At 36.3% G+C, this 144,179-nt stretch overlaps 1 protein-coding gene and 1 long non-coding RNA gene across 7 annotated transcripts; one reads left to right on the plus strand and one right to left on the minus strand.

Annotated features, from left to right (window-relative positions):
- The first annotated feature begins 6,110 nt into the window (after positions 1 to 6,110).
- Positions 6,111 to 58,322, plus strand: MTNR1A (melatonin receptor 1A). Of its 5 annotated transcripts, none has more exons than XM_066185862.1 (5): positions 6,111 to 6,500; positions 6,772 to 6,808; positions 10,073 to 10,117; positions 10,708 to 10,780; positions 11,246 to 11,531. In XM_066185862.1, exons 1-4 carry the CDS (start codon positions 6,308 to 6,310, stop codon positions 10,760 to 10,762), a joined length of 330 nt encoding a protein of 109 aa, XP_066041959.1. In that variant the 5' UTR covers positions 6,111 to 6,307; the 3' UTR covers positions 10,763 to 10,780; positions 11,246 to 11,531. The 5 variants fall into 5 exon arrangements, 4 of the variants coding, with proteins under 4 accessions (XP_066041959.1, XP_066041958.1, XP_066041960.1 ...); XM_066185861.1 differs by having other exon boundaries at positions 10,708 to 10,735; XM_066185863.1 differs by lacking the exon at positions 10,708 to 10,780.
- Positions 58,323 to 122,648: 64,326 nt separating this feature from the next.
- LOC136290614 (uncharacterized) lies at positions 122,649 to 137,878 on the minus strand. 2 transcript variants are annotated; one of them, XR_010721251.1, is made up of 4 exons: positions 137,726 to 137,878; positions 124,852 to 124,946; positions 124,341 to 124,404; positions 122,649 to 123,226 (listed from the first exon to the last, which is right to left on the minus strand). It is a non-coding gene; the product is annotated as an uncharacterized lncRNA (long non-coding RNA). The 2 variants fall into 2 exon arrangements; XR_010721250.1 differs by lacking the exon at positions 124,852 to 124,946.
- Between the last annotated feature and the right edge of the window lie 6,301 nt (positions 137,879 to 144,179).

The raw sequence follows: 144,179 nt of genomic DNA on the forward strand, positions 1-144,179 counted from the left end.
AGGAGTATGCTATTTCCCTGACTGTAATAGATTCCTGTTTAGAAAAAAAAAAAATATCAACCAAATTTAAATGTTAAGTAGACAGGCTGAACTTGGTCAGCACAGTGAGAACACCAGAGAAACGGGTGGCCTGGAATATGTGGGGATTTCTGAATTTAATAAAAAAATAATAAAAAAGCACTGTAACAGCATATAAAAACAGGCTACAGCCTTGCAAGAAAAGAATACCAGCTAACAATCGGAATGTGCAGGTACATTCAGGGTTTTGGTAGAGCTTTTATTTTATTGCAGGAGTATTTAAACCTCCGTAGTTAATGCAAGTAAATGGTATCTACCAGGAACTGTGGTACTGCGCTCAGAGGGCAGGGCAGAGGAGTGATGTGTTGTCATGACACTATAAAATGCTAGTGCCATTGAAATCCTTATTCTTAACATTTTAAATGCAGAGGTGAAGGAAGCAGAAGGCAACCACAAATAATAGGTCAGTTCTGTTTCCTTGGTGCACACATGTAATCCAGAGTGCCCTCTCTCTAGCAGCCTTGTTTGTTACTGGACTGCTCACATTGTGGAACAATCTACGTCAATCAGCTCTCAAAAGCAGCTGCTGGGGACCAATATCCTGAAGAATCACAGGAAAAAGAAATGGACATGGCAAAGAAATAGACCAGAAGAACAGTCTGAGGTAAGCAACCTCACTCTATATGTAGCAAGGTAAGTCTCTTAGTGTGATCTTCCACTAGATGCACTGATTTAGAAGTCTCGGAGACACTGAAGACAAAGCTGAGTATTAACTCACCTATCAGCAATTGTGTGTGACTGTGGCCTTCAAAAAGCATCAGTTTCTGACAAGGATTTATAGCCCTGAACCTTACACACTTTCCATCCCCCAGCTTCAAAATTATCTCCAAATTAATCCTTAAAATCAAAATTATGAGGTAGCATGCTTAAAACAGTCCATTAAAATATACAGCATTTCACTTTCCTACCCTAAAATACAGAAGAGCTGAGATTAATTATCTTTTCTGCTTGTAAAGTTTCAAAGATAATTTTCTAATCATGCTGGAGACTCTCTAACAATTATATAATATGCCATTCTACAGTGAAAAGCTGCTATTTCTTCCTTTTGAGGCCATTTCATATTGGAGGAGAAGAGAGTATTAATGCAGAGAAGAGTCCTAGGATGTAGTTTCATTTCTAAATGAAATTCCTTGTCCCAATCATGTGGTGAATGGCATCTCACCTTAGAAACCCCAAAGCCAGAAGCAAAAGCAGACTGTGTTGCCCAATAATTGTCATAACAGTGCTCTCTGAATGCAAAAACTGTGCTCTAAGGCAGTGCTGAATGAAGAATTAAAGAGCTGGCACATTTCCCATCAATCTCTTACATCATCTGCCCAAACCCAATACTCATGGAGAGGATGTGATTTACGGAGTTGTTTTATGACTTATAACATGTAGGTAGGAGATGCCACAGATTGTCACTAAGAAAAAAACCCATTTAAATAGAAGACTTGTTAGAGAAAGAAAACTGCACATCACAAACTAAAACATGGCAAAAATTCAGCACTCTGAATCACTCTTTAAAAAGACAGAAGGAACAACAGCCACTTTTTTTTTATTTGTAGTGCAGCATCACAACCAGTGGTCTGATGAAATGAAGAGCAGATACCTCCTGCCACAGGATGAGCAGCAACAAACTTGCTGCCACAGCAGTTTAACTGTTGAGGAAGTGGCATTGCCCTATAGGTGTATCAGCAAGATTTGTGTACTGAGAAACAGCTGTCAAGGCAGGTTTATGGGGAGAACTATGACTGTGTCAGTGTGCTGGGAGAGCAGCCCAAGAGGCTGGCAAATGTAATGGTGGAAGTGTGTCCAAGCACCACAGTGGAGAGTAGCTATGGGTTTCCTTTCTTTCCTGGAGTGCTCAAGAACCATCAGCATCATAACAGTTCTTCAGCATAACAGGGGAGTTATGAAGGTCTCAAAATAGCAAGGAACGGCACCAGACAGAATCTGCACCCACTTAATTTAATGCTAAGCATTCAAATGAACAGCTGCTCCTACTCTCCGCACTACTGCTCACCACAGAAACACACTGCCAGTTGGCTTACCTCATTTTTTTTCCACCTCAGTTCTAAGATAGTTTCAGCTTTTCACTACAGAAATACCTATTGCGATTGAGCTGAATAGAGTCTGCATTTATATATTTCATGCCGCTCTGGGGTTTCTCTGAAGGAGAGAAGGCCACCAAACGGTGATAAAGGATATCAGAGGCTGCTGCTTCAGGCAGGGGCTGCAACTAACTTACCTTCCTGTTCCAGTACAGCCCTCCAAGGCCTTCCTCCCAAATTTGTATTCAAGTCAGCCCCTTCCAAGATACCTTATCTGCCATCAACCTCCACAGCTAATTCCTCTGATGGAAGAAAACCACACCATACCATGGTGGAAACTTCTCCAGAAAGAGACAAATGTTATGCTTTTTGCCTTCCCTCCATTCTCTCTCTGCCAGGCACACACACCAGCATGCTATCAGCACTTGCCCCTGTTACTGACCATCTCAGTCCCATCTGCCAGGCAGTCTCCATTCTTTTACTCAGAGGACCAGCTGAATTGTTGATTTTTTTCTCATGTTTTCTATATTTCCATCTATCTTTTCAGATGGACGGTGCTCCCCCAACTCACCTAATGTCCTAGCTGTGTAGTTTTAAGAGCTTCTCCACAGGAAAGGCAAATCAGGAGCCAAGGAAAACCTGAGCCCAGGCAGTGCCCACACCAACCAGACCACAGTCTCATAAGACCTAAGAGCAGCAAGCAGAGCCAGATGCTGACAATAGACTCAACTGATAGCCCTAGATAGGACAAAAAGAAGACTCAGGCCTAACACTCACCCAGAGCAGCCAGGTTGCATCAACAGGAGACAGGATCAAAACCAAGACTACATCAGTTCAAGATCAGCCACGAAACTTGGCTGGAGACAGAATGGGCAACAGACACATCCCAAACATAACTCAAGCAAAACCAAATCAGGACTCTTTTATGAATGATCAGACAAGTTCTGTGTTTCTTCATGTAATAAGATCTCTGCGAACCTTGCTCATTACAGCGAAGTCAACTGTGATTTGAATTTTTATAATATGGGGTGGCTGGCCCAAGTGATTTGCTTGTTCTTGTGCCCTGATCTTATCTTATGCTGCTTTCATGTAAAGCATCATTTAACATCACTCAGTTGTACTTTAAAAATGGATATGTAGAAAAAGTGTAGATAATGTGCAGGCAGAGAGACCAGCCTCAGGGGATGTAACAAACAATACCAAACTGCCTCTAAGATTCTGACTGACTCTGAATGTTGATCAGTGTGGAGGACCCTGATGTTGTTATATCTGCTCCTCTGCAGTTTTCCCAGCTTGCTTGTTTTGGGTGGCATCTTAGAGTTTCTGACTCTCCAGAATGTGAGTAAACACATGCAAAACCTTAAAGAGCAGCATTTTCTAGTGTGAGGCATCTCTGTCAAGGCGAGAGGGAGGAAAGAGAAGGTTGTCTCATTCCCTGGTGGGGAATTCTTGCTGGAGCCTGACCCACATCCTGATGTCTATCTTCCACTCTGCAGGAAACAAATCCAACTCACAGAGCAGCAGCACAGACTTCTCAATGTATCATGGCCCTTGCTGGTGCTTGGGTCACCCTTAGCTCTCATATAGGGTTTTCTGGTAGGATATCTTCAGACCCCTTTTCAAGAAGCGTTCCCTTCCCTAAGCATCGCTCTCACCACACAAGCAGCCTTGGTCCAGAGTACACCCTTGTCACAAGACTAAAATGGGACGGATGGAGTGATATCGCCATTCCCCTGTGGGTCTAAATTGCAAATATGTCACTGGACATCCCAGGAATGAGACAAATAACAGCAGTTCCTTCATGGACCAGATTCTCTTTCTTTGAAGCAAAATTCTGGGCTGATCCTCATCATTGCTCGACCTTCTGGTTAAAAATATCTGACCTTGTGAAACTTCACAGCTCTCTCTGGGCAGCCAGCCCCTCCCTCTCCAGTGAATCACCCGTGGAGATCTACTGAGGACCAGGCAGTTCTGCCTATCTCCACGTGTGGCTGCCCTTGATCTGATATCCCCCTGATACTGGCTCCTCTTATTTTTAATCTTCTACCACAGCTTGATAACCTACTTGTTATGCACCTACACGGACACATGCACTAACCTGCCGGGGGGGATGGAGGGCGGGGGGTGGTGGTGGGTGGATGTGGATGTCAGGGCGTGCTCACCAGCACCCTCTGCCCAGGAGGTGCGGCGCCGCGCTGAGGGGTTCCTCCTGCAACCTCCTCTTGTAGTGCGGGCTGCTGGTCTCCATCTCTAGTGATGGATGGGCTCTGCTCTCCTCGGGAAGCAGTTGGAAGGAATGCTCTGTAGTGCCGACACATCTCCCCGGGTCTGCTGTTAATCGGGGCGGCGGGAAAACACGCTGCCGGAATATTGAGCATTTAATAAGTCAGTAAGTGGTCAAATAAATCAGCACTTCCCGCACAAAACACAGCGGTCTCATTCACCAGCGGGAGGCTGAGCGGCAGTGCTCCCCGCTCCGTTGCCCGCGGTGGTGTAAGAAAACCGTGGGTGACTGGGAAGCTCGGGGTTTCCCTGGCACTCAGCCGTGCAGGCTGGAACTGCGGCGCCTGCCAGGGCGGGGGTGCCGCTGCCGCCGCCGCCGCCCTGCCTGTCCGCGCCCCTCCGCGGCTGCGGACCGGCCGCTGCCGCGGTGTCCTGTCACACCCGCCGCGTTACGTAACTGCGGGTCGCAACGGTGGCTTTGGTTATCCCTCACCTCGGGCTGGGCACAGCACCGCAAGCCCGGGCGGCTGGGCGCAGGCTGCGCCGCATGAGCCCCTCCCGCCCCTCGCAGAGCCGCGCAAGACACGGCCTGCGCTCCGCAGCGCCCGGCGGAGGCTGCGCCGCGCCAGGAGCAGCCCCGCGCTCCCGCTGCGGACTCCTCGCTTGCCCCCCCAGTTGCAGCACCCCCATGAGCTCCCCGCGGGATGGCAGTGGGTGCCGTCCCCGGCCGCCAGCACCGCGCCCAGCCCTGCGCTCGGCGGAGAACAGCGCGCACTGCCATTCGCACTCGCAGCCCGTTCTCCTGAATGGGAGAGTGATTCCCACGCCCAGTTTGCTCAGAGATTTTCAACAGCTCTGTACCATACAAGCGAGAAGAAAGTGCCTTCCTATTTATTTATTTATTTACAAGAGCGCCCACCGCACGAGAGGGTGAAGGGGGGATACCCTATTCAGTCAACTGGGTTCCCCTAACGGTTGGGCAATGGCTCCCTGTTCCCCCCTTTCTTTGAATCATATGCTGCTTTTGGGGAAGAGGAGAGCCAGACCTCATCGGGCTCGTAGGGGTGGCACAGGGCATCCCCACTACCTTTCCCTCTGTCTTCCCTGTGCAGCTCGCCCCCGCTTGCCCAGGGTGCGGAGGAGGAAGAAGGGCTGCGGAGGAGGAAGGAGGGGCTGCCGAGGCGGTGCGTGTCCCCCCCACCGCCCCCTCGCTGCGGCGGCACGTGGTGCTCCCGGGACGCGGGTCCTCAGACGCCCCCCCTGCCCAGCCAGCCAGCCTCCTTCGCGAGGAGCTTTTTATAGCAGCCCCGACCCGCTCCCCGATGGGAGGTTTCTCGCCGCGCTCACGTTACCGTGCGGGTGCGATGTTAAATAAAGGAGGGGGAGGAGGGGAGGGGAGTTCGGCGGGCGCCTAATTAAGAGCCGGCGTTAACCAGGAGGGCTAAAAATAGCGCCGAGCACCGCAAACCACCCAACCGCAGACAGCAACCCCCGTCGATCCCTGCCGCGCCTCCGCCGGTGAATGGAGCGGCCGGCACTGAATGGAGCGGCCGGGAGCATGAATGGGGAAGCGGAGCGCGGCGCGAATGGGGCGGCGCGGTTGCCGCGGGGGGGCGCTGTGGCGCCGCGCGGCAGCAGCTGGAGCCCGGGCCGCGCACGTGCCGGCGCGGGGGCGGCTCGGTGTCACCTGGCGGCAGCGGTGGCGGCGGGCGGGGCGGCGGCGCGGGCGGGCTATAAAAGTGTCCCGCCGCGGCACATGCACACTTCGGGGAAACTTCCCGCCTGGAGTAGCGACGCCGGCCGCCATGGGAGGTGCGCCCGCTCCCGCTCCGCCCTAGGGCGGGCAGCCCCGCGGCGCAGGGTGGCTGCCGCTCCCGCCCCGACCTGACCTGCCCCCGCCGGAGGCGGCGCTGGCGAGCGCGCCCGCTCCGCCGGTATCCGGTTGTGCCCTGGGAGGCGGCGGCGGCGGCAGGATGAGAGTGAACGAGAGCGAGCTGAACAGCTCCGTCCTCCCGCGGGACTCGCCGGCCGAGGGCGCCCCGCGCCGCCAGCCCTGGGTGACCTCCACTTTGGCTGCCATCCTCATCTTCACCATCGCGGTGGACCTGCTGGGCAACCTCTTGGTCATCCTCTCCGTGTACCGCAACAAGAAGCTGCGAAACGCGGGTAAGGGGCGGCGGGGAGGCCCGGGGGCGCCGCCCGGGCTGGGGTGGGTGGGGGTCCCGTGGCCCCGGGGTGCAGCGCTGTGGCCTCTTCGTCTGCCGGTGAAACTTTTCCCGAGCGTGTAACTCCGGGGTTGGGCTCTTTGCCTCCATCCCCAGCTGGCGGTTATAGGCTGTGACAGATGCTAAGAGCTCCGTCTTTCCTGCCGAGTCGGTAATCGAGCGGGAAAAGGGTATTTTTAGCTCCCGCCACTGAATCCTGGTGTTATTTTTAGCTCTCGGCAGTTCCCACCTAGCAAAAGAGAATGACAAGTAAGTCGTATTTAAGAATGAAATTTAGACACGGTACCGGGGATGCTGCCTTGGCATACAGTGTGTGCCTGTGCATGCTGGATGCTATTCTTCTGATTGATTTTCTTTGAGTTACAGAAATGTCTCCAGTAACCAATTCTATGGTCGGAGCTTCAAATCAAGCGAATACGAAGTTATAAACATTGCAGGATTCAGACAATTCCCTCCCCCCACCTTTGTTCGCCTCCTGCTTGCTGTCTAGGTCTTTGGGGAATGGAAAACAGCTTTAGGCACTTTAAAAAAATCTCTAATTTTGACAGGGTAGAATCTGTGCTGGTCTATTGAGTAAATCCCTCTTAGTTCATGGATTATTGGTCAGACAGGCAGGAACTTCTTCAGATTCATTCTGCTTTATCATGTCAGACCAGCTGCTGTGCACGTGTACCAAATCTGTGCACTCCAAACCCTATGCATCTTTCATTGAAAAAAATACAGGAGCATGGGAAGAGAGCTGTACTGGTAATGAAAGCAGAATTTCACTCCATGACAACTGAGAACCTGCTTTTATTTTTTTCACAATTGGGCTGTCGGGATCTTCATTACTACTGCACTAAGTTCATTAGTCAGTGGTTTAAAATCCGTCTGAGGGGGAACTTGAGCCTGGGCTTTGCCCTGAGCTAGCCTAAGAAAGGCTTCTAGTATTGGACTCTGGCAAACAGTGGCATGCTTATCTTTCTAAGGTTAAGTCAGGTAATTGAAGTGGATTGTCTGCTTCAATTTCATTCAGCCATAGTGGAATGCCACACACAAGATCAAAATGAAGAGTAACAGATTTTAATTTTATCCTCCCTACAATTGCCACTGATGTAAATTCTAAAAGCTATGTTATCTTCCTGCTTTCATTGACAGAAATTTCATTCACTGGAGCTGGCAGGGTAACACGTGCAATAGCATGTAATTGAGAGGAGACTCCCACTCCAGAGGTCCAAGTGAGCACTTGACTACCCTTGTTCCTGGAAGATTTTTAGATGGAGGGAGAAAGGGTTGAGACAGACATGTTGCTTGGGTTACTCTAGGGGTATGGGTGGTATTCTCTACCTCCTTAATTAATAAACCTATGCTTTAGCACTTCTGTGGGTAGTCTGTGATATGGACAAGTCTAGTAAAGTCTGAAATAAACGTGGTGTCTGTATTCTGGAGACATAACTGATTCCTTGGGCTCCATGTGTGTGCTTACTCTCTGCTGTGGATATCATGTAATCCCTCCTGAATCTAAACACGTGCTCACTTGCTCACTCTTACTGCATTTCTTGTTCTTGCCTTTTCTGTCATAGTGACTGTTAAGAGCTGCAATAATCTGGCAACAGCTAGGAGACTAGAGCATTCTTCTGAACATAAATTTTTTGAGACTGGAACATGAACTAGATACTGCTTGACCCTCTGAAATTAAGGAATAATTAAAACAAGTAGATACTTGGTGCAGTGTGGTGAATAGTTTATAGCCTAAATTTAAGAGAAAAATAGGAGCAAGCTTTTAAAGTTCTTAAGTTTGGGTTGGGTTTTTTTCTTTAAAATATAGGGAAGGGAGGTTAGTAAATGGATTAAAGGAATCTTCGGAAGTAACACAAGTTTTAAAAGGTGTTCTAAGTGTTCTTGACTAATCCTGCAAAAGCTTGTGCCTGGGCATTACTTTATTTTTGTGAGCACCACTATTAAATTGGACCTTCGATTAGAAAGGGGTTACTCAGGCAAATAAATTTGTAAAAGGGAATAATTACTTAGAAGACCCCGGGATATTTGTAAGCGCCCCTCCCCCTCCCCCCCCCCCCCCCCCGATATTTGTAAGTTTGAAGATTAAAGTCTCCCAAATCCTGTTTATCCTAATTCAGATTATTCAGGAAGAGATTACATTGAAAATAATATGATTTATACATATAACTAATTTGTAACTTGGTAATGCCAAAGGCAGTTATGACTTTTTACAGAAATGTAATAAGAAAGAAACTTCTACTTTTGCAACAACTTACATTAATTAAGTCTTGCTGGCACACTTATTGAGGAAAAAGGACACAGGATGAAAATTCCACTGGAAAAAGGTCAGGGAGGAACAGAAGATGCCTCCTGAAGAAAATGTATCTCACTGAAGATTTTCTTCCCTCTTTGCAAGAGAGGACTTACAGAAATAAGGAGTATTTAACCCTTTCACAAAAAGGTGGATTTGGTGGGGGAAAACATCTTGCATCTCTGTCCTACTCTCTATTATGTACATATCTATTGGAAGATACTACAAATTGAACCTGTGGACTTACAATTTATAAAGTGCATTTGGGGAATAGTAGGAAGGCCTAGAAAACCTTCTCAACAAGTGGTGTAACCTTCCTGGCAGTCAGAAGGTTAGTAAAAGACACAGATCAAAGCAGAGAAGTCAGTAACTCAAAGAAGTTTGTCTCAAGCGAGGAGTGTCTGATACTACAGACTCCTTCATAGGCACAAGCATGGCTTCAATAGATGCTCTTCTAGACACAGAAGCTGATGATGCAACTGGTAGGATCCTCTTTTATTTAATGTACTTGACTTATAATAAGTTTCATAGTTCTGGTCTGTTATTTCTTTTATGATGGCTTGTAATCCAAGAGGTGCCTGACACCAATTCAGTCTTGATGGGAACAGCTGCAATTTAAAGCTGACCTACACAGAGACTGAATTTGGTTTATGATATCTGTAATCTTTTAACTTTGAAACAAAGTTCAAGGGAAACATTCAAGGCATAAGGATTTTAATGACCATATCTTGGTAGCATATTCATGCAGCTTGAACTTTGAACTGATGTGCCTTCTTTAATAACTAATTTTTAGGAAGAATGAGAATAGATCATTAAAAAAAAAAGTTTTGTGTAAATCCTTGTCTCATTTACCATTATAAATATTAATAGATCAGAAATAAGACCATTCAACAGATCCACCCTGGGAAGATGCAATAACTAGCCTTAGGGAAGGTGCATTAAAAGACTGTTGATACTTTTAACAAGTGGAATTTTTACTTGAAACTGTCAACATCGAATCAGAGCATCTCAGAAAACCGAGGACATCATTTAAGTGATTTATGTAATACTACAGGCAAATTTGGTGATTGCTGGTATCCTTATGCCTTTGTTGTTACCCACACCAAGAAAAAAAAATGCATCAAGAACAAGGTGGGGGAGCAGTTCTAAGTCTTTGACTATGGAGATTAGTTTTCTGGCAGTGACATTAAAATGTCAGCACATGCCTGTTCTTTTGGTGACAGGTGGATTTGGGTGCTCAGTGATTGCAGAACTGGACCATCCTTAAGGTCAATGAAGAAAGTTTTCTTGAGTTCTATTACACCTCTTGCTCTTCTTTCTCTTCCTTTTGAAACTGTTCTCTTGGCCTGGCGGGTTGCTTTTTTTTCTGGGTGCTTCCTGTGCTGGAGTCCAGTGTGGGAAGGGAGCCTCCACCAGGCAAGAAGGGAGGCCCAGCAGTCTCACCCTCACTCCTGTGTGCCTGTCCTGTCTGCTAACACTTGGCATGGGTTGGGATAATCCAGGGACTGGTGCCAAGCTGGTAACCAGTACCTACCAAAGCAGGGCAGAAAGCTGAATTCACCCTCTTCTCACTGATCTGTTCTGTGCTAGGTGTTTTTGGGTTTTTGTACTTTTTTCTAGTTTTCCACATCCTTGGCCCACATGTTTTGTTGCAAAAACTTTGTTACTAGTGAAGAAGGCATAGAGGAAGTTTGACATTGCTGAGGCCCCCGGGCTCTGGGCAACAAGATACAGTTAATTTCACTAGGACTGCACACATGCTTAAACTTACCTATGTGTGGTAACTTCTGAATGAGATGACAGTAACAAAGGAAAAAACCCCAATGCTTATGTGCTCAATCTGCCTCATCTGCTTTAGATCCCAAGAGTTCTGTGAAGACAGCTCTGTGAGTGCTCAAAAGAATGAACAATGAACTCAAGGGTAATCTTAAGTAAGGGTAATCTCTCTAAAATCTCTTAAGATCAGTGAAGTCACTCTTGAAACAACTAAGTAACACGACAACTTATGACTTTTTATTTTTTTTTTTTTTTCATTCTTTGCTGAAAAGTACAGCCGTTGCAGAATTAGGGTTGGGAATCTATCAGTAAGAATGTAACTTTGGAGGCTTTTCAAACTGGCCCTGGGTTTTGAATTAAGCAGTCTAAGAATCTAGTTGAAGAGTGCTCCTCTCTTAATGCATTTTGTAGAATAAAAATTTAAAAAATAAGGATGGAGCTATTTTTTGATAACCAGATTGGAGATATCATCAGCCTTTTCCAAAAAATGCTGTTCTTGATGATGTTTTGTTTTTAGTTTTAAAATTATAATGTTAAATGCGCTAATAAAGATTTTTTGATCTAATACATGAAATTCATGTTGTGAATTGAGACTAATGAAATCATTCTTTTTGTCACAGGTGAACCTTGGACTTCGTTTTGTGCCCTGAGAGACCATTGGTAGCTCGACAAACACTTGACTCAAGGAAGAGAACTTAGAAGATCAAGTTATAGCACAAATTCAGGGTTCTGATAAAACTGAGATGTTGATGACAATGAACATTATTTCAGAAATTAATAACTTCCAGTATTAAAAATGGTAAGCTGTTTGGGAGAAGGGAAGGTGTCTAGAGGAGATGCTGAATGTTGCCAATTGTTAACCAGAACTGAGCATAAAAATACAGTTTCAATAAAGTTGTTCCTCAGACTGGTTTTGATTGAATAATTTACTGAATCAAAGGTTTGCTTCAAAGGCTTGTTCAAATGGTGCTGTGCTGTTAGTGACCCAAAGGTGAAGGTGAGTATTTCAAATAATTAATAATTTATTCTTACTAATGTGTCTGTCAAGCTCAGCTATTTATTCTTTTTGCAAGATTCTGTGTTTTGAAGTTTTTAGAGACATTTCTTTTCCTAGTTAGCTTCTGCCAGTGGGCAGTGATACTCATATTCTCTACTATTAACTGTCTCTTTTAGGTTATTTTTTGAGGAGTTTTCCCTTTTCTCATAAAGTGGTTTTTTTTTTTTTTTTTGGTCATCTTTAGTTTTTTCATTAGCAATATCCAATTTGCTTCTGCTCTTATCTCTTTCCTATTTCTTTTCATGCTATCCACTTTTCTTTCATAACATAGATATTTCACGTCTTTCCACCCGTCAGACATCATCAACAAGTCTAGGTTAGTGACAGAAAATGCTACCAAGAGTAGGCACCCAGTGCTGGTGTGGTAATGTCCATTCTGTTTCTCTGGTGAGACTTGCTTTCCTAGGATAGTAAAAACTTTGCAGTGTCAATTCAATGCTGTGCATCACAGTTTAGTTTTGCAGCGTCAATAAGAACTTGTCCCCCTTGCTGTTGGCAGTTTTTCTTATAGTCACATCTCTGAGCTGCCTTAAATACCATCTTTCCACTCTTGAGGGACAATTACAGACCTCTGTTTCAGGACAGGTGTTACTAAGAATTCCCCTGCATAACAGAACACAAATTGTTAACAGAGCAAACAAGGTTGGCTTATTGAATGAACAAATAAACATGTATTTAATGTGCGTAGTTAAGTAATGCTTGGGACTATAATGCGAATGCTGCTACTAAACAAATCCGAAGTTCTTTCCAAATCTAGCCCTCCTGAAGTCACAGGTGGACAGGTGGGATAATCAAGGTTTCTGCCTTAAATGACAGAAAAAAGGTCTGATTAAATTCTTACTTACTTTTTAAGAATGGATAAAATATGCAAATTAACTTCACCAGTGCCCTTAAATTCAGATGACAAGCATGCTGCAAGCTTCTTAATACTTTTTTTTTTTCAACCAGAGCAGCAACTGAAAGTAATCAGCGAAGATATTTACAGCATTTAGATAATGACTTCTATAGCTTTGAAGTAGCTTTGTGGCAATAACTGACCAGTATGTGGAAAAAGTTTCATGTCCTATACTTTTTTTTAATGAGGAGGAAAACTTCTCTTCCTTGGAGAAACACCTAACATCAGAAGTAAAAATTTTCTATTTGTTCTTTTCATTTTATACATTTCCTAATACAGTAACAGGTTGTATAGTTAGATATGCTTTTTGAAGAATAGATATTAGACTACTGGTCTTCATAAAAATTCACATCTTGATTATATCAGAGAATCCTGTACTTGAGTTGGGGACTTAAACTTGGTTGTTTGGGTTTTGGGCAGAATGGTGGGTTGGGTTTTCTTGATGGAGGAGGACTCATCTTTTCCTTTGCCAGACTTCCAAAAAAATTCTTCAATGCTTCATTTGGGCTTTCCACCCTATCCTAAGAAACCCTGTTCTCTAAAATGAGAGAAAGTAGAAGCAGCTGAGTTTAAACACTTACATCTGTGACCAAGCACTGAAATTTTCTAGTCAAACACAGACTAAGCATCTGGAAGGGTTTCAGATTAATTATATTTTTCAGTTAACGTCTTTAAACTGACTGTTCAGTTACCTTTGTTGTGTAAGTTGGACTGAACATGTAGCTTTTTCATTTAGGCCTACAGAAACCCTGTTCAACATGATGTGTGCATGATATTCTACATGTGGAGCTGAAATATAAGGTCGATTTATATCATATTACCACAGGGTTGTTTGTTTGGTTTTTGGGGGTTTGTTTTTGACTGCAGATGCAAGATTAGCAAAACTGATTTTTCTTCAAGGATAGGTTACCAAGCAGAGGTGTTTTGTCCCTGTCCTGACAGAGGTCAGCTCCATGCTTGGTATTGAGGTCAATGTGACTCCTTTTTTAGTCAGCTGTTTCAGCTGCACCAAGTATAAGCCTTATTGAGCTTATGGTGCAGCTACCAGGATTTTGTGACTTAGCCAGACAAAGTGGCCAACTGTGGAGATGAACCAAAGTGGTGAATGGGCATGAGTACAGGGATCAGCTTTGAAAATTTATTTCCAATCACACCATGCAGAAGTTTCACCAGATCTTTGCATTCTGAGGAAAAAATTATGAATATTCTTTTTCCCCAGTAGTGACTACAGGTTTCATTTTATGTTTGTTTTCCAGAATGACTGATGAACAGTTTTCTACTCCTTAGTCTTACTTGATTTTTAAGGACACATTCATCTCCTGTGTTTGGGAGGCAAAAGTATTTCCATTTTCACAGGGGAAAGAGTCCAGTACAGCTAGGGTGTGACATTTTTGTTAGGAATAATTTGAAAATATGGGAGTTGCATATTATGAAGAATCAAAGTTTGCATAAATGCAATTTAATAATTTCTTTCAGTTGCATTTTTGTTTCATTTTGGATGAAGAATTAATGGTCTTTAACATTTGTGTATTTTACATTCCTAATTACAGTAATTATTTACATTAAAGATGTCTCCAGATTATCTCTGACAGCGTAATGCTGAGGTCTGCCTTCTGTAATTTGAGTATTGAAATGTGCTGCAACTACCATGCAGGCTCACATAATTTTGATTGTTCTGAAACCTAGGTTCTTCACCACATTCCCATTATAACATATTACATCTCTGTACCTTCCCTGAATCTCTGTCACAGAATTAGCTCTCTTAGAACACAAGATTCAGTGGGACCTTTTCAATCATCAAATACAATTTTCAGGTGTTGTAGGTGTTCATAGAAATCCTTTTGGAATGACCTTGCTCCAAGCGAAGAAGAGTGTTGATACATTGGAAGGTGGCTCAGTGAGGTTTTGGATGCTGCATTCCTTCAAGTGTTCAAGGCCGGGTTGGATGCTACTTTGAGCACAACCTGGTATAGTGGAAAGTGTCCCTGCCCATAGCAGGGGGTTGGAACTAGATGATCTTTAAGGTCCCTTCCAACCCAACCCACTCTATGATTTTTATTGCCTAAATGTATTTTCTTGTAGTTTATATGCTTTTGCTGTTGTACCAATACTACATAGCAATGCTATTCCTGGAATGAGAATAAAAGTATCACCTCTTGGCTGTTGCTTTGCTAGTCAAAGAAAGGTTGATATCAAGTTCTGTTAGTCCTACAAAATAACCTTTCCCCTTTGCAAGAGAGCTGCACCTCCAGGAGTCTGCCTAATCTCTGGAAATAACTTCCCTAAAAGTGAAATACTGGTTTTACTGAAATCGATAGCAGATCTCTTACCAAGGTCAGTGCCTGTCTCACTTCACTTTTTATGTCTGCAATACTTGCCAGTGAGTAAGAAGGCTGCTATACTGCTCATAGTCTTAAATCCAAAGTGTGGTAAGCAGAGAAATCTTCCATAACTCTGGAGCTGGAATAGGATTTTTGTTGGGTCACTGATAGTGTTGTAATAAAGTTGAATTCAGGTTAGGGTCATAAGTGCCTGACCTTATATATCCTGAGGTGCGTGCATTGTAGGAAGCCACTTACAATTTGATGTATAGTAGGTATGCAAACCATTAAGTCTGAAAATTGATGCTTCAAGAACACACTTTGGGAATAAAGAAAATACGAGAGACCACCAATGATTACTACTGCAATGGTGTCCTTTGTAGGGTTACAAATGAGAATTGTCATTTAGGTTATGGACCAGTTGTACTACAGTTCTCTGGTCAGAGCACACAAGTATATTCTTGATATATTTGTCCTCTTCTACTTTCTAGGAACTCATTCTTCTTTATTATGCTCATTAATCAGAGTAAACTGGGGTTTTGCTGCTGTAGATGGGTGGTTCTGTTGTGAGTTATGTCACCATGTACGTGTATGATATTCCTTTGGAAATTTCTCAATACAGCTGTCTGTGACCACTAATTTTTTAGTCCTCTTCTGTTGTTTTGGGTTTTTTTCCCCCTTGTCTGTAGAGCTGTCCTGAGAATCTCTACAGTCCTTATAAACCTATCTTAGTCTCAGTTCCTGATGAGGTAACACATTCCAACACCCGTCGCTAAGGATTTTCATAGCATTGGCTGTGTCTTGTCTTGGGTATGTAGAGAACAACATTTTTATTAAAGAATATGTAAATCCTATTGGTTTTTATGGTGTTGCAGAAGTTATTCAAACCAAAGTTTGCTTAATTTTGTGTAGTTTGGGTTCATGAATTTACAGATATAGATACATCCAGAAACATTTCCTATAATTTGGTGTTTTTTTGCAGAAAGGACCTTTCCATTTAACCTTTTTTTTTTTTCCTACTCCAACATCTGCTGGCACATTGGAACTCATACTTTTGTGCATTGCTTGTGGATATACACACTCCAGAAATTACAGTCTCTCATATGCAGGAGAACAATATTCAGCATTCCTGAGGGGAGGGAGAACAGTAATCTTCACTTTTCCTCCAGCTAGACACAGGTGCTGGCTTTAGTTCTTAGGATAAATTACAAGAATTTTGGTGTTTCTCTAATTCATGGTTACTGAGGAAGCTTTCCTGGGAATTTCTGTATTGGGGAGCGTCATGTACACGTAATCTTCATTGGCCAAGCTCATTCTAACTTTTTCTAACCTTCTAACTCTGGATGCAAGCTTTCAAGACTACAGAGTTAACAAAGTAATCCTGATAAAGCTCAGTAAAAGAGTTTTTCATCTCCTCTGTATACTGGTAAGTATGGAGAAGACAGCAATTTGTGTCTTAGCATGTATTAAATATCTAATGTAGAACTCAAAATGCAGTCAGATTTTCTTGCTCTTGCAGCAAAGATTTTTGAACAATTTTTTGGGAAATAATTCGGCATTTTGTGTTTTCACTTACAAATTTGTGTACATACTATTGTTTTTTGCAGCTCTTCTGATTCCTTTTTTTCTTGCCCATCCAGTGCATCCAACTACTGCAGTGCCTGATAATATTGTCAACCATGAACATTTTGTTGGTTGGTGGGAAACAGCCTTCATTTTCTTGATTTTTTGGCATAACACTTGTCTCCTTTGTAGGCAATCTCCAAAAATATTTTGTTTTTATCTAACATACCCACTTTTTGTTCAATTACTTCTGCATGTTCCTATGAATTTGCTGTGCTTCTGCTCATCTTACATTTGCACTTTTTCTTTGGTTGATCCATACACATTGGGAATTATGCTGAGGATGGCGTGAAGATGACCACTCCTGTGTTGAAGAACAAACTTGCACTAATCTTGCTAAATTGTTTGCTGCTGAATTTTTTGGTTTGTTTTCCTTTTTTTAAATTTCCCCTACATTTTTCCATTGAGTGTAGATGTCATGTTTTTTCTGAAAGGCTCTTATTTCAAAGCCTTTAAGAAGTTATTGAAGCCTATATTCAGTTATTGACTCAAGTCTCTCCCTCATGGTCTCCTTTACACGTTCTGTCAAAACTGGTATTTATACACTTTGTAAAAATAGAATTCTGAGATGCTGCACTATTCTTAGGGGCATTAGGAATGCTATCATTTTAAACAGAGTGCTTTTTTCTGTAATTATTCCTGGTAAGAATTTTTAATGCATAATTTGTGACAATTTAGGGGAGATTATACAGTTGTGCAAAACTTGTGCTTGTACCATTTTAATACCACTTGCAGCTATTATCTACAACGTGACCTAAAGATGTGGCTGAATCTTACAAACATGGACATGCAGAAGTATGAATGGAAAAAAAATGAGAGGTACAAGATAAGTTTAAGTAACCTAGTGGGCGCAGAATTTGCAATCTGCTTGTTAGTGGAGCTTGTTTTGTACTGGGATATCCCATCTGTCACAAGAGTGATGCATCTTTTCATGGCAAGGTTTTTTCATTGCTGGTGGGTGTTTTTGTTTTCCTTTTCTCAAGCTATTGCAGTGGCAGGACTTTGCTGCCAGAATGCTTCCTGGGGTAAAGCTGCCTGAGCACATCTTTCTAGTGCAGACATAGGTATCACCAAAGCAGTGAATTGATCTCGAAGATCTTTTGCTTCTATTTAGATATTCATATTATCTCCTGTCCCCATATTTACTCAGAAAACTTTCTTGATCAAATTTCACGGAGATTTCACCTGTTTCTGTCTTTTGAATTGCTGATCATTCATTGTGATGACTGGACAACATGTTTGCTTACTTTACTGAAAAACAAGAAACTTGCTTGTCTTGCAAATAAATCTCCAAATCATGAATTTGCTTGTGTTGCTTTTTGGGCTAATCTCTTATACAGGTATTCCAATGAAATAAATGAAATTTTCAGTAGTAATATTACAAGGCAGCTCCAGTATGTTTCATTTAAGCTAATACCTATTCTGAAGACATATTTACCAGTGTTATTTTAAGGATTTATTTTGTTGGAACATCTCTACATACTCATTTGATAAGTGCAAATTCAGTATGTGATCAAATACTTTTTTACAGAAACACAAAATGTTGGCCTTTTAGTACACTGGAAATAAGTGACTGTCTAATGATCATCTATAAAGTAAAATTTTATGTCTTCTATGTTCAGAAACGCTGAGCGTATACTGAGGTAAGGAAAGAGTCATATGAGCTGACAAATTAGGGATGCAGTGTAACTGGAAAAATTAGATTACTATCTCAGCTATAGTAAGGCACTCATTAGTCTGTAATCCTAAACCCAACCTTCCTCTTGCAGGTGTAATTATTGAGCTGGTTATCAGAAGTAAGGTACTACTCTGTGCATGTGTACCTGTGTGACTGCTTGGGGCTGGAGTGTCTCTGTTTTAACAGAGCTTGCTCTTAGGATTAAAAGCCCCAGCCCACACCCAGTGATTACAGCTGCAGGAATTACAGTGCTTGTGGTGAACAGAAATGACCTCACTGCAAACTTCTGTTCATTCAAGGTGATTTCAGTCCACAGGGTGTCATTCAGCTAGCAGCTTAAAAATGGTGCTGTTCTTTCTCGCTTTCTTTAGTTGCTCTTGCTTCTGGAAAAGAAATTGGATCCTTCAGAGTCTGGAATATTTCAGGACAAGTTTTTTGCTGTTAGTGTCATTTGATAAGTATGGTTGATAAGTATTGATATAGTTGATAAGTTCCTTAACTTATTTGCCCTGAACTTAATTATTCAACTTAGTTTTTAGCTCCAGCTTGGGATACTTCTTGTCCATCATGCAGTACAGTACATCTGCTCAAGGATACCTCTGCACCATCTGTGAAATGGATATGCATGGAAATAGATGCCATCATAAACCTAGTTACAAAGAGGCTTTCCAGAGGGTCTCTTTCGTTCATGACATCTGGCTTCCACCAGGTTTCTGATCATCTTAGATTGCACTGCTAAGGGAATGCATTTGATTCAGTTCTTGTACCTGATCATTATCTGATAGGGATAATGAAGCATTTTGTTTCTCATAAGTAAAACAAAACAGCATGTTATCCAGCATGCCCTAAAGGTCTATATAATACATACAAGTAGGCAGAGTTAATTTTGTCTTTTTTTCTTGCCCTTTTTTTCTCTGGAGTATTAAGCAGCTTTAGGTTGTTTTCCAGCTTTCAACAATAACTGGCAGCAGTCTCTCCAATGCTGTTATTTTTGCTCCTTCAGAGGAGCAGACATAAAAAAATCTTCTATTGAAGTTCTAATGAAAGGACATCAGTTGCCCTTTTCCTTAATGTCTTCCAGAACCATCTTCCCAGTCCTCTGTAGACTTCATTGACTCTATCTCCATACTCAAAGTTCAGGTGTGACCTTTATCTTTCAATATCTTTCCATATGTTGAATACTAAATTGCTGAGCACTTGCATATGTGTGACCTCTGTCTTGTTCTCCCTGAGATTTTTGCTTTTAGGACTGTCCTTTTTGTCCTTTTATCTGTCATGAACATTCTTCCATATTTGTTCCCAGCCAAAGCTTAAAATTCACTACATTTCATTTGATCCTCTCATAGATCTTGCTTTATGGCATGATTTTCAGACTGTCAGTGTAGAAAATATAAATCCATTGGCTTCTATTGCTTCTTGAAGTCCCTAGACAATTTCTTTCTACATGTCTTTTCTATATCAAACCCTGTTTCATTTTAAACTGTGCCTACATTTAGGAAAAAATTACTTTAAAACTACACTTTATCACTTCATATATTCTGCATCTACATCAAATGCCTTCAGTTTACAAATTATTGTGTAACACCAGGAATGTTCAGGTAAGAAGTCTTCTCTACATGTACAGATAGGCTTGATAGCATTCCAGTTAATGACGACTATTAGTAGTATCTGGAAGAGAGTACAGCAACAGTGCAACTTTGGTCAAAACAATTTCAGAAGATAGGATTTTTTTTTTTTTTTTTTAGTAAGTTGGAGAAAAAGAATTGACCAATCTGAAATGTAGCATTTAGGATTTACTGACAAGTGTTTGTTGATTCTTGCTGTTCAAATTTTTGTTTGGATTGTCACTACTGGACAATACAGGCTGCTTGGAGTTAATCTGTTTAAACTAGTACCCAATGCTTTGTTAATTGTCCAGACAGATGGCTCATTTTAGTGAATCAGCATTGCCTTCAAAATTTCATGGTGTACTGGCACTGTTCAGAGAGGAGGGGCTACAGAGAAAGGAATTAATAGGAATTTCAAAATTAATTTTGGTGAAGTGAAGCAAATGGTAGAATAATTTTGAACCCAAAATTCCCATTTTCTAGTTTTGGGAATCCAGAAAAAAAAATCACTGCATGTTTTTTATGTCACTAGTGACTTTTACTGATACAGTTAACTATTGCTTGGGGTCTAAACTGATTTCCCTGATAACACTATAAAGCCCTTCAGGCAGTAATAGTGTATGCATTGTGCAAACCATTGACACCAAAAAAAGGTGACAGAAGGATGTAAGAGTAGTAAGGCCTTTCCAAGTATGGAACAAAATATCCCAACCACATGATGTTTTTCAGAATTCTAGTATTGGAAGATCTGGACTCGGCAATAGTTAAAAGTAGTGACTCTCATTTAAGGTCCTGTGTATTCCCTAGAGGCTACTCTGTCCAAGCCTAATTGGACTTTATGCCTTTGGCACTGGAACAGAAGATGCCACCAATGTCAAAGATTCTTACAGATCCTTAGTTTTCAGAGGCTCTAAAGTTCTGTCAGAGTCTGTCATAGTTTTTCAATGAGACTTGAACAGTGTAAAAAATTAGTCCAGAAAAGAAAGATATTAGATCACATGCTGACTTCAGATAAACAAGCAATTATGTATAGGAAAGTCATAGGCAGAATTAATTCATGTATTTGAAGAAGAAAAAGGACTAGGATGACCTCCTAATTCCTTTCAATACAAACTGAAATAGGAGTATGACTTTGACTGTATGATTTCTTTTTTTTTAACTGAAGTAATGCTCAGCATAGCTTAGGAAGCATTTTCCAGGAAAATTAAATACTATCTGTATTAAATATATAAAAATAAATACTATCTAGAGTCTGTTTTATTTGGACCCATACTGTTTATATGTTTGTTGATATTTTTTTGAGGCATGTGCAATGCTAAGGAATTTCTTATCAGCTGAATGAATTTCCTTCTTAATTTACAACTGTCTGTCTCCTTTTGTATCTACTGTTGTAATATTGTAAAAACAGTGTTTCTAAGCCATTTTTGGTCTTCACTGTTTGGGTGATGGTGACTTGAATGTAGCGTTATTGTTCTGCTAATGAGTCTACTTGTTCCAATACTTTGTTCTCATGAACATTTCTCAGCTTCATTCTGGAGCAGTCTTTTGTCCCAGTATGACAGCCAAAGTTTCTTTATCCTAAATAACTGCAGAGACTATAATCTTCCACAGCACCTCTGTGCCGTAAGAAGCCTTGTACCAGACTATACCTGCAGCTTTTCTTCCGACTTTGTTTTTCATAGAATGAACATATAGTTAAATGCACTTAATTTCTTTTACTACAGCCCCAATTTTATCTGGTCCATCTTTCTACTTTCTGTCACTTGCTTTCTTCAGTGTCTCTTCATATTTTCTATGAATTTGTATCCTGTCTTTAGCTATTGCATGGATGCCTGTAGTGTCCCTGAATTAGTCTATTGGTTCTTTTTCCACTGTTGCACTAATCCACTGTTGATTTTATCCCCAAAAAGAATAAAAAAAAAATTTATACTGTGTATCTAGCATGCACTCTTTAGCTGAGTATTTTTTTTATAAATATCCATTTTCTTTTTTAGAACAGTTAATTTCTTTGCATCACCTCTTTGATCATCTGATCTTAAACATTGATTAAGTTATGTGTATAAACTCTTCTTTCTTAATAGCTGTGTTAGGATCTTCCAGATCAATACAAATTGTAGTTGAGAGAGTGCCTTAGGGCTGTGCTATTAACCTTTTTGAGACAAATTCACACTGATTATGTGGTTCTTCCACTTCTAGGTGTATTTGTGAATCTATTGGCCAGAGTCCATTTTCCTAAAACTTATATATATATTAAAAGAGCATATGAATCATGACAAATATGCAATACTCAGGAATGCCCACAGCCTCTCAAAGAATTTCAGGTGCTGCATAATGAGATTTATTTGAGTGATGGATGCATGTTCCATGCCTAGTTTAGCATGTTTAGGTATAGCAAAAAGGAAGCTTTTCAACTTCAGTGGCACTGTAAAAATTCTTGAGGGAAAGTATTATGAACTATCCTTATTCTGGACAGTTGCTTCCACTAAGATCATCTCACCTTGGGCTTTTTGGATCCTTTTACATCTTAAAGCACAGTGTCAGACTGTCTCACCTGAGTGAGACCTATTCCCTCTGTAAAGCGAGTAGCCATAATAATGCAGTATGTTGACTTCAGTAACTTTAAAAAGCTTGAGAGAACCTCTGAATACTGTGAAGGATACTAAGTTTCTCTGAATCCCAAGCTTTATATGCTATTTATTCTGCAGTACTTTAGAGATGAAGCAGAGATTTGTGAATTTGTGTTTGGGGTAAGTCACCTGTTCTGAATATGGCAAATTGCGATGAATATGTCCAATACACCTTCAAAAATGAAATTACCTATGTAATGTTTTTTCATGATTATGTACTGACAAAATTTCTTACTTAAGTTGCACAGCTGTTTTTGGGTGAAATGATAGAATGAAGATAATCATTAGGGGATGTTTGCTTTTTTTTTTCTTTGATTATTCTAAAATGTATCATTTTGAGAGGCATCAGTTAGATGGCAAAGCTAGGGGATTTCATGAGACTGATTCATCTGATCCTTGGTTCATCTACAGTATAGTTCAGTACTTCAATATAGCTGGAACTAAACATTTGTTACTGGATTACAGGTATTGTATACTGTGACCTCCCTCTAAAAAACATCTTAATTGCCAGCATTTTTGTATAATACCATTTGAAACTCCTGTGTCCATTTGTTTCTTTGATCTTGGTACATCATGAAGATCGTTCACTAGCGCTACAAGTTCCATAGGTCATGCAAATTCTTTTCACTTTATGTCAGCCCTTTTAGCCACGCTGTTTAATTGACTCTTCTGCCTCATATTGCCTCTCTTCAATGAAAATAGATCTTTTAGACATTTTCACTCAAATGACAATTCAAATAATGTCTAATATGTCCCAGAATATATTTTCTGTCACTTTTTGCATCAGTACCTAAAGCTTGTGGTATTCTTCACAGAGCTGGCCCTAAAATCTTCATTTTGTTAGGTGGAGTGTCATCTCTTCCACCACACTTCCATAGCTTTCCATACTGTTGAAATCAGAAACTTCACAGAAGATACTGTACTCTGCCATAAGCAGTAGATGGGCTTGAGTTGCATGTCTCCTTGCTAGATTTCTCCCATCAAAGAAGTTGCCATTGTTCTAAAGTATTTATCCGAAAAAAGCACTCTTCTGTACTTGCTGGGAAACCTACAGTGGTGCTTATTTACAGGCAGTTCTGTCTGTTTTCTGTTAAGACCAGCATTTCTGATGATACCTTCAGAAGACTGCAGGATATCTGTGAATAGATTTACAGTAAACTTTACAGGTCTCCTTTAGGTTGTGAATTTTTAAACTTCTAATAAAATTGTTTATGTCCTTGTAAACAAGGTGAAATACCAGTCAATGGTGACTATGCATGTGTGAAAATTCTACTGACAGCCATAAAGTAGTCATAAAATATAGGCTTGGCATAGCTTTAAAATCAGTACAAGAAAAGCTAATACTGTTTGCTACTATAGCTGTGGTCTTTGCCACTTAAATTGTAGACTTCAGAACTTTCTAGAAAGTTTCTGTTCAGCTGACACTGATGTTTATACGTTGATGTTAATTTTAAGGGTTAATGAGTGCCTTTGTCTTTGAAGTATTATCATCAGAGAATTAACAAGCTTTTTACAATAAAACATTAGTCTAGCCAAATGTTCTCTCTCATAAAAGCTAAGTTAATCAGAGAAGACTCCTGGAAAATCTTGTCCCTGAAGAAAATAACTAGCAGAGCTGAGGTCACAGAGTAAACCTCAGATCAAGACACTAGCATGGCTCTAAGATTTGTTAGCACAGCTGTAAACAAAAATTTTCTAAAAAGCATTGCAGTGGTCCCTCTGTTTATAGTGCAGTGATTAAAAATTGAAACTCTCATGACCACTTTAAGGGAAAAGCACAAATATGGAGAGAGTCTTGTTTTCATTTCCACAGGTGTTATCTACCAGTTTGAAAAAGTATTTTTAAACCAGAGGAAAAAAATGAAAGAGACTTATGTTTATGGCAACAGAAATTAAATTACATAGCAATAGGAATAATATTACCAATTTCATGGTTTTATATGTACTGCTCATCATGGATTGACCTTCTATGTAGTAAACATTGCAAAGCACTAAAAAAAGTTTCCTCTTAAAAGGGTTACAATTAAGCCATTATGAACTCGGTTTGTGCAATTGTTTATTATTTGAAGTCTGATCAAAGCAGTATTCCAGAATTCTCAGCTAACCATTCATTCCAGATGTGTGTCAGAGCTATAACTTGTACTACAGTTGGGTAAGACGTGGCAGACTGAAAGACTGTTTGGTGTTTATATACTCTGTATGTCATATGCTAAGGGAAATCTCTCCCTATTATATGCCTTTTGTGTTGCTCAAAGCAGCACCCCTTACAATAATAATTTAATTTCTAATTAACATATACATAGCCTTGGCCGCATATTTTATGCTCTCTCTGTATGTGAGAATACACCTACTGATATATTTATCTTCAAACCTGATTTCAGGAGCACTGAGTATCTCAAAGTGTTCTTTTCAATTTAGTGTCATATTTTATCTATTGTATAAAAATCCAGAGCCATCTGCTCCCTTGAATTCAGCTGTGTGGACTTTTTACCTTGAACTGAGATTCTCACAGTGGATTTTAATAGCTGTGGTATTGCCCACATTTTGTTGTGTGAAAGAAGAGTGTCTGTGCCACTACAGAGTTTGGTAGTTTTCTCCTTAATCTGCTTTAAATCAAAAAATCACATCCTTAACTCCTGTTAGTTCCCTCAGCTTTAGGTACTGGCAGACTGCTCTAAGGTCTTGTCAGACCCTTCAATTCTCCAGGCTGAACAGTTCCAACTCTTTCACACTGACTGCCTAGGAGAGGTGCTCCAGTCCTCTGATCAGCTTTGTGGCCCTCCTTTGGACCTGCTGCAACAGGTCCATATTGTTCTTATGCTGGGCACCCTAGAGCTGGATGCAGTATTTGGGGTAGGGTCTCACCAGAGCAGAGGAACAGAATCCCCTCCCTGTCCCTGCTGGCCATGCTGCTTTGGATGCACAAGCCCAGGACATGATTGTCTTTTTGGGCTGCTAGTGCTCGTTGCTGGGTCATGTTGAGCTTTGTGTCAACAAACGGCCCCAAGTAATTCTCCCCAAGTCAAAGGTATTAACGCACCAAGACTGCAGTTCAGAAATACTGAGAGGTGGAAAGCAGGCACCAGCTTCTCTATCCCAACTTTGGCTTAGAGAAAACAGCAGGAACATTGGACTCACAGGAGCATTCTTGAGATAAAATTTTCCAGCTGAAGTGTACAGTGTACATCCCTCCTGTACTGTTATGGGCAAGCATGCAGTTGTGAAGATCTGTAAGTTTTAGCGATTTTCTCTTTCTCTCCTTGAGATAAAGGATTTTTTGTGTTTTGGGAGCTACTGACTGGGAAATAGTTCATTCTGTCCTCTTCAGAAAAACCTGGGTAGGTAGGCAAGGCTTTACAGTTTGCTGTAAGGACTCTTTTAGAAATTCACTTCCTGCTGTCTGTCAAATATAGTCACCTCACAGAGAACTCACATGAAGTTTCTTTTATTTTCATATGACCGTTTTTGTACAAGTGAAGAGGACTAAAGGTGGTCACTGAGGGGCTGCTGTGGTTTGGGGTTTTTTTCAGACAGCATTCTTTTCCAGGGCAGTTCCATTTAAACACATGCACATCTTAAGGATATTGAATGCCCGGTCAAACAATGCTTATCCCTGAAGCTAACATATGTTGAAATGCTTTTGCAGTGCTTAACTATGCATGTCACTACTGAAGTGTCTGGAGCTGAAAGCCATTATGTAGATTTTTTGTTTTTCTTTTTTTTTTTTTCTTGTCTAAACTGAACTTAAGATTAAAATGTAAACAAACAGTGTGCTGACACTAAATTTGCAACAAGTCCCAGGAATACTTCAGTTACTTCAGCTAGCTCTGTCTTCATCGTATTGCAACACCTCCACAAAAGCAGATTATGATTGATGTATTAAACATCTAGGGAGAAAAATGGCTTCAGTGCCAGTTATACTTGAGAAAAAGAGGCAAAATTATTTTGTTTTCTATCCAGATCCTCAAGGCACTTTCTGCTCAAATGACTCGACTCTTCTGGTAAACAAAGTATTCAACATGAAGTTCCTAGGACATGTTTTCTAGCAATAGTAGCTGGAAGATTTCTTATGTCACTGTATCTAAATGCCTCTTATGCCCATGCTCCAGTCAGTCATACATGGATTTATCTAAAATCAAAATTTATTCCAATACACTGCATTCCCCTTTGGCTTATCCTTAGCTGCTTGAATTGTCACAAAAGTCATATTAATAAAGGCAGCTGCTTTTCATCAAAATAAAGTTTGTGATGCTGCTTTTTGAGTACTGACAGGCCAAAGTTGTGCACATCAATTGCAGTTCAAAGTTCAGAAAGAAATTTCAGCTAAATTTTCTGGGATATATCTGTTTTTGTTGTTTTCAAGTTAATTCCCAGGTGGTTCCACATTTTACCCCATCTTTCAATATTTTTCATTTGAAAGCTCTTATGAATGTTATGAAGTAGCCAGGGTTTTTCTGGTTTCCAAAGGCAAATGAAAATGGCAAATTTGACCATTTCCAGCAAGAAAATAAGTTGGCTGTTTTGTGTCAGTACTGCCTTCCTCAAATCACATCTTTTAAGCTGAATACCACTTTTTGCAGGGTTTTTTTTTCCTCCCAAAATTTCGAAGAGCGTGACTGTCATAAGGGAACATCATTTCTCTTTAGAAACAAGATGAGGTTGCTACCTCATGGACTGTCAAGCCAAATCTGCCTGATGTATATGCTTTGTGAATAATATCATTAACAACTGCATGAAGCAGAAAGACTCTTTAGACTCCATCTGCATTGTAGTTATCCAGAATAGAAAAATGTCTCACAGCAGTATTTTCAACAGTTTAGAAATGATATAGCTGCAGTGAATGCCTGGCAGACAAATGGCTGAAAAATGATCTATGACATTACAATGGCTTTTAAATACTGAATGCAATGTATAAACATGACCTTAAAATGAAAATTTAATTTTTTAGCGTACTTACAATATATATATATATATATATATATATATATATATATATATATATATATATATATGCACTTTTGTTTGCAGTTGGAAATTTTTATTTGTTCCATTCTGTGTCTCTTCAATTGTTTAGGCTTTGGGGAATTTAGAAAGCAGCATTAATAGCTCCCAAAATACTGGATATGTCAAGTTGTATAGGGATGAGAGAAAACAGCTGCTGTAAAAATGTCAAGGAGTCAATCTGCCTCTTATCCTACCTAACACAGGATCAGCTCTACTAACATGACCCTGAAAAAGGATCTTCTCAGTCAATTCATTACTGGATTTCAAAATCTTCCTGCTTAATTCTGTGCTGTATAAGGTTATGGAGTAAAAAATGAGTTTACATCTATGCATACAGGAAGTACTTTCTCATTCTCTTCAGAGTTGTTTCTCTTCCTTCTGCTAATGACTTGAAATTGACGAAGAGAACTCAAAAGTATCACCATCAGTTTGTGAGGAGCCTATCTTTGTCACATATCTGTGAGGCATACAAAGACTAAAAATGCATAATCACTTTTCCAATAACATAATATGAGAAATATACAGTTGCCCTTTATCCTTCACCCAAGACTTCATGAAGAAAATTCTCAAGAGATTTTGACCAGTTAGAAATTTGCTTTGGATCCTGTGAATCATCTTGTTGAGCTTTATGGCAAAAAAGGTTGGCATATGTTGAAATGTTTAAGGTTTTTGAAGGCAAAATCTTTAATTTTAAATTATATTAGGGGTTTTTTTTGCTTCCAGATAGATTATAATTTCGTGAATAAGAAAAAAATCACTTTCAATATCTTTTTGATTAAAAAAATAAGATTTTTTTCCTATAACTTGAAAGCAGCAAGATATATGAAGTTTCCCTACTTGTGTGTTGAAACCGATCTTCATCGTGCTGAAGATTAGCTTGTCTTTTTTTTTCCCCTGAAAGTTGTTTCCAGCACCCTACTGATGTTAATGATGCATTACTCTTTCAGAATTCTCACAGCCTAATTATGAAAGCTGGGTAAGTTTGATATATTGCCAAATTCACTTTCAGGTTCTGTTTCTTTTTTCCTTGTTTGGTCTTGTAGAATTTCTTTCTTTGTAAACATGTCCAGGAAAAGCACCTTGGTCTGTCGATATTTGAGTAATGATAAGAAGACCCAGCCTTGGATAATACACAAGTCATAGTCTAGAACAGCTCAGTGTGCTTTTTTGCAGGCACCATCTAAAAAAATTACATTAAAAAAGGGGAAAAATATTTTTGATTGTTTTTCATTCTGCTGAGGATAGAAAGGGTAAATGCTGTTTCTTCTGTTGCAATTTCTGAGAGATTTAATCTGTTTTGTGCATAAGGTAAACAAATTAATATCTCTAGAAGAAAAGTTTAATTTTCTACCTAACAAGTTCTACATATTTTTTTACTGATTATAAGCTCAAAAAAAAAAGTCTTTCAACCTTTTCACATGTCTTGATACCTTTCTTACATAAAGTCCTCATTTTATTAGCCATGATTTTAATGACAGTTCTTCTGGAAGAAAAACTGTGTAACAATTCCTCGGTAGATATTTCTAATATTATTTAATCTTTTTTCATCTTCTGAAATCTAATTTCAGGCATTCTCTTTTGAAAAAGTTTTCCATCAAATTATGAAATTATAACTCTCTATATTTAATTGAATCTGAATTTATTTCAAAGGCAGCATTAAGATGATGAAGTAAATTTTGCTTGACCCTTCATATTTGGAAAAGAAGAGTGAATGGCAATATTAGAACTATCGTGAATTTTGCAACAAATCATGACACCAGTGTGAAAATTCAGATGCTTGAATTTGACTAACACGTCAATCATTGATGTGTAGATGCAGATTGTAGTGAAACTGGACCCCTGCAGTTCAACCCCTAAGTCAAATTGTTCCTTTTGATCCATTTTTGGGGGGTATTTTCCTGATGTCTTAACCTTAATCATCTTCTGATTTACAGTCAGTGGACAGCTCAGCCCATTATCTTTGCACCATTCAGCCTGTCAGAATTCATTAGCATGCCATCTACAGAGAACTCCCTCTGCAACCAACTGTTTGTTAATTCATCTACAGCAAACTAAGGAATTTTGTTAAAGAGCCATTTTAGGCAAAATATTTGACTTATATTTCCTTTGGCACTATTTAGCCAAAGGTTCAACAAACGTCAGGTTTTTACAGCTCACCCACGCTTGGTAAGTTTTTTTTCTTCTTTAGATTTTGAAAGTAAAGTACATTTTTAGCAATGATTCTGGCAGTGGGTAGATGCTACAATAAAAATCATGAAATATTATTGCATCAAGCTGTTTAGAACTCTTTCTCCCTGTAGGGAATTTATCTTCAATTAAGTACACTAAAAATAATAAGTTGCAGTATCTTTCAATTTGGAAGTTCTATAAGACACATTACTTGATGTACCTAAGGCATATCTTTCTGAGATTGCTACAGGGCGTTGAAACTTTCTTCTTTTGTAATGCAATTTATTCATTTTTGTTAAGTCTGACATACTTTTATAAGAATGTTTCCACAAGGATGACCAGCATCTTCTTTAACTGAAATGAGCTACTTGATTTAATTCTTATATTGGAATGCCAAATACTTTAAACAATAATGGACTTCAGTGTTTTATTTAAGTTTCTAAATAAAATTCCTTTAAAATTTTTTCATCTTTTCTTTTTGCCTTCATAGGAGTGTCAAAATAAAACAGTCTGTCATGTGCAGGATTTCTTTCTTCTCCACGAATATTTTCTAGGCCAAAAATGCCTAGGAAATTTCCTGAACAGGAGATACACTGTATTTTGTCAAAGAACTAGACACCAAAATATCTACAGATTAAAGTAACAATCAAATTTGCTGTAAAGTAGCAATTCAAGAACCTCAGTTAGGAGTACAGTATCAGAGGCATCTGTGAAATCAGTGGAAATGCCTCAAGAAGGCTGGTCAGCTAAGACAGAATTCTCCATCAAGTTTTTTCACAAAGTCTCAAATCTTCATAAGAGTGCCATCCAGAAGGTTGATAATAATGAGCACTATTATGAATTTTCTGGCAGACGTCATTTTCTCATTAATCAAACATCTGGTTGCTGTTTGCTCCATTCCCTTAGTAACAATTTCTGGGTTTCAATTTGGTTACTGGGATAACTACTCATTCTTAAAAACAGACAGTATATCTGAATCACTGGGAGGAAGAGAGAGGCTTATTAATTATAACAGAGATGGAACAACGTGAGAGGTTTCATTGAAAGGTATGAAGTTTCATTTTCCTCAGTAAATACACAGCAGTATGGAACGTCATTATGAAGAAACCAGAAGCCAAAACAATGAATGTATGCCTATGCAAGTTGGAGCAGAGGTACAGAGGGACTAAGAAAAGAAAAGCACAACTTCTTGCTTCTCTCTACCTCTTTTTTTTAAAAAAAACTTGATTAGAAAATAAAATAATTGAAGTTGTCATTCTTATTTTTTGCCTCTGGAATCTGGGTGTGGAGGCGTTAGCTTGCTCTCTTTTACACTTGGTAAATCTTTAGGAAAAAAAAATAAACCAACACAGAAATAAACAAAGGAACAAAAATCCCCAAACTCAACTCCAAAAACCCAAAATCCAAGGGAAACAATGTTCAAAATCTGCCATTTCTAACCAATTTGGAAAAGTTACAGAAATTTATCTGAGTTAAATTTCATCCAAAGATATAACTTTCACTAAAATAATGCCTGAAGAAAACAGACAGACTTCCAAATGTGGACTCCTCTAATGAGAGCTGAGAAAAACTAGGAAAATCCAGGTGAGTCCCATGTACACACAAAGGCTTTTATTTTAATATAATTGTACAGTAGATTGTAGACTCTGTAGGAATGTCCGTTCAGTGCAGAAAATTAGAAACATTCCATTGCGTAGTCTGATTTAATAATATTTACCACTTGCTGAGTGCATTCAGAGAATGGACTCTCAGGCCTGTGAGAAAATCTGGTCACTGTAGTGACACTGACAACAGCAATTTATGTTTCTGTCTGTTCCCCGAAGCACCCCACACACGCCAGAAAAGGCCACATGCAAAACATCTTTTCTCAGTCCCTAGTCCCATGTGCCTCCTTTTCTCTGTTGGCTCTACAAGACTTGCCTGTGATGGGTACAGAGAGCAGTCACCTTGAATTGCTCCTCTCAATCTCTTGAATTTGGCCGCTCTAGAAAGAGCCGGGATCAATTTATGGCTTCACTGTATTAAATATATAAATCTTAGAGGCAAACTTGGATGGGGCAGATCAGGCTCTCACTGCAAGTAAACAGATGCTGGCTATTCCCAGAAAATATTAACTTTGTAGTGGGGATTATATTGATACATCTGGAGTTTTAGAGCTTTTCCAAAAGTTAAAGATCCACATTATCAATACAAGTTTCAATCTACATGTGCTATAGTTGTTTTTAACTCTGATGTGATTTTAACTAATCTGAGATTTCTGAAGATACATCTTTTCCCTACTTTCTTATTTTATAAAGGAATTTAAAGCCCATTGACCTCAACAATAAAGCATTAGTAAAAATTTCAGTATGGGTTGGGTCTGATATTAATACTTCATTAGAAAATAATTTTAAAATAATACATTAGACTTTAGCCTGTTAGACTTTAACATTTTCAAATAAAATAAAAGGTAGTGGTAAAAAAATATAGTTTTTAAATGATAAAAAAATGCATTCAACTCGTTGTCATTTCCACTACCAGACACTAGAGGGGAAAAATGTTCCATGTTTTTAGACCATTAAGATGCAAACTAAGCTGTAATGTATTCCATTTTATGCATCACTTCTCAGAATAAAAATGCAGAGTATAATACATTTGTTATAGATTTTCTAGTTGTAGCAGGAAATGATTAATTATACTGTATTCATATTGTTATTGATTCACTGAATTAGCACTCAGACATGGGGCTCATAACAGTATTCGTTACAAGTCAGCTGCCATCAAGATGTGATACAGCCTGATTATTTAATCCTTACAGAGTATGAAAATCCATTAAAATACAATGTATTTTAATTAGAATGTAACAACTTTGTCCAGGTTGTGGTATCTAGTTCAATTTCTATGTCCAGATAAGTTCTTGTGACCGTGTTCATTCACAGAAACTGCATTTTTTCTTTTCTATGAAATATTTTCATGAGCACACAGAATTCTTCTATGTTTGTGATTGTGTTTCTTAAAACAAGTCTGACAGTTTTTTTTCTTGAACTCCACACTCTCTATGTTCTGCTTTACCACACACAAAAAAAAAAAGAATACTTAGAGCTTTGCAAAATCAAAATACTTTGAATATTCATATTCAAATATATGTCGCAATACATTTTACCAGAAATAATCAGGAGATTTTTAGAAAACTCAGTGGTGTTTTCTCCCAGACAGGCGCAGAAAGTGGAAATGTTGAACAGTGATGAGTAAGAAGGAGAACAGCAAATGTGTACAAGTTTGCTCCAAAAACCAAGCCAAAAAACGTTCTAGCCCAGGTGTTGGAATATCTTCAGTACTCTAGGGCATATAGCATTATAGGACAGTATCAGAACCAGTGGGTTGTTACCTGCTTACTTTCTTTACATTTGTGTTACACCTCCTTAATACAACCTGCTGTTTGTACTGCTGACAGATGTAATTGAGATTCTCAAAGAAGCCCAAAGAAACTAGATTTCTGGTTGCCCCTGGAGCTGAGGTCTGGGCATCCAAGTCCCTGAGGTCCATTTTAGAAGCTCAGACCAGGTTATCCTGTGAAGACATCTTTTACTTTACTTCCTCTGCTGACTCTCAGCATGTTAGATTTGGCAGAAGGCGTAGGAACACTCTGTGTAGGGCAGAGATGTGTGTTCTGCTTTCATATTGATAGATGCAAGAAACACAGTAAAAGGGAGGAAAGATAAATAGAAGTGTTGGCCATGAGAATTACTCAGTATAATTGGTTACTCCTTGTCTGAGTGCTACAGTACAGTGAGAAATGATGCTGTGCTAGTTCTACTAGGTGATGAAAGATGAATTGACAAGTAAAGAATAATATGAACTTCTACTTGGTACTCATTTGGTAGGTGAGAAGACAAGGCTGCAAGTACACTTGGGGACCATGAAGGTAGAAAAAGATGATCATAACAAACAAAAAACTGACGCCTTTCTCCAAAATTTTTTGATTGGTTTGTTGTTTATCAGGAGTCCCCAAATTTTTGATGATATTCTTAAGTGTAAATATATCTGAATATGGAGGAAAAGAGCTCTAAAACCACATTGGTTGGTTTAATCATCTGAAAGAAAATAATTTTATAGAGAGACAGCCAAATACAGTGTTTAGACAGGATTCCATACAGCTAAATTGAATAACTGTGAAGATTAAATACTTTAATTTATTCTTCTACAAATGTAAATGTATAGAGATTTTTCTGAAAATTCTCTTAGCAATTCTTCAAAATTCCTGTGCATCTCTCAAATTAAGGGCTTTATTTTTAATCAAAATGGGCAATTAATTAGATAAACCAAAGCAACACATACATAAAAGTAATACATCTATAATGGAATGATATATAAAAGGGAGCCCTTCATATGTTTTGGACAGCTTCATTCACAATGTATGGAAAATGTGACTACTTAGCAAGGCTGAAACAATTTCCAGACAATGATTTCCAAAAACGACTAGTTGGATTACCTGAACACATATCCATTGCTGATGCAGTTACTAAATATCATCTTCTTCCTCTGATATCAATGAGGCCGATGTATGTTCAACAAGGGGAAAATATATCTCTAATGAATGAGTTGTCACTGAGATTTCTGGTTATGTTAAATAATTTAATTTTCTACTATTCTATCACATTGATTTCTAACGTTATTAGTCAACAACTTTGTCTATACTGTGAGTTATCAAGAAAATGCACCTAAAAAAATCAACTTTGTAACAGAGTCAGACTTCTGCCATAAACTAACTTGATACAAAAAATCTTCTCTGATACTCCTAGAGGCCTTTATCACAACTACCTCCATTTTATTTCTTCTTCTATATTTATTCCAGAGACAATTTGGCATCATGTACCTGTAAAAAATATAATATATGTGTATGTAAACTTTATTTTTTGTATGTACATAAAGACAAGATTTTTCTCCTCCTATGTAGTTGCATAACTATACATAGAAGTTTTTAGATCATTATCCTAGAAGGGAATAAAGAGAGATCCCTATGGAAGAGACTGCATATACTCAGAAAAACACTTCATTTTGTTCTGTGACTTCTAATTTTTTGTCTCCACCTATTTCAGAGAGGTTCTGTCAGTTGCAAATGCAGTCTTTTTCCAGTATTGAAATCATAACCAGTAAAACTTTTGGTATTGGACTGTAAGGTATGCCAGTTCTTAATCTCTAGAAACATTCATGTGTAATCTAGAAGGAACAGGAAAATATATTTTGTTAATCTCCTAACAAAGATTAAGTGCAATTCAAGCTGGATTAGCCTGCTGTACTCAGTGTCAGTGCTATTTCGTAGTACTACAGATACTCCTTAATGGCACAAAATATTATGGAGACAATTAGCAGTACAGTAGCTAAGAACTAGTACAAAAAGCCAAAATGAAAAATCTGGTATAGTCTCTAGTTTCCTATGTTGCATCTACAGTGTTCTTTTCTTTCCTGTTGCAGCAGTGTAGCATATATACATGGTCCTCTAATACCAGCCAATTCTCCTGGACCATTCTGCTGTCCAGGGCCATATCTCCTGAAAAGGTTGAAATGTAGGGCTATGATCCTGTTTTGTGCCTGACTTCTTCTCTTAGGATTCTGAACTCCACCATTTTATGTTCACTGCAGCCAAGGCTGCCTCTGACGTTCAAGTTCCTCAAAAGTTCTTCCTTCTCATAAGTACCAGATCCAGTGGAGCAGATATCAGGTTGACTGAAGACTTCCTTGAGAACCAGGGCCTTGTAGAGACTTTGCATCAGTGTCTTAGAGACACTGATTCTTTCAAATTTGATTCAAACATTTCAACATCCAGATGGGAGTGACATTTAATGTGATGGGTTGTTTTTTTTTTTTTTTGGGGGGGGGGTGGTGTTTGGGTTTTTGTTTGGTTTTTTTTTGTTTGTTTGTTTGTGGGTTTTTGGGGTTTTTTTTGTTTTGTTTTTGTTTTTTTTTTGTAATACTTAAAGAAATTACCTAGAAAAGGATTTCTTAATATTTAGAATACAAGACTGATCCTTTTGCTAGGATATTTATTTGTCAATGAATTTTACCTCATCCTGTTTTTTCATCATAGTATGTACAGCAAAAAAATACCAATAGGTATAAAATATGAAGAAAATCCAGAAATGTTCAATTTTGCTTTCTTAATGTAGATGGAAAAGAATTTTTTCCTCTATTCTCTCTTGTACTGTCATTTTAGTTCTCACCCAACAACCCCAGGGTAGTTAGTGCCTAGTATAACAATTGGGGCATTTTAGCACCAGCTGCTGATAGAGTAAAATATTAATTGGTGGGTAATATTTGTAAAGCCACCTCAAGTGGCTAGATGGCCAGTTCCAGTCAAAAACTGGTACAGATTCTGAGTCTAAACATTAAATGCAAATTTGAAAACCTCAACTAAAGTTATTTAAAAAGGCTATGATTGAATCTGCTGCAGCTTCTTATCCCTGTTGTCTCTGCTGTCAAATCATTACTAAACCCACTCTTCAAATGGTATGTGTTGGCTGTGTAACCAGCCTACATAACCAGTTCTGTATGAACAAAATTAAAGTCTACATTATGTATATTCCTAGCACAGCTGGATGGTCCTTTCTGAGGTCTGTGTTGTACGTTAGGGCCATTTCAGATGCAGTTAAATAGACTGCAGACTCTGTTCTAGCCAGTTCCCCACAGAGTAGTAAGAATCAGTCATCTCTGTGTCTTGACTCGCAAGTGTATTGGAAAGTACTTCTTTTATATATGTGCAGCCATCTTTCCACTGCAATTCACAGTGCAGGAAGCACATTTGCTTACTCCTTAGAATAGACCACTGTCAAATATTACAGGCAGCTTTCCTAATATCCTAGTTTAAAAAATGACAGTAAAGATTCAGTATTGCCATGCACTGGGTGGCTAGCTTGTGCACATATTTGGACAGTTTTAGATTACAGAAGAGTCCTCTTTAGTAATTTTTTTAAAGTACTTTATACATAAGTTAAACTTTTGTTTTGAAAGGGAAGACTGGCCACTACTTAATCTTATCCAGTAATAATTTCTCTTATAAAAAATCAAAAATGTTCATTTACTTACTTCTGCATATCCCCAAGTCGTCTGTCCTGAGATGTTTTAATTGAATCATACAACAACAGGTTGGAAGGGACCTCAAAGGGGGATTAATCTTTATTGGCAAGAACATAGTAAAACCACAGTCTAGGCAAGATGTCTCAGCACCATGTGCAGCTGAATCTTTAAAATGTCCAATGCTGGGGAGTCCCACACTTACCTGGGGAGATTATTCCAGGCCGGATTTTTCTCATTGTGAAAATTGTTGTGTCTAATTGGAATCTTCCCTGGAGTAACTTGTACCCATCACCCCTCATATTTTCCATGTGACTCCTTGTAAAAAGGGAGTTATCTTAGCCTTTAAATACAGGAACATGGTGATAAGGTCTTTCCAAGCCTTCTTCTCTGAAGGCTGAGCTAACCGTGTCCTCTCGGGCTTTCCTCACAGCCTTCCAGTCTCCAGTCATTTGGTCATCTTTATGGCCCTTCTGTGGACTCTCTCCAGCCCATACACTTTTTTGTATAGTGGGAGCCAAAACTGAGCAGAGTATTCCAGTTGTGGCCTGGCAAGCACTGAGCAGAGTGGCACAATGATTTCTCTCTCCTTTCTGGTGATGCCCTCACTGGTGCTACCCAACATCCTTTCTCTGCTGCAGCAGCAAACTGTTTACTCATGTTGAGCTTCTTGTACACCAGACTTCAAATCAACAAAAGCAAAGCAACCATTGTAATCATCAATCCAATGCTGATTAACTTTTGAAGATGGACTGCATTTAGACTACAGATGCAAGCATTATGAGAGAGCTGCGCTGTGTTCAAGTCATTAACTTACTACTTTACTAAAATATTTTTTGTGGGCTAAGTCATGGATGCACATATGAAATGCTAAATTATTGGCTCAGAAAAGATTCTTGACTTCAATTTGGACACCCATCTGTTTTTCAAAAAAATAATTTAAAGATGTCATTGCAACTTTATACTTGACTTTTCTTTGAGTATTGAATTTTGAGAGCAGACTGGTTTTTAATATCATTCGAAATGAGTGGAGCTTGACAGGCATGTAAATACTATGTGTTATTGCATGAAAAAAGTACCTAGGATATGGTTCTCATTACATTTTAATCCAAATTTGAAAGCTATCTAAAATATTTTTGAAACATATTTCAAACGTAAATTTCAACTTTGTGAAGCAACAGAAATCTTCTCTATGGCAACATTATTCACTGGATTAATGGCATCCTTTAATTAAACAAGCATATTCCTAGCGATGGCTTTGGCTGGCTCTTTGCAGAGTTTTTCACAAGCAGTATGATCATAGCTCTCAAAAAGTCAGTGGGCAGAATTATGGTGTCCAATGTGGAAATTCAGATTCATTTGACAATTTTGTCTCAGAAAAACTTAGAAGCAAATGAGGATCTTGAGAAGTTACTTTGCTTAGATGTGACTGAGTCAATTTTTATGTGACAAGAGCCAACTTTGCGTACAGATATGATCTGGACCTGAGCCAAAGCTTTTATCTGTACATTTTCTAGCTTAATGGAGAAGGAAAGTGTTTAGAAGCTTAAGTAAATTTCCTCCAAATCTGATCCCTGTCTATATCTATGTCTAAATACTAGGGCAGATTGGCTCATAGACATGCCTTCAGGACTCTGAAGAACTTACCTTTTCCTTCTGTGCAGATCTTCTTACACTCAGTGGTTCTGATTTAGCTGTCTACAAGAGCTGTCTGTTATTTACAGTGTTTAATTCTATTCCAGTTCACAGTCATCTACTAAGAAAAATATTGACAATTAACAATAATAGCTAAGAAAATAAAGATTTTTCCTAAATTATAATTATTTTAATTCAAATGTACAGAGTAGAATCTGAACCAAAATAAATGTTGCTAACAAACAGAATTCCAGCTGGGGACAACTGCAATATCCCTTGAAATACTATAGTATTTTTATATGCATGTGAAATAACTAAAAATTATTATTTCACAGACCTGTATCTCAAACAACTAGCCAGAAATTTCATAAATGCTGAACTTCTAGATGTCCCAATAGCATGGGATTTGTGAATACGAGAAATAAATAGACCTCTAAAAGCTCAATGTCTCATAAAATCTCTATCTGTTCAGGTTATAGAACAGAAATTTGTACTTGTGGCAAACTTTGTAACTCCTGAAGCTATACTTACTACAGTAGACAGCATATGTCATTATGAGTTAAGAATTACACATGCTTCATTTTTTAGTCCTTTTTTTTGTTTGTGCATATTGTTCCCAAATGATCTAAAAACAAGAAATGTGGGTATCTTTCGTCTTGATGGATGAGATGATTTAAAGAACATTCTCACCCAGTCTTCACATACAAAGAGCAGTACAGATGAGAGACAGGCCATAGAACTAGTGGATTATTTATATTCTGTCAGCTTTCTGAAAATGGGACATGCACAGATCTTAAAACGCTCCTGCCATTTGATGTTAAAACTGGTTTTCTTTTTTATTAAATTAAAGTTAACTTAGAAGTTAAAAACTAAAAGATATGTTAAGGATATGTTCATTATATTTAGTAAGAGTTTCTATTTTTACCACGGCGTTATGCTGAAATTATTGGATAGATTTCGATATAATAGCATTTGGGTTATTTGAAATCCTATAGAATAGTAATGATTGATTTTAGTCCTTGATAAGGACACATTGTCAAATGTACATGACTTTAAATTTGAGAAACCACTAAATAGATTGGTTCTCAGTGCCTGCAACTATGTACAGTTTCCTAAAAGTTGCTGTAATTATGTTGATTAACTTAAGCAAGCATATTAGGACCTAAAAGTTTTCCTCCAGTACAATCACAAAAAAATACAGAGACATGGCACAAAACAGTCATGGCACTTTGTCTTCCATTTACCAGAAGGTGAACACATACCCAGTAGCAGTAGTTTTCCTGCAATGATCATTGCAGTTACAATTTCTCTCAAACACAGAACCCTTTTTAGAGATGGTAACATGAATGCATATTAGCAAAAACACTGGCCCTTTCAATTTTTTTGTTCTTTTATAGCTGGCCTTTGCCAAAGGAATACAGGGCTATAACTGGAAGATTCATTCAGGCTACTAAATCTTATGTGTAACTTGCCTTCATTCTTAAACACAACATAACTGAGAGAAAATAAAGTAATTCTATTCCCAGAGCAGTTAACTTTGCAGGAGAAAATGTCAGGCTTGATAGATTTGTTAACTGCAATGACTGCAACATTTAATGACACAAAAAGTATTCGCCAGTTAGAATGCAAAATTACCTGAAAGATTGAAAGTAGGTTTAATGGTAGTTTTGATAAAGGACGTAAGCTTTTTTTTTTTTTCATTCTTTCAAATATTTAACGGTTCTGATTGATTTTATTGAAATTCTAGTACAACCTCCATGAGACATTGCCATGTGTTTATAATGTCAAGATCACCAGGATAGAGTATTTATATTATAATTTCTTAAGATTTCCAGCAGCTAGATAAAAACCACTTGCAAATTCACTTTAGTTTACACTTGTCATTGCCAAAGGCACCAATTTTTTATTAAATTCATGACATAAAAACTTCGGGACAAAAAGCTGTCCATCACTTAGTGATGGACGCTGATATCCTTTCATGTATCTACTAGACTAAGGAATATGAAACATTATTCTTCAGAGGCTGTCTTTCCCCATCTGCCATCCAACATCAATATATCTTTATGAGAAAAAAAGCAAAAGGATAGGTCCTAATGTGATTAAATTATCTCCAAATGCCTCATTCTTTTTGTTTTTGGAGCATTCATGCACTGAAAGCAGAGCTTGTCATTTAGAGGTAGCATGTCCTCCACTCTTTGTGCCTCAAACTGGGGGTAGAAGAAGGGGAGAAAAAAAATCAAATAACAGAGAAGGAATATCATTATTATTATTTATTATTATTATTAATAATAATAATAATAGTAATAATAATAATAATAATAATAATAATAATAATAATAAAAATAAAACCCAAACAATAGCCATCATAATATTGGAAGTGATCCATCAATTTACTGTCTAGAGAAGTGACATATCTTCAATATCTTCTGCTGGCTCAGGTCAGGCTGGACATGACCACACTGCAGCTCTCTTAAGATTACTGGAGCTCAGATTTAGTAACAGCCCTGTCCTAATGAATGCAGCCATTCTTTTCAAAGTAGAAATTTTGCTTTTCTGACCTTTTAGCAAAATCTATAACACACAAAGTTGTCTGTACTCAGTGCTGGAGTTTTTTAAATTAAACTCTTGATCCAGCCTCATAACCGTGAGATTTTTAAAAAGTAATCCCTTTGCTCAGAAAATGAAGGTAAGGCTCTACAGCAAATACTGATCATATAGTATAGCAAGGCAAAGCATCACCCATCAGCCCATAAGTCACTTTAAATAAGAACTTTATTAATGATTTTTTTTCTCTGAAAAAGGGAAATATTTCTACTTTCTGTAAAGGGTATTCTTTTCTTTTCTCTAATTTTTGTCATGAAAGCCAAAACATTGAGATAACTGGGTTTCTACCCTTGAATTTACTTCAAAGGATTACTCAGAACCTTATATGAATAAATCTATTGGGGTATTGTTATTCATTCTTAAACACACTTGAGTGCAAAGAAATGAATTTGGTCTTCAGGATACTTAACTCTACAAAGAAATAGGTTATGCCTGATTTTTTAATTTTGGAAACTGAATCATAATGATTTAGCAAATAGAAATATAAAAAGATACTATGTTAAAATAAAAATACAATCTACTAAGCCTCCATTATGCTTTTTTATAATAATGCTAATTTTTCTGGATTTTTTAAAAATATTTTTATTCCTTCTTGGAATTTTCTTCTAGAAAAGCATTGCTTTGGTATCACTACACTCTAGGGGTTTTTTGGGGGGGAATGAAATTACTAAAATAATGAAAATGCAGTAATGGCTGCTACTGGAAATTTCCACATGTGTTCCTTGAAGAGCTTGATTGTGTGGAATAATAATAAGTGTGAATAATATACAATACAAGATGTATTCATGGTGGTTTGATAATTCTGCTAGATTTCCATCACTGGCTCTTTTGAGGATTCAGATTTCTTCTCATTTCTATGAAGTTCAATAATCTCAGTGAGCAGGGTTCTGTAGAGAGCAATAAAAGGTCACTATATAATAATGTGTTCTCAGTGAATCATTTTATGTATGAACAATGTGCTTATAAATTATAAAATACTAATGCAGTCATGTAATACTATAAACCCTAGTCCCAATTCTCTATATTTGTGCAATTAACTGAAATAGATGTGAGGTTGATTTGTAATTTGAAGCCATGTATAGCATGATTTTTAACCCTTAAATCTTGAACGGACTGTAATCAAATTTACATCAACATCTACATTTTTATTAAGAACTAGGGGCAACAGTGGTTTCAAATAATCTTCCCTGTTTATAGAGACACAAATCCATGGCAGTCCCTACTTTTTTTCCACTGTATAGCTAAGATTGTTTGTAGCCCTGTACAGCCTATATTTGTTCTACCTATATCTTTTGAGGGAATTCAACTCGCTAGATGTCTGCCAGAAATATAGCACAGCAGAGAAGAGGCAATCTAGAAGGTTCCTGGAGAGTATAGGACTGCCTGACACAGCTGGTAAGTGGAGGTGCCCCATTAGTGTGTGCTGGATATGAACCAGCTGAACAGGAGCTGGCCATATGTCCAGGAGGCCAAGGGCAATGGTATCCTGGCCTGTATCAGCAATAGTGTGGCCAGCAGGATAAAGAAAGGGATTGTCACACTGTACTCAGCACTGGCAAGCCCGCACCTTGAATTCTGTGTTTAGTTTTGGGCCACACACGTGGAGGTGCTGGAGACAGTCCAGAGAAGGGCAACAGGGCTGGAGAAGGGCTGAGGTACAAGTCTTACAGGAGAGGCTGAAGGAACTGGGTTTGTTTAGTCTGGAGAAAAGGAGGTTCAGAGACAACAACTTCACTGCTCCCTTCAACCATCCAAAAGGACGTTGTAGTAAAGTGGGGGTTGATTTCTTCTGCTGTGTCTCAAGGATGAGAGCAACTGGCCTTAAGCTGTGCAGAGGAGGTTCATATTACATATTAGAAAAAAACCCCAACAAAACAAACCACTGATAGAGAGAATGGGCATTGGAATAGGTTGCCCAGGGCGGTAGTGGGTTCACCACCTCTGGAAATATTCAAGAGACATCTGGAAGAGGCACATGGGGATACATTTCAGGGGTTATTATGGTGGTGCTGGGTTGATGATCAGTTGAATTTGACAAGTTGAATTTGAAAGTCTCTTCCAACCTTGATGATTCTGTGATCTGGGTGAGCAAAAATATGCTAAAATACGCAGGATATTAATTATCCCAATTTTTTTTTTTTTGCTATTATTAAAAGACATAGAAGTTATTCTTCTGCAGTTTATAATAAAAAACACATTTGCAATATTAACTAATTGCATGAACATTTGTTCAACAAACCTTTTACTGTAGAGATGTGGTAGAATCCAAGCATGAGAGCAGCCAGGTTCACTGTGAAATGCAGCCTTCACCTGTGAAGAGACTTTCCAAAATGCAGTTCCCTGGGGCAGAAAGGAAAAAGAGCAAGCTTCTCCCCATCATCCTATCAAAAGGACATCAATTTCTCTGCCCATCTCTCAAGGCTGTTAAGGTGCCTCTGAAGGGCTGCACAGCACTCTGGGTTGTCAGCCACTCCCCCCAGCTTTGTGTTCACTAAGCTTGCTGAGGAGGCATCTGCCCCTTCTGCCAAATCATTGATAGATAAGCTAAACAATACTTGGTTTGTTCCTTTGATACTGGTCCTGCTTTTACATTTTCTCACTTTTGTACCTCTGCTGAAAATCTCATATAACTAAGTACTTTCTTATGCTGGAAGAATAAGGTTGGATGTGTTTGTTCATTTTTTTGACTTAGTGGTCATAGATTTTTAAATCTTTGCAGACTTGTAATAGTCATTTTCAGGGACTGTCTTTAGAATGAAAAGTTTAACTTCTGTTCTTCTCTCCCTTAAGTCTGAACAGGAGTGTTTGTTATCTTTTTCCTCACTCTGCTTGCCCCAAGTTGTTAGTAAAGGTATATGCATGTGAGATTTATCTCCCAGAAGAAAGGGGAAATTACTCTCCCTCAGAAGCAGCTGAGCAGGGTCAATAAAAGCAAGCACCAGCCAACAGGAAGATCAGGCACAAGAAGGCATCAAGAAGAGAGCGGGATGTGGGATGGCTGAGAAAAACAGAAAACACCAAACTAAGAAATGAGAAGAGGACCACAGGAGACCATCAAAGTATGGAACTGACAGAAATCAATTCTGGAACAAAGGAGGTGCCTTAGAAATACAAAAAATGCAGGAAGAAACTAGTTTGTTTTTATTGTTCTCTGTCTTTAGTGGTTTTCTTCACTGAGCTCACTGTAAGAAGGTTGATTGATCTGTTTTAAAGTTCTGACCAGATCAACATCCTTCTACACAAAACTCACAGGAAGCAAACTTGTTAATATATCTAAAAATACTGTAAAAAACTGACACAGTCCTATTCCACATCCTGGAATTTATAAACAAAAAATCCACTTGGACTTTCCTAAAATATGAATTCAAGTCTATTAGGAGGTGACTAATGCCAAGAAATTTTACTATTGCCCATCAGTGGTTTCAACTGACACACACAACTTGAATAAAAGATTATAGGAGATTTTTACCTGTTACCAAAATAATTAACTTTGATTCATGAACTGACTACTTTTGCACCACGCAAATGAAAGCTGTTAGTGAGATCTTTAGGGGAAGCCCTTCTGCTGTTAGTTTAATAAAAACATTAATGTGTTGAAGCAGACATTTTTGTGCTCATACATGGAAACACCTAAAGTGGTTCTCTGAGGAGCTCAAGCTGTCTTGAAATTTTTGAAGAAATCTTTTCACCTACAAAGTTGAATACCAACCTTTCTGAAACGAAAGTAAGAAAATCTAAGCAGTTTTAGATGAGGTGTGAAAGATGCTTTTTCCCCCCCACCATTTTTTTTAGCATTTAGTCACCTGTAGAACATTTTACAGAGGTATTATTTTTAAAATGAGATGATTATTCCCTAACAGAACAAAGTAAAGAAATGTGAAGCTACTGTTTAGTGCTGTTTGAAGCTAAGACTTCCTTAGCTTCTTCTTCACAATAAACTTAAAGTCAGGTTTTGTAACACAATATAAGCACATGGCATCTTTGGCATACACTAATTGTACAAAACTTCTACTTTTTGGCATTCTTTCAACATAAAAATACTTTTTATTAATATTCATTGAGATAGTTATCCCACATTTCCTTGGGCTTCTTATTTTTAGTTTCATAAGTAGTAGTGTTGACTTCTGGTTTGCTAAATTTTGTTAAATAATGAAGTATGTTGGCACACAGAAAGCTTCTGCCTAAAAAAAGATGAAGAACTGAGCAGTAAGGTTCAGAGGGAGAACTGGAAATGTTTTTACTGAATATTTAAAAGGATACTATCTTTAGCTGTCTATATATAGCTTTTCAGCTTGCTTAAAAGCTTTTTTTTTTCCTGTAAGATTCTTGCTAACATTTAAACAAAGATAGAAAGGAGTATAAGAGAAAAAAATAGGCATTAAAAAAGGAAAGGAGCTCCACAGCTAAGATATTATATACATAACATTATGAGATTAAGGTAATAATGGTGGTATCATTTTCCAGATTTGTTTTATTTTCACACAGTGAAAGGGTTCACATTTTTACACTGGAGGTATTGAACTTAATTTTACAAATTGTGTTTGGCTTCTCAAAGTGCTCAGTTAGGGTATTTCTGAGTCATAACAAAAATCAATGGGTACAAATAATTCAGATGAACTATCATAACACAGCTTTTAAATGCACCCACACTGAAATTACTATAATACAAAATCCAATAGTTTTGACAGCAAGTGTAGGTTTCAGCAGTTTTGTATTATTTTGCTGGACAGTCTTGTGCAGCATGTTAAGTGAGAACTCTGGGTGATAAGTTCTGAAGACATATGTAGGTACTGAAAGTCAACACCATTTATATATTTCTTTCATATTAGCTAGTGCCACAGACTCACAGTTTTTTGACTACATTCACTGATAAACAACCAGTTTAGTCTTAAGCAATAAAAAAATGAATGCTTTCTGAGAAATTCTACAACACTCTTCATGAAAGTAAAACCCAGAGAAAAGGCAAATGACTAAAACAAGATGGAGAGGAAAAACAGTTCAATAATGCAATGACCCACTTATTTGCTCACTTACACTACTTCAGCTTGTCAGTGAAGTTAGCTGTATCATTATTTTAGCCATTTTTTTTTCTTTTCAAAAGCCTACTTCTAAGGATTTCAATGGTTTGGAAAATTCATCTGTATGCTGAATTGTATGTCTCTATGTAAGGGAGCTCTCAATAAAGAACTTAATTTAATACTGTTAAGATAAAAGGCACAAAACCAAACCCCGTTTTATTTCTAATAAGCATTAAATGTAAAAATCATGTATTTTCTAATTAAATAATCAAGAGGATGTTGAAAAATTTTAGACTTTTGTGTCAGTAATTGCTACAGAGAAGAAAAATCTTTCAAGTTGACCTCACTTTTGTACCGTACAGTGTGGAAATGCCTGAAATCTCCTATGATGTCAAAGGGTAATCATACCTCACTATTTGTCTAACTAGTTTTCTCTAAAATGATTACTACTTGAAAATTTTATTCTGTTCTGTATGAAAAATCCCATCATGCAGGGAAAAAATAATTAAAAAAAAACCCTAAGAAACAAACAATAAATGGAGTCTCCTTATTATGACTTCCAGAGATCTGGTCAACCCAGAGCCAACATCTGTGAAAGTTTCATCATTCAGACTGATAGCAAAAAATAGATCATTCAGTTAAAATTTAAGTGGAGATATGTTAATTACTCGCATTCAGTATAATAGTGCATACAGTTGCAGAATAACTAGGTGATGTATATGAGCATCAGTACTTCCCATATCGCTGTATACTGTAAAGGTATTGCCGTGAATTTAGGATAGCTTAGTCTTTTTGCTTGCAATGAAGTCACAGTGTCTAATTTAGGCTGTCTAGAAGAAATACTGAAAAAATTAATATCTTAATTTGTCTGAAGAATTACAGGAAAAATGACCTAAGACTATTTTTAAAGTTCTGTAAAATCTATAGTCAGCTTGTTCCTGTTGTTTTGTCTATTCTGACAGTTGCTTTCATAATGAAGAAACTAAATTGTCCAAAGACAAGAATCCTTGGGAGCCTTAGAATAAATGAAAATAATTTATGGTCATTCGAATGTCACAAGTGTTAAACTTTGTCTTAAATTCTTTATAGATTATTGCTACTAGCAATGAGGATAACATTAGAAAATGGAGAATTTTATTCATTCACATCTATTTTATTTCTATGAGAGGACTAGAAGTTAGACCTTTTGGTAAAAAAAAACCCCAAAATAACAACAACAAAAGAAAAATAAACAAGTGGGTTTAGGTGAAGATAAAAGTGTATGTTTCCTACGACTTTTTTGATACAAATTAAAATACAGATTTTTACTTAAGGTAGTGCAGCATCCTAATTCTTTCTCCTCTATTACAAAATTTCAACTGCAAGTTTAATCAGCAATGTATTTTAAAGTACACATCTAATATTAGCAAACAAACATTGCTTTGAGTCAATTGTATCGTATATAAGCTAAAAAGTTATGATTAATGAATCAGGGCAATAATTAATAAAATACCTTCTTCCTTAATTGTCTATATATATTTCTTATATAATTTGTAAATATTTATTTTCCTAATTTCTTATCACATAATTTCTTATAAATCTATCCTATATCTAAATCCATTTTTTAAATAATACAAGGGACAAAAATATTCTCCTCTAAGTTTTGACAGATTTAAATTGCCAGGGCTATCATTCTAATTGCTTGCTGCAACAATCCAGAATATCTGCTCTAAGAAAGTTGTCTGCTTTGTTGTTTGTCATATTTTGAATTTGCCTGACACTCAGTGTAACCAGTTAGAGATTTAATTTTTATTCCTTACCGTATTTTTACCCCATTGTGGATGGTCCTGAACGATGCTGTTGATGTGGATTCCCATCAAATTACAAAAGAATGTGTTCAGTAAAGGTTTCTCCTGGCAGTCTATGGACATATACAAGCAACAGAAAAAGGAGTAGAGTATAGTATAGGTGTCTAGTGCTGGTCTGGAACAGTGTGTTTTGGTCCAATAGCTGGAGCAAATTTCACAAGGTTTTACAATCTTTCTACAGAAAAAAGGAACTACATGTCTTAGGGTCTTCACTCTCTTTTAATCCAGAGTTGTTTTCCCATATCCTGTTTCCTTGATTCAACTGTCCATCATAAAGAGGAAAAGACAATAGAGAAGATGGATTTTAAGGTCCTTCACCATGCTACCATGCATATGGAAGTTCCACTTATTTGCCCATCTTTTAGTTTCCAGTGGTACTGCATTTCTGATGGTATAGAACAGCAAGAATTCTTGATACCATCAGTTACTTTCATAAACAAACCCCACCAATGTTGCAATAGAAACAGCACTTATTCAGGTGAATTCCCCATGATACCTGATACCATTTCACTTGCTCCACTCTGGTGTGGGACCATTCAACTTGACTTTGCTGTAGCACAATAGAGAAAATGAAGAAGTGAAAGGACAGGAGAAAGAAATAAAGTCACCTGGGTCTGTGATAGTGGCACAGTGGAATACACTCTTAAAATAATCAAAATGATAAGGTGAGAATTAGTATAATAATAATCTGTGTCCTTTCTTCTAAGAACATTGGGGCAAAAAATAAAAGCGGAAAAGAGGGGAAAAGATGGAGGAAAAAGACTTCTGTCAGAAACAAAAGATTTTGGGTCATAAGTCAGTGAGGTGAGAAAAAAGCGGTGGTGGAATAAATATGGAAAGGAGGAAAAGGAAGAATAAATAAATAGAGAATGGATAGAAGACAGGACAGTAAGCACATGTGTGTAACTATATATAAGCGATTTTTTTCTATAATACTATTTTCCACTTTCTTGGCAGGTGTCTTACCACTGCTGATTTTCAGAGAAAGAACTGGGAAGACTATTTTATGAACTCATTTTACTAGCTTTGCTGTCTACTGTCCGCATAGTCTGAATGACCAGCTATAGTTATTAGTCATAACAGAAAGAAAATGGATTGTTTTGTTCTCTTGAGAATTTTTAAACTTTTTTTTTTTCATCCCATGAATAATTCTGGTCAAATTCAGCCACAAAATTCTGTTACATAAAGGTATGACTTTCAAAGAGATTCAGGAAAGTGATTTTGTGTTTGCAATATTTTATACAGTATAGAAGCCTTTCCTGTCAGGCTTTCCTGTCAGTTGTGGTTGCAACTTCACTGTCCTGTTCTCTTCTACTTGTCTTCTCAAAATACATATTAGAATTTGGAAGGGAATAGACTGCATCTTCACATTATCTTACATCAGTCCTGACAGATCTGTGAGATTTTGTACAGACACAAAACGTAATTATATTTCATAAGCATCAATCTCTGCCTGTTCCTACAGTCGAACTCTATTATTAATTTTATTTATCTGAGCTCTGATATTACTGTGAACAGTATAATTTTTGTCTTTCCATATATTTTCAGTCTCTAGTGCAATATAGTTGAAGGGGAGAAAAGTACTCTCACATTGATTCTACTGGGATGCAGTTCAGTAGCATGATCCTCTGACATCAGCAGTATTGTTATTCTAATCGGTTTCATACAGCTCGCTGAACCTCAGTGTTCTGTAACATCTAGGCAATACCTTGTTGGAGAACAGGCTGTCCACAGGATTTTTTTTTTCCTCCCAAATGGATCACAGAAATTAGAGATAGAAAAGATCAAGTCAGAAGTGGTAATATAATTCCCTTCTGTAAAAGTGGATAAGTTATTCAGGCAAATCTATTTGATCTCTGAAATATTGCCATCATGATAGAAGAAGCTGATGTTCAAAGGGGATAGATGTTCTGACCTTGAAAACACACCCATCCAGTGAACTGTAGAAAGAACAGGCCAGGCAGATATCAGAGCCAAAACCAGGGTCACAGAACCTGAGACATTCACCAGTACGTCTGCCTGCCCTGGTTTCTAACTTTCACCTGTAAGACAGCGGGACTTGTTGATTCACGTCAGTGTCATTACAAGCCTTCTTGATACTTTATGTTATGTCTTAATTCACCCTTGAATGGATGAAAAGAGTCACTTTTATCTTTTATTTCTGTTTTAAAACTATAAAACCCTATGACAGTGCCAGTTTAATGCAATCTTGTAACCAAGGTAAATGGGTATTAGCTATGATAAAATTTTAGAAATTTCTGTAAAAGAACAGAAGCCTTGTCCAATTTTCTGCTGCTTCTAAGGCAAAATATCTTGGACATGAACCCACTATGTAGAATCTCAAAGCAAAATATTTCATGCCACTGCATAATGTAACAGAAAGATGAGTGTATCCTGAGGTGCACTGTTGCTCTGAGAGCTATTTAAAGTGCTTTTTAAAATGGCATTCCTTAAAAGATGTTAAAAAAGACCCAGACCTTGGCCACTTTTAGATTTTTTTTAAGTTCAGTTTCATATGAGATCTTCAGTTAATATCAGCTCCTGTTAATCCTGTGTTAGGTGGGCAATGGTTGTCTAGGCCTTTTCTTAAGTGCTGCTTTTCTCAGGTGCTTTATATTTCATGTCAAGTAAATTCATCCAGTAGATAGTGCTTCCCTTCTTGGCATACCCAGAAATACCTCAGTCTTATCAGTACTGAGGGATTCAATATCCCAGGGACCTACTAAATCTGCCACATAGTACAAACTAAGTATGCCTCTTATGTTACAGGTCCAATATAAGAGATATTTTCAAAGCAGCCCTGGCATGCCATACAAAACTTCCAGAGGCAAGGAACATCTCTAAATCTGTGGCACTCATCCAGCATATGGATTCAATTCCCTTCTGTGCCTGACAGTAAACTCACATCACCTTCCTCTCTTGACTGAACCACCAAAAATAGCAGCAACAAATATTTTTAGACTGTGAGAAGGAGAGCAGGAGCTTTCTTACTCACATGTGTACCATGGGACTTCAGAAAAAAATCGTAGGTGATAAAACCACAGAAAACTGTATGTTGTTTGGCGTATCTGTAAAACCACTTCATCTCATTTGCATACTCTTTGGCTACAGTCAACTTGGACCTGTTACAGAACCATTTCTTTGGTCTGAATACTACATAATTTCTCACTGCCATTTTCTGCCAATTACTCTTTCATGCATCTGATTTTCTTGGCCAGAAGATGGCATAGGCATTTCAAATTTAATTGTTGCTGCAGCTTTGCTGGAAGATTCCGTGTGATAATTAATCTAAATACAGTAGAGCATTTTCTTTTCTGAATGCATCAATAATCTTTCATTTATACTGTGCTGATTACATAAATTTTTCTTCAACTTTCAGCACAGTGAAACAAAACATTACAATATGGATTATTCTGATAGCTCTGTAACAAATCTATTTTTCAATATCTCTCTAATATACTGTTATGTAGTACTCCAGCTGTCCAGACCCATAAGAATCAGGACCCTAGATTTCTATTAACTGGAGTTAAATGTTGAGGTTACTTGGGTGATTTCAATATCTGAACTTACCTGACACTAAGTATTTCTACTTTAGTAAGATAGTTAATGAGTTTAAACCTCAAATATTTAATACTCTCCTCAGTGCTAACAAGTTACCTGCCGATCATCATTATTTCTGGAAGGCAGTGGCAATGTCTTTAATTGCCCTATTGCTTTCATTAGCATCCCTAGTAGATGATGGAAGGTCTGAAAGTCCCTTATATGAAGTGACAGAAGTGTACATTTCAATGAGGTTTTATGAAAATAATGAAGTAATACAAGGTCTTTTCTCAGCTTTAAAGGAAAGAGAGAGGTTTTCTAACATATGCTTGAAGCTACAAGGTTGACCATGGGCTTTAAACCTTTCACATTTCCCTGCATCACCACTTGCAGCATCATGGTTAACTTGCTAATGAGAAGCAGAGCCCACAGGCCCATCATGCTATTCAAATTTAATGTGCACGTGGACTTCTTGATTCAGGACAGGTTTATAAATAGTGCCTTTCGTTTAAAAATAGGCTTTACAGATCTAGGGGAGTTGATATTATGATCTGTAAAGTGAATGAAGCTCCCAGGAGTAACTAGAGCTTATGCAATATTTATTTCTACATTTTTGCTCAGCTGTTTTGTGCCATTTTGATGCTGAGCTGCAAGGACTGTTAGTTTCTTAGATATTTCAAATCTTTCTTCAGTGAAGCTGGGACTGCACACTTCCTTGTCTAGGTAACCTTACTTGACTTTGGGATTTTTCCTAAGAAACCATGGTCATTGTCCCCACTTAGAAGTATATTAATTTAGTAATTTTTGTTGTGCATGATCTCTGTGGAAACCCAAACTGTGCTGCCAGGTACAACAACTTTTCAATATTAATTTAATGCTAGAAAAAGTATGAACTGATCTATTTCTTGAAACATTCTGACTGGGTGGTCTCCCAGGTAGAAGAAATACTGAGTAGAGCTAAGATCTGTTTCTGGATGCAAGAAGATTTTATTAAATTTGTATTAGGTACTCACAAAACCAGCTTTCACTCCTTGATTTTGTTGTTGTTTATGATGTTTTACAAGTGAAATATTGGTGCTAATGGAACAGCATTCGGGGCAAAAATGTTCATGGAATATGAAACAAATCTAGTTTTAATATTTGTCATTGGCATACCATTTTGTGCATGGAAACATCATTAAATAAGCAGAGGCCTCACAAAATGCCTCTTTAAGGAAGAAGTTCATTCCTGATGCTGTAGCCAGTTATGAGGTATCACATTTAAAGTTTCTGATGCTGCAGGCATTCACTGGTGAGCACCTATCATAGTCTTGCTTTCAGCTAGGAGCATAAACTTGCAAATTAACATCCTGAGCAAAGGCTAGATTAATCATAAAGATTTAATAATGTCAAAAAAATCTGTAAGCTATCCTTGAGGGAAATTGGTAGAATTATTAGAATTATCCAAAACCAGTGCTTAAAAATGTAAATAATTTTTTTTGTGCCATTAGATGTGTAAAATCTGTGTACATAGGAAACTTGGCAGTGTGATATTTAAATACAGTTTAATGTCTACAAAACATCAAAATTTATAGGAAAGCATCCTGTTACATAAGGCTAGTTATGAAACAATTGTAAATGACTGTTAACATACCTAGCAGTATTTTACAAGTGGTGAAAAGGCAGTAGATAAGAATGACATGAATCTGATCATTAGAAACTAAGTTTGATCTAAAAATTAGCAGTGTTGGACCAATTACACTATCCTCTTTCCTTAAAGATATTCTTAGCAAGTAAACATTAGAGGTCTGAGACAGTGGCCACTGAAACAAAATCCTTGTGTATGATTTCAATGACTGATGCACATACTGTTTAGTTTTACCTAAAAGAGAAAGCAGCTCCAGTTGTCATAAAGACTAACACCCTCGCCTAAAATTGGTCCAGCCTGAAGCACTAATGGAAACATCATGATATGTGTTCCAAAATGCAATTACATGATGAAAACATGATGGCTCAGGGAAAAAATTTGTTGTAAGTAGCCAAAGTACTACTTATCCAGGAAAAAACTTTGAAAAAGGTGAATAGAATAGTGACTTGGCAGCCAATATTAAAAGGTATAGAAATAACTTGTGAAAAAAAGAAGAAAACATGGCCTTTCTGATGTTGCCAGCAATATGAGATCCTTTCTAAAATTCACTTAGATTTTCTGAGTACCAATTATTCTAGCCGGAATCCCCCAAATGCTCTAAAACACTGTTGGATTTTTTTCTACACATAGGCTGTTTCCCTTTTTTACGGTAGGTTATTTTCCCCAGACTAAATATTTTAGAAGAGTAAAAGTACTTCACAATCCTAACACTTGAGGAAAGAGCTCTGTAGACCACGTCACCGTCAGTTCTCCTAAAATTGCCAGAAGAATTAGTCATTTTTGACCTGCTGTGTTCAGCCTTCCATTCTAACTCTATGGCAGGCATTCAGCACCACCTAGTCTATGTAATTTTAATTATTTTCCATTAATATTCTGCACATATTTAAGTTACTAGAAAATTCTGGAAACTTTCTGTTTATCATTCAGGACATACTTAGCACTAAATCTAGGGAATAACAACCCACACAGTAATTTGTATATGCTTTGCAAACACAAGATTCTACTGATACATCTACATCATATAGTTCTTATTAAAGCTATTATATTCATTTTGACATCGTGGCAATCCCATAAGCATTTTTCTTAAAATCTGTCAGGGTCACGATTTTTACACTCAGTTAATGTTGTATTGTGCTCTCAGAAGTCAAATTGTCTAGGAAAACACTTGTTTGTTTTCTGTTGCATTAATACAGCTTTATATTCAGCAGATAGGTCTGATGTTGCTATGTGTTTGCTGAGCAGAAAGGCTTCTTTTTCAGTAAGGGTGGTGAAAATATTTAGTGGAACATTGCTTTAGACAGCATCTAAAAACATGACCTGCTCAAGCTGGTTACCAGTAGATTATCTTTTTTCCCTATATACATCCACTACACAACATTTGCTTAAATTTATTAAAGCTTATTTGGCTTATGTCAAAGTCAAGAAATTCAACCTCTGCCTTCTCAGTTCAGCCAACTAGTGTTAATGCATAATATATTCTTTAGGTACACAAATCACACTGTTTCACAGTAACATGATCTTACTCTCTAAAGAGAATGAATATTTTTATTTCAAGGAAGAGTTATTCAAGATTTTGGTTTTGTGGCCTTTTTTAAGTGTTCAGTATAGAACTTCAGGCTTCATTTATAGCATTCTGTTCAAACTTAAATCTGAAGATAAAAATTAACCCTTTCCTATATACATTTTTGTGATACTCACCTCTAAAATACCATATATTCTACAAACGTAAGAGTTTAATTTCACAATATGCCATTATAATATGGAAATTTCATAAATTAGAAATATTTTTCAGTGATTATGGTAGCTAAAGCTAGGATCAAGTTTTTAAATTGTTCATTGTATAGCATATGAAAGTTCAACTTTTTCAGCTCCAACTTCAGGGTCTGAAACAACGAAGCTCAAAATATACAAAAATCATACTAATCCCAAATATTTCCATGGTCATAAGGAAAATTTATCTGAAGTCAAGTTTTGAAATGACCCTTCCTGAAAGTCAAATTAAAAGTCCTGTCTGCAAACAGGTATCTGGTTTCCAAGCAGTTTCCACACCCAGCGCTTCTTTCAATCAGCTGACATGCTAACCATGAGCTGGCAGCTTGAAACTTGGTTTCCAAACTCAACAATCTTTTTTTTTTTTATTTTTTTTTTTTTAATCAGGCTACTAGGATATCCTGCTAGCCGCCTGCTACCCTCCAATTTTCACATGAAACAGCTTGTGTTTCCGAGATTTTCAGTTTGTCATTCTGCAGCAACTAGTTGAAAAAACTGGAACAACCATGGTGCATGAGTTTATGGAAGCCTGAAATTTGGTTGATTCAGAGACAGTGCCTGCTCTTCCTATACTCATTTTTTTCCAAAGCTAAAACTATTCAGAGAAATGTATACCATCTGTCACTTTTCAGTACAACACCTTTTAAACGGGAAAAGACCCTTTTGACTTGGTCCTTTTCATTTGGCTAAAGTGGGTAAATGATGACAATATTAGCAATAATAATGGTGAGCAGCAGCAAGTTTTAGTGGATGGCAGAGAAAGAAGTTTAGAATGGGCAGTCTCCAGCTAAGCAGGAAGTTAATAAACAGATATAAATAGAATTCTTTCAAGTATTGCATTTTATTAAGTGTCTGGAGTTTATATGCTACCATTTCATCATATTCTGGGCAGGGGGAAAAAAACCTGCCAGCAGCGCTTTTTCATTTACTTTCCACTTCTTGATTCATCAGATAAACAAAGAGCTGTAAGTTCCATACAGTCTCTTGTTATATCAGTTGCCACTACGTCAAGGATAAATTCTGAAAGCAGTGCTTTTTTCCTGTGTCATCTTCTGCCTAAAGAAGCTCTGATGTTTGTGCTGAAATGGTCTGGAATTCTGCCAAAGGCTTCAGGATAAGCGTATTTCAGTCTGGCAGTGAATCCCCAGTCAGAGATGAAACAGCTACAGACACTATCACAAGAAAGTTATTTATAAATCCAGATACTAAATCAAGGAAAAACTAGTGCAGCAGTCTTTTAATTGAGGCCATTTGTTCCAGGTGCCATTAGGATAAATATCAAATGTAGTATTTGTGCATGTATCAAAATTTAAACACAACAGTGTAGGTAGCATCCAGAGAATGATCATTTCGATATTTTTCTCTGACAGTATTTGAAGATTAAGCATTTCTAACTGGACTTTTAAAGCCAGAGATTGGTAAGGGACTATGCATTTGAAGATATTTGAAATAATATATTCAAAATTAGTTTTGAGAATTTTATCAGCTAAAATGCCTTATTGGGCATTGCCTTTCCTACTAATCTGCTATTATCTGTTTGTATATTGTATGCCCAAAATAAATGCATAAAACAATTCACCAAGCCCATCTTTGATTAGCACTAAAATTGTACATCATCTAAAACTAAAACTATATTTTATTAAAAGTTGCAATGGAAGCTCGTATTTCATCTTCCATGAATAATCTCAGAACTACAAAATAGAATATCAAATGCCTATATATATATGCATTTATATACCTAAAAACATGCATGTATAGAAAACACTGATAGCTTTCTGTACTTATGGACATGAATAACCAGAGCTTTACATGTAACAGTTATTTTAAAGAAATGAATAAAAGCAACATCAATGTTGTCTGCTTTTTCTTAGAAGTTAGAATGGTTGGGAGGCATTCATATGGGTTATCATTTAAGCAACTAAAAAAAGAAAATATAATTTATTCTCAAAAAATGAATTCAAAACATGATGGATTAAATTGTCTTTGAAGAATAACATCTCCCTTTGTTTAAAAATGAATAAGCAGAATGTTTCATTGTTTAATTTTCCAGTTTGTAGGCAGAGAAAAATGGGGCATCAGTACTGTCTGGGAGCTGTCAAGGCCACTGCCCAGCATCTCTTTTTTTGCTGGAAAACATGTCTTTAGGAAAGACAACTGTGTTCAACTAGACTCTTAGAAGTTAAGATTATTTATGTACTTGCCAGCATACTCAAAGAGAATAATGTAAAAGTCATACTAAAGTAATGGAAGCTTGAAATATAAATGGGAGGAAAGAGATTTTAATTCTAGGATTGGAAAAGTTAAGAGCTAGTTAATGTAATAAAAGGAAGTTAAATAAAGAAGGTAAAGGTGAATTTGGAAATTATCAGTAATATTATTTTTGCTGGTTTTTATAGAGAGACTATTTAAAACCAAAGCAAGCCTTAAAGTTATGAATATTTTGATTTTATATGAATTCTAAGTCTGTGTATGATTGAAAGAATCCAAATAAATGGCATAAGAAAAATCTTGGGTCATGGTAGATAAACTTGAAGACAGTTTTTTTTCAAAAGGTGCATTTTAAAGTTAATCTACCTTTTTAAACTAAAATTGGGTTTCTTATTTCTGGTATATGACAATGAATTTTGAGCTAAAAAGTAGAAACTAGTTACATTTAAAGTGTTCCACTGAGGCTGCTCATTAATATAATGAGAGCAAATATGACAGAAAAGAGCAAAAGAAAAACTAATACTTGCCTTTTTATATTTATTTTGCAGGAAATGTGTTTGTTGTAAGCCTGGCAGTTGCAGACTTGATAGTAGCTATCTACCCTTATCCACTGGTCCTCACATCTGTGTTTCACAACGGATGGAAACTGGGATACCTACACTGCCAGATTAGTGGCTTCTTGATGGGCCTAAGTGTCATTGGATCAATCTTCAATATTACAGGCATCGCTATCAATCGGTACTGCTATATCTGCCACAGTCTCAAATATGACAAGCTGTACAGCGACAAGAATTCTTTGTGCTATATTGTTCTTATATGGGTCCTAACATTTGTTGCTATCGTGCCCAACCTGTTTGTGGGATCTCTGCAGTATGACCCCAGGATTTACTCATGTACTTTTGCACAGTCTGTGAGCTCAGCATATACTATAGCAGTTGTGTTTTTCCACTTCCTGCTCCCCATAGCTGTAGTTACTTTCTGTTACTTGAGAATATGGATCCTCGTCATTCAGGTAAGGCGAAGGGTTAAACCAGATAACAACCCTAGGCTGAAACCACATGACTTCAGAAACTTTGTAACCATGTTTGTGGTATTTGTACTGTTTGCAGTCTGCTGGGCTCCTTTGAACTTCATAGGCCTTGCAGTGGCTGTCAACCCAAAAACTGTAATCCCTAGGATTCCAGAGTGGTTGTTTGTGTCTAGTTATTACATGGCGTATTTCAACAGCTGCCTTAATGCTATAGTATATGGACTCCTGAACCAGAACTTCAGAAGAGAATACAAGAGAATTATTGTCACTTTTTGTACAGCGAAAGTTTTTTTCCAGGATAGTTCTAATGATGCAGGAGACAGAATGAGAAGCAAACCTTCTCCACTGATTACAAACAACAATCAAGTGAAGGTGGACTCTGTCTGAAAATGAGAACCTTACTATTATCACTCAACAGCATCCAAAAAAAGTGTCCATTTTATTAGACCTCCTGTTAAATATTATAGTGAAATATATCTTCTACACTGAAAGCACTTTGATCAAATTCCTTGCATGGTATTTCGAAGCTTGTTACAGAGCCTTGACATACAGATCCTATTATACAATGGTATATTCCTTGTATAATGGCATAATGATATCCTCGATGGAATAAAAAAGTTATGAATGGCTACTTTTTTTCCTAGATGGAGATAAGCACCTAGAAAAAGATTGAATCAGAAGTATCCATATTGCCTGGTTCAGTAAAACAAATCATAAAACCATTCCTGCCACTTTCCACATACTTTTTCTATCAATGTTACGGTCCTGATTCTAAAATCTCTGAAAATTTCTTTTAAAAAATTAAATCTGACCTTTATGTAATGTATTACAAGAGGTGAATTGAAAAATCAAGGTAATTGAAAATTCATTAGGATTTTCAGTCAGTACCTCTATCTATATTTCTTTGCTACTAACATGGACACAAATATAATTTTTTTGGATATTAAATCTCATCAGCCTTCCTAGGAATGACATTCTCAATTGACTTCTCAATTTTAAAATAGCTTTTAGGAGGAGAAACATGCCTGAATGATTATCTTCAAAGCTCCAAGGGCAAGAGGATAAACAGCAAGGAAGGAAAAGAGTCATGATTCATCAGTTCAAGCTGTTTCAGCATGAAAACAAGGTGTAGGAGGGTTGGGATGAGAAATTTAAATGACCATTACTTCTGAAGAGATGGTAACTCCTGAAATCAGGAGGTGCCCCAGAGGAGTTTTTGGGGAAACACCTTCTAGAAACATAAGTGAGGAAGAACTGTTACATCTCACTTGTGTACAAGACAGAAGTTCTAAATCTCTGTGAGAAGATTAATTTAATAGGAGTGATAGTTGAGTATGACACTTTTGTCTGGTAAGTGGAATCTTAAGCCCATGAAACGCTGGGAAAGGAGACATGTATACAGCATGAGCATTGAAGGATTTCTGAAACTGATCTCCTGAGAATAACTTGAGGCTAGCTGTTATTTTTTAATCTGCCAAGGATAAAGATTTCAAATTAATAATTAGATGTCTACCAAAATTATGAACATAGTGTAGTAACCTAAGTGTAGTTAGACACCTTGAAATAACAGAAAAGAGAAGATACTACTTATAACAGCAGTACAAAGAGGAACATGTGATTCTCAGGACTTTCCTCAGACAGCAGGGACCTCTTCAGTAAGAGGAAGTACAGTGTGAAGTGAGGAAGACTAGCAAGACGCGCTGTCTCCTGCAACGATGAATCTCTTCTTATAATGAAGTTCTCTGGCAGAGAAAAGTAATTCACAATAGGATTCACCTTCAAACTGATGTTAAAAAGAGAGAGCATTTAGTTCTGGAAAGAAGCTCCAACTGTCATACCTTTTAATGCCCAATTGTTTATACCTACAGTGATGTTCAAGTACACTTGAGCTTTTCCTAGCTAATTCCGAAAATGTCAGTGGGACTAAGAGCTTCTGAATAGCCATCAGATTTTGTTAATCAATGTTAAAATGTGAATTTTACTTAAATAGTTATTTTAAAATATTATTTACTGTACTGGAGATTTTCCTGAGCTTATATGTCTAAGAAAACAATAGTCATTCTGTCATTGAACTCCTTAAACTGCATATAAACCTAATAGCATTCCATCTTTCTTGGATCATAGATTAGTAAACCCTTGGTTTACTAATGAACTGAAGGGAACGGATTCGTATTTACTTGAAAGCCCCACTGACACTTCATCACCTGACCAGTTTCTTACCTTAAAAACAGGTGCCTCATGTCAAGTTATCAAGGGAACTAAATGAAAAATATTGTAAAACCTTGGATATGAACTAGCAAGTCAATGCATTGCTGAGGTGCTTGACTCATCTTTGTTTACATTTTCCAGTCAGAACCACTGTGTAAATAACCAGCTCTCTTCTATTGTGGTATCATCATATGATATGATATGATATGATTTACAGCATAAAGTATATCACAGCTTTCTTCACTGTGATTTCATCCTTGGAGGATGCTACGCTCTGTAATTTTATTGCTTTGTGTGTAGTGATTTTAGAATACCAAGGGAGGCATGACCACCTTACAAATAAATGAGTTTTTCATGCAAGAAAAAATACTATTTAAATTCTTACAAAAATTGCCTTATTTAAAGCATATTTTCAATGAAAATAATGTCTTATTATATATCTATTAAAGTAGCATAAAGACAGTTAAAGTAGCTTAATCATTAGTAAGTTTAGAATTCTCAAAGACCTTTCACTTTCCGTTTCCTATAGAAAATGTACATCGGTATCATGTCTACATATTTCTGAGCTGGTTGAAGATACTGTTTCCAATATGTGGGTTATCTGAGGAGTTAAAGTCCCCTGTAATTCGCAAGTGCTAAAATATATTTTTGATGACAATGAAAATTGTTTGCTATATACAACAGAACATATTATACCAAAGGTATATATTTTATTGAATAGGCCTGTAATAAAAATTGAGAGCATTTTTCAGATCTGTATTTTGAAATATTTGTATTAAGTCTAAATCACAGAAATGTGCATGTTGGTGATGTTATGAGCTGCTAAATATAGCAATAATTTTAAGAAATTTATTTCTTGTTCTTCTTTGGGGGGAGAGTTGATAATTTTGTTTAAATTATTGTGGATAAAAACTTTGGATATTATCTGCTGCCCTCTTGAGATTACTCTTGCATTTGCTGCCATTCTAAAGAATGTTTTAGGTAAGGATTGCAAAACTACTCATTGCAAAAGTAGAAGAATAATGAATAATGCTTAAATCTGCAGTAATGGTTACTTTTAATTCAAGTCTGTTGCTTCAAAAGAGTCAAAGTGATTCATGCAAGACAATCAGCAGCCTTACCAGCTGCTCACTGATGAGCGTGGCAATGTAACGCAACACCTCACAAGATCTGACTCTTTATGATCAACATAAAGATGACTGGTGAAAATAATGATGATTTCTGTCCATTCTAAGGAGATGCAGTTTGAAACATCTGAGATTACTTGCTTCTGTGAAAGTGGATGAGCCATAGTATGCTCTTTTATATTCCAAGTCATTAAATTTTCCCCGGGATGAAAGGTTAGCATGGCACAACTGCATTATTAAGAGTTCTACCTGATCCGGGTGGTTTAGATAGTGTACTTGTCCTACAGCAGTCGTCAGCCCTGGGTAGATTTATTCCTAAAATGCGAGTCTCAGGAGTCTGCAGCATCTGCAGAGTCCCATCCCTTTCCTACTTCCTATCTATTTCTGATCTGAGCCCCAGTGAAGCCAAAGGACGTCTGTGAAGGAGCAGTGTAACATCCCTGTCCCCCTCCCTGTATGCAACACACTGAAGAATTACAGCCTTACTGAGTGCTACCTTATCCTGCAAGAATTCCTTTCCTATATAACAATCTTGATTTATGTTGACAATCTGAATATGGTCTTATCAACACACCTTGAACCCTTACAGATAGATAGTTTTATTGGTGGTCATCTAATTGCAAACTTCATGTTTACAAAGAAGCTTGGCATTATTAAATATTTACCAGCAAAGAGAACCTTAAAGAATATATTAATATCAAACAGGGTAGTTCTTGTATTTAAACTGTAACTGTATGCAACAATGTAGTTTCATTTGGAGTAGCTTTGCACATTTTCTCTTTGCACCTTTTCTTCTATCACTGGGCTAGTGCAAGTGCATAGATATGAAACAAGCATATGTTATTTCAATAGACAAATTATGTAGCGATGATTTTACTTCTTTTTCTTCTAATTTGTTTTAGAAGGCAGGTATATGAATCATCCATAATAAAGAGACTATCATGAACAATCTGTATCAGTGTATAGTGCATCCTTCTCTAATCGTCACATCTTTTTCCTCTTCTTGACCACTTTTGAAATGCTGTCATGTTAGGTTTCATTAATTATGATGTACTGAAGGGAACTGTTATTTCCCTTACATGGCACTGGAAAAAAAAAAGTCATTTAAAAAGATCTTTAAAATGTAATTCACAAGTATATAAATATATGTGGTCATCCAATTTGAAACATAATTTCAAGACCTCCTTTTATTTGAACAACTTGTTCACAAACTGTAGTAATATAGATGGACTGTTATTATTTAATTATTTTCTAATGACTGCACTTTCTAAGTATCATTAATGTGGTTTATGAATAATTAAGAACTAGAAATGTCTGTCATTTTGTCACTGAGGCTTGGGAAATCACACATGCAAAAGCCAACTTTCTCAGCAGAAAAAATATTCAAGTAGTGGCCTGGCTTATAGCCCATGTACTGTATCTCAAATTTTTGCCTGTAATAAGAATTCCATTATGTGGTTTTATGAATTTACTTATTAAAAATATTATTTCTACCTCAAATATGTGTCTGAGAGATTGCAATGTGTATAGGATGGAAAAGACTCACAGTATAAGTCAATAGCCTTTACAGTTTTGTGGTAGAAACAAAAGTAAATCCAGCAAAGAAATACATGTACTAATAACGGTCATGGACAATATTTTCCCAATTGAATAAAATACTCATAACTCAAACTATCCCAGCTACCAAACAGTGACCAAAGTATGCACATTTTGAAAACCATGTTATTCATAAAAATATATACATTATTTCAAAAGATTATTCCAAAATTACAAATAGCCTTTGAGGCTCAGTGTCTGAGTTTCATCTCACATAAAATAGTACATCTTCACTGATTTATGTCAGCTGAGGATTTTGGTATATTAAAGTTCATAAATCTAAAAATTAGCTAATTTACACTATTACACAAACAATATATATATTATTTCTATGAAATTCCCCAACTGTCAGATGTCCAGGCTGTAGGAGAATGTGAATATGCCTGCTAATCTCCTGCAAAATTAACCTCATCCAGTGATTGTGATTTCTGTGATTTGTTGTTTTTATAAATAAATATAAAAAGTCAGCAGTCTTTTATGTGGCTTCAGTCTTAATTGTATAAGTAGCAACTATTTAGCAGAAAATTATACCAAACTTAAGAGATTTAGAGACAGGAAGTCTACTTGCCATTATTCTTTCTGCTTATATTGCATGTGTGCACATGGATTTCATTTTAACACACCAAGAATTTTCATGTCTGTTTCCAGATTCTAAAGGTTTCTATACTTAGGTACATACTCTTCTTCAATATGTACAAATATTCAGCTAGTTTATAAAAGTCAGAGAAAAACAATGATCTTATCAGGTGTATGTCTCAGACCAAAGTATTTTTCCAGACAACTTAGTCTGTGAATTTTTCTGCCACAGAGCACTGCCTACACGAACCCTAAACAGGTACAAAGGAACAATTGCACCGATTTGCAGAAAGAAAATTCTGTTTACTTTTTAATGGTACAATATCAGATGCTTAAAAATTAACATGGAAAAACATTATCAAGCCCTTTGTGATAAAGTTACATAAAAATATTGTGTAGATCTATGCACTATATATACATGCTTTACAAATCTCAAGTCATGAAAAAATACATGTCCCCCAAATACTATATTCTAGTAGATGTTTACATCCAGCATAAAGAAACACAGCTACTACAGGCACATAAACCCAAATATAGATCCCCAAAATTCTGTTTCAGACTGGCTGAATAGCGAATATGCCAATAATTTGCTCACTCTGTTCTAGCCTTTCCTGATATTTTATTAACATGCAATATCTCTCTTACCATAAATTTCACCTAGCTTGAAAGCAGAAATGTTAACTGTTTCATTAATATTTATGTTCATACCAGTCATCTCTCCCAACCAATTTTGATGTTGATGCATATTTTTTTTTCCAGAACAACTGTTAGAAATATATCTCCTTCCAAAAATAATCCCTTCTCATCTCAATCCCACGTAATGTTTTCCTTCCTCAAATCTTCCTCAGTTCCTCATATTATCAACTTGGCTGTCCCTTTTCCACATGTTCATACCAGTGCCATAGTGCTCTTGATGCTGAAATGTCCCTGTCCTATTGAGATCTATTATGACCACTTGTGTTTTTTAACAGTAGTTTGATATAAATAAAATACTGTTTTACAGACAAATTAAATGCAATAGTATCAGTTCTAGTCACTCTGAAAAATCTGTTTTAATACAAGCATAAAAATGAATAACCCCAAGGAGTTCTATTCTTTAAATATAACCTTTTATTTACAACCTTTATAGTAATTGTTTTTCTTTTAAGTGCTCATTAATCCCATTTGTCCCTTATTTTTTTCTCCACAAGTCAAGAACCCAGCTTCTGTACCAAGGGAGGAATTAAATAGCTGCTAGAATAAGTGTTGCACTTGAAGTCTCCTATGGGCTGTGTCAGGAAGGGAAATCAAATTCAAAATAGGCAACACTAATTATTGAAGCATTTGATGATAACTGTCTGTTCCCAAAGATTTTAAAGAAAGAAAATAGACCTTGTTTCAAGAGGAGCTCAGCAATGAGGAAGAGTTAGTAAGAAATCACCCCTGATGTTACCATCAAAAGACTGTTAGGGGAAAAAGGAAGCCTGTCTTATAAATGAACCAAGATTTTCCTGGTAGTCTAACTTATGTTTTATTGGTCTTTTTTAAAAATGCAAGTTATTCCTAGTTCAGTAATAATTAAATTAGCATTTGAAGTACACACTATTTAGGTGTTGTAGAAAATATTTATTTATTACAGGATTCAAGTCTTGTATATGACTACCTGTGAAGTATAGTTTTATACATAGAATCTAACATCTAACCATTCTTCCTCTTTTAACACTCACCCTTTCTAAGTACGTCTGAATTATTCTTATGCTCCTATTTGTTGAGATGACAAAGCCATATAGAAACTGTGAAGCTATAAAGCCACCAAACCTCCAAGCCTGAAGGAAAGAACCAGCATGGATACAGTTTCTGTTTGGGTAAATTTGTTTATAACATTCTTCTCTTTTGATTCTTAACAGCGTATCTGACAGGAGTAGTGGAACTGTCACTCCCTCATCCTATGGAAAACAGCATCTGAAACACAACAGCCCGTAGCGGAAAGTCTTATGTTCATTGGGATATTTTTTTTGTCATGGAAGGTTCCTGAAACATGGACACAGAGGACAGGTTTTTTTGTCATCCCAAACAGACTTAAAGGTCTGTTACACAGATGTCTGCAGTTAGCCGGGCCAGGCAGTCAGACTGGTCCAGAACAGGACTCTCCTACTTCTTTCTTAAATTATTTCTGGTTTACTCCTTCTAGGCAGAATTTGCATTTGATTCACATACTCCTAGAATGCTGATGTCCAGGAAAGCAGTAATCAAAAGACACAATCAATCTTGTGTAACATTTCTATTGAAATTTGAAATAAAATATGATCAAATGTCCAGTATGGCTTTCAAAAATAATTTTTCATACTCTTCTTATTCAGGATGTTGCTGGCAGGTAAAAACCAATACCCTAATTTAAAAAAAAAAAAAAAAAAAAAAGGCAACAAAAACCAAACTCACTGTTTTTCATAGATAAGTATGTCTATTCAGGAAGACAAGCCAAGAGACTGTTTAATACTGTCCTAAATAACTGCAGTGCAGAGTCACATCTAAAGATGAATATTAGGTAGTACCAACTCACCATATCATCGTCAAGGGCAGGATGATGCCAGCGTGGGCAGATGGAATGAAAAACATTCCATTCATTGCAAAAATACACAAATAAGGACATTAGTAGTAGTGTCTGCAACCACATGAAAGCAATCTTAAAAATGGGGTTCAGTTTCATCTTCAGTTACTTTTTTTAGTTTCATTCTTCAGCATCAGAACTTTTGGGCAGTGTTCCATGATACTGAGAAAAACTGTTTATCATCTATGTCTCTGACATTCTTGGTTTCAGTTCTTTCTTCTATTTTGGGAAAAATAAAAGCATTCAAGGAGAACCCTGATAATACATTCCAAATATGTTTGGATACAGCTGCACATACATAATTGTAGGCAGCTATAAAAATTAAGTTTGCATTCAGTAAGGAATGTAACAGTCACAGGGGATGACTAAAGCCTTTGAAAATCATATGTATTACATTTGTTTTGCCAACACCAAATGTCAACAAACTGAGCTATACTGTACCATTGCATTTGCATTTCCCTTGTTATCCTACTTTTCATTTAATTTCATTCAACCATCATGTCTTGTAGGTGGCGGAGACTCCAACAGAAAATTTCAAAACTCACTCTACACGTATCTCTGTGTGAATGAATGGCTAGTCTCTTCTAAATCACCCTGCAGTGGGTTTTCCTTCTCTCTTAGCCTGATTTTCTAAATGTTTGTCTCTGCCAGCGTTTGATGAGACACCACAGTGGCTACTCTGCAGACAGAGCATACTCCCCACTCCAGGACATATCTCCTGATGTGATGCTTTGCTGTGCTGGGCTTGGTGCTGGCAGCAGCACCACACACAGGTACTGTGAGAGGGAAACACCTCCAAAAGGTTTTGCTGGTGTTTATGAAGCTCTGGGGAGCATGGACCACAGTTGTAAAAGCTGTTACTGCTTCATTTTACTGCCCACTAGTCCTTAATTTTTCCTCCCTAGGCAACAGAGAGCACAATTGCTAATACCAGGGATCAAGGTTTTAATGGTTTTCAACTGAGTCATGACGGTAGATTCTGTGAAGATTTTTCTTATTTTCAAAGCTGGCAGCAACAAAAAGTTAACCTAATTGGCAGTATTTTTTTTTTTTTTTTTTAGTTTTCAAACATAGAAATCTAGAATTTTTTGAGTTTGATGTTTTCAAAAAAGTAGTTTGTACTAAAACAACACCACTCCTCTTAATTTTTTTTCTCCTCTCACATTTATGTCAGCATATCTTGCAGGTAAAGACAGTGTGAATTGGTTGGTGTTTGAACAGGACGTCTGAACTTTACAAGTGTTGCCAGTGAATTTTATACAGTCATGACAGTCAATACTAGTTCAATTTTATTATGGAAAATTGGAGGACATTGTGATCTCATTTAAATGAAATGTATCAGGAGGACACCACTGTTTGTCTTTTTTTTAAAGGACACACTCTGAAAGAAAGGTAAGTTCTGTGCAAATTCAAGACTGAGTTATTATGTTCTTTGTGCTTAAATACCCCTTTTCTATTTTAGAGCTAGCCCAGTATATTTTTCATTTCATAGCCTAAAATTTTTCTAACATTGATATGCATTGCTACTCCATGGCAACAGGAATTATACTCCCAGCGTGGCTATACTTCTGTAATAAATGACAGAGGCAGCACAAATCGTTCCTTTAACCAGCCATCAAACACATGTATGCTTTACTTGCAAATAATATAGGATAAATTCTCCCCACTCGAGTCCACACCATGAATTTGACTTTCTTTCTAGAATAAGAGTGAGACTTATTCAGAATTAAAAGAAATAGAGTGGAGGTGTTTCCCTGGATCACTTTGAAAGTTGGGACTGCCAGCCTTAATCCTTCACAAACCATGAATCAAGCACACAAAAACCTGAGAATGGAATTAAACAAAAATGTGATTTCAAATAATAATAATAAAGTATTTTAATTTGCCTTCCATTTTCATGTCTTAAAAATGCAACCATATTTATATTTTTGATCTTTCTTTAATAGACAGACATTTCCAGAAATGAGAGATATTCTCCTGTAACTCTAAATGAAAAACACCAAAAGTCATAATCATGAGGAAGTTTGAAGGTGAATAGTAAGATACATATTTAAAAACCAGAAAAAGCAGTCTCCATGTACTTCTTCCATTTTCAAGAGCATGAGAAGCTTCAATAAGCTTCAGTATTCCTTTATCACTTGAATGCAAAAATAGCTTGTGAATAGTTGGGAGGATAAATCACCCAACTATTATTTAACACCTCCACTCTGTCAGTCTTTTCCTCTATTATTTGCAAATAATCCTAGGTAGGATCAGGCACTGTGAAGAAAGCACAGTAAATGAACTGCATGTGTAATATCTTTACTGACATTTTTATTGCTATTCAGTACTGAGAATATTTTATATATTAAAATACACTAAAAAACCAAAATCAATACTACTACTGAAATGGTGACCTAAGAATCAGGTACATTACACATATTCCAAAAACATATTTTCATAACAAATAAATACAGAAGCTAATTCTTCCAAGTATTGAGGGCTTTGTTCCCATTAGATAATTTTCTGATGCTATTTTTTCCCCACCCTAAATGTTTTTAATGCTTAAAATAAAGACAGCTGTACAACAAAACTTACTCATTTTGATTGTTGATCCTATAGATCCTATAAGGCTTTCAGGGCATCATAAGTGCATGCCAATTGGAAGACCTGAAGGAAAGGCTTCAGTTCAGCTAGTTGATATGCTATCACTTCCAGCTCATGTGCATATCTGGATGAGCAAAAACTGATGAATACACGCACTCCTTTTGTGCATATCTTTACAACCTTTTGTAAAAATCTGGAGCAGCAGCTAGGGACAGCTGGCTAAATTCCCTTTTAGGAAGGATTTCTTGCAAGTCAGACCCAGAGGTCTGATGGCAGAAGCATGAGGATACTTCAGGACTCCACATGGCAGCAGTCCTTCATGGCAACCAGCAGAAGAGATGTATGTGCCAGTAGAATAAGCAAAATTTGTGGATTTGGTTTAATAACATCATTCAGGATTTTAGAGCAGCATACAATTCTTGACAAATTCTATCTATATTTACATAACTGTTTCAGGATTAGGAATTATTTCTAAAAGTTTTGGGATTTTGATTGCCTTTAAATTGTCTCAAAATTATTGTTTCAAGAATTAAAACCCAATTAATCTAGTAATGCACAGAAATTTCAAATATGCATAAAAATCATTGGCTAAACTTTTACAATCCTAAAAAAACCCCACATTTAAAAGAAATACCTTTAAAAATGGAGGACTGAAGCAAGAATTCAAAACAAAATAAACCAAAGTCAGGATGCCTTCATGAATAAAAAATGATCATTTTGCTCATTCTGGTTTTGACAAAGCTTAATTCTGCTATGGTGGCAGTGTAACCTGCTGAAGATATACAATTTGGGGTTAATTCTTGAGAACTAAGATACAACTACCTGTATTCATGAGGCAGCACATTTTTTTCCGAGCCTTAAGCAAACTCAGATAATTTTCTTAGCCCTTTTTTTTTTTCCTTTATGGGAAGCACTCCACACTGCTTTTATCCACTCACATTTCCATGGGTAATTGTGTCCTCTGCCTCTTGCAGATGAGAAGCCTCCAAGCTCTTGCGTGTGACCTCTCCAGAAATAACAGGGGAGCAAGCCACGTGCTCAGTCAGTTGTTCTGGCATATGGCCTGCCAGTGCAGCCTCTCCAGTGTGGAACTGCACATGGAGTTATTGAAGATATTATGTGACTCACGTGCAGTCATTCTTTCCCCTGACAAATGCATATCTACTCATATAATGCAGTAAGCATTAAACTCAGATTCTTGCAATGTAAATTAACTTAATTAAGGCCAAGGTACAAGGAATAACTAATCTGGTGCCTATTTGGAAGTTGAAACTTTTCTAAGCCAACCCCACAAATACAATGGATCTTAGACCCATTGGTATTAAACTAAAATTTTTGTTTGTTTGTTTTATCTTTTTGTTAATGTACCAATGAATTCTGCAGCCTGCTTAAACAAAGGCACATGTCATTCTGCCCCTTTTTTTTAACTAAAGCATCAATCTGAAAATGTCTATTCAACTGTAGTTATCCAAAAGATATTAATAGGTCATAAAAATGTTAATATGTGATAAAAGATGCCATATAAACCATCCAACATTCACTCAAAACTTTAAAGAAGAAATGAAAATTTTAAACTTTAACATTATTGGCCTAAAAATGTATTTTTTGAAATCTTAGTTTTTCCTTGCTCATAATTAACAATCTATCTTCCTATCACAATGTAACAGTTCACGAGATCAGCTATGATTTGGTCACAAGATCAGCTATGATTTTTTATTTATTTTCTGAGTTCTTAGAATAATATACAGGACTCTAAGCTGGTTTATGTGAAAACTGAGGAATAGGTTTATCAAGTGCTTGAGTAGTGAAAAATTTTGGCTTACTGGAACACCACCGTGATTACATGAGAGCACATGATTTTTTAAAAGCTTCTTGGATTTTATAGACCCTATATAGGTCGAGTATTCCTAATGTAGAAAAGAGTAGAGACATGTCTCTGAGAGAAATTTTACATATTGGACTTGAGAAAATTCCTTTAAATTTACATTTAATTCCAAGTCTAATAAACTTGTAATCTAAGTTGCATTCTGTTCCCTATTATAATTCAAGTGATTTTTGTTAATTTATTTCAATGTATTAGGCCACTAAGCAATTATAAAACTTGTAGCCCATATTTCCAGCACAGTATGACATATAGACTAGAACACTGAGGACAATGTGTATATAATTTGGAATACTGTTTAATTCTATTTTTTAATGTTACAGAAGAAATGTTGTCATATAAGATTATCTGAGATATAGTAAAAAAGTTTTGTACTAAATTACTTAGTTAATTCTAAACACAAGTTCCAAAATTTTCTGGTTTAAATTCCCCAAGAAAACTAGCTAAATTCAAATATGCAACATATGAATGACATCTATTTTTTTTTTCAAGTTATATTGAACAAAAATGAAATTCTTTAAAAATTTTAAATCAGTTTGTGCTTTCTACAAGGTACTTTAAAAATGAAATGTGTTCCTCAGAATTTTTAATAAAACACTCTCAGTTTCAGCCTGGGCATGAATTATTTTGATTTCAGAATACATTTTTATCTAATGGATAGCAATTATATCATATAATATTTTCTAATTCCAGGGACCTAATTTTAAAAGAGCACTGGAAAGATCCCAGCTATCTAAATTGCTAGAGGTCTTTTCAGAGGCCACAGAAAATGTTGCCAGCATCAGTCTGCCTGTAACTGCATATATTTGCTTCCAGATTTGAGATACTTATGACAATAGAAAGGTTTGTTGAACTTGCCCCTCTCAAGGAACCAAACTTGGATAAGATCTCATGGAAACTCATTTATAGCTGTGCTTTCAGTCATAAGGTGAAACATACATAGAAACTGCAGGAAGCACTGTAATAGAACAATAGGAAAGAATGCTCTGCAATTGTTTTATCTTGAAACATCCCTTGCTTTTATATCAAAGCAATGTTGAGGTAGCAGAAGAGGCCAAATTCAGTCACTGTGTAGGTGACTGACGACACTTTCTACCCCAGCAGAAGAAAAATTTTTGCCGTTATCTAAGTAAGTTTTCCCACCACTGAGTAACACCACCTCTCCAGAGAGCATTTGGTGCCTTGGCTGTGTGGCTCCAGCTCCCTCCAGAACCAAAGCCAAAAGCACATGATCACCACCAGATGAAATGTCCCACCTGCCAGGATCTCCTGTCATGGTGCTAGCTAGAAGAACAGCAAAATGTCTGCCCTCAGAGGACTTGAGGCCAGGGCTTCCTTGGCACTCAGCTGCCAGGCAGTTGTCCTCAAACAGCACCTCCCCGCCCCTCGCCCAGGTAACTGGTTCCCCAGTCCAGCCAAACACCTGGGCTTCAGCTAGCAATGCCATGATTCTGCACCAGGCCTTTGCCTTTTTCCTTCATCAAGGTGGCTAAAAAATGCTAGTGTGTGGTGCCTGGTACATCCACTGCTTGCATGCAGTGGGAGATTATCAGGATATTAAAATCATTGGTCAAGGTTCTTTTGCAGAGTGCTGAAGCAGGTAAATATTGCCCAAAAGGCTAAGTACAGTGTCATCCACAAACACTGGCTGAAGAGCGGCAACATGGCAAGGAGAAGTGGGTTTCAGACTGATCTAAGCCACAGGCCAGGCATGGACTAATTATAGATATTTTCTTTGGTGTACAGGGTGGTGTGTGTGTGTGCTAAAGAGAATGTGGATCACAGAAAAATGGGTAAGTTCTGTCTGTTACAGGAAGGTAATTTCAATTAAAGTTCAGCATATTCTTTCAGGCAAAAGACGGCTGGCCAAGGGGAGCACCTGCTGCTGCAGCCCAGAGGCACTCTGATGAGCCAGCTGTGACGGATGTCACCTTGGCTAAAGCAGGATCTGAGGCTGGATTAGAAACAGAAATGTCACCACTGGGAGCCAGGCACAGATCTCTCAGCACTAGGAAGTGACACCACAGAGAGTGTCCCCGGTCTGTGCCTGTTAAGGTCAGCACCAGGGTGAGGGTGTCAGTGTGTTCTGTGGTTAGGGGAGCTTCCTCGCTGGGTCAGAAGCTTGGCTGCCAGACTAAAAGCTGAAATTTAGCCAGACAGTGATGGCATGCAAAGGTAACTGGATATGGACTGGAGAAATGTATTGGCAAGGTTCTAGATCTGTTTGAGACTGTTTGGATGGCAAGGGACCTTTAAGCCTTTAAATTTGTTCACTTCAATTTACTTATTTGCTAGTGTGGAGTTAAAATGGGTGAACTGCAGTGTGGGAAATAGTTACTCAAGCATTATGCAGATGGTTAGTTTACCTGTGGCTAATTTGCTTTATCTCTGAAATTAAAAAAAAAAAAAAAAAAAAAAAAAAAAACCCAAAACCCAAAAAACCAAACAAAAAAACAAACAAACAAACAAACAAACAAACAAACACAACCAAAAAAACCCCAAAACTTGTACGCAGCATACTATTATTGTTAGCCTACTTGTATTGTTAATCTTATTACCAACATTTTAAAATCTGCAGTAAAAAAATGTGGATGAAAACAAACCCAAAATTTATAACCACAAATTTGTAAATAACATAAACATAATTTAAAAAGTGAGAAGAGAGATTTAGATCCTATTGAACACCTTGAAGAGCCTACCATGTCAGAGAATTTGTACAAATATTTTGCAGTGGGAATGGCTGTGGTAGAATGTAATTGGTTTCTTCCATGAGTTTTAGTCCTTGCTTCTTTGTGTAGATTAACTCCACTACTACTTGCAGGAAGCTGTTGTATTTTTTGCAACCTCAAAACCATCATTATAATAAAATGGACTATCTATAGGAGACACATAAGGATGCATCTCTGGACTTTAGATGATAATTTGGAGGTTTGTGTTCACAGGCATTTGAGAAAACTCATGTGTTCCATTTTCCTTTTAAAAAAGTAATTCCTGTTATATCAGGAAAGGCTATTGCTACTCAAAATGTATAGCTGTGCATTGCGCTAACAAGGGTGCTTATAATATGCTGTGTAATGCAATAAAACTGAGGGAAAAACCATTCAAAACAAGTATCACAAGTAATTCAAAGCAAACAGGCTTACTCTTCAACCGATACCTGCAGATTGATGCTGCATCTCAACTAAAATGTATTTTTAGATTTTTTGGTTTTTCTATCCGGTGCTTCTATCAAGGGGACATATGGAAATAAGTATCACATAGAAATAAGTGTCATACTGCAATTACTCTTATTGTAACCTACAAAAATACTTTCTGGAGGCCATAGAGCCCCTACTGCATTTGATAAAATAGCATGGTCATGCATTCTGATTTTGAATGAGTTGAATAAGAGGATGACTTCAATGCCTCGTAGACACATCTGTAATTTCTGTAATGCTTTCCATATCAGGTTGTTCTTGATATTTATTTTATTTGGGTTTCTGAAACAGCATGAGGATTACTACAATGAAATGACAGCTACATTTAATTAAGGCATGACTGATGTATCTGCAAATAATCTTAACTGAGAATTAAATTTTTCATTTGGAACTCTTGCAGACAGATCATGATTTGCTTCAGATTTTTTTTTTGTTTGTTTAATATTCTACTGATTTTTCCACTGCTTAAGGAAAAATAGTGCTGCATCTCAAATCAAATAGTTAAGATATCAAGTGTTATCCAATAGCTACTCTGGTTGACACATGAAATTGATCTTAGTCACATCTTGGTGTTGCTCATCCTGGAATTTGAATGCAGACAATCCTAACAAAAATATTCCCTGTGTACATTAAAAAAAAAAAATTCAGGAGCTTCAGCTGTGCATTTCTGTATGAGCTTCTTGTAAACATTCCCACTAACAGACATTGGTCAGAGGGCACTTGAAGAAAATACACAGAAATAGAATATGGCAACAGCTGAACAGAATTCACTTAAATATTCAGGAAAATATTGATAGAAAATGCCGGTAAAATCTGTTCAGCTCTAACATCTGGGTGGCTTGAGTGAAAAAATAAAATTAAATCCCATTTTGAAATAAATTTATTAAAGTTACCACGGTATTCTGGGAGTTTGTGCCAGTTATTCTAGAAATCCAATTTGTTGCAGATATATTGGAGGTTCACGGAAGAGGTAAACAGTTGCTGTGGTGAAAAATTCTATGGGAGTAAGTAGGTAGAGGATGGGAAAGTTATTTGTTCATAGTATTTGCTCTAGGATATTAATTTCATGTCCAAATTAAAACTGGGCAATGGTATTTGCATTAGCTATGCTTTAGTGCATAAACAAATCACTTTGTTATTATGAGTTAGCAGTTTTTCCTCTTACAGGGAAAAATGAAAAGCCCTATTTCTTGGACATATAAGCAGATGAGCCATCACCATAGCAACGAAAGGACGTATCCATCGCGTCATTCTGTCAAACAGCCCCTGCATGTGACTCCAAGCTCACATTCCTTACTTCCATGTGAAAGCAGGTTTTAGTCCTGCCATCCAATAAAATCAATACCCAGTAGGATGTTTTCTGTCTGTCATAGTTTAGAAATAAAAAGCTACTTATAGTAGCCTTTCATGTCTTAAAGGAAAAGTGAAGGTTATTTATCCATTATGTACTAGGAGTTAATGAGAAACAGAATTAATAGAAAACACATTAGTTTCCAGGAATGCTAAGCTTGCTCTTGCTCTGTATTATGTTTAGTGATTCAGTCATGTCTTTGCTACAGAGTATTACAACAGGTTCTTTGGACAGCTTCCAGCAGTGAGTCTGGTTTAAGAGAAACACCATGTTTCTCTCCCAGAGTTATGAAAGAGGCTTTGATTTCTCCACCAAAAGGAGGAGAATCACACTGCAAACATGATTTACAAATTAGGCAGCAGAAACCAAATACAAATAAAAAATGTTAATTGATCGTCCGTTTCCTTTGCTACTCTAGGGCAGGATTTTATTTTCACGTTCTTGCCATTTTCAATAGTGTTTTCTAGCTTCACCGTCAGACTCTGGAATGTAGTTTTCACTTTGCCTCATCTTTCCTCTTCATCACCATTAGATTTTAACTTCCTCTACACCTGCAATGTGATAAGAACCGATACATTTGGCCTCTGCTTTCCTGTTCTAATTCCCAGAAGCCTTCCTAAGTATTACAAAAGCAGTGGTGACTTGCACTTTGTGGGTTCTGCATTTTCCCTCAACAAAGGCAACTCAAGTTCAGATTCCATATGTCAAATGACCACTGCACCAACAGTCTCTGGGAGAAAAGAAGTAACAGTTGCCTCATTTGGTAGAACTTGAGGCAACCATGTTGCTTATGTTTTGAACTCTTTGTCTGCAGAATGGTTTGTGATGAATACCAGTTGTGCCTAAGTGTAACAGAAACTTTCACTGGAGTTAAAGTTTCAGTTTAACTATAGAGTGATCCTACCTTAGGGTCCATACACCAGCATGACAGTTATGGAAGAAATGAAATGTAAGAGACGGAAAAAAATATGATGACAAGAAAGCACCGTCTCTCTGTATCACTACACTAAAGTAATGAATGGTATAACCTACACAAGAATGTATGACTCCAGAACCTGAACTTTTTCCCCCAATAATGCTTTCCTCAGTCTCATCTAAGTAAGACTGAAGGAGATATATAAAAACTGCTCTCTCTATCTCTCTCTCTCTCCCTTTGAAACACACATTTTAGATGTATGAAAATGTAAAATGCATGAAAATATATACAAGATGAGGCAAGAGTCTATACTCCAGTGAATTAACAGATATATGGAAAAATGATTTGCAAAATGTCAGTTTTCCAGATCAAATTAATTGTCTTGAAATACTATCTAAGCAACTTCTGTCAGTTTCAGTTAAGCCAGACCGTCTGATGGTTTCCAAAACAGATTGCCAGAATCACGCCAGTGAAACGTTTCCTGTAGAAGTGGGAAGTGAGTTTGGCGGTCTCCTCCTGGTGGTTTTGTCTGGTATTAAGTTAATTTTCTTTATAGTAGGTAGTTTGGGCTATGTTTCGGATTTATGCTGGAAATGGTGTAGATAACACAGGGATGTTGGGATGTTTTTGTTCTCTCTGAGCAGTGCTTACACACAGTCAAGGCCTTTTCTGTTCCTCCCCTCACCCCTCCAGTGAGGAGGCTGGGAGTACACTGTGGATCTTAACACGGCCATGACAGATGACCCCAAATGACCATGTGGCAGCAGGCTCAGCATACAAAGCTGGGGGAAGAAGCAGGAAAGGGAGGACATTCTGAGTGATGGTATTTGACTTTGCAAGTCACCATTACATGTGATGGGGCCCTGCTCTCCTGGGGAAGGATGTACACCTGCCTACCCGTGGGAAGCAGTGAATTGTTTTGTTTTGCTTTCTTGTGTGGCTTTTGCTTCACCACTCCCTGTGTGTATCTTAACCCATGAGTATTCTTTCACTTTAAGCCTTTGGGATGTCTCTTCAATACCACTGTGGTGGAGTGAGTGATGCTCAGTTGCAGATTTGGGTTCAACCACAACACTCATGTCAAAAGGAATCAAGCAAACCCTGTTGTATACTCTTTTTTAATTAGGTGCCATTAGCAAAACCAAGAATCAATTGGTCCAAGTATTATGTCTAGCAGTTCCTTTTTTTTTTTTTTTTTTTTTTTTTTTAATGAAACAAAATATTTGAGTTTTAATCCTAAAACAGAAACTCTCAGATGCTTGGAACTTCAACTCTAAATCCAAAGTTCAAATGTTTTCTTTTTACTTTCAAACTAGTTAGTAGTTCCCGGGAAGATGAACACCACATTGATGAGTGGGGCATAAATAAATCTTCTCAGAAATTAGCAAGGCTTTAAAAAATGGGTGATGAGTCTGGACAGCTTCTGCTGACTCAAGTACTTCACATATAGTGTTCACTCACACAGGACTCCTTTATGAATTTAATTAGACTGCTTCTGCCACCAAATTTGATTCTCCTTAGCTGCCATCAGGACAGGTCTGCCTAGATTAAGGTTTGTGTCAACAGATACCCTGTATTTCTTTCCAGTCTTGAAAAGTTTTCATCTGACACTAGGTGGGCACTTGTCCTTCATCAGAGATACCAGCCTTAGCAGTTCTCCAATTTTACAAATGCTGTCATTACCTGCTGACCTAAAGTTTGTTCCACCTGATTTCTCTGCTGACAAGTCTGGCTCAACAGATCCATTTTGCCTCATTTGATCAGCTCCTGTTTTTTTTGCAGTAGATCTCTCAAGGTGCAGAAGTGGGAACCCAGGCTATCACTAGGTCCTAAATTTGCCAGATCAAATGACTTGGCCCTTCTCAGTTTAAGTTTACAAGAACAGATGAACACAGGAACAAATTGCCAGTTTTCCAAGGTTCCTATTAATCAGTATCCCTACCATTTCAAAACTGCTACTTTAGCTAAAAAAAGAAAACAAAAATTATCTATAACCACCATGACTTGAAGAAAGGACTGCTAAGTCATCTTTTTAATCCAAATACTTTATGCTTAGGGAAAAACCCAACAAAGATAATTAGAAAAAATTACTATCATTTTGAAGGCCACCCAGTATTTTTTTAATGTTTTCTGTAAGATGTATTCTATTAACTTTGAATGCAAGTGTAGAGTCTTTAGCTGATGTAACTAAGAAAAAAGGTCTCTGTTTGTTTTTAAAAAAATCAATAATACAATTTGATTCAGATATGCCATTGTTTCCCTTTATTTCATAGATCTGTGGATATTAAATCATGTCAGTTTCCATTTGTGAGAAGCTTGCTGATACGTATACTTGGATTTAGTCTATAATTTATTATAGTTTTATATTTAGAATTTGGTAGCTTCCAATGCCCCCGGTTAAAGCTGTGGCTTTTCAGGAGCATGTGCAAAATCTCCCAAGGTAAATGCAGCCCAGGTGCCAGTGATTCACAAAAGCTGTGGTGTATAATGTGCCATAAGCACAGTAGAAACTTGTCAGCACCCTCTTTGCTCTGCCATTTTTTTTTTAGCACCAAATCTAAAGAGCCTACTTTACAGGTTTGTCCTGTGACCCAGGAATAAAGAACCAGATTGATTGAGTTAATGTTTTTATTCATTACAATCAGTTCAAAGGCCCGTCTTTGGTGGCTGAGGATCTCAGAGCTATGAATACAATTCCCTTGTTGTGTAAGCTTTCACTCTGCTGACACTGACAGTGGGACTGGGTGCGTCTATCCATCTTCTGAGGAAGAATTACCAGGTACACTGTCTGTATGATTTAAATAAGCTGCACTCTCATCAAAGGTGATATAAAATGTTCTAAAACCTTACAGATGTTGTCTAGAATCATGATATTTAGAGTGACACCAAATATTTCCCCACCACATCATCCCAAGACAGTCCCAGCCCTAAGAGCCTAGTGTCCTTCCACTACTGAGAGCAGCATCCTGACGATTGTAATGATTTTGTTTGCTTTGTCAGCTTTCATCATTGCCTGTCATTATTCATACTGGGGGATGGAAACACCTGCAATGTAGTGCAGAGGGAAACAGCTTAAGAGCAGCGACCACACCTTATAGAAATACTTTATATTAATGCAGTCTTTTCCATTTTACTTTAAAAATGTATAATAGCTTAAATGAATGAGCACTGGTTAGTAATACTGGTTCTCCCCAAAGCAGTCACTAATAGCAAAAAAATTGTATATCCTGGATATTAAAAAAATTCCATAAAAAACTTTTCATCATAACAAATATTAAGACTCATAACCAGACATGGAATGTAGGTAAACTAGTTCCTCACATTTAATTCCTCCAACTGAATTATTGTTTCTAAATACAGTTTCTTTGTAAATTTAGAGGAAGAGGAAAGTGAATAGCTCCACAGGAAACCAGAAAAGCCAAGTAGATATGGAATATTTAGCATTGCATCTTTGATCACAATTTAAAAATATTTTTTCAGCATTTGTAGAAAAAAAAAAAAAGAACTTATACACAAGAATTAAGGAGCAAAAACTAGGCATATTGCTAGTACTACAAAAAGAGCACCTGGTCTCATTAGGATGGTATTTCATTTTCTTCACAGTATACCACTTTAATGGGTCCAGCAGGGAAATAGCAACAAAAACTAAGCAACTAGAATGACAGTGTCATCTCTGTGGAAACATCAGCCCTTATTCATCATCATCTTCAGTGCTATAAGATGTCACCTAGAGAATTCTTTCTGAGACTTATCTTTTTCTAACAAGGGTTTAGCCTAATTTATATTCCCTACATGTAAAATGCAGCTTTATTGTTTTAAATTACATGACTTCTGTATCTCACTGCATGAAAGCCCTTTTTAAGAGAAACAAAGTATTCTGTTGCCTTGATCACAGGTCTTTGGCCTAAAAGGAAAAAAAAAAGATTTTTTTATAGTTTCTCCAACTTGTCTTGCATGTCAGAAAATAATGACATTATTAGTGCTTTTTTCTCCATCCCCTGGGTTCTTGTAGTTGTTCTTCCTATACAAAAAACTTCAATATTTCTTTTAAGCAGATTTAGCATTAAATCCTCTATAAACTCCTGGAGCACATTAGCATTTCCAGTGCCTTAATGTGATATATATCATGTAGTTTTCACCTATCTTTGAGTTTTGTTTCTTAACTGAACTGATAACCTTTTTCAGTTTATTATACAGTCTGGTTTAGGCAAGAAATCATTGCCTAATAAAAGTGGATCAGGGACTCGTAGTAGTGCCTAGTGGACAATGGCTCAAAGACAACCAGCTAGAGTACACAGAATTTCAGGATTTTTGACAGTGACTACTAAAACTAAATTGCACTTATAATGGATCATAAAAAAAGCAAGAATTTGCCGTGGTTCAAGGAGAGTTTTAACCACACGTTTCTTTATAACTAGCCATAACATGACATTAATGAAGAAAAAAAAATGTCATCCTTGTGCCTAGACAGGGCCTAGATAGGGTATCAGTTATTCTTTTAGTTTCTCCCTTACCTATAAGATCATAGTTGTGAAATGCTGTCGACTACACTATAAGCAGACTCAAAAAGATAGTGATAAATATTCTGGGTTGGGACAGTGAATAGAAAAGTCTTCTGTTTTGAACTGTGTATTTACCACTGCTATAAAGCACTAAACATTAGCTATACATACAACAAAAAATTACCCAACAGAGTATCATAAATAGTTTTAGAGAAGCTTATCTTCTCCTTTAAGTTATATTCTGTGGTGTGGTGTTTCTCTTGGGCTTCTGCAGCTATAGAAGCAGGCTCCAGTAAAATGAACTTAGCAGCAGTGTCTGGGATTCAAATTTCATATGCTCATTAGAAATGTGGGGGATTAGGTGGCAATGGAGAAATGAGTGAAATTGTTTTTTTTTTTTTATTATTTCACATCTTATGTTGAATAGGGAGCATTTTTTTTAAGTTAAGTTTTAATCGTTCTTTCATTTAAATGCATTATGTGAATGATTGGTTGATTGATTGGTTGATTGATTGATTGTTTGAAAGAAATGGGCATTTTACCAGACAGAGAACAGCATTTCAGACATGGTTTCCCCATGCTTACAGCATAATATAATGAAGTGCATTTTCTTCCTTACTCTCTTTTTTTGTCACAGCTTGAAAATATAATTTGAGTTTCCTTTCCAGTTTTGAAAGGGATCTGGAGATGTAAAATAGGTGAAAGTGTCAAATCACATCTGACAATTTGAAAAAATTTAAAACTTCATTCTTCTCAAGAACTTTGGAAGCAGGACTTCTAGTTCAAATACATCTGCCTTGAAGTTCAAAGCAGTAAGCACTTAAGTGCATGTATACCTCCATACATGCCCTCTAAAATGAGTTTGTCCTGCAGCAAATGATGATATCTGGATAGAATTGTACAATGCCTGGAGTTTGTCAAAGGGCTTCATCCATTTGTCATGAAACCATATTTTTCATAGTTCCACATTTTCTGGGAAAAAAATTAATTTTATTTACAACACAAAACATCCTTTTTCTGCTAACAGTAGTACCAGCTTCCAGAGCTTTTCTGTTTCCAGGCATCATGCTCCATTGATATTTCAGAACACATCTACATTACAAGGCCAATTCTAGCACAGCCACACTGGCAGAGCTCCTGCTAGAGATGCAGCATAGGCTGACAGGAGAACCTTTTCAGCTGTCATAGCAACACTGCCTACCCTGCATAACATAACCTAAAATGGCAAAAGCACTTTTGTATCAGCAAGGCTGTGACAGACACCAGGGGGATGTTAATACACTGTGTTTGCTGAATACCCTGTTATCATGCACAACATCCTATTTTTCTGTGTGGTGGTACTTTAACATCCTAATTCAGAATATTTTTAATCAGTGCTTCAAAATATAGTCCTTATCAGAGAATCACAGAATAGCTGAGATTGAAAGGGGCTTCTGGAGGTTATTTGGTCATTTATGGCAGGCATCAGCCTCAGTCAGAAAGGAACAGGTTCCTGTCTGGATCACAGGCCTGCAATTATACCTTTGAAGCTAAGAGAATGAATAGTACTAAGATGGAAATGTCAGCTAAGGAATGAACTAATCAGATTTTGTCCATATATTCCCTGTACAGAAAGCAGATACAAGAAGATGCTCTTTACACACAGAGCTGGCTTTCAGGAGGGCAGGTTTGGTGCCATGAGAAAAGCGTAGGCTGTAGTCTGCCCTGCTTATTCCTGCTACCAGAAGAAAATGGGACAGGCTGGGATTTTGCACCGACTTGAGAGGTGGAAAAAAAAATTCCACACTACTGCAATCACAAGGATATGGTTTGCTCTCTGTGGCTTTCAGAAGGTTGCAAACAACTGGCAAACAAGCTAAAAGTAGTGTGTCAAGTCCCAGAACATGATGTCTAGAGAAATATGTGCAAACATCTTGTAAAAGAAACAAAGGTTTCAGCTGTCCTATCCATGATGTGTTGACATGATAGATATGGAATTGTTCTCCATTTCTAATATCCAGTCTGGAAACGACTGAGGGGAGACCTCATTGCAGGCATTCCTTCAACCTCCTTACAAGGAGAAGCAGAGGGGCAGTTAGCAATCTCATAACCCTTGTGACCAGTGCCTCAAGGAAATGATACAAAGCTGAGTTAGGGGAGGTTTAGGAAAAGGAAGGTTCAGGAAAACAGTTTTCATCCATTGGGTGTTTGGGCACCGGAACAGGCTCCCCAGGGAAGTGATCGCAGCACCAGCCTGACAGAGTTCAAGAAGTGTTTGGACAATGTGCTCAGGTACAGAGTGTGACATTTGGGGCTGTTCTGTGCAGGAGCAGGAGTTGGACTTGATGAGCCTTGTATGTCCCTTCCTACTCTGCATAATCTATGATTCTATGATGTCCATATAATTCTGTAAACTGGGGTCAAATTTGCCTGAGCCTTATGTATAAAAAAAATAGGTGAGAGTATTGAGAGAAAAGTAATTCAAATAATGCCAGGCTCAGTTGGATAACTTTTTTGAACCTGTCACTAAGCCCCTTGTTAAATAATATTGTTTTCACAGTTCTGAAATTAACACTGAAGCAGAAAATGTTACTGTAAAGTATTTCATATCTAAAATGTAAAAATATTTTACAACCACACTATCGGGCGCCTTCCTTGCATTTACAGAGACATATTTAATCACAGTCTTCAAGAATATGTCTTGCAGTTAGACTTGGGATTGTGTAATCCTGAAAAATTTGGAAGGTAAAAGAACTTGCTTATGGAGACTATTTTGAAATTTCTGTCACAAAAAGAAGCTAGTAACATCATCTTCCTAGCAATGTGGGACGCTATTAACCATGCACAGAGAGCCTTCAACTGGGCAGAAGACTGTGAAGAAAAGGAGTTCAAAGACTATTACCCTGAAGAGTTAAAGAAGGTGAGAGCCAGTCAGGATGGAGTTAATTAAATGGTGCAGCTATTAAAAAAAAAAAAAAAGAAAGAGGGTAACAGTATTAAAAAAACATTGTTATGGCTCTTAAATTACACAAGTTATGTAGACATTTCTTATATTTGTGATACATAGACAAAGTGTTGTTGGAGTGGTTAAAATGAATCATGTTCTTTTGAATTGTCTTGGTTTAGATAGACAGGTATCTGCCAGGGAAGATTGGAGTCTCCCTTGGAATGGAGAATGTAAGCCCCCCCGATTTCCAAATTATTTGAAATTTGCAATTAAAAGTCTGTCAGGCAAAGATTTTGGGAATAGGTATAGCAGTTCTTTACTAGGGATATCAGAAATACAAATGTTGTAGTACAAAAGAATAAGGAAGCAAACAAACAAACAAAAAATCCTAGAAAACCCTGACAGAGTCAGAAACACAACCTGACACCCTGTTGGTCAGGGTGTTGGAAACAGTCCAAAAGTAAGCCCCCCTGGAGTGGTAGATGTGGTCCTGTTGGAAGCAGAGATGCTCCTGTGGAGAAAAGGGTCCAGAGATGGGTCTGGTCTTCCTTCAGGAGTCCCATGGGAACACTGCTTGTCTGGTGACACTTGTGGCTCCTTTTTATCCAGGTGGAAATGGCTTGGCTCCTCCTCCTTGGGTAGAGCATCTCACAAAGGGATGATGTAATGTGTCATGTCATTGGTGAACTTTAATGGCCCATTAACAGATGATATCCCCCGGGAGGGTGGAAAGAGATAAGAGACAATGCCCTACCCAGTTTTAACAACTGGCTTGTTATCACAAAGGCAGTCGCCCCCTCCCTCCTGGAATTACAACTGATAAAGAAAAAAACACCTACCCAATTGGGTTTCAACAGATGATATAGAATAAACATTTTTTTTTGGTTACATAACCCAAGACATGAATATTTTAAGTACTTGTTTGGTTTGATTGCTTTGTATATTAATCTGCTCAGTAATGCTTATGCTAGCAGCTGGTATTTGAAGAGAACTAGAAGGTTCTCTTTCAAAGAAATAAAAGAGGCATTTAAAATGGGGCTTTTGATCACAATAGTTCTGAAGAGTGTTTGAGGCCTAAACTAGGCAAACCAGAAGTAAAGAGAAGCCTGTCCATAAAGGTAATTATTTTTCAGTCATTGCACAAATCAGTTCACTTAATTTTTTTTATTGATGGGAATTGCACACACAATACAGATTTATACTCTGTGTGGATGTGCTTTGTTTTGGATTGTAAAAGAAGATTAAACGATCTTGTTAACAAGGGCACCAATGGTTCTAGGAAATTATCCAACCTCCTGAGGAATATTTTGGCAGTAGTCTTAATTGGGCCTGTGGTCTCAGCACTGCGATTGCATAGCTCTGTTGTAGCAGTCATTTCTTTTTTTTTCTTTTTTTTTTCTTTTTTTTTTTTTCTCTGCCCCTTTTGATGCTCTGTCAGTCAGAGTCCACACTGAGATCAGCCAGAAACTTGCTGTACCAGGAACCATTTGATGTAGCCCTTATTGCCTGTTAGATGCTGAACAGGGGAGGGCTTTGCCAGAGTGAGATGTGAGATGTTGCTTTCTGAAACTTCAGAAAATAGAGATTGTCTGCTTTGTCTTCCAGTTGGATACAATATCCAAGGCAATTTAGTTCTACATTGTAATTTAAATATGGGTCTGGTTTTTGGAGAAGTGTTAGAGGCATATGGTACTTTTGCATTGCAGAAGCATTCTTGTTGATTTATGTCACACTAAATTTTAAGGATTATTATTTTACAGAAAAAATACATGGCATTTTTCTCTGTTGTCTCTCTTTCTGTTGTATATGATTCAGGGATTAATCTGCACAATGTGTATTTTTGGTGTCTCCTCTGCTACATAAGAAAGAGAACAACACAGCACAGTAGTAAAATATAGTATCTTTTGCCTACACCAAATCTCATACTTTTATTTTGTACTACATAATTTATAAATTGATTTTTTAGACTTAGGAGAACATGTAAAGTTCCTTCAGCTTTCAAGACCAGAATGCTTCACCAAGCTGTCTTGTTCTCATAGCTGGCAGGATGCTGAACACCTCCATAAATAATAATTTTAAAAGAGAAAGGAAGGGAAGGACAAACTGGAAGAGAAAGGCTACTTTTAAAATGTTATTACCTGTAAATAAGTACAGTAGCATTCATCCACTCTCTTGCATCATGGAATCATTTTGATTCTTTTGGGATTTTATTTCAGGAAAATGTATTTTCTATTTAAATACCAGTGAAGTAATCCTATGTCAAATTCAAATACAAAGGTAGAATCTTTAGTAAGCACAGTGTAAGATTACTGTGAAAGGTAAAAATGCAAATGGCCTGTTCTTTACTTGCATGATTTCTAGGACTTTTAATTGAAATAACCCAGTCTTCCAGGTAATGTGTTGGATGCATATATGTTTATATAGATCTCACAGTGCTTACAGTCATATTCTTGACAACTTAATCAAGTTAATTTATATGTAATTGCAGGGCCTCAGACTGAGGATGCAGGAGTCATTTCTATTGAAACATAATTAATATTCATTCTTTTCTCTTGATCACTGTGTGACAAGGGTACATACCGGCTTAGCATGGAGTTTGAGTTTGCAGCTGAGAAAAGCCTGGGTAATCAGCCTCAAAATGCTGATATAGACACTGAGTCTGACTCAGACTATTGAGCAAACCTGCTCAATATGCCCACAAGAGGCTGGTCTTGCCATCTCACATAAATACCTAAGTAAGGCAGTGTGATTTGGTATGAGTTTTCAAATCACAGTCAGATTGTTTGACAGTGCCAATATGTCTGGTGAGAGTAGGACTCCTCATGCCAAGCCACCTTCTGTGCTTCAAGCCTGGCCAGGTCCATCCCTGTCACATCTCCTCCCCTGTGGCTCCCAGAGAATGGGACTGACAAACAGGCACTGAGGTCGTCATGGGGGCTGCCTCTGAACCCTGGTCTATTCACTGCAGGCAAAGAATGTACAAAAGAGTAGTCGTGGTCACTTTGTCACTTTTCCTTTGAGATGAAATTGTGCTCAAAGCAACTTCCTCTGACTTTGCTCATTTTTCATCATTGGTGTCTGGGTGTTAAAGCACCCATTTCTATGCACTTACTGTACTATTTATAGTAGCATGTCAAATAGAGATACTGTTAAGGCTGGTGCCAAATAGGAACCCTAACAAATAGATTGGTACAAATATTCTAAAATTACTCTCCAGAAGGGAAAGCGAATGCTCTTGCCACAAAAAACCAAGCCAAGTTAATTTGAATTCATGAGAAACAGTGGATATTTATGATGAATTTTTAATGAACAACTACTCACCCAAAGATTAATTGAGAAAAATTATTCTGAATAAGAATCAAGTGTGTGAAAATGACAATCTGTTCCTAGACAAATCTAAGGCAGAAAGGAGCAAGGAAGTTAATTAATTAAATCTCTTGTTATAAATAATTCATTGAGCCTTTTTTTTTTTTTTAATAGTACGTATTAGTATGCCTAAGGGTATTTTAAGTAGTATGATTACTTTGGTGAACCTCTCAATCCCATTTACAACAAGGGCCAACTAGTTTTAGATAGGCAGAAATTATTTTGTTTCCCTTTCTTGGACAGATTCACATTTATATGTCTTTATAGTATTAAAAGATCCTAGGACAGTTTTCAGTTTTCTGTGCTCACATGGGAATAGAGATATGTCCCTAGAATATATATCTGTTCCCTCATGTTCTGAGACTGGACTTTATTTTTTACATTAAAAAGATGCTTTATTATCTAGTGGGGAAAAATGTGAGATTGAAGCTTTCAGATATTTCAGACTGTGAAATTGGAGTTAAATGGAAAATATTTTTGCCTTTAATTGTATACTTTACTTGTACTAAAATACTGGAAAGAATTCAAAATTTATAAAATGTATAAAAAATAATAACTTCCTAAAACAATCATATTGTTTCTCTTCCTTCACACTTTTTTTCAGTGAGGAGGAAGGGAAGGAAGAAAGCAGCAGAGGAACTGTGAGGATTCAAATGTAATAAAATTTATTAGAGACATAAAATTAAGTGTTTTAAAAACATCAAGTTATTTCATTTCTTTTTGGAAAAGAAACACAAAACATATTTTAGTTCCAACTTCTGAAAATGTAAATAAATAGACCAGTCATAGTTTAATGTGCAAAGCAAATGCATACACAGTACATTCTAGTCTCCCATTACAAGATTTATTTGAAGTTTATATGTCCAGTAAGAAGATAAAAATTTGGTGTGGAAGGCTGGGAAAGGTTTCAGAAGGAGGAGGAAGTATGGACAGGAAGCAAGAAGATATAATATTGCCTAAAATATTGTTTGCATTTCCTTTTTTAAATTCTCATACTTGAGAGGCTGTTCTGAGTTGCCTGGATCTTGACTAGAAACCGCTAAAACACATGTTCTTCATGAAAACCATTTTGAATAGATATTTTTCATCTTTTTTTGATTGCTGCTGCATGTCTTATGGAACACATATGGATTTGAGCCACATGTAACTGTTAATTATTATTCTCTGAATTAAAAATTAAACTGTTCTGGTGAGTATGTTTCTTTCTAGGATGGTCATAGCTGTATTGTTACTATGAAATACTGATGTTAAATATGCTAAAATGATTTCAGAAGCTGTGAAGTTTGTTCTGTATAATGTGTATTATGTTACAATGGTGTTTTATGGAAACGTAGTCATTGTCACAGGATTGCTTTTTAGTGAGAAGAGGCCATTTGGATGTAAGATGTGGTAGTAGAATGTAAATTATCTGAATACCTAGCACAAAACATAATTTGTCGCTGCAAGCAAGTCTGGTAAAAGTTCATCAGTGGGATATAATGGGACTATACACAGAAAATGGAGGATGATAAAATATATAACTAAAGGCCAGGGAATTCCAGCCACCCATCAGTTGTGGATAACTGCATTTTGGCTAGGATTACTGCTTCTGCCTAACCAATATAAAAATTCTACAGCTCATCTAACATATAATGGAAATTATGAAAATCTAGAGGTGTAACAAATGGGGCAACTTAACTATTTTAATAAATTACAGTGGTTGCTAGCAATAAAAGAGAAAGCTTTTGTATTTTTCTTTTGACACTTAATGAGAGGTAGCATTTTCTAGCAGGAGGATTGATATTTATTACGGATATATTTTTTCTGAATGTTTTTTCTTGTATCTCATTATTGAAGGTTGGTTGACCTCTCTGAGATAAATGCAGCTTAAAATCAAAAAATAGATCACTGCAGTATGTGAACATTTGTCTGACTGTTGCTATTTTGCATGTTTCTTTCTTCCTTGTGGTTCATATTTAAATTCCTGTGCAGCCAAGACACTCAAATGTGTCATGAAGTGGTAGGATCCAGTTTGCCCTCACAGCCTCTTCCAGAGATTTTTGCTCACCTTTTGTGTGCCAAAAATTGATCAAACCCTGCAGGTTTGGCCTCTGTAAGATTACTGGAATATAGCAAAACATCCTTAGAAAGGTTGTGTTGGCATTCAGTAGCCTTGGAGATCAAATGAGTGCATCAAATTTTCCCTAGGGATTTTTGTAGTGTTTCCTTGCTGGCCAGATTCAGATGTGTGATTGCTCTTGAAGCTTGTCCTGGGTTGTAGTATAGGATGTGCACAAAGTATTCTATCACTATCTTAATGAACTGTTGAATCCAGGTGGGGCAGTGTTGTCCCAGACCCCCTCCCTCTGGGCAATTATCTTCTGTTAATGGCCCATCAGATGCCTTGCCCATGACTCAGATAACTCCCTCCAGGAGCTATCTCTGTATAATGGGCCATCAAGGACCCCCTGCATGACCCATCCTCCCATTGTGAGATGCTCCGCCCAGGGGGAGGAACCAAGCATTCTCACCTGGATATAATCTGGGGTTTAGGACAGTACAGGGGGCCCTTACCCACTGGATTCCCAGAGGACCAGAGCTACCAGACCTTTCTACAGGATCACTGCTTCAGGAAGACCACCTCATCTGGACAGCTTCCATCACTCCGCTCAGGTTGTATTCTGACTCTGTTAGTGGTCTTTTGTATTATTGCATCTATTTTATTTTACTTTCTTTCCTTTCTTCCTATTAAATTGTATCTCTGACTTGGAGCCTCTCATTTGTTTTGCTTTCAAACCACTACAAAGCTCAACAATCATCGTTCAAAAATAAGCCTACCTGGCACATGGAGGCCACAACTTAATTGGGGGTTAAATGACTTTCAAAGATCTTATCATAAGATACGATTTTTGACAACTATAAAATCCTTATACTTGTAAAATCTCTGGAAAGAGAATAGCTGAGTTGCAATGTCTGAAATCACAGGGATGTAGTAATCCTGTAAAAATTGTCTTACTAGGCTTTTGCAATTACAGTATGATTGTGGTATGCTTGAGTGCAGAGATCAGACATGAATCAGCCCTAGAGAGGAAGTGAGGGTCTTTGTGAGAAGCGTTTGGCCTTGCTGCTGCTCCTTTATAGCTTCTGTGACAACATAAAGGAGAGTGTCCAAATGCAGATAATACTGAAGCAGTACAGAGGAGGAGAAAAAGACACATCTTCATATTTTTCCTGTGTCTCCCTTGAGAGAAAATATAGACCTTTTACAAGTGGATTTATCAACTTGTGAAGATTGTTTTTGCCCCTCTCCTGAGATGTGCATTTCTGCAGTGACATTTTATTCTGATGGTTGAAGCTGATGTAATTGAAAACAGTACTAGGAAGAGAAAAATCCTTTAGGAAAATAATTCTTCTAGTTCCTTTCCCACTCTACTTCATAGTGGCGTACACAGGATAATTCACCCATTTGTGAATTTCCTTACCTAACAGGTACAAAGCCCAAGTGTGCCAAGAACTTTTAAGCAGCATTGAAATTCATATAGTGACGCTGATGGTCAGTAAAAATAACATGAGCTTCTTTAAAAACTTGTACTTATTTTAGTTGGCAAATTTAGAAGATATCACTTCAAAAAATAACTGAAGAAGTGATATTTTTTGTTTTATTCTCCCTAGAGTTTTTTTATCTCCTAAGTTTTCTTTAAGATATTGAAAAGCACAGTGACAGCCAACTGATTCTGCAAAGATATTAAGTCTTTGACATAACTCTGATATAATATTCATCAGAGGGATACATATTAGTTCTTTACAGAAGTAGTTATTACAGATTTTAAAAAGCTATATTACACAGACTAAAGCTTAACTTCCTCAGCAGTCTATTACTGTTTCCTGTCAAACAAAATGTACATTCAGAAAAGTATATTGAATTTATAAAATTAGCTACTCTTATATTTAAAAATTTGCCTAATGATCTGAGTCCTTTCCCCAAAAAATTAACAGGAAGATTTGTCCTTGATTTATTAAAGAAAGATTTATCATATTCACAAAAATGAATGTAATTTTCCTATGCTTTTATAACAGTGTTTAATTAAGAATATAACAATTTTAGTCATGCATTTTTTCTGACTAGTGTAGATAGAATAATAACAAAAGTATTTATCAAAAAAGTTGTAGTTCCAAGGGTGAAGCTCATATGTTTTGAAGTGGCAGAACTAATGCTTTCTTTGCTTATCACAAAGAGGGTCATGAATGTCAGTTTTAAATATTTTTCTATTTTGATCATAATGTGTGTAAGAGGGTTTTGCTATTTCTAGTAAAGATCCATTCCTGGGTTACCTAGATGTCTGCCTTCTTTCGTGTGCTGCTTTTGTGAGTTTAGTGTGTTTTCATGAACAGGTAATAATATTAATTTCTATGATATTTACTTCATACTTTCTTGTGGCTGTATGAACTTTCCTTAGGACAAGATATTAAAGTTCCCATAGACTACAGCAGAGTACCTTTAATATAAAACCCAAAGTTTTTAACTGGCTGAACATATGGACAGATTTTATCTGCTGTTGTTGGGGGATGCGTAAAGAAGGAATTTAAACTTGTTTTTTCCTCTTTTTCTTTAAGTGTAAGTAAAGGATCTATATGTTTGTAACAAGTTCCATATGTCTATGCAACTGATTGTGTTCAAAAGTACTCATTCAAATATATTCTTTGTGAACATATTTGCTGTCGTGTGGAGCAAAATTTTAAGGAATCAGAAAATCAGAAAGCTTTTTAATAATAAAATAATTTTCATTGCTATTACTTAAAAGCAATTTTTTCGTTGAGATGAAGAAAGATTTTTGTGTGTATGCTTACAAGTACTTAAAAATTTATTGCCTAGAGTTAGAAATTAGACACAGTTAACAGCCTGAAAAGTAAATCAAATTTATGTCTTAAATACAATTTCTTCAAAAAGAGAGGGAGGGCAGAAGAAAATGTTTAATGAAATACAAAGCCTTTCAGCTCAGTATCTGAAAATTATATGGATCTTTTAAATTTTTATAAATCCATTTAAAAAATTTATTACAAGGTCCATTTTTTATTTAATAAAAATATCATGTCCCCTTATATTCCTTCTTTCTAAGAGCCCTTTACACAAATCTCCATTCAAAATTTACATAAAACTATACTGGACATTTAAAATACGTTTGAAGGAATTTGTCTCTGCAAACTCTATTTTTTTCTTGAGTGTTTTTACCTAATTTACTGGGGTGCAGTTTTGTTATCTTACTTGTTAGCTTGTTTCTTTCTTCTGGTTTCTGTTATTCTTGATCACTATTTTGGGGAAAATATTCACTAAAAGTATGTTCTTTTACTAGAAATTCTAGTTGAAAATCATGATTTCATACAGGAGGTGTTTATAACTGTATTTCAAATTTCTGAATGTATTACAGTTGCATTTAATACATCAAATCCCTATACTTTTCCAGAATTTAAAGTAATTTAGTTCTTCACCTTTTTTTCTTGAAGTTCAAGTGTAAGTAAAGGACCTACTCAGAAAGAAGCACAGTTCTTGGACACATTGTGTCTGTCTATCTATCTAGATATAAATGATATAGATGCAGACAGATAAAGATGGATGTAGACAAATATAAGTATAGGTATAGGTAGAGGTAGAGGTGATATAGATAAAGATATTTCACAGAGAGCATAGATCAACCTGAGCATACTGCTCTCCTGAAGGGCTTACAATCTGAACAGAGGAGACAGGATGGGAGAAAAAAATAACAGTTATTATCTCATATTTGTAGTTACCAAAGTGATGCAGAAAAAAAATTTGCTACAAGAATTGCCAGTAGGAATCCTGGAGGAGAGCTTGATCTCCTGGATACCGTTGTTCTTACTGCCTTCCTTTCAACTGGTACATTAATTCAGTCTGTGAGATAATGCAGCCATAGAACTGTTTCAAAATATGCAGTAATACCTGCTGATCTGCATGACTGTGTAAATCCATCACGATTACCAGATTATTCTTCTTGAAAAGCAGTTCCCAATTAGGAATGATTTCTTACAAATGAAAGCATCACCTATGGATTTTTGTTGTTTAAATGAACAAACAAAATATCATTTTTATTGCTGCACAATACCTACAAAGTCTACATTTTTTGGCCGAGAATAGGGCTTCTCTGCAGCAGTTAAGAAGTCTTCTAACATGAACAGAAGAGGGATAAGCTCATGTACCATAAAGTTGATCATGTATGTATTGAAAATATTTATCAAATTCACAAATGAGTCTCACATGATCTTCACATGTTCATTATCATACACTACAGTACTGTACTTGTATTGATGGATTAGAAGTGAACAGTTTTCCCTAATAAATTTCATCAAATTTTTGATTTGATACAGCTTGTTTTGAAAGACAGTGCTTTTGGCATTGTGAGAAAAAAAAAAATAAAATAGGTCACAGCTCATTTAAATTCCAAAATGCAGTTAACTACTATTTCAAAGCCTGTAGCAACAACTTTGGAGATGAAACATTAAAAAAGACAGCAAGTTTAACATTATGTAAGTGTAAGACAGGCACAAACAATTAGATTGAAAATGTATTTAATGCTGGTAGTAGTTAAAAATTATTGTCTCTATTATGTTTCACTTTTCCTTTAAAATTTCCTGCGGACAAATGTGAAAAAAAGAAAGTCTAGAGCACAATTTGAAGAGGGAAAAATTCAATTTTTTTTTTCAGTTTGAAATGGGAAGTACTAATTTAAAGTTCTGTCAGATCCACTACTGCAGATTCAGCTGAAGATGTTTCCTTGCCCTTCTGACAGCGATCACCACCACCTCAGTAGCTACAGCAGGACAGATTGCTTGTCAGCTGGTGCACTTTGACATATTAATAAATAGTTCCTTTTATTAGGAGCTGGAGTGTCACAGCCAGACTGTGAACCAAAGCAACTGTAAGAACATGCAGTCTGCTCTGTGCTGTCTCTACAGGGCAACCTTTGGCAGAGAGATAAGTCCAGACAGGTTAGGGCAGTACTGTATTAAAGCACTTTCAGAAGATAAACCCATTACAGATTGTCAAATTATCAATTTTCCTTCCTTCCTCATGGATTCAGCTACAGTTTTCTTTGATTCAAATTTATTCTATTGCTATGAATAGATATATCTATTTATGAGTTGCTATTAAATCATTGCCTATATCAAAAATATATTTGCTTTGTGGTATCAAGAAATCACTTAATCTTTCTAAATCCTATTATGTGATTCATGAACTCATCTTCATTTGATCCTTATATGTTTTTTCCCCCATTATACTTTTCAAAAAATGAAATCAACAAGATTCACTTGGAGTTATAGACATGCTGCCTTTGAGTCTTTGATTATGCTGCTACAACTTTTGATTTCTTTGCACACTCAGCTTCACAAACGTTCTTCATATGAAGAAGAGTGGTCTTAGTGCAAATTTTAACAGTGCTTCACAACATTCAGAGTAAAGATTTGGGGGGCACATATGAACTTTATATAAAGTCATTAAATATATAAGAATATTTGCAGTTGTCTTTCACACCCTTTCCATTCTCAAGTCCACTGCTGCAAATCTAGGTGATGTTTCTTCATTTCACATTAGTAGCCTGTCCCCTTTTCTGTCTTCCTCATGGGATATTTTTATTTTTTAATTCAGTCAGCAATTCCTTATTTAACCAGTTTGGCCACCTGCCATTCCTATTCAGCTTCTTGAACACTGGACTAGACCTGAATTTTTGTTTCTAGATGTTATAATACACATAAGAACCTGGAGAGAGACTGGAGACTGCAGGAAGCATTGTATTGGAAAAACCCCCAGCAATCTCAAAAAAAAAAAAAAAAAAAAAAAAAGTTGGAAGTTCACAGAGACTTGGCTGTATCTTATTTTTTGAAGGGAATTTCAGATTACCGGTATTCTGGAAAAACAAATAAAACCAGTGACCTAGATTAGTTCACATATCAATTAGTTGCCTTCACCTTAATCCATTAATGAAGGAGAGAGTACCACAATTTTTTGATAGCTGATTTTGATAACATGATTATTTCATCAGCTTGAAGCACTGGTACGTTATGAACTACTTGAATGAGGAGTGATGCTTTATTGTTTGTTGCTGAAAAATTACTAGATAATATCTGCCGAGCTTACATATGTCTCAGAGCTCTATGCATAATGCAATTATGTGGAGAATCATAAAAGCCTATAAATTGCTACTTGGTTGTTTTTTTGGAACGTGCAGAATAATTGTACCCTAGTCTCTAAAGTCTGGTCCTGTTGTTACACTCTCTAAGCAAGTGGTTTTGAATAAAAGGTACAAAAAGCTGAACTAAGGATAAATCAAAAATTGGTATATTCCCTTTCAATAAAGCAGCTGTGAACAGAGCTATGAACAGTATGAATTTGCTCTTCTACTCTTGTCATAGGATTTCCCTTAAATCACCTTAACTACAAACATATATAACTTCTCCCCAAGTAGTTCAGTAAATACCATTACCAGGGGAATGTGTCAGGCTTTACACTGTGCAGTGCAGTGTCTAAGCACTTGCCTTTCACAGTACTATTTACATTCATGTCTATTCTCTATTCTCATTTGCTAATTCTTTATCAAGTACTTATCTCTGAATTCTGAATATCTCTAAAAATGAAAATGTAATATTTAAAATCTAGACATAAACCAAGGAGATTTAGGGGGTTTTAACAAATTAAAGTTAGTCTTATTTGGAAAGGTCCTGTGGTTTCCATAGCATTCAGATTAGGAAGATAATTATGTTCATTGCCTGTGTCAAGATTGTTTTTGAATCTACAACAAGCAATCGCTCAGATGGAGTACAGTTTCAGACATTTTCACTTCAAGTTTTATGTGACTTTAGTCTCAAACCATATAAATCATCATACCCCTGAAGATTACAATGTTTTATATTAGGATGTATGTGCATGTCTTACTTTGTTTGCAGTATAATGACATATGTTTGGGGATATTAGTACATCATCATGATGTAGGAATGCGTGAGAATCTCAAATGGAAAAAGTTCTTCATCCTGTTACTGAGACTATATCCTAGTGCTGCATCATATATTGTCCTTTGTGACTGTGTGTTACAATTGCATGCCTAAAATTTTGGGCAGATACCTATCCACCATGAGAGAGAAATATTTTTAAGAAGTTCAGTCTCACATTATGAGAACCTTTGCTGCAATTTCTTGGACAAAATGACTGAACAATGAGACCTTTTGATGTAGTCTTTTTATTCAAAGTAGTTGACTAGAAAGATTGATGCAAACTTCTTATCTGAGAGTCAGTGGAAGAGAAAGACACTTCTGAAAACAATCCAAACTCTGCCATAGGATCTATTGCTGAAAAATGGAGATGGCAATGCTCTTTGGTCTCCTATGTTGGGGTTTATGCTGTTCAAACACGGGTAATCCCAACCTCAATGAAGAAAACGTACATCTCTATTGTTATCACCATACAGTATCATTTTCAGATTAGATTTATACCTTGTAATTTAATAATGAGATCGTCTGGCCTTCAACTAACTGGCCACCTATTAACTGAAGAATAGTTACTCAGAAACAGATTTTTTTTTAGTTTTTACAAACGTTCTTATGAAAATATCTTTGTGTTACTGTCCTGTGACACATCCTGCTCCTTGTGTCTTTTGATACAAATACACAAATAAAAGCTACTATCAAATAGTATGCATTTTGGCATTTTGGCATTTCATATACTATAACTGAAAATGGATAGAGCTGTTCTACATGAAGACATAGCTTTTATAAATAATTCTGTGGAATAACATTAAGTTCTTAATACATAAGAATTAAGATACATTAAAAAAGAAATTATTCAGAAAAAGAAGTAAGCTTTATTGCTTGCTAATAATCTGTATCACTGTGTAGATAGTTCTCAGCATGCCCAGAAGCTTTCTAGTTTCCAACACTGGGAGCATTGGAAAGGAGGTAAAACTGTTTTAATAGCGCACCCTATTCCTGGATACTGGGTTTGAAACTTGCCTTTAAAAGAACAAGATCTATATAGGGACACAGACAGATTCTTTAAACTCCCACATGTGAGCACTGTTTCCAAGTTCCATTTGAGAAATCTCTGGAAGCTCTTGGTCTGAATGTCAAGGGCGCTTTAGAGATTTCTTTCGGTAATGTTATTTTTGCCGTTTCCCAGCTCCTCTAGTGTAAGTTTGCACAGTGTAATCATAGAACATCTTCTATCAACAGATTAAGGTAACTGGTTTCTGTCATGCTTGTTTCTATCCATAGCATCAGATTATAGAAATTTGCCAAATATATTCAAACTACAAACTAATGATTTAAAGTTGTTCTCAGAACAGTACCTGTTTCCAAAAGTTTCTTAACCGTAACTAATCAGGATTCATTAACAGAGATTTTACAAATTATGATAAACTGACCTCAGACATAAAAATATATATACTAAAAATACATAAGTAAAAAACTATTCTTAGGAATGAATAGTAATAGTATTTAATAAGGTTTGTTTAAATTTTTTATATGCATACTATAAATTATCATTCTAGTTATTTTTGTATTCCCTCCATATATTATAGTTTTATATAAATAAATTTAAACTATATTTGACTAAGCTATACAGTCTCAAATTTCATTAGAAACATTAGGGCAACTATTATAAGAAGTGACACCTTTTTATTCAGCAAGCATTTTCCCTCTGGGGGAATTTCTCAACTTTATCTCTGAGTAAGTGAATTCTGTAATAGATTCTCTGAGTTTGAGGGGAAGTATCTCTCTTGGGCTATTAATAAGGAAAAAACACCACAGTATTTGTTACCATATGTCAACGACATAACTCCTGCAGTGAGCTGTACTTATTCATACTGAATAGCTAGTAAGCAAACTCTGTAATGTATCTACAACTATTTTTTTTTCTCTCATAGGATAGAAGTTTGGCCCAGAGTATGCAATTTCTGTCTTAAAAGATAAATATTCTGAGGTAAATTTGACATATTCTTTTCTTAATTTGAGTGAAGTAAGGCAATTCTTCTATAGAAAGAAACAAGGATTCTGGACAACAATTTAAGAACTTGCTAGGAGCAGTCTCGTCAAAGCCTGTTTAGTGAGTGGGAAAAGGTACTACATAACTATAAAAAATTTTACACCCACATTTTCCAGCAGCAGTTCAGATGAAAGAGTAGTCCAACTTTTCAAGTACTATGATGGGGAAAATGCTGACTGTGTCTTCCACCAATTGATTTTTCCATACTCTTACATCCCTAGGTGTAAAGAGGCGTTATCATAATTTTTTACAGTTATTATTAATACTATTACTAGAATAATAAAGGCACTAAGTTATTTAGATACTACAGGGGACTAAACATCTGAACTAGGTGAAGCATAACAGCTTCTTGTAGGACTATTCCAGTTACAAGAGTGTGGTTCCACTACTGCATCATTCTCTCCAAAACAATTGGTTCTGTTATAAATTAAGCATCTGGAGCCATTTTTCCTCAGGAACTCATCAATGATGAGGGCATTATGTTCCTGTGGTAGTGAATGTTAAAAATATCACTGTGTGGGTGGTACTTTGGCATGTTACTTTTACAATTCTTACAAGCCCTTCTGATTAAAAAAACCAACAAAACTTAGAGTGAAAGTAAATAATAAGTAATTTTCTGTTTACAAGTTCAGATTTCACTCTTAAAAATCATATATTTCAAATCAATATAAACTGTATTAACCTACTCTAATATAATTCTGTTCATATACTTTGCTTGATGATTAATCTACAATTGATTTAAAGATTAATCAGAACATAGTCAGGATATGAAATGCTGCAGCAAAAAGATTCAATTCTCATTTTATATCTTTGAGTGTGTAGACTAGAAGTATTGCCTAGGGCAAAGTTCCTAACAGGTTGTAAAATGCTTATATGGCTCTTGGAAAGCATGTTTGAGATGATTATATCTATATCTCTCTGTGTGTCTGTGTCTGTTTAAGTATAAACATATTTCATGCACAGTATTGCTCTATATCCCTCTCTCCTCTAAATGGAATGATCTGTTGCTATGACCACTGTTGCGATGAGTCAACTTCTATTTAAGTCTAGTAAGTTAGCAACATGCATTCAATCACTGGATTTCATTGGCTGAATATTCCCATGGGCTTTCCAATTAATAGAGTATTCCTCTCCATATAATTTTTTCAGCCACATAATGCTAATTTAGAGCATTCTGTCTCTATCTCATTCTTTCTTAAAGAGAATAATTTCCTCCTCTTATGTCAGGGATGTTGTTAAATAAAGTGCTCATATGAATATTTGAGTTGGTGAAATATAGGTACAAAATTATATTTTTAAGATAAACAGACTGTGAAACCAAGTGCAGATCAGCTATGTAATCTTTATCCCATGCTCAGAGAAATGAGCCTGAAAGAGACGTGATGCAGCTGAATCAACCAAATTCACTTCCAAGCAGCTTGATCAATTATCATTTAAGGACACTTGAGATTATTTAACTGACTCTCCAGCAATATACCAGAGAAAATTTAATATTATTTTAATTAAATATAGTGGTGCAGTAGTACAGACAAGGAAGCAGCGTTCTTATGGAGGCCAAAAGATCTTTTTATCCTAATCACCATGGATCTCTAATTAACTCATTGCACACTTAACTTCTCACCAAAGTCTGCCAACATTTTATCAGACTCAGCTGGGAGGGAGAAGTCCCCAGAAAATTTTGTCTGAATTCAAATGAGGCACCATCAAACAGATGGAATTGTAATGTGGTGAAGTGGCTTCTTTTAGGACAGAAGAACTATATTTAGAGTGCAATCCATGGGCACTTCCTAGTACCTAGGCCCATGTAAGTAATCCAGGCATATTTTAATCTGATATCAGAATTAGATCAGATGCACAAAAGTTCCCATCCATACATTCCTTTCCCTGGCAGTTAAAGCACTCTGTGTGAATTTTAAGAGAACCACAGCAAGCTGCACCTAAATCTCAAAGACCAAGACCTGCTTAGTGTGATGTATCTCTTGCATAGTCAGAGAATATTTTGAAGATTCTTAACCTCTTTGTCCTAATTTTCAGTGTGATAGCCTTAATTTACAAAAGCAATTATAGGTTTCACATTGATAACTTAAGTCCAGCATTGTTATGTTCAGCATTGAAAATGCAGTAATCTACTTCCCAGAAAATCAAATCAATTCAATGTGTCTTAAAATGGCAATGGAGACATCACTAAAATGAGAATATAGCCTTATTTAAAAATGTAGACCACAGCCCTTGCCTGTCTGTTTTTAAATCATTCTTGAATTTTTCTTCTTATCACAAGGGAACTAGATGACCTTTAAGGCCCATTCCAACCCTAACCTTTCTATGATCCTATGATTATCTTCATTACCCTCTCCTGGAAGTGCTCCAACAGGTCCATGCCTTTCTTGTGCTGAGGAGCCCAGAGCTGGATGCAGCACTCCGGGTGGGGTTTCACCTCTCTTGACTTGCTGGTCACATTTATGTTGATGCAGCCCAGATTACAATTGTCCTTCTGGGCTGTGAGCACTCATTGCTGGCTAATGTCCAACCAAATAAAACTGGCAAAGTGCACAGGAGAATCACACATCTGATAACTTAAATCTGATTTACATATTTTGGACTTTAAAACTGATAAATTCAAAATGTATGTAGTCATGAATAGAAAAGGTTGACTCCAGCTCATGACAATATTCAAGCAAATTATTCACAAAGGTGTTCTGTACATAGAATCACTTTTTATTTCTCCTAAGACACCAGCTGTCCTGGACAAAAAATGAAGACTCCAAGGGAATGAAAAAGTATTCCAGCTTCCATCTGAGTAAAAGGTAGCCTTTGGAGTCAGAGAATATAAGTGAGAAAACACTTCAGTGGAAGCGTGAATCCCCCAGGTTCAGCAAAATGATAGAGCCATTTAAATGTGGCTGCTACACTGAGATTGGAAAAAAGTAGAATAAACTGCCCAAACTCTGTTTCCTACAGCAATAAAACATAAGATTACATCTTTTTCTGTCTCTGTATAAAGATGACTGATAATATCAGTTTTTCAGAGTTTTTTACCTGGTAATTGGTCAGGTGCACTGACATGTCAAGTTTCCCCATTCCTTCTTTTTCCCCTCTTCATGTCTTCTGAATTCCACACTTGGCTGTATGGTTCTTTTGTTCTAAAGTTTAACAATTATTTAACTGCTTTGAGAATATGTTCTAACATCTTGGTTGTAGAAAAGTTTTACAGCCTTCTAGCACTGTGAGACATTATAGAACATAAACATTTTTGTTAACAACATCAGTTACATCCTTTAACTTACATTTTTTGAAAACATTTAAAAGAATTATGTATTATTCTCTTTCTTTAGCAAGTAGACTTTGAGAATATAAACTAGAAAACCACTAACCTTTATCATGAGCTAATTTCCAAAGGATTTGTAGAATTATTTGTTTTATTTGCCTTATGGACAGGATTGCACAAACCATGATTTAAAACAAACTGAGTCTTTTTGTCAAGACAGATGAAAATTGGAGGCTTTTCCAAGTGCCTTTTAAATTCAGGCATGTGTGAGCAGTCAAATAACATAGTATGCAGCTGCTAATCAGAAGCTTCTTCTCAGGTCTGCTTATTTCTTCCGTAGATGAGATAGCCATTGGCTAACTCTTTACACGGAAGAAATTGGGATAAATAGCTATTGGTTTAGTAATTTATAGCTGACTATGAATCAGACACTAGGCTATCATATCTACTCAATTGCTATGACAAAAATGGAATTAACATTAATGGAGTCAAAAAATCCCAACTCGCCAAATTCCAAAAGTGGTAACAAACACAGGACAATATTTGCTACTGAAACTAGCAGTTAGAAAATGCTGGCTTAATTCTCAATTCTGCCATAAACTAAGCAAGCCACTTACCCACATAATGCCCCAATTTCTCTGACTGTAAAAATCTGGATAATCTTATTTATACATTCCAGTAATTTCAGGTCCCAAACATGAAAGAAATGTCAGAGAAGTGTGAAGAATATTTTTTTAGGAGAAAACAATATTTTCCCAAAGCAACAGGATCTGAATTTTCAGTCCAATATGGTGGCTCCTAAGTGTTACAATCACCCCATCATCTGTTGATACTATCTGTTAATACACACTACTATGCTGTTTCTGAAAAGTAACTAGTACTGGATGCTTAAAAACTGTATGTTTAAAAAATGCCAGATATTAGCAAGGGGAAAAAAGTCCATGAATAAAGTTTCTTCTAATTCCCAGGCTGTCCTCTTTCTTTTAAAGATTTTTTTTTTCTGAGAAAAGGGGGTCTGGGTTCCATTCTATTTAAGTTAGTTTATGTAATCTCATGTTCATTTTCCTATTAACACGTGCATTTCACAATGGAAATTAAAATGAAAAGAAATGAAAGCAACATATTTTATCTACGCCTTTGTCTGCTTCCCTTCTTTAAGTTTATACTCCCTATATTAGATGAAAAAAACAAATTTGAAAGACCTTCCTCAACATTTTGTGAAGCTTCACATTTCTAAAGCGTCAGTCACCAATAGGCCTCTATAAAACACAGAAGTTTTCCCATGGTGCAAGAATTTGCAGATTGCATTTGCAAATCCTAGCTGAAAAACATTCCCTTCTAGTCCTCTTGGCATTATATCCACATAATTATCAATGACAGAACCTGACACTGTCTTACCCCAAATATGATTGTATATTGAGTTATTCAATCATATTTAATGATCATAGTTTTCTGTCAAGGACTGATAACAGTAAAGAGGGTAAAAAAAGTAGAACATCATCTTTCTTTAACAGTTGTTTTTAAATACAGTTTGAAGATTCAATGGAACATACTTGCAGTTGAATAGGCATAACTTGCAATGAAATAATAATTAAACTTTCCTTAAGATTTTCAGGGATATTACTTTTTATTTTTTTTTTTCATTTCAAAAATAACCATGTGTTTGAAATTCTTGGAGTTGATACACTGCATCTAATAGTTCTTTGGTATTTATACCTCAAAGTGCTCAGAAATCATGAAACAAATTTTCAAAATTAAGGAAATTTACTGCAATGGCTTGAACTCATAATGCAATAATAAAATGTGAGTTTATTTCTTTCACTTTTTGATTTTGGAGCACTTAGAATAATTCACAAAATGTTTCTTACCTATTTCTCCCAATAATGGATTAACTTTCCAACTTTTTCCCTCATAAATGAGTCCAGAAGTACTTTTTTAACATGAAAATGTTCTTATATATTTAACATTTCTAGAAACAAGACAAAAAGCAGTACAAACCCACAAAGCACAGTATGGTCTTGAGTACATATTATGTTTCTAGAACTCCAACACTCTGTCATATGAAAGGAGAAGAGAAGAGATCCTTCTCTGGCAATAAGAGAAAGCCAGTAAGAATTATTTAAGTTATCACAACTCAGGCATCTTTTGAGTCCTCAAGGTCGCTCAGAGTCCTCGTTGTTATTCTTTCAGTGATTACACTGTCGTCACAGAGGATTTTCAAAAGAATAATCATGGAGGCTGTTAGTAGCTTCTGGGATCTATATCTTCATTTTACCTTAAAATGACAGCTATCTGAGAAAGTGTTGGCACATACCCTGCTGTCAGTGATTAGTATAAACATTAAGATATATGTGGGAAGAGTGTGGGAGATACACTTTCCTATCCTCAGGAAAATGAGGGGCTGATTTCTGTATGAAGGATTTTAACCAATCTTAAACCAGGAAAATATCTAATCCTAAAGATTTCAAACTTTTAATTGTCTTTCCTATAGATTTCAAACTTGTTATTGTCTTTCAACTGGAAATATCAAAAGATTGTTAATATTAATATTAGTTGTAAAAATCTTCCCTTCCAGAACACATCACCCATAAACCTATGTATGAAAGAAGAAATCCTTTAAAAAAAAAGCAAACTCAGAACAACCCCCCCCCCAACCAAACTAAACAAAAACTGGCTCTCTCTCTGCCTCTTTAGAACATGATATATTGTTATGTTGTTTATTAGAAAATGCTACATGAAGCTGTCCAATTTCCCTATTAATTTTCCTGGATTATAAAATATTTAGAATGAATTCTTGAAATGTTCAGCTTGTCTTTATGGCAGCAGGATTTTCTGTTATATGTAGAACTATCTAAAACCCGTAGCTGGAATCTGAGAAATTCTAAACCTCTCACTATGGGATAGAATTTACACTTTTCTTTGTACACTCCAGAAAAAAAATGAAACAACTAATGTCTCAGACTAGAACATTCTCTACATAATAAAAGATCAAAGGGCTATAGTCTGAAAAAAGGTATGTGTACCACAATGCAGAGACTTTAAATATGTAATTTTGAAGTTCCTGCTTCTTCAAGAAGAATCCAGACTAGTGTGTGAGGGATAAAACCCCTCAGCATGATGCCTGAAGAAAATTAAATACTGAACTGTCTAGGTATCTTGAGACACAAAAGCTGAAATAAGCTTCTACAAATTTCCTCTTTAGAACTAGGGTGCTTTATTTCACCATGGTGAATACTTCCTTGCAGGACTGTCTGCAGAAGCTTCTTCTTAAGACTAAGGTCGGTGACTCCTTTTGTAAAATGAAATGTGCTGTTCTTTGTTTTCAGGAAATGGTTGAGAGAAAGGAAAGAGCCATAGAAAAACTTATAAGTCATGCTAAAGCTAGTGTGGTTTGAGCTTCTTTCTTTGGTTTATGCCACAGACCAGGAGACTGCCATAGGTATTAAAAAACACATAAAAGTTCTTCTGGCCCAATTGTCTTTCCTTTAGATCAAATGGCTTAAACAGGAGGAGTTTACTTTCTGATCAGGTAGGCAGGTGATTTGAACATCCCCAGGGGAAAACTTCACCTTGATGTTGTGGTCCTGAGTGAGAGCTGTAGTCACTGAGATGCCAGCAGTTTAACATAAATCCTTTAAATTCCATGGGCATTTTACTCCATCCAACAGCTACTACAGCTACTAGATCTACTCTCCTTTGGTAGACAGGCATTGTCCCATTCAGTTTGTAGCTGTGGAATATATTTAGACACCATCTAGGAGATGGGCTGCCCCACAGAGTCAGGTCTGAAATATTAGGGTCATTTACAGTAATGGAACACAGATACCAAGGGAAATGGTGGTATTATTTGAGTTTCTTGGACCTCAAGAATTAGCCAGAAAATAAGCAGAGAATTAATAATCACACTTCAGGCTTTAGGCATCAGGCAAAGTCCAAGGCTGCTTTTGATTATCTACCAAGACTTTTATTTTCACTACCTATGTTAAAATTTGAGAGAGGAAGAGGCATTCAGGCAGCACGTACGTCACTGGTCAAATATCCAGTTTACTCTCTCTTTAGCCTTGCCACTGGCTGGACCTGGAGCTGTAGCAGCCTCATATGAAGCTGGAACTGGCTCCTGAAGTACACCAGGTGACATCCTCTGACCACCTAAATCACAGAAGAACAAACAGAATAATATAAATATTAAAAAGCTGATAATGATAGGCTGTCTTTTCTCAAAAAGAGAAACTCAGAAAAGTTCACTCAAGATTGCAGGGAACTTTCCACATTTTTCGGTGCTTCAGGGAAATGAAACTGTTTCACAGATTACAGACTGCGGATATTTCAGCTGAAGTTTGAAGACTCTGCATCTTCTGGCTAGGTTTTGTATGCTTTCCAAGGGTAAAAATGCTGTGAAACTATCTTGGATGTTTAGTGCAGAATTCATTGTGTCCATGTGTTGCACCAGGGAGAAATGCATAAATCAGTCTGAAATGAGCATTAAGCATAACGAAATTTGGCAGGATAGATTATCAGACTCTGTTTTCATGATATTCAATAGCTATAGCCAGGAAAAGAGACTTGTTTCCTTGAAGTCTCTTCCACTAAATAAAATGTCTGCCTACAGACATAACGGCTCATATGAACATCAATATCCTCCCTGAGGAAACAATTAGTGGAATTTCTAAAACAAGCGATTCTTAATCTGTAGATGCCTCGGGGAACTAGATTTACTTGTGAATAGAGTTTTACTCGACCTAGGACATTCAGATTGTGCCCAGGGCATGGACCCAACATATTTAATTTTATTTGTTTCCTTCTTGGTATTAATTCCTAGCTTGTTGCCATTACTTCTGGGCTCTTTTCTTTTTAGTTTCTCAAGCATCAAGTAATCTAGAAGCAGTAACCCTGAGTTACTAAAAGCTCCTCTAAAATTAGCAGCCTAATATGATTGCGCAAAGATACAGATTGATATAGATTTTTTGCAAAATATGGGCTATGAATAGGAGTACTTCAGAAAGAAAAAAAAAGTAATTTTAAAAAAGTTTATAAGGACTATGTTAGAGGCTAGAGTAACTCAGAGACCCTTCCTAAAACAGGGCAAAGCAAGATAGCTAGTGCACACACACATGATATAATGGTATTGGCAGAAAAGCATTAAGACAAGCCAAAGTAGATAACATGCTACGGATATCCCCCGGAGCAGTCTGGGAATGTTGCTTTAAATGATTCCCTGATAGGCAGTATTTGTTTGTGTAGAAAAAATTTTGTACACATTTTTGCTGAACCACTTCTTTGTATCTGTAAACAGATGGATGTCAAGTATTACCATTTATTGAACTGATTATAAATTTACAGTTTGAAACCATTTGGTTATAAAGAATGCCTCTCTTTAATGGTAAAGCGTCTATCAAAAATTGTGGCTTACAACAATTTTCTCATGAGCTTTTTAGGATGACCTTTTCTTCTAAATCACAGTATTTTTTCATATATATGTAAAGATGCATAGTGAGTCTTGAAAAGCATAATTCAGTAAAGGACTGAAGACTTTAGAGAACAGAAGACCTATTCCCTAAATTATGATTCTCCGGGTGTTATAGAAAATGATGGTTTAATCATGAATTGACTCAAAGTAAAAGATTTTAGATTTTTTTTCTTATATTCATTTAATGTAATTTATTGATTTTGGAATTTTTCAGTTCCTTTTCCACATTAATTTTTTGATTCCATTTAGCCCAATAGCAAATGCTAGTGAAGTGGTTACCAACAGGATGGAAATTTTAGTATTTGTTAAATTTATCAGTGCCTTTTGTAGGCTTATAATTGGGTTGAAAAATAGCAGAGTTTAATTATGATCTTGAAGGTACATGCATCAACGCGACAGAAAAATACAGCTTTAATTTGAAGGACCAGCAATTAGTGGTGTCACTACCATCTAGTGGGGATTTTTTTTGCTGCACTGTGTCCACAGTGGTGCTACAGAGTGGCAAAGGCAGGGAGGTGCCTGCTGATAGGTACCTGAATGAGTTCAAGCCTATTTGGTTGCAGAGAAGCAGATACATAAACATTCAAAGTTTCTCTTTTAGAATGTTTTGTGAGCACTTTCCTTTATTACATTAATTAATTTATAATCCCAATGACCAAAACATTTTCTGCTACATTAGTGCAAGTCTCCCTCTTTGTAATTTCCTTATTTCTCCTCTATATTCATTCTGATTCAACATAGTGAAGTCAATACATAGGTTATTTTGTCTATTTTCACTAGAAGAATGTTATTTTGCAGGCTATTTCTGAACAGGAGGAAAAGAAAAAGCTATGAAGGATATAACCTATGATCCAAACATCCTAAATCCTATTCAATGACCTCTATCATTAGCCTAAACTATGTCTTTTATAAATAAATCAAAATTTTTCATGATATAGAGAATAAAAAGATGTGACAAAAGTACTTCAATAACAATTTTGAACAGAGTATATAACTTTCCTGACAGTTTTTCAATAGGACTCTGGTGTTGCATAGAAAAGTAACCTTTGCCAATCAGCTGTCACAAACTATGAATAGAAATATGTGTATCTTCCAGCTCCGCTACTGGACAAGCTGGCTTTGTTTGTTCCTGTCATAAAAAATCCATTAAAAAAAAAGGCTTCAGATGAGAATCAGACTCAGCATAGAAATAGCATGACCTCATGAGGTTCTCTTACTCCACAGCACAGTCGATTCTCACCTTTAAAATAGTAATGCATCCACAGATTGCAATAGACCTTTTAAATCTGCTCAGATCAGTTCCTAATACCCTGTATCATTCTTCTGAATTTATATTATTGATGCTAACTACTAAACTCGGTTGTTAATTTAACAATTCTGGGCTTCAATAAAATGGAAAAAAATTTGAACAAAATAAAGGAAAAAAGAATTTTTTTCATCCTAATTTGCTGTTCAGGGAAAAAAAAAAAACATAAAATCTTCAAGCACAAAAAGCAATCCTTCTAAACATGGAATATTTGATATATATTCTGGAGAGCATTTAGAAAGATAAAAAATATTTGAATATATTTCAGTAGTTTTCCTTTTGAAAAGGAAACCTTTTCCATAATTTACTATAAATTACACTTCCAACTCTTAGTGGTATTTATTCCTGTCAAATAAATATATTATTTTCTGGCTTTCTTTCTTAAAGCAAAATTAGGATAGCAAATCATTGACTTAACTGAGCATATACAAATTTTAGACTGAAGTTACAGTCTTGTTTAAAATGTTAATATCATGATTCCTGACATAAGAATTTAATTAATCTCTCTAAAAAGTCACAGATTTCTTGTATTATACATTTATTTTTTAGAATGTATTTTTTGCTTGTAAATCTTTCCAGTTATCAGTATGATACGAATAAGTGCAGGTTAAAATAAAATTCAGGACACTATTCTATAGATTGACAAATTCCCCATTTATTTTAAATGTTGTGATTAAGAGTCCCATTCAAGTTTTTGTCATGGTACTGTCCTTGATTCCTGCACTGTACTTTTAGCAATGACAGTAATCTGTTAACAGTGAAATGACTGCCATCTCTAGTGGTGATGGTGAACATTCACAAATAAATGTATACACCTTGCACCTGAAATGAAGTACTTCTCTTTAGAGACTCAGAAGACTAGAAAGGGAAAATATTTAAGGCAAAGAAGAAACACATAAAGGGCTGCTGAAGACCTCTAAAAACAGAGGTTAATTCAAGGAAGGAACAAAGGATTTTTTCCTGGCAGAGAGGAAATCTTTAGTTGCCACATCAGCTGAAGCTGAGAGGAACTTGCTGTACAGGTCAGAGAGGAGACTGTATTATCTGTCAGAGGTACCTAAATAAGGAAATTAAATCAGGTTCATGAGAGAAGACTGTAAAAGGATGGTGTTCCATTTCTAGAATACCCAAGAGCACCAAGGACATCAAGGTAAACAGTTGCACCGCCAGATTTTCAGAAATTCAGTAGAGTACCCTTGTATGGGTGTGCCAATTAAGATCATGGACCTCAAGTCACTAGAGCCTACATCTGGTGGACTTCAGGGATCAAGCGAGCCTCTCAGGTCGCAGCCTCCTAGACATGAGGCTGATGTGGCTCCATGTCCCAGGTCCAGCCAGTGTGAAGCATTCCTGTTAGCACACCCACACTGCTAACACAGCTTGCCACACAGATCAACACAGAAAGAAAACAGTGCCTTGCAACACACCCATGCCAGCAGACATGGCACTCACATAAACTTGAACATCAAGAACTTGATCCAGTTTCCCTGGCTGCTCAGTAATGAAGGCTGCTGGTGGACAAATACAAGAGAAAACCTTAATACTCTGAGAGAAGTTCTCAGCAGTAGCCAAAACTTCTGTGTTTTGTTTGTCACAGTTCCAAGCCATAGCGCTGTATGGGCCACTAATGAGGGAAACTAAATACAGTCCTGCCAGCGCGAGTACAGCATCCCGTAATAAGTCTGGCTTATTACCATAGCCCCTTTAAGACATATCAGAAGCTTTAGCACCCCAAAATACTCTTCCTTCTGCATCAATAGTAAGTCCTATACCCACTCAGGTAATCAGTGCTGATAGCATAGATATCCTTATGAAGAGAGAGAGTTTATCTGACTAATCCTGGGGGGGTTTCCACTGGGGTCAATGGTCTAGTGAGTCTTCTCTGATGGTCTTTGGAGAAGCTGGTTCTACAACATCATTTTACTCACTGGGTCATCAGTGCCCATCTGTGCTTTTCCCACAATCCTGGCAGGACAGGTGTTTTCCCTGTGATTAGCTTTTATTCACATAATGTAGCACATTTAAAATTAAATATTCTAAATACAGTTAAAACATATGTTTCCACTTGATAATCAGAATAATTGCTGTTTTGATCAGTTGTAATCATCTTCATATTTTTGACTGGCATTTTTACAAGTTAATCTTAATGGTACATAATATGGTTTATCATAATTATTGAAAATAACACAATGAAATTATACAGACTTAAACATTTCAAGACTTCCAAATCAGAATATGTTTATATTTTTTAGTGGAAAATTTGAAAATTTATTTTTATTTTTCAAATTCAAAATATTGGAATGGTTTTTGTGGCTTTCAGAGGCCTTTTTCATTTAAGTTTTTCAAAGTCTACAAAACATATGACCAATTAGAAGTTCAGACTCATTGTACACTATGTACTGCTATTTACTGAACAATAAAAATTACAATTCTCACATTTCACCTTTTTTAGAAAACTGTAAAAGGTCATTTTCATTGCAAATTATGAACATGAGGAATTTTTCAAAACTGGTTCAGATAAAAAATTAAAATTAAATCTGATAAAGAAGTATGTTGTATTTTGTGACATAATTGTAGGGCAACCCTGAATTATTTCTTTGTTAAATCTTTAAAGTCAGAAAATTATATTCTTTGCATATATTTACTAAAATTCCTTTACTTCATACTTAAATCTCCTCAAAATTTGTGTTCATGTTTTTCTACATGGCTTGTGTCTTTGGCTTATCCTTCTACACTGCTTACAGATGAGTTTGAGTATTTGCCATACAGAAAATAAATATGGCACAAAGTCAAATTATATTAAAGCTCTCCTTCTACCACCATAAGCTTTAAAGGCATTTCTGAACTGATGATGCAGCTTTTCAGTTTCTCCTTAGATTTTTACCTCATGCTACAATGTAGCATGTACACTGACAATTTTAGCAAGTTGCTAAACTCTGTTTTTACTTTCTACTTTCAGATCAATTGGCTAAGGATAATGCTATAATAGGATTATTTTAACATAGATGCTGTTCCTACAAGGCTATGGACACATGTGGTTGTAATGATATAGTATTTCATCCCTTAAATTACTTGTTTGGTTTTTCAGTCATCAAACACATCAATAAAACTAAGGTATACATAGGATCTGATATTCAGCATTTAAATCACAGGACTTCCAATATCTCCCAGTTACCAGTCTTTTCTCTCAGGTAACAAGCGACAGGATGAGAGGAAATGGCCTCAAGTTGTACCACAGGAGGTTTAGATTATATATTAGGAATAATTCTTCACTGAAAGGGTTAGGCATTGGAATAGGCTGCCCATGGAAGTGCCCATGGAAATCACCATTCCTGGAAAGGGATGTGGCACTAGAAGATATAGTTTAATGGCGAACATGGTGGTGCTAGGATAGTCATTGGACTTGAAATCCAAGAGGTCTTTTCCAGCCTTAACAATACAATGATCCAATATCTATTTTAATACCTTACAATTGCTTTCAAAGCCATTATTAGATTTTTTAAACCTTTCAGAAGTTTTATCTGTATGTGGTCATTTCTCTTGAAGCTGTTTTACATCTTCTACTCTGTCCATATACAGTAGCTTTTCTTTACCAGACTTGTTTTCCAGTCTCTCCTCTCCTGTACTTTCTCACTTCAGGCTAAACCTAACAACTATTCTGTCTGATGTATCTTTTTTTTTGTCTTACTTATTTTCCTATTTAATTTCCACTGTCCAGTCTTCCTTTGTTACGCAAGTGTTCATTCATTGCTCTTTTAGTGTCTTGTAGATTTGCCTGTTTCACAGGACATCATCCATGTCCTTTCAATTATATTATTACTTTCCACAGTCATTACAGACAGACATATAGAGCCATTTAAAGGTATTAGATATATCAGTACAGATTAATTAGCTCAGGTATCTTGCCTCAAGTAGTGCCTGAAATCTGAGTTTCTTTATGTAAAAAAAATAACCATGATTTGTGTGTGTGTGTTTGCATGGTATTGAATAAAACTAAATTTAATTGGGATTAAAACATCACATATTAATTTACTTGAACTTTACCAGTAGTTATGCCTACTGGTACCTTATTAGTCAAACAGCTGATTTTTAGGCATGGATAGGTTTACAGTGCTTTAGGGAATTAGAAACTTATCCTTGATTAAAGCTTTTATGCATGACCATAACAGAGATAATAGAAACTGGCATACTACTGACTTAGTAATAGCAGAATATTTTCTGGATCACATTTATGCTTAACATTATACAGATTTGTAAAAATATTATTGGAATAGCTTCTTCTGTTCTTTATTCCCCAGGCAGTCATACTCATTGATGCTGAAAGTACTGATTCACTGGTGTTACTAGTAACAGGAAACATTTAAAAAGTTTCTGTGGTATTTTACTTTTTTTTTTTCTGTTTCTTTCAGGTGGAATATGTCTTTCAAGTTTACCAGAGAGTCACAGAAATACTACCTAGTTTGGTACATATTCTTGATGTTACTTTTCAATCTGAAATCTATATCACTTTTTGAATTTTCAAGGCTTATTTCAACATACCAACTTAGTGACATAATGTGGGTGAACTCTGTGGCTGTCCATGGAAAATTTAGTCTGTGATGCAGACACTACATAATCAAATTACATGCTTTTTACTCCTCAACCACAGAGCTCCATCCACCCCATGTTGCTGAGCTACAGAGAAGTATTATTTCTTCCTTTGCTATTTTTATTTATGTGTGCTTTCTCACAGATCATGACAAACCTACTTTCAATATCTAGGTTGCACTGCCATGACACTTAGGTATCCAAATATTTATAGGTCATGTGTTACTAACAGATTTTCGGGGATGAAACTATGAACTATAGTTCTCTACATTTCTAACTATATTTTGAGATGACTTACTTTAATGAAAACTTTCACTTCACTTTAATTTGGAGAAGTGGAAGAGACAGGAGCAAACCTGTGGCATTCAAACCCCAGAAATGGTAATAGCATTTGGTGGAAGAAGGAGACATGTCACTAAGAATGAAGGAGGATCACGAAAGAGGGCTGAATTTACTTCAAAATGGGAACGGAGTATTTTATTACTGCAGCAGGGAATGAAGAAATAATGAGGGTGGAAGAGTAAAAGACGAAAAGAGTGGGATGATAATAGATTCCCAGCAAAATGTTATAGGAAGCTTAGCATCATTCAAGGAAATAACCTAAGACAAAGAAATATTGGAGAGAACTGTCATCCTCTAGAAAAGCAAGTTGTTATCCACTAACGGACTCAGAAAGCATAGTTACTAATAGCTGCAGTGTTAAAACAAAGACAATTTGGTCACTAGGAGCATGATTTTGGCATATAGTCAAGGTGGCTACGTCTTTCCCATTCCCTTATCACTTTTTCTTATATATGACACAGACAGTAGGCATCCTCCTCACATGTAAGAAAGTGAATAAATTCCTTTGGATAGAGATTCCAGCTCGGTTACTCATTGAGACAAGCCATACTTCTGAAATGCCCTGACTAAGGAAGGAATCTTGGAATAGTGCACCCCTAATTTACCAGTCTAAGTAGAAACTGGAAATACACATGCTAATTCACAGTCTTTCCTTAGAGTTTTTCATGTGAAAGTTATGGCAAAGTAATTGAATGGATGCTGTGACTTACTCATGGATAAAAAGCAAGTACTTCATGCTTTTATTGTTAAGTATTCTCCTATATTGCAAGTATTTGTTTACTTTATTTACTGTGATATTATTTTAGTCACCAATGTTTATATTTTGAGGAGAACTCTAGGATTCAGAAGCTGATGTCAAGTTGCTCTATCCAATTTTTTTTAGCACACACAGTATTAGACTTAGTGTCTTATCTGCTATTGCTTCACTGGTTTTATATTACATGAAAAAGATATAGTGACTTTCTGGAGTTATGCTTGTTTGAGAAAGCAGGCTAAGACCATCTTTAATTAGGGTAAGAAATAAATTATGTCTCTATTATTAAGTATGACATTCTATTACTGCAATTGGAATTCTTTTAGGAATCTATGTATTTTGCATTAAAAAAAAAACAATTCAGGTCAAATAAGAATAGAGTTTAACCTCTTACTTCTAATGCTCAAATGAAACAAAGCAGTATTGAATGCTCAGCTGCCATGAAAAGCTTTTGAATAACTACTTTTAAAATTAAAACTTACAGATTCAGTATGTTGAAAAGATCTGTGGAATTAGATGCAGAAATCTAATTTGATTGTTGGGAAAATTTGTGTCAAAAGAAGATGACCATATGTAGGAGAAAATTACACTTTGCGTTTACCACTGGCTTTCCCCTTTTATTCTAACAACAGACTGTGCCTGAAACAGAATTAATTTCAACTCAGTCCTTAATAAGTACTTAGATGCAACAGTGGAAAGTATGGAATGCAGCTTGACACAATCGTCATTGAGTATTCAGAGTACAATCAGCAAATAGATTCTGTGTGTGGTAAGAGACACAAGCCATTATCTAGTCTGTAGATAATTTATTACCCATAAGTATATAATTGAGATACTGTGGGGGTGTAAATAGCATAACTATAAGAAAAAACATATTTTATGTGCTAATCTAGTAAGAAGTTGTCAGTTTTCTAAAGGTCGTCATTCTGCAAGACTGTAAAGATGAGAACCTCTGTAGTACTGCTGTAAAAAACAAATGACAGGTTGTGAAAAAAGACCTTCACCTTGTCATTTATTTTCGCAAGCAATAATTTTATAAATGATATTTAAACATGATATCATTTGTTGGTCTTATTCAAACCCAAATTGTATCTACCAAAACAGTAGGATGTAAGATATGTTTACATTTAGGATTTAATATTCACATAGTGACCATATTGGTATACTTGGAGATAAATAAAAATATGTTTATCTAATAATATTATGCAAATATATATTATCTAAATATTGTATTACCTATCTTATCATATGTAGTTTAGTCACATTTTTCAGTTATTTCTATTATCTTTTTGTGTTTATGTTTTTGAGAAAATTCACTCTAAATATTTTGTCCTTGGCCTAACAATCAGAAACTACTACGCATTACATCTTAGAATCCTTTCAAAAAATATTGGAACAACACAATGGGAATTATGTGGTTTTCGTTTGAAAGATCTGAAGTGAGGCATAGCTATTGGCAGTTCAAAATTGACATAATATAGATGATAGAAGTATGATAGAAGCTTAATATTTCCATCTCTTAGTAGATTAAGCTGCAAACCAGGACTGGATTACTTTCCCTGGTTGACATGCTGGCAAAGTATTTTTATGACTCAAAGATTGTTGCACTCATGAAAAATGTTTATGCTTTGTATATCCTCCCTATATTTATATACCTGTCTCTATATGTAATATATAACTAATAAAATATTGACATTTTAAAGGAATATATCAAAATTGTTGTGGAACCATTAAAATTGTTTCTACTGCAATCAGGAGGAGAAAAAAAATGAAAGGGATTAAAAAAATGTGTTGGTAAACTGTTTTATCGGTTAGTGTTTTGAAAATAAGTATTTCCATTTCTAATGTTATCTAGAGGTACATTTGATTTTAAATAGTCCCAACTGCCAGTTTCCTGAAAGAACATGAAGCTTGAGGTGCATGTCTTTGTGACAGGTTATGGTCCATTTATCAATGAAGCATAAATAAGTCTCTGATGAGTGTAAAAACAACTGTCATTAGAAAGAGTTCTCGAATCATAAGCATCATATAAAGATTTTAAATTGCAGACACTGACCTGAAATAAAATATATTTTTAAAGGATGAAATCTTTTACCTCTGAGAAAGCAACTAAGCAACTCTGTACAAACCATTTTTCTTAGTATTATTTCTCTCTCTTTTGGGACACATCTGTTAAAGTATTATTAGTTTTGGCATTTTCCAACCTGCTCGTGGTTGATTTTGTCATCTTGATTCTGTTGCTAGAGAATGTGTGTGAAATGTTAACTACTTTCAGTACATAGACTTTCATTTATCTGTTTCCTGAGGTAAACAAATCAAGTAGTTTCATTCTCTCTTCACAGGAAATTGCTCTGTGCACTTGTTCTTTCTCAGTAGCCCTCTCTGAAACTCTGATCCAAACTGAAGTTCTCCTTTGAGGAAGAGAAAGCAACCTGCATCTCCAGTATTCTAAAGGCATAATCACCTTTTACACCCTGCATTCATGTAACCTAATTATTCATTTGACAAAAACTGCTCACTGAGCTGTTATTTCTACTGAGCTGTCTGCAATGATGCTCAGGCCCTTTATTGAATTAATACCAAAACTTTATAACCCTATAAAGTTAAAGAATAAATCCATTTACTTACTCTTCAGTATGTGTTTATCAGCATACTTTGTCTTCATCCTGATTCACTTTCTTCAAGAGGTCACTTTAATTTTTTCAGAGGCTTTTCTGAACTTGGGTAATCAAAATGGCTCAAACATTCTACTGAGCTGTTTTCATCTCTTGGCATGAAAAAGAGTATATAAATTTGATCACTTAGAGAATTTTAGGATGCTCATTAAGAATGTAAGTATCAGCACAATGATATTACCACACTCCTATTAGGCTTTTACTGACTTCCATAAAAAATGACATAACCTTTTTCTCTGCAATTTTTGGGGATAGAGATGATGAAATTCTCTATTGGATAATGGTGGAATGAGTCTCAGTGAGTCTAATTCAGTAATGACCAATTTCAGTAGGCTACTACCTACTATTGAAGGACTGATTTACAAAATCTATCAATCTCACTATTCTTTTTCATATTTGAACAGTACTCAATTTTTCACCATGTGAAAACTATTGAAATTTAGAAGAACCTTATTCTCAACTGGGATGAAAAGTCAAAGTTTCAAAATTTTCAAAGGCTAATCTTCGTTTTCTCCAGTCAAAAGTGTATTTTGATGTAAAACAATATGCTTCAAAAACCTCAAAACAATTTTTACAGTTTGAACTTTTCCTTTTGTATAGGAGTTAGTCCAGTTAACATTTTGAAAAGTCAAAATAGATAAGAAATATTAATCCAGATCTTTTACATTTTTTTCCCTGAAGTGAGAAATTTTCCAAAACAAGGCTTTGCCTATGAGAAAATTTATTTTTAAAAAAATATTTGTTATCTGTTTCCTGTAGCTATTTTCTGATAGGAAAGCACGTTTTAGAGTTGTAACCCTGGACATAACAGTGTCAGAGCAGCTGCAGTCTGGAAACACCAGTGCTAATTATGTCTTATAAAGAATGAGCTGAAGTTCAATGACTGTCTTGTTCAGCTTTGGAGTCTGGAAAGCTATAACAAACTCTCTTTGACAAGGCATTAAGTCCTGCTGCTGTTGTGACATGGCATTATATTTCCTAGCAAAACATAAAAGTTTCATGGTTTCAGAATCTATTCTCTACAGTATTCAAATTAAGTGGGCACTAATTTCCACAAGTATGCAGATCAGCATGTCCAAATTTCATTTCCACCATAAGATCTTCTATTAGTTATAATGCACTCAATAAATTTCTCTGCCTTCCTTTTTTTTTTGGCAGCACAACTCTTTTTGTCTCGTTCTCCTGACACTGTTAGGCTCTTCTTGTGTAAATAGTGCATCTACTGGCAACAGCTTCTGTAGCAAAGAGACTTGCTTGACTTAAAGCTTTGGGATGACTATCAACCCTAGTCTCCAGCTACCTATGCCTTAAGACTCCTATCAGGTTGGGCACTTTCACCTTGGGTGGAACAGTTAAAAGCCAAAGTTTGTAAAATAATCTTGATCCTGTTGTGAATGAAATTTAGCCCTTAGGGATTCAGAACAATTTCTTTGAGGAAATCATGAATTAGCTTGCATTTGCCTACTTCTCATACATCTTTTGTGCAACAAGTGGTCAAAATAAGAAGATACTTAAAATATCAGACAATCTTCAGAGGGTCCAAAGGAGAACCACAAAAGGTGATCAAAGGACTGGAGGACCTGCACTCTGAGGAAAGACTGAAGAAATTAGGTCTTTTCATCCTGGAGAAGAGACTGCTCAGGTGGAGGGGGCTCATCATAGATTTTCAGTACTTAAAAGGGTGACTGAAAAAGGAAAGAAAGGCAATCCCTTCACAAGGAACCAAACAAGGAACAAGAGACATCAAGTGCAACTTGCATTGTGTGATATAAAAAAGAAATTTTTCACAGTGAGAAGAATTGACCACTGGAGCAACCTACCCAGGGACATGGTGGAATCCTCATCACTGAAGGTTTTTGAGACATGACTGGGCACAATGCTAAAGAAACTTTTCTAGGCTCTCTTGTTCATTAAGGTTTGACCAGATGATCTCTTGAGGTCCCTTAGAACCTGGGCTGTTCTCTGGTATTGAATGTAACTGAGTGCCTCGCTTTGTTTTTTGGTCTTTCATTCCCTTATAATGCTGATTAGTATTCAATTCAGCTAAAAAAGATGGTGTAGGTTTTTATTGACTGCATGAGTGGCTTCTTGGTGTGCATTTCTGAAGGACATGGCATGCAAGCAGAAATCCAAATTATCATCATTATTTCTGAGCATACTGTTTCAATGATTAGCAGGGGTTCTGTTATCTTCCGATCTTTGATCTAAGTTAGCTGGACTACACACAAAGCTGAACCTTTCACAAAGGTTTTAAAATTTTATCCTATTTGAGTGAGATTATATTCCATGAAGGATACTTTGTGTCATAGGACATATGTTTAAAAGCTTTTTAAAGCCTGTTTTGCATAAAACAAGAGAATACAGAAACCCACCTGTTTTCCTATTTCTGCTTCTAGGAAGGATAACTTCATCTGCAGGTTTATGGAAATCTCTAAGGTGTCTTTAACTTTTCTTGCCTTTTCCTTTTCCCATTATTAATCCTCTTTTCCAGTGAAAATTCAGCTTATCTCAGTGTTTACATAGCACTATGGCATTTGACTTCTTCAAAGCTCTGTTATAATGTCTAAAAGTGTGTCCATGGATTTAGGTGAGGTGTATCCTACTCTCTACTCTGTTCCTGTATTTGTGGTCTTGATCTATGAAGCCGTGCAGATAATACAATTGCACTTAGGAAATGGAATCATCTTATATGATGGAAAGTGAGTGTGACACCTAAGTCATGAAAGAGCAACTACCTCTTCCTGCATTCCTGGGGAAATCCCATTCCTATTCCTAGAGAAGCTCTGTAGATGTAAAAGAGTTGAGCATTAGGACAGTTGCTGGAAAATTAGAAAGAGTCAGGGTTCCAAACACTGAAGTTTCTATAGCAACCAACTCTTTCCATAAGTATTTTGTGGTTGCCTTTGGAGATAACTTCAGGCGGAAAACCTCTTTAGTATTCACAGTGAAGTGTCATTGGAACACTTTGCACTTTGCTCAGAGAACAGATCCAGTCAAATGATAGTATTGACTATCTACTACAATTTCCGATTACTATTTCTCTTAAAGGAGAATTGAAAAGCTGTGTCTGGGCCAGCAATCAGAACAGATGTAAATTTGGGGAGTATAGCTTTGGTGATTTTGCATGTCTTGCCTCAGCACCAAACAATGTGTAAAGGTCTACTTTGATTTGAAAAATTTTTGTCTCAGTTCTTGTGCAATGTGCTTCTGTGTCTACTAAAATACTTGAAAGTTGCCTTAAAAATAGCATTGAGAAACACCAATTAATAATTTTTATGGCAAGTATTGTGTGTACAGATGTCCTAAAGCCAGAATAAATGATGACACAATGTTTCGTCTGCTTCAAATGTACATCAGAAACCTTTCGCCCAGTATGTTCTGCCTTCTCAGTCTAAAATGAGGAAATACAAAATAGTTCTCCAGTTTGTATAATCTTTTGAAGTTTTACCTGTCTGTATCTTTTACTGCATAACGTGTCAGTCAGTTTCAGGTTAGTGATTTAGTGGGTTTTTTTGGGTTGATTTCAAATATCGCTGTACAAAAGACACTTCTTTCCTGCATTTGCTTTTTTTCCCTCCTTTTTTCTGTTCCTACCAGTTGAAAATTAAGATCCTAATTTGAATCCTCTGCATTATAGCATGTTGCAGTTGCACAGTCAGATCGACCTGTATGGCAGCAGTATTTTCTCTGTGAAACCTAATAACAGAATGGCTGACACCCATTTTCCCCACCATTTTCAAGTCCCTTAATGACAGAGAAAGCAATTGTGCAATTCCCAGAGCAACAGCTATAAACTGTTCAGACATGGTAAAAATAATTAAACCTGCTTCAGTGATGAATAAAATTGAACATAGAGAAGCTTTAATGTAAATCAAGTTCCTACTGAGGTGTGTTGATTACTACATTCACTTTACTTTTCGCATACTTCAGACTTAACTGAAGACATTTTATTAGACTTTGAATCTTAAGCCATGTCATTACTATTTCACATAGTTCAGTTTTCCTAGAGCAAACAAAGAATATGTTGTTTTTTATTAATTAAGTGGAAAAACTTAATTGAAACACTTCAAAGATAAAAGGAAATAAAAGCAGACTGAACTGCTACAGTCATTCTTTTGTAATGATCTCAACTATTATGAACAGGACTGCATGACTAAGGATTTGGTGGTTTTGAATTATAAATATAACTAATTTTCAGCCAAATACTTTAAATCAAAATAATGATAAAAATCTAGGCTGACATCAAGGGGAAAAAACAAATTTGGTTGAATATTATAAATTAAGACTTAAGTGTTGTATTATCTTGTCCATCAAAGCTACCCCTTTTTTGTTCTTTTGGGAGCACTTTTGGAACAGAATTGTAGGATTTGACTCAAGGCAGCATTTTCATAAGTGACAGTTGACTGATATACAGAGACATGAAATTAGATGCTCCACCAGAGAATAGCTTCCAAAACTAATAGAAGCACAAGGAGAAGCCTAGGAGGAAAATTTAACAGATGCTTAGTCCAAATTGTAATTTTTATTTTCCCCAATCTGCAGCTTTGTATCAATAGGCTTTGCCTCCTAAGGGAAACCTGCCTTCTGCAGTGCCCAGACTACAAGCTTGATGTGGTGTATGCTCATGCTCATACCCCGAAACTCTATCTTGGAAACCATGATTTTTCTTCTGTTCACTCTTTATTACCTTTCTTCAGCTTTCCTCTGCTTCTCTGTTCTCCAGAAGCACTTGAATAAGCCAGTAGAGGAGTCAATTTGTACTGAAAGCACACGAACAACTACAATGCCTCTGTTGCCCAACAGTAGCTCTCAACATGTTATTTTGTGTTCAGTAAAAAATGCATCTTCATTCCACTTAAACTAGTATCAAAATTCCTAGTTGGTCTGGTAGTTAGTGGAAAAAAGAATAACTCTTCTTTAACATATTTGTAGTGGTTTGGGAAACATTGAGTAAAACAGACCTGTTTAAACTCAGCTGAGGATATGGTATTTTCTAGGTGTTTTCTATACGGGACAGCTGCTACTCCAGAAACAATCATAGCACAAACAAGGGCAAGGATACACACAAAAGAGTCACTTTATTGTCGTTCAAGAGGGCGTTGCAGTTCTGAAACCCCCCATAAGCACTTCTAATACCTTCTCTGAAAAGGAGATGTAAATAAACACCAAACACAAACCATATGTTAACCCTATAGATTATAGGTGGACTTAAATACATATGCAAGTTCTTTACAAAATTTATGGCCTGATATGTGCTCTTCATTATAAATTGTATTTGTTTATTAATTTAGGCCTACATGTTCTTGTTTGTGTTGTTCCTTTGTCTCCATTAAGTTTACCTATTAAGCTAGCCCTTGGGGGGAGAAAACCCTGAAAAGTAGCTAACAAATATTATTTCATAATTGGAGAAGCCATTTCATTTTGTCTAGAAAATGCAATAACTGTGTTAGCTGGAATATATTAGGAGACTTGTTTGAAGTCATGATTTTAGAGTTGCTCAGCATTATGACACAAAAAAATATTCCCTTCCCCATCAAAATTTCAAGCATTTAATGTTCTGGTTTACCGCACAGATATTATTGTCTTTTCCTTGAAAAGAAGCTATTATGATTTATTATACCAAAACCGTGGAGCACTACAAACTCAAATGTTCTCAATTTCTGTGTACTAAAAAGCCACATGTCATTTTTGTCAGCAGTGATTATTGTCTATGAATGCATGATACTCACTTTCCTAAATTACGTCAACCAATTTAGCTCTAACATAAATTACTCATGAAGCTCCACTGGAGATTTGGACTACCTACCTACTGTGATTACATGTAAGTCTATTTCTCACTTGGGTGGAGTTACTGTCATACACTGCTATTACTGTGAAATGTTATAAGCTGTGTGTAGCAAGTACAATGTAGCCTGTTCTTTGTTTATGTTTATCTTATTGGTCTCACCCAAGAACCAAAAAAATTATATGATAGTTTTAGAACTGCAAATGTTTTTCCCCTGAGCATAGCCCCTGTCAGGCCACTCAGAAGCAAAAGACCTGTTCAACATCTGTTGTTCAAAGAAGATAAAAGCCATTCTAGGTCTTAAAAATATGGAAACGTAGAAAAGAAAAATAAAGCAAGGACTGCAGTTTTGCCCTTTTCCACTTGCACAATCCTTTTCAAGTTTTTAAATAATTTTATTTCTAAAGAAACATTCTTGTTTCTTTGAGAAACTTGTTTTACAACTTTCAGATGAAAACAGTACTTGTCAATATTAATAGTACCTGAGAAGACTTTACAAATTAAAATCATCTCTTAGCACCTATACTGATTAATGTAGGCTTACAAGAACTCTAAATTAGCCAATTGCTGCAAAGTGAAAAATAGAAACTATAAAATTCCAACATGCATTTAACAACTGATTATATACTATTCTATGTTAGCAGAAAGAGACAGAGAAAATAGTCAAAGAGCATGGTGAAAATGCAAGGGAATTTATTATTAATATGAAATGAAAAGGCAAAACACTTTGGAAATTTCAGTCTAGCTCAGAAAGGAGAATCAAAGGAAGGGAACTGAATACAACAGAAGTAAAATAGAACTGATTGCAAGAAAAAAATTATTACACAATAAATGGAAGAATTTTTTTAGATCTGAATTTCAGTCCAAGGGGACATCTACTGAGATAACTGAAGATGCTTAAATTGCAGTAAGGCAACCCACGTGGAATGAAATCAAAGTGAATTTAATGGTACAGGAGCTCAGGAACAGCCTTATCTGGATTATAGAAATGATCTAGTTCTAATATTTATTTTCTTAATTCCACTAAACCTTTCATTATTTTCAGTGAGATTACTTTCTCCCAGAGTCCTAGCATACCGTGTTGTAATGATGGATTAAAAATATAAAGGAATCAAGTGAGAAATAAAATCAGGAGGATGGGTGTTATTTTCCATTTGAACAGCTGGCACCTCCACAAACCAAACAGCTGGAGATCTTGTCTGATAGGTAAAAGTTTTCAGGAACAGAATTTCATTCACATCAGATATAGAATATCTTCTTCATGAACCTAAAATTAAACAGGAAGATAAATTGTTTAGAATGAAAATTTAAATAATCTGTGCAGTCTTGAGGTAAAGAGTTGGATTAATTCAGTCCCTGTGCAATGGTCAACACTGCTGAGTAACTAATTTAAATGGTAGGCCCACAACAAAGGAACTTCAGTTCTTACTAAACTTTGAAACACAAGTTTAATCAGTTTAACTACCACTGAAGTCTGTATTTGTGCAATTACTTAATGTCTGATGCAGAATATTAAGAGCAACAGAGACAGTCAATAGGAAATTAAAGGCACATTGAGAATTCCAAAGGTAAGTTGTCCAAATTTAGTCTGCAGTGCCCAGTACTGCCTTTGCCAGAGCACAGTCAAGTGGAGCAGCTCACATTTTAATTAGCTGAACTTATTTAATTTGCAGAATATGACCATAATTAATTAACGCAAGATTTGCCTTATCAGGTGTGGTTCTAGGTGCAATGTTTCACCTGAGAAATTGTATTTGATTTTGTTTGTCTTGGCACAGAATAAAATATCCATCTTCACTTACTGATGCAACAAACATTATACCTCAATATTTTAGTAAATATTGACTTCATAGATGAGACCTAGGAAATTAGCTCATTTTGATTACATGATTTGAAATTATATTGTCATACTATAGCAAATCTAATGTAATACTATAGATATTAATCTAAACATCCAAAGCTCTTAATATTTCCTATCAAATAATTCATTAAACATATGTAGATCTGGCAACAGAAATTAAATATTTACTTCAGAGAGATTATTTTAGTCACAGGTTTCACTGTGTTTCTGACAGCACTGAAACAAAAAATAACTTGATTCGTCTTTTTTTTTGTTTCAGTGAACAAGGGCTCACCTTAGAACTTATGCAGCTGTGATGACAGCAGTGATGTGCCTGCTGCATGTAGCATAGAGTAACAGCATCTTCACCAGCAAGACAAGAATTGATATGGGATCTACCCCAGATGTTTTTATCATTTTTTCATTAAAGTCAGCAGAAAAAATTGCATGAAGGGTTGATATCCCTCCACTGTAAACTTAGCCCTGTTAACTTAAAACTCTGAGGTAACATAATTCTTACAGATTAAAAGTTTGTGCTCACCGTGTTAGATTTTTGTAGAAGTACATGAGAAGCTGTCACACAGCTTATTCGCATTGTCTGAGAACTGATAAAAAAAAGAAATGGTATGAAATTTAATGTAATGCAATTACATGTCATTTAATATTATGTGACTCTGCTTTTCAGGATATGTGACTGAGTGTCCTTTCCAAACACTTAACCAGCACCATTAAAGAGTTGAATCATGTGAGAAGAAAGCATTTTGCAAGTAGCAAATGCTATTTGAAGGTAATGGTATTTAAAAGGTTTTCCTCCCCTGAAAAATCCATGATGAAATTCTCTGAGAATTCTTAATATTCAACTCCTAGTTGTAAAATCGTAACATAGTCATTTGAGGTTATGTGGTCAAAAAAAATGCAGATCCCTTTTAAATAAAAAGACAGATTTTTTTCTATCCATTCAGGATGATTACTGGTAGGGGGTTTGTCATGGATGTAAGTGCTGAAGGGTAAATTAATTTGGGGCTTCATCACAAGAAAAGATGGAGAAATACCTTGCAGAAATAAACCAGTAAATTTCCATGGGGAGCCTTTCAAATGCTTTATAAAAATGACCCATTGAGAAAGTACTGTGCTACTTCATCATCATCTATGGGACAAGAAAATTATATTTCCATCAAACACTTACAGTAGAATAAAGCAATTTTAATGAAGAATTATAAAAAATTCAATGCCTCCAGAATTAAAACTAATTATTGGATTTTCTTTATATCTCAACCTGAAATTTCTTATTTTGTGACAGCATTCTTTTTTCTTTTATATTACTTCTGAAATATTGTAGTTTATAATGCAGCATAATTAACTACACAATATATATTTAAAATACTCTCCTAATTTTCTAGTCAACTCAGTGATGATTGTGAAACAGCTGTTGTGCACTATATTAACACTTAGTAGCCATGTTTCCATACACAAAATATGAGTTATATCCCTGCTTTGTCATAATACAGTCACTCTCTAACTTCAAACTGCACAAAAACCTGAAAGATACAAATGATTGTTCCAGATAGTCTAAGCTCTGATACTTCTGAGAAATAGACAGATGAAAATTAGTTTTATAGAAGAGCTGCTATGTCTAAGATAGCACCGAAAGATATGTGAATGACTGATTTTTAAAATAAAAGAGGGAACTAAGATTAAAAAAAAACAAACTTGAGACATTTTCTTTTGAAACTCTCTGAACAATAGCCTATTTTTGTGTATTTTCCTAAATGGAATTGTGTATTTCCCTCTACTTTCTATTCCTTGCAATTATTTTACAAATAATTTGAACAAGCTTAAAACTGCATGCTTCAGTAATTAGGTTGCTTTTCTGGAGGACCAGTTTTATGTCAGTCAATGCAGACTTTATAGCTTAGTCATTCCTCTATGACTGAGTTGAAACACTACTTTCAGTCTGTTTTTTCAGCACAATTTTGAGTGCTGTCTCTGTTTTCCTTTCACAGTTCAGTGCAGAACCTCCCACAAGCTTGGACATACTCCTCTTGGATCCTTACAATCCATCCCTTCCAGAATGCATATTTGAACTACATAGATGTGTGTTTGGTTCTGAACTCTGAGAGTGTTTCAGAATTTTTCTTTAGACAGCTTCAGAACAAAACTAAGTCAGACCAAACACAGGCCCACATGCATACATACATGCATACATGAATGTTCTATATCAGCTTCCTTTTTGAGTAGTTTATTCCCCTAAGGAATTACCACTTCATCTTCTTCCTGTATGTAAGAAATTTTGCCTTTTGAGAGTCCTGGTTCATCTTGTTGCCTCTCTGAAATGAGTGATGAACAACTCACAGCACTGAAAACACTTAGTTGCTGTAAATTTTTTGGTAGGAGGTTTTCTGCTTTCTAAAGAGTTGCTCCCTTACACAGACACAGATTTTGCTGGTTTCTGACCTTGCTGTTTAGATAGTATTCTGGTGTTGCAATTTTACTTCTACCACCCACCTCAATACTGATGATTTATTTCAGCTATAACATTGGGTACATCTCTAGAGTGCTCTGTCCTCCCAATGAAAATTTTGCACAAATTAAGACTGAAGCAGAGCGAAGACTCTTCATAAAGACAACACTGTAAGATGCATTAAAACAGATAGAAGAGTAGCAGCCACATTCCATAGCCCAAGAGCAACAACTGAGAAATAATTAGATCTAAGGAACAGCTTATCAGGTTGTTTCAAGAACAGCAACGGATTTAACAGCAGTTGGTTCACACACTTTTCTACCAAGTGCTTCTACACATGCTACTGCCCTGTGTTTACCATAGATGTGCTCAGATCCATCTGACAAGCAACCTTTCTAACACAAGAATGAATGATCTGTGGGACTCTAAAAGAATCTCTGGAAATCTGTAGAATTTGGAAATCCTACCCTATACAGAATCAGGTGTGAGGGAACTATCCTTTTTTTATTAGTATTATTCCGTTTATTTTGTAGATGGACTGAATGTACCTTTTCCTTATTAGTGTGATTTACAGTCTTCTAGAGAAACATGGGGAAGTATGTAATGCAGATGCAGCTCCCACTGCCCAGCTAGACAGTAACTAGAAGAAAGATATTTTGCCTACTGTCATTCAGGTATGCCTACCTCCATGCAGACCAAAGAATTCTTACACCATTATCTTTCGGTGCACTCTTGGCTATGTCCTTGAAATATATTGTCTGAATAGTTAAATCTGGAGTAATGGCTTGCTCCTCCACCTGGGAACTCTCAGTTTAGGAGCACATTCTTTGATTTTGTAATCCTTGGAGATCACATACATGTTATGGAGTAATAAGTTCTAGAGGCAATAAAGAAATTAAACAGACAGCAGTGAAAGACTTCAGGAGTGGGATCAGAGAAAAGATTGCAGTGTCATACACCTTGTAAGCACTGTCATATAATTGACAATGTTGCACTTATTTTGAAGAAAAAGAAAGATGTTCAGACAGAGGCTCTTACAGGAGTTTGTAAGAGCAATCAATTTCTCATAGAAAACCTGAAGAAATAACTTTTCATTGCTAATAAATTTAACAGACAGGAGTGACTTTAGTAATATCTAAGGAATTAGCCTTCTTTGCCCAGCAGTATGTCCATGTTCTGCTTTTTTTTTTTTTTTTTTTCTGGCATGGAGTTCATTTTCTTCAGAGTAGCTGATATGTGGCTATGTTTTCGTCTGGTGCTGGAAACAGTGTAGATAAAACAGGGAAGTTTCTGTTACTGCTGAGCAGCACTGGCACAGAGTCACAGATTTTTCTGCTCCTCACCCTCCCCCACCAAGGAGGAGGCTGGGGATGACCAAGAAGCTGAGAGGGGACAGAGCTGTGACAGCTAAGCCTAACTGACCAAAGGGATATTCCATAACACGTGACATCATGCTCTGCATATAAAGCTGGGGAAGAAGGAAGTGGGGGGCAACTGGAGAGATGGAATTTTTCTTCCCAAGTCTTTACTCGTGATGTAGTCCTGCTCTCCCAGAGATGGCTGAATACCTGCCCATGGGAAAGACAAAGCATGTGGACTAACTACCATTAGAAGTGAGGGAATTGTTTGACCAATAGAGTCAGGGAACTGTGCAGCCAGTGAGCATTAATTTCTGTGTTTGCTAAGATGTATAAATGGTGAAAAGTTTTGAGCAACCCACCCAAGGAATGCCACTGGATCCAAAGGTGATGCTTGCTCGATCTATCTCTCTACGTCACCTTTATTGTTAAATAAATCCATATTATTGACTTCAATTTATGATCTATTTTGTACCTTAATTTGAGCAGGGGCACCTCTCACCAACTGGATCTTAACTAAAGGACATCTCTGAAGCATAGCATCAGTACTTGTATGGCTCTTTCCATAAAAAGCTTTCAAAATTATTCTGAAGACTTTAATATTAACTGGTTTTGTTTAAAGCCAGGAAATTTCATTTTCAGTTCATCCTTGACTTAACCAGTGATGAGGACCACACTACTCTTTAGTCTGTGCATTTCTTTTATCTAGGCCAGAATGAACATGTCACATTATAAATATTTTAGAAACTTTGTTTTCTGACCCTGATGGTCTACAATAGTTCTTAGTTTTGAGGTGATCATTTGGATGTAGCAAATAGACCCTTATCTTTCACAAGACTTTTATTATATTACCTATATCATAAAAATAATTTGGCATATACAGAAAACCTCAATGAAATATCAAACCAAATGTTAGAGGCAGGAAAGAATACTGAAAGATAAAACCCTAGGTAAAACATAACGAAGCACAAGTCTCAAAACAAAAAACCCCAACTACATGTTTAGAAAAGCTGTGGTGTTCGAAACTAGACAGTGTACTTACTGAAAACCGTCAGTAGCTGTTTTATCCCAGTGAAGTAGTAAGTGTTACTCTGCTTAAAAATGAAAAAAAAAAAGATGAATCTGTGGAGTAGTCATGAAATGATTCCTCCACTTTTGAGATTTTCCCTAGATCTTAAACATGAAATCAGTCCTCATTATGCCCTATAGTGGAATTCCATTGGAGCCTTAAGAATATCTCCTGTTCCAATGAACAGGAACCAGTGGCAGATAGTTTCTCCACCAAGGCCAGGAAAGCTGTGCAATCACCAAAATCTGAACATGCTGACCCCGAAATAGCAATTCCTCCTGCCTCAACACTAGTTTTAAATTCCTGTAATTTGGTTCTTGCTTTTTTCTGATCCAAGAATTTGATTCAAGAATTTTCATCACACTGTTGTTACCACCACCCTTTCACAAACCCCTGTCATAAGTAGATACGACCAGTAACCACAGGTAAGGGATAGCTAGAAAACACCTTATTGAGTGGGAAATGTGGTCTTTAGCCAGTATGATTTTGGTAAAAGCTGTAACTGACATTTTCACAACAGAAAATGGTCACAGCTCCGTAGATCCAAACTATATTCTTACACTACAGTTTAGATAAGTGTGCCTGAAGATAAAACCAACATAAAGAAATCTTAGAGACATCACAAGTGTGCTACCTGCAACTTAATTTTTCACCAAAGAAGAATAGATTGATGCAGTTCAACAGAAAGTGTGCTGGTTTTTTGTTTTGTTTTGTTTTTGTTTGTTTGTGGGGGGTTTTTGGGTTTTTTTAGTTTTTTGGTTTTTTCTGTGCCTCACAAAATTGCTGTGATAATATCTACCTCACATCTTTTACTGATAAGGATTCACATAAACTCTCAGGAAGCCCATACAATTTACAGTGTAGCAATATGTGCTAATAGTTTTCTAAATTATTGTGTATTGTATTCAAGATGATTCAAGAAACTTTTAAAACTCTGGATCTAAATTCACTTAATGTTGACAATTAGGCAGAATAATACCTTTTGGAAATTGAAGAAAAAAGATTTTATTTCTTTTTGTTGGTATTAGTGACATTGCATAGAAATTCAATATTTCCTTTCATTGAGGCTTAATTGTTGGGAATAAGTTTCCTATAACAGAACAGTGGTCTGAAACATCATGACAATATCTAAGTGACTTCTGAGATTGATAATTACAGCAGATAAAACATCTAGACAACTATTTATCAGTGTGAATTTTTATTCAAGACCCTATCTGCACTGTGTTTTATGACTTCTGTTTTGGTAGCATAGACAGTGCTGATTTTATGGCTTTGAAATAGGTGGATTTTCTTTCACTGGAGTAAATAGGTATGTAGAGATACACTTTTACTTCTTACAAAAAGAAAATTCCAACTTTCTTAATCGAAAGATCACAGCAGATGCTTAACAGGGAAAGTGCTATGGTATTTTTCACTTTGTGCAGATTACATAACACATAGAGAAAATGTTCTTGAATCCAAGGCCATAATCATTGTTTGAGATGGTCAGTATGTGACTGAGGTTGTAAATCCCAAGTATTTTCCTGCCACGGTTACTGCAATACATAGTTATACTCAATGCACACACAAATTCTAAATCAAACGCAGCTACTGTTGGTTTGGTGTTGGACTGAGTTCAACAGAAACATTTCACAATATCCCCCATTTTTTGAATTTTCCTGCAGGCATAAAAACCTGAATTCAAAGAGAATTAATTAATGTGCTCTGATGTTGTAGAACAATCATTAATGAATCTACTTTTTATTACATATATCAGCTCATCAGCACGTCTAAAAGACCAAATCAACAGATGCTTAAATGTGGATGCCTTGCTAATAATAAAAGCAGATTAAAATGTCTCAGTTCCTTAACTAAACGCACAAAACCTCAGGAAATCCAACTGTTTGAAGTTTTTGGCTGTGCATCATGCACTTAACACCCGGATGAATGAATTCGCATCACTTAAATTCATGTCCCTCAGCTGCCTAGACCAATGGCCATCTCTTAGCACAACAGGACATGTTCACTAGGTTGGGCCATTGCTTCAGGACAGATATGTCAAGAAGTGGTTAGTTTAGATGTATAGCCGGCAAAATACTTTAAATATCTTCCATGTCCACAAAGGCCTTAGAGTTGAATATCATCATTCACTAAATCATTTCCTTAAAACCTACTTGCCAGAGAAATAAAATATATTCAGAAGCAGGTATAAGGAATGTGAAGAAGCAGCTGTGGCTATTAGTAACCTCAACCAACAGAAAGTCGGTTATGGACATAAATTGGAAGGTCATCTCTACAGCAGCCTGTAGTTTCAGAAGGATTAATGAATTACAGAGCAATGTTTCTCTTTGAATGCAATGAAAACAAATAGCATTGCCATTTTTACCAGGCACCAATGAAAGAGTTTTGGTTGCCTGCAGTGTCTGTAGTTGAACACCTTGCCCAGGGGAAGGTGAATCCATGGAGACACAGCTGTAGAGAAGGGTTACCACAAGCATTGATAGATGCATCTAGGATCTGTTGTTTTGTGTATTATCTCAACTCTAACTTGTGCCTTTTCACTTTCTGTTTTCTGTGTGAAAAATTTTGTAAGAGGTCTTTGTGGAGCTGAGGTTTGGACTCATCCAGAAAAGTCTGTTCTCTTTACTTCTCCTAGACCCCTAAGAACACCCAGTGTTAGATGCATCCTAACACCCATGCAGGCAAAAGCAACATGCAATCCTTGGATAACCTTGTTTACAGGACAACAAAGTAGTTTCAACTTTTCTTGGCATTTCATGCTGTTTTAATTTGCACATAGCTTTATCAGTTTTTCAATAATTTGCCCCAACCATTTTCATGCCATGTGTCTTCCTCTGGCTGAATGTTTTACATGTTCTGATGATTGAGCCAAAATATTTTAGCTACTTTCAAGAATAGGATGAAGGAAAAGAAAAACAGGTTGAGCAAAAGATCTGGGAGTGCAAGGAATAAGGAACATCAGAAGTGAAGAAGATCTTAGGTCTTAGCTCTTGCTGCTATGCTGCAATTCATCATCTTGGACTCAAAGATTTGAAATGACTAAGACATATCAAGTGGCAAATATTTCTCAAAAAAAAAAAAGCAGTTGTCTGGTGGGGAAGATGGCACCAGTTGCACCCCTTTTTAGCTACTGAGATGTCGAATCATAGATTCTGCTTTACACCTTCCAAACATTGTATTACTGAGTTTTTTTTTGTGAAATGGTGCACTTTCAAGTGGACAGGAGTCAAACAGACTTGTTGCTGGTGCACAGCATTTGATCCTGTACAAATACACGTTATTAACACACTAAAGGGTCAAAGGTAACAGGATAGGTAATTATACATTTAGAAAATATCATGGCCTTGTATGGCAAAGAATTAAGACTGATGAACCACTTTCAGATACTTTCACCAAAGGTTTTGAAACTGAGCAGCTGCCTAAATTGAAACATGAAACACAATGAAAGCAAAAATAACCTATAATTGCTGTAAGTTGCAGGTTTAGGGAAAAAGAAAATCATGATGATATTTTCTTGTACTTTCAATCTAACCTTTTTCACTGAAAAAATAAGATAAATTGGTGATTAGTGTGTAAAGTAATGCCATGTAGAGAGCAACTTTCCAGGATATAATGGCTTTTGCTTTAAATGTTGGTTTTCCTGCACTTGTCAGAGAAAAGTGATCAGTTCCGTTTTCAGATGAGGGTCCTAAAAAGTCTTTTAAACATAAAAATTCTGCTAAGTATTCATTTAGCCACTACATATAGAATATAAAATGCAATTTTCTCTCAAAAGAGAGAGCTTTTTTTTTTTAGTTTTCTGCCCATGAGCAACAAGTCAATCTACTGATAACTGGCAACAGCATTATGAGAGTGTCATTGTGCCACTGGAGGTGGATTAGCAGAAGAGGATGTTGTCTAGCTATGAAGGCAAATGAGCAGGAATGATACAAAAATATTTTTAAATGTTTGAAGAAGTTAATTTTTTTACTACAGTGGCAGCCAGGCACCATTATTTTTCAGTAAACTCTACTAAAATTTGGACTGTTAATCATCCTTAGGATTTTGAATCCCATGAAACTTGCATTTGCTTGCTGTTAAAGTTATTATTCTACTTCTATTCAAATTCTCCTATGAAGTGATATCTCCTACAGAGTAAGACTGTTCATTTGATCTTTAGAAACCTTTGGCTTTTTATTCAATGTGTAATTTTTAAGCCTTTCCAAGCTGAAACATGTATTATATGAGACATAATTTAAATGCTTCTGTTAGGTACAGGCAGTGCACTTGCTTTAACTTTTCTAGGTTGATCAGCCCTTGACTAGTAGTTTTTATTATTTCCAGTGTTGTATCTTAGGTCTTGCCAGTCTGATGAGTCAAAATGCCAGAATTAATTTAGTGGTAGACTGTGTGGGATGTAAAGTTACTTTACAGGATTTGTGTCTTATTAACATAGTAATTTCATAAGATGAAACCCAAGCTGAAACCCACAGATTTTTTACTATGCATGGGCTATAGAGCTCTCTGCAAATACACAGAATGTAAATATGATATTAAATTATGTATAGGACCTCCAGAAATCTAAAGATGCTAAAGCATAATAAAAGTTGCTGCTTAGAGAGCTACTTTAAATTAAAACATTATGCTTTGGTGTTTTTAAAACAAGATTTTTTGTTTTGCTTGAATTGGGATCACTGACTAATTTTCAAGTTCTTGCTAAGTGCAAATCATGCCATCAGTAATTCTCTTGCGTCCTGTATGTTGAATATTTCAACTTCCTGTCTGAAAAATATATCAACTTTTCTGCATGAAATTCATCTTCAGTCAAGCCCTTCAGTTCCTTTTTTTAGAAATATTTTTATTTCATATTAAGGATTGATTTCAGAAGCCTATCTTTATTTTGCTGCCTTTATTCCTGTTTTGATCTGCTTAATAACTTTTGTGCCTATTTTAGCTTGTATTTTAAATCATGTCTATGCAAATTTAGTTTTGAAATTAAATGAAGCATTTTTTACTTTTCACATAAAGAGGGCAAGTGGGCACACAACTCTCATCTATAAACAACTGTTAGTTTCGATCAATCAGTATTTCAGAATAGACTAGCAAAGTATCTAGCTCAAGCCACTATACATTGCAGATCTTATACTGACACACATGTATCTGGTCAGGAGGAATATGAATAATAATCAGGATTTTCCAAAGGAACATTAAACCACAGTAGAAAACTGCAGCCTTGTTCAGTTATCAGATTCAAATCAGAGTTTTGCTCCTGTTCTGACACTGCAGGTTGCTGGGCTGTGTGGAGTTACTTGAGCTAATCAGAGAGTAGCACCTTCCTGCAATAATTCCTCCTGTGGGTAACATAAGTAGCACTCTGTTCCGTGATGCTGCAGTGAAAATTGTCAGACACTGTTCTGTCCTTTCAGGTGCCTGGGGGTGTCATGATGTGACATGAAGACATATCCTTATTACTGTGTTTGCACTTCTAACAATTCTCAGCTCTCTTTTTTTTTTTTTTTTTTTTTTTTTTCTTTTTTCTTCCTAGCAGCTTTTTAGACTGAGGCAATACTTGCAATCTTCTGCTTGGTTTTTTCGTGCAAAATTATTCTATAGCTGTAAGTCATCACCATGCTCCTGCTTCTTACTTGATGCTCCCTTTTTTTTGTTAAACCATTTTTTTTCCTGTAATTCTGTTGTGTCAAAAAAAAAAAAAAAAAAAGGGAGGATTATTTAATACAATATACTTGTAATTCAGAAGTTCTTGTCTTCCAGACATATTTTGAAAACAATTTTGATACTTTCTTTTATGTAAGTGCAGTATAATGCTTTGGCCCATGAACATGACTATTTTGGTTTATCTTGACTAGTTTTCACCTGCTGAAAATTGCAGCCATTTATTTATATTTATACCCCTTGCCTTGATGCAATTTTCAGGGAAGTTTAGACTGATAGACTTACAGACGTATGGGAACTGGTGGAAAAAATCTAGAATTCCAGCATGATGAAAATATTCATAAAGAAAATTTATTTTTCCTAATATTACTGTCTATGCAACTAAAATTCCATTATTAGATAGTTTCATAGAGAATGTCACTGAAAAATCTGAGGAGCAGGAGACAAACAAAAATGAGCAGAGAAATGTTAAGACTGTTGATAATGAATGCCTAAAGCGGAAAAAACTTTGAATGGTTCTATCTCATATTTTCGTTGCTGTAGCTGTCCCTCGGAATATCTAATCTCATAGATAAGGTTAGACTCTTATCAGGTTGCTCTGCTTGTTTCCTAACATCATATGTTATGCATACTGATGTGCACCCTGATGCTCTGCTCTAATCAGTGAGGAGTAGCAGTGCTTGATTATGAGGGACAATACATTGTTCCACAAAGGCTTGTTTCTGTATTGGTAGAATAGGGTCTGAACAGACACACAGTACACACCTATTTATTCCAGTCTTCCAAGCTAACTAAAGTCATTTTGGCCAGCTCCCACAAACCTTAAAAGACTTCCAAAAAGGATGAAGCTGGCCAGAAGAAATTTGTAATCACTTGGGGGAAGGTCGATAATCAAAATAGCAACAGTATAAATGGCTTTTCTCTATGCCAAAAATCTTCTCCCATCCTTTCAGAATCAATGTGAGAAATGGATTCACTGAAAGTCAGTAAAGTTGAAGAAAAGCCTTTGTATGGATTGGTGTGTCTGTTATTGACCTCTCTGCCCTGCAATGCCCCAGTCACATTTTCTCAACACTGTATCTTGTCAGTTTAAGAATTGTATGAATAAGAATTTTCTGGTGTCCTTTCAGGCAAGGGAATGAAAACTTGCAATTTCAATGAGGGTTAACTGGGCAAGCTTTGGTCCATTTCCTTGCACTTCTTGTCATCCCATTCTCTTCTATTGTTTTCACTTGGTTTTGGAATTTTTCCTTTTTATTTTTTAGCATTTCATTTCTTTAGGTTATTCTGTCTCTATGTTTACCTTTCTTCCCCAATTTCAGGATTTTATGTGGGGTAGTTTTTGCAAGTTTTGGTACTTTTCCCTGCCCGTCATTTCATCCCCGTCCATTTGGTTGTAGTCACTCCATTTCCAAAAATTCTTCTTTTTTACCATTGCAATTTTTTATCATATCTCCTTTCCAGAAAATTCGTTAGACTTTTTTTCTCTGAGTTCAAGATTTCCTTCGCTTTTCTTAAAAGGAGCCGACATTTCTGACATCATTTGGAGTCTTGTCTCTTTATTATATTTTAAACAGCTGCTGTTTGTGTTAATTTCCATGTTGCTTGAAGAAGCTGTGAAGTTGATTAAACCTTCTATAGATTTCAGTTTTCATTCTCAGTCTATTCTTCTCATATTTCTGTGCTTGAAATTCTACTATTCTTCTAATAATTATCTATTTTTATAGTATTTTAAAAGTTTTTGCATGCAGTTCAATTTTATCCCCTACAAGGTGTAAGCAATCAGTGGGATTTCCTTATTAAGAAAGCTAACTTTACTTCAAAATACAGTATCTTGCTATTTTCCTACCACTGACTTTTTTCTTCATCTCTTCCCTTCTGTAACTTTTATCATGCATCTGAGATTATCATTGATGTGTGAGATTAAAATTTCTCTGCACAGCATACACAGACTCATTCCCTAAATTTCTGTGGAGCTTTTTCGGTTACTTTTATCAGCTCCAAGGCTTTGTTAAATCGCTAGCAGTTATCTTAGTTGTACCATTGTATGAGACACAAAATTGAAATATCTCTGACATTAATCAGGAAACTTTTGATAACTTATAATTGGCATTATGTAACATGTCAAGGAACAATGGAAAAGAATAATAATTTTCCTTTGGTCTGAAGTTTCTGTTCATGTTTTAAATCCACCAGCAGGTGCTGTTATATTAAATTTATCCCTAGTACTGATTTTTTTTTTTAAAGTGAAACAACACCAAGAAAATTCATTTGAAGACGACTCCACATGAGATGATATGCACTGCTGATTTTTTTTCACTTTTCCTTTTTACCAGACCTTATACAGATTTATATCACACAGCTGGGACCCTGCCAAATTCAGAATAGATTTTAAATGGAAGACAATTTAAGACATCAAAAATAAATTAAACATGGAATAAAATATTTATAAAAGGCATAGAATAATGCTGGCATCAGAATAACTGGGAATAAACTAAAAATGATAATACTTTGAACCCTTGAGAAGGCTTTCAGTCATGACAGTAAGAAAGCTGTAAGAAAGCTGTACAATAACTTTCAAATTATAGAGGAGAAGATCTGCAAGAGTTACAGTCAAAATGTTTTTATGGCCAAAGATAATTGCATCATATACACTGATAATTTAGTGTTAATTCAGAGAATTTTTTAATGAATAATAGTCCAAATTTTCTAGTGAATACGGAAAAGGCTCATTAATACTATAATTAAAATTGTTGTATAAAATAATCTTCTTAATATCATTCTCTCTTCTCTGAGGAAAACACACCTTGAGAATTTACCAGGGGATTCGATTTTTGTGTAATTCCAAGAGGTGGGACTCAATAACCCATGAGCAGCCTCAGCTTCATATTCTTAAGTATTAAACTCTTTAATATTTAACTCAATATTTAACAGAAGTGGGCTATGCATATTTACAGATGAATTATCAGAAGCACTGGCAGTACTAGAATGATGAACTCTGTTATCATCAGTTCACTAAATGAAATCTAATAATTTATACACTTAAGCAAAATTTAATTTTTTTAAAAAATGGTCAGAAATAATTTTAGTAATATTAAATAAACACCTTTGACAAAAAAAAAATTGACATTAGGACGTTTTTCTTAATGTCAAAGATTGTGATGGAGGGTTATTATATTTTTTATGGGATTTTTCTTTTAGGGCCATCTAGACTGAGGGTTCTGTTTCCAGGAATGATTATATATTTTTGCTCTGCATTTGCGTTAGATATTAATTGGAAAGGTTATAAATCTTCAAGTTAGAAATCCTAAAAAGGGATTATTTCACAGAATGGAGACTCAAATCTGAGTCCAGTGCAGAGGAAGATTCGATCAGCGTTTCATTACCTTTCTCCAGGCATGTAATTTCCACAGTGCCATGATGACCTGCATGTAAAGAGAAGCATGGTAGGTACCCCACGTCAAACTGCTGACATCTCACAGTCACTGAGCACACTCATGGTAGAGGTATCTGCAACTGTTGCTTCAACTTTGCCTACTTTTCAGAGTTTGCATTTTGTTCTCACACAGCTTCAAGAAAACAATGTATATTTTTAGAATTTATCTTTTTGTTTACATATTTCTCCTCTGGGAGGAGAAAGGTGACTGATGGTGGTCTTCACCAACGAGGTCAAAGAGGTGGCAACCTATGTAGCCAATCTTGTGTATTGTATATAAGGTGGAGTCAGAAAATTAAAAATAGAACTTTCCTGATGACCCTCTTGCTGCCTGCCTCATTCTTTTGTGTCCCAAAGTATGACAGCAACCTCTCGAATACTCTGAACAGCATGACTTGTTGAATCTGTGACTGAATAAACACATCATCCTTCATCCTAAGTATGTGATTTGATATTACATTGTTCAATTATAAACCTTACAGTAAAATTTACATTAATTCAACTTGATGAGATTCTACATTTTTAAAAGGTATCATTTTGACATGACTACAAATAATCTCTATGCACCCTCCTTCCCTCCCAAACTTCATTGGTCCAGAAGAATTTTGTATGTTTTGTCACACACACCTCTCTGCTTTCAGAGTTGTGATACAAATTCATATTCTTGAGATACTGCATTAGACAAGTGAGATTATTGTTTCTCAGCTCAGTGTTCTGTGATTTTTTTTTTCTCTTCCTTATACACTTATCAGTTTTATCTGAGCAAGGAAGTGCGGTCTGTACTTGCATAGGAACTGAATGTTTGGTGCTTGGCAACCAATTCCCAGAGAAATGTAAGAGCTACCCAAATTTTGGCTGAAAATTAATGCCAATTTTTTTCTCCCTGGGAACTTTTGATGAGGATGCCGTCTAGAAGCAATCCAGCAACTGATTTATCTTGGGGTCTTCAGCTACACTTGCAATGCATGATTGTATAGAATCTCTGTTAACCCAAAGGACTGATTGTTGCAAACTGTAGTGTGCAAACTCTGTATTTAGAGGAAACTGAATAGAGAACTTGGGAACTTTTCCCTTGGAGAGTCTGGAGAATTTCAAAACAAGATGAACAGCTTAACATTTAGCATGATTTGAGGAAATAGGGTCAAATGATAATTGCTTATTTTGTCTTAGAATATTTGGAAGTAGAAGACAACTAAAAAAATCTGGATATATTCAAAGAATATGAATTGAGAAGAAGGCAAATCATCTAATAAAATCTTTCAGTCCTGTAATAAAATGCAGCCACAGATCCTTTTATGTTAGCTGCAGAGTGTATGTTCAAGGTAATACTGAAATCTTGGCAGCTATTAAAAAATTGTATTTAACTTTCTGAAATGCATTTTCTCTCCTTCCCTTAAGATTTTTTTAAAAAGGCCAGAACTTCAATACACAGAGAAGTGGCAAAACAAAGTTGATGGCAATTATTTAGTTTAAAATAATGCTAAAAATTTAATAATGATTTTAAATTATTATAGCAGAGTCCATTTTACATAATATGTTTTCATGGGGATTTGTGGATGCTAAAGTGTATCCTGTCACAGTTTTTATTGGGTCTGAAGGGCAAAGCAGAATTTATTGTTTGACTGTCATTTAAACAGTTAGAAATGTTTATGCTTTATTTAGGAACCCTCAGTTTTGTTTCTTTTTTTTTGTTTGGAGAAGAAAAGGATGAGTATTTGGAGCATGTATAATTTCATCATCAGTTAGTAGTCTCCAGAAGAAAGAGAAAAATCAAAAAATTTCCATTTTACTTTGAAAATAAGTTCCTAAAACAGTTCTTTAAACCTGTAATTACAGTCTTCAGTGACAGTATATGGCCAGACTGACCTGTGAAACCTTAGAGTCAGTGAATTTCTTCATGATCTTGCCCTGATAACAATCACATGGACAAAAACATGGACTCCAGCCTGGACATATGTAAATTCCCTTAAGTAAAAAAGACATTCCGTATGATACAGTTTGAAATAAACATTTGTGGTAAGAAAGTTCATTCCATCTTAGTAAAAGGGAATTTTACCATCAAATTTATCTGAGCCCATTGTTTTTGTCTGCTGCCTTATAGATGCTCAAAAGCATCCAGTCACATTGGAGATGGATTATTTCTGGTTTCTCCCAGGTCAGTGGATTTTATGAGTGTTCGACATCTCAGGGGAGGGGGGGGGGAAGCATTTACCATAATCTCTTGTGTTATTCCTGAAGGTATTGTGTAGTACAACACTTCCAATGAATGCTTTGCTGCATGCTGACGATCATTCATGAAACAATTTCCCCACATTGTCTCTTTACTGGTACACCATCTCAGTTTCAGTACATTACATTTGTTTAACAACTAGTTCCTCTCCCTAAGAACTTCTTGTTTTTTCCATTTCAAGGTTAGCTATTTCCCTTCAGCTTTATCTCAAAGATGGAAAGAAACTTTAAAAAAAAAAAAAAAAGGCTGATAAATGCTATGAGAGGTGGCACTGGCTATGTTTGAAAACATGAAATCAAAAAGCTACAAAGGAACACAAAGGGCTGAAGTCGCAGAAAATGAAACACCCTTTCTAGAAGATCCCTCTTTCTTTGCTAAGAGATACATAGCTATAGATATAGATGCCTATGGCCTACTGGCTCTTAGTAATTTCTTTCCAGTGATCTGAATCTTTTGTTAGTTTTTGATAAAGTTTTTGACTGCTGCTGTTGCCCTTCATGGACAGTCAAAAATTACAAGGTATTCCTAACATAATTTGTACTCCGGTGGTCAATTTCTGTACTTTTAACATTTATTTACAGCCAATAATTTGTGTAAATGCCTTTACTATATTTTACACAGTTTTTTTGAAGCCTGTTTGCTATTTTTTAACATATTTTAAAACTATAATCTAATCCTAATGAATATTTCTCCATCTTAAAAGTGAAAAATTTGACGTCAAACAAAGAATTGTATTTCTAAAGCGAAAACCTCACTGTTATCATAAATTATTCCAGTGAATTAGAATGACTGTGAGCTCATAAAATGAGAAGCTGTTACTTTTGGTGATGGCCTCAAGGAGCAGAACGCTCGAAGCAGAAATTGTAGACACTGTATGACACTTATTTTCTTTCTTATTGATCTGCTTCACACACTTTTTTGGAGTTCTTAGGCCTTCACTGACAAGTGGACTTCATCAACACTCTGCCCTGACTTTTAAGCAAAACAGTGAGTTAATTTCTTCAAAAATGGCACAAAAGTCAGCTCTTGACACAGTTTCAATGTTAATGCAAAATTGCAACAGTAAAGACAGTATAAAGGAATCGTGAGCTGTTGGGTTCAGAGTCTGGCACAGATAAGATGATTGCCATGGCTGTATTCTCAGTGTACTGGTAAACTGACAAATTGTGAGGTGAAAGACGAACAAGATGAAATTAATTACTGCAAAAAAGGCTCATTATGACATCTGCGCAGACCTCTGGTATACGGCAGCCATTCATGCATTCCAAATATGTCTGTGTTCCCCACACGGTGCAGCACTGAACCACGTCCATAGAGGGCGGGAAGAACAGAGATTAACATGCCTCTACAAAGGCAGGGAACTCGCTGGCTGTCACAGCATGCATACATGTGACACCAGGAGATGAAGCTGTCAAGTTTGCATCCGAGTTTGAAAGCAAGTCACCTTTTCCTCCTTCTCTCTTTCCCCCTTTACCCCCCAGTTCTTGGGGAAAAGAGTCTTCCTATTCTTACATTCAGTCAGTGCTATACTACTCAGTGGTATTTCAGGGAAAGAAGGAATAAACAACTGCAACCATGACCGCTTCTGATCAGTTGTGTCTCTAGGGATAAAGTTATTTCTAATCCCTGTGGGTAAGCAGATGAAGCCACAGGGCAATATCGTTTTCTTACAGTTCAGCAAGGAAGGAAATTAATAAATAACATGTAAATTCACAACCTTTTTGCTTTAAAAGAATAATCCCAGTGAATTAACCCAAATACTCATATGGTCCTGGAATTTCTCCCAGAAATTGCATCAAACTGTAATATTTAAAGGGGGAAAAAATGAGTCTCATCCAAAACACACTCAGAAATGGCTAGTCTACTATTTTCCCAGGAAATTGCTTCTAATTTCATGGCTGATTTTGTCTAACATCAACTTCCAACTCTTAGATCTTGTTACACTTTGATCAGCAAAATTGAAAAACATTCCATTATCTGATTTTTTCCCCACGTATAGGCAGATTTCCATAGGGATTTAGAAATATTTCACACAATTCCTTGATCAAGTGAACCTAATAGCAGCTTTTTTCAGCCACACATAATTTTTGGAGTACTACTTTGAAAAGTCTTCATTATTTCAACACTCTTCTCCACTTATGGATCTTGGGAAGAGACATAACAATCTTTAGCAGTTGGATCATCAGTGTAACATGCAAATACAAAATATCTCCATTTTCCACTGCTCTGTGATATCCTTCTTTTTATGAACATAGTAACATTTCAGCTACAAACAATTATCTGAGAACAGAAAAAATTCTCTGTACTTGAATTTCAGTAGCTTTAGTCTGTTACCTTTGTTTCCTTGTCTCTTGGTAGTATACAAATAGATTGGTGATCTTTTAATCAAGAAATTTGAATTATTCCATGAGTCTATAATACATATATTGTATAATATAATATATATATATATAATGTATACATATCATATAGTCATATATGACTATATAATATAACATAATTCCCAGTCTGTATGCCATCTGCAGACTTCTCCAGGGTATTTTTGATGTCCTCATTCCAACAGCTGATGAAGAAACTAAGTAGGGACAAATAAAGAATTGGTGTCTAAAAATCCTACTTAAATAAATTTATTCATTTCTGTATCTCACATTCAAAATTTATCAATGATCCGATTTCTAGTCCAGTCATCTTGTGAGTTCCCCCTACGTACATCTTTTAATCCAAATGCATACCAAAAGCTCTGAAGAAATCCCTGTGTCTTTAATCATAACTATCATCACTTCCAGCTAGTCTCTAAAAGCACCATGGAGTTTGTTTAAGGAGATGAAATTCCAGAAAAACTCTAATAACTAGAGCAAATTAATCATACATTTTGAATCTTAAATTAAACATCCCATTAGATATTCAGCTTTGAGCTCACACTAAATGATTCATAACTTCCCAGTTATTTCTCACTACCTTTTTAAAGCAGAGGAGTTGAATAAGCAATCTTCAGCTTCTGTTCGACATTGTCATCACTTTCTCAGAGTGGTCATATAATTTCCTTTAGGCTGTAGGTTATTAAAAAACAAGGGAAACAAACAAACAGGCAACTTATTTTTTTTTTCTAGTGGTACCCATTGTCTAGTTTGAAAATTTCACTCTGTACCTGAAGAGAAATACAAACAGTAAAGAGGCCTCAGCTGGGGATAATGTGTGGTGTGTCTAATTCCCAGAAGATCGATTAAAAGGACATGCAAAATCAGCATAGTTTACTGTTCAAAGTCATCAAGGATGTAGTATTATGTGCCAGACCAGCTGAAAAACCGACAGTTTCATTGGAGCACTGGGAAAATAGTGTTAAAATGAGATTTACCCTTACATACAATGAAAATTAATACTTTGCTCCTGAGATGCTGAAATTCAAAAAAACTAACTGTACCCTCATTTCCATTTTTATAGCTATAGATATTAAAGGTTTTATATGTGCTTGCTGTTTAACAGAGGCAATAAGAGCTTAGTGCAGTTCCAAAACACATATGGTATGTAGTGGCATTTGGGATATCCTAAGCCTACAGCTGGCCCTCAGAAGGGTAGGATCATCCCATAAGCCCTTATTCATGTCTTCCAAAAGCCTGTAGGATATCTATTTGTCACCATTTCATTACAGTTTTAAAACTTTTGGTCTGAAATTTAGTACTTAGCACTGCATAGCTCACCACAGGATTACTGAAAGGCAATGTGACTGAAAGGCCCTCTGCTTACAACAACCATGAATATACCTCTCACAGACTGTTCAGTTATGGCTGTTCAAATGAACAACACTTTCTGAGTTAAAGCCAATATAAAGTTCATGCTGAAATCTTGATAAATCCATGGGTTATGTCTTAGCCAGGAATGTTCTGCCGTTGAATAAGTCCTCATTGGTTTAACCCTTTTATTTTTCATCTAAGTCCTGCCTGTTACTTCTTCCTTTCCTTCTCTTCTCTTTTATTCTCCTCCTTTGTTTTGGTTTTGTTCTTTGTTTCCTTCACTTCCTCTCTCCTTCTTCTTTGTATGCTTTAGAAACTTCTCCACTGCTCAGTTAGCTGTCTGGACACAACAGCCCAGAGCTGGTTAACATTGTCCTCATTTTTAAGAAGAGCATGAAGGAGGACCCTAAAAGCTACAGGCCTGTTCAAGTCATGGGAAAAGT

The sequence above is a fragment of the Chamaea fasciata genome, unplaced genomic scaffold, assembly GCF_029207755.1.
Source record: "Chamaea fasciata isolate MVZ Bird 193981 ecotype frontalis unplaced genomic scaffold, bChaFas1.0.hap1 SCAF_6, whole genome shotgun sequence".
Lineage (NCBI taxonomy): Eukaryota > Metazoa > Chordata > Aves > Passeriformes > Sylviidae > Chamaea > Chamaea fasciata.

Excerpts from the sequence above, each read along its gene's own strand:
- MTNR1A (XM_066185860.1), top strand. The coding sequence starts at position 6,308 with ATGAGAGTGAACGAGAGCGAGCTGAACAGCTCCGTCCTCCCGCGGGAC. Across the intron at positions 6,501-57,453 it reads CAAGAAGCTGCGAAACGCGG|GAAATGTGTTTGTTGTAAGC; the intron begins GTAAGGGGCGGC and ends TTTATTTTGCAG.